Here is a 144179-nt window from a genome sequence, read left to right on the forward strand (position 1 = left end):
AAAAATCCTTAAATCTCCTCCAATGTATCGACACGGGTTGAAGTGGATTTAACAGGTGACGTCAGTAAGGGATCACAGCTTTCACCTGGATAGTCGGTCATGGAAAGACATTAGATGTGTTCCTAATGTTTGTACACTCAGTGTGTCTCAATAACATGTACAGTGTTAGTATATTAAAGTATATTTTAATGAGAATGAATGGAACTGTTAAAGAAAATAAACAAGCTCTCCTCAAAAACTATCATGTGGTGCGCATGGAATGTGTATGAAGCACCGTAGTAACTGAAAACTCCTTTGTGCACAGTACAAAGACAAGGCCTGTCAGCCACGTGATATGCACAACGACTACACCATCTCAAAACATCACAACCAACACTGAGATACATTCCTTTATTAGAATTAAAGTACTCAAACATTTGCGGCACGGGAATGTAAAGTCAAAAGAAAATGCTTTCAAATTAAACAATACAACAACAAAAAATCAATTAAAGAAATCGTCAACCATTGCACATTAGGTGGCAATTATTAAATGCACAAATCATTCTGGTAGTAAATAAGACAGAGTAGTAGTGTTTGATCAATCAGGGAGTGCGAAGTCCCTGGCTTATCACAGTCCTCGTGCGTTTAATCTCTCAATAGAAATGGGACAGGTGCTTCTTTCAGGTGAAATCATAGGGTAAACAGAGCAATTCTCCACCAAAATGAAGTGGTTTTATTATGCATGTCAAAAGGTGTATTTTGTTTCTCCATGCATTCTCTTGAAGGCGTGATCTGGACGTAAACATAAGAAAATGTGTGATCATCAGATAGGGGTGCTATGGTTGGCAAAAACGCAGGCAAGGCGGGCCATCCAGTTATTATGCGATAGCTTTGGCTTCGGGTAAGAACGCCTCCCAATACTTTATCAGCTGTGGAGCAGAAGGGAAAATACATTGAGAATCCAATTAGCTACATGACCATGCGTCAGACTTTTAAGGTTATCCTTAGGAAAATGAAGTTCATGAATGTCTATGGTCAGTAATAAAAAAATCTAACAGTAAAACATTAGGTAGTATTAGGCCCATATGTTTATTTCCCTTTCAAATAGTATATTTAGGAAGTATATTATTTCAAAGTATGTTTTCAGACATATGTATAGTATACTGCCACACAACGCACTTTTCTGATGCTAATACTTGGCGCATATTTTATTCGAAGTTGAGTATTATGCTAATTAGATCGTATGTAGAATTCTGGGAAAACATGCAAGATAATCACTGAATTGTCAACATATTTTAATACATTTCATTATGAAACATAAATTATGACATTTGTTACAAGTTGGTGCAAGTGGTGTGTGTGTGTGTGTGTGTGTGTTTAGTTATGTAATTTTACTCTCCCACTACACTACCAATAGGAATCCAAACCCAGATATGCTGTACCTGCTGTTGTGTTTGCACAAGCGACTCCAGGTATTGAATAATGACAACTTTGAAGTCCTTCACCCTTTCTTTCTGTAACAAGAGAGACATGGTCACAGGTCAGACTAAATAACATTATGATGAGAACACATACGGTCGGTGTAATAAATCACTATCAAAACTATCATAATACTGCAGTAAAAAATATAAATATATATTTTAGTTAGGGCTGTCCTGATATCACAAATCAACAAGTCAGTGTTTATGGAAACATCAAACTACCAATAAGGATAAACATTTGTACTTGTCTTATTTCTAAACTTTATTTTAACAGGCCCCTCCCATCCACATGATGCCCATATTCTGGGGCGAAACCAAATACATAAAAGATATTTTATCGTGTTCATCATACCTCGAATCGGCTCACTTCTTTTCGAATGGTTTTGGAAATCAGCTCAAAGTCTTTTTCACCTTGCTGGACCTTCCCCTCCAACTGCAAAGACAAAATGACAAGTTCTCTCCACTAAGAAAGTCCACGGTCCAAAACAAGTACACAAGTGTACAGATGTATTCTACACTGGTGTACTGGATTTATACACTAACCTGTTGCATAATTAACTGTTACTGGTCAGTTACTACTGTATACATCATCCATTAGTCAATTGCATTTGAAAAAGAAATGTAAAAGGTATTAAGTAATTACTAGTAATGAGGATAGACAAATTCTCAGGAGTTATGGGGTAAAGTAAACTCACTATTCACTGGAGATGATTGACAATACCAAGTTAATGGTGAAGCAATGAATATTAAGTTGGCGTAAAAAAAGTAATAATTTCAGACAAGCCCATTTTTACGCTTGCAAATACGAAACAGTCCTGTTCGTATAGATAGTGTAAGACAGTCACATGAAGCAGTTTGCACAATGCTGTGCCAATTTGCACAGTCCATTTATATATTCAGTTTATTAGGTTTTCAACCCTCACTTTGTCAAATCCTCATCCCCTAGTTTAGCATTTCCCAAACTCAGTCCTTGGGACCACAAGGGGTGCACGTTTTTTTTCTCTCCCCCTAATACTACAGACGATTCAAATAAAAAAACATGATGATTAGTTCATTATTTGAATCTGCTGTGTAGTGCTGGAGGGGGGAAACTAAAACGTGCACCCCTTGGGGTCCCGAGGACAGAGTTTAGGAAACCCTGCCCTAGTCCCAAAGTGATCACTTGTCTATTGATATCATTATAAGTTTCGAATGAACCAGCCAAACTTAGTCTTTTGACAAAGATGATCCATGTGACACTAGATAGGCACTCCAATGGGTGCAGTTTAGTGGTGAAATGGAGGGAACCGTAAGTGATGAAGAAAAGTAAATAAAAAAAGCCAAGCCCAGGGTCCTACCTCCTCAATCTCCTTGGTAGAGGCATGGCAGGGAAAATGCAGAAATTAAAGAGGCTGAAAATGTTTTGTTCTTAAAATAATTCAAACATGAACCCACTGTTGCCAAACACAGGTGAACTATAGAGGAATGGCATTCCACTGATCAAAGCAAACGGTTAGTAGGGTAGTAGCCGTTACAAGAGTCACCCTGGTTAGCATGCAATGCCCAAGACAGAAAGGGGAGATATTCAACTTAAAAAACAACCCCTATGTGAACATCTCCAGTAGCATGCGTTATGACAAAAACATCTGGATTAATCTACCACCCCCCCGAATCTTATTGTCCTTAGTGTAATACTTATTATTGACCAGAGGGGGCAGTATGGTTCAAGATTTGGTAAATTAAAAAGTACATGGATAATACAAAAATATATGTTTTATTGTCACATACACAGGATAGGTGCAGTGAAATGTGTTGTTTTACAGGATCAGCCATTGTAGCAGGGCCCCCCTGGAGCAAATTATGGTTAAGTGCCTTGCTCAAGGGCAAAGACAGATTTTTCACCTTGTCTGTTACAAACATCCTAAGCAAAGTATTTCTTAGGTTTCTCATATTTAATGCAAACATTTACCTACGTTTAAAATAAAGTGTAAAGTATGTGCCTACAATTCAGAAGCGTTTTAACAATTGAATCGATGGCAATACACATAGGGAGAAGTAGCAGGAGAGGAAAAGGAGAGAAAAAAATAGCGTTCTCATAAAGCTAATGACATTTAAGTTGAGTAGCGGAACGTGTAATGATGGCCTAATTGTAAGCAATGTCAAATATGATCATATTCAAATTAGCAATATTAGCTAACGCTAATCATTTGTGACCCTTTAAACCAGTTTTTCCAAGCTGATGCCCAAATAACAGATCTAGAGATGAATGCCAAAATAAACTCAAGTAATTGTTTTACCAAAACAACTGACACACTAAGGTTGGCTTGCTATTCCAAATCAAGGAGAGCAACTGGGGTTAACATGCTTCATTCAAGTTTAACACCCCTTCAGGAGTACCTGAATTTCCAGTCAGTAATGGAATGTGAAATAAAGCTTTAGAGGTGAATTTAATTAAGCTTATGTTTTGGGTTAGACTACGCTTGATTGAGTAGCATCCAGATACTATTCTCAACACCATTTTAATGTTGTCAAAGTGAAAACTAACTTCTTGAATACATTTTTACATTTTGTAACTAACTACACTGAACAAAAATATAAAAACGCAACATGCAACAACGTCAAAGATTTTACTGAGTTACAGTTCAAATAAATTCATTAGGCCCTAATCTATGGATTTCACATGACTGGAATACAGATATGCATCTGTTGGTCACAGATAAAGTAGGGGCATGGCTCAGAAAACCAGTCAGTATCTTATGTGCCCACCATTTGCCTCATGAGGGCGATACATCTCCTTTGCATAGACTTGATCAGGCTGTTAATTATGGCCTGTGGAATGTTGTCCCACTCCTCTTCAATGGCTGTGCGAAGTTGCTGGATAATGGCGGGAACTGGAACACGCTGTCGTACACGTCGATCCAGAGCATCCCAAACATGCTCAATGGGTGACATGTCTGGTGAGTATACAGACCATAGAAGAACTGGGACATTTTCAGCTTCCAGGAATGTGTACAGATCCTTGCGACATGGGGCCAAGCATTATCATGCTGAAACATGAAGTGATGACGGCGGATGAATGGCACGACAATGGGCCTCAGAATCTCATCACGGTATCTCTGTGCATTCAAACTGCCATCGATAAAATGCAATTGTGTTCGTTGTCCGTAGCTTATGCCTGCCCATACCGTAACCCCACCATGTAGCACTCTGTTCACAAAGTTGACATTAGCAAACCGCTCGCCCACACGACCCCGGTACAGTTGAAACTGGGATTCATCCGTGAAGAGCACACTTGTCAAAGGTGAGCAATTGCCCAATGAAGTCGGCAACGATGCCGGACTGTAGTCAGGTCAAGACCCTGGTGAGGACAACGAGCACGCAGATGAGTTTCCCTGAGATGGTTTCTGACCGTTTGTGCAGAAATTCTTCGGTTTTGCAATCCCACAGTGTCATCAGCTGTCTGGGTGACTGGTCTCTGGTCCTGGGCTGGCGTGGTTACACATGGTCTGCGGTTGTGAGGCCGGTTGGATGTACTGCCATATTCTCGAAAACGATGTTGGAGGCAGCTTATGGTAGAGAAATTAACATGGTAGAGAAATTAAATTATGGTAGAGAAATTCAATTATTTGGCAACAGCTCTAGTGGACATTCCTGTAGTCAGCATGCCAATTACACACTCCTTCAAAATAAATCTGTAGCATTGTGTTGTGTGACAAAACGGCACATTTTAGTGGCCTTTTATTGTCCCCTGCACAAGGTGCACCTGTGCAATGATCATGATGTTTAATCAGCTTCTTGATATGCCACACCTGTCAGGTGGATGATTATTGGCAAAAGAGGAATGCTCACTAACAGGGATGTAAACAAATTTGTGCAAACAATTTGAGAGAAATAAGCTTTTTGTGCGTATGGAACATTTCTGGGATCTTTTATTTCAGCTCATGAAACATGGGGGCAACACTTTACATGTTGCGTTTATTTTTTTGTTCTGGGTGTCCTGCCACTATATAGCTGCCCTCCCTTGCAATTCTATCCAGCCTATTTGAGCACACGTATCATTAAAACGTCCGTTTGCTTGTTAGTGAGGTGCCCTTTTCTCTTACCTCTTTGATTTCGTCCTGAGCCTGCTGTAGCTTGTCAGGCTTGTTTGCGAACTGGAGTTTGGACTCAGCCTCACGCTTCTTCTGCAGCAAGAGCTGAGTGTCCTGCCACTTGGACCAAGTCTTCATCCGGTGGTCAAATACACCCTACGGAAAGAGAAAAAGCATACGTTTAGGTTCACTGCTAACCTCACATTAAAAGGAATCGAAATGGGAATGTGCCTTTATTACAACAGCCAAGGCAAAATGTTGAAAAGCAGAATTAGGGCCAGCAACAAGGTTTATAGTAGTAGAAGGCTGGTGTGTAAGTTATTTTACTCTAGGTGAAATTCAACAACAGAAAACATTGGAAATGTATTGCAGATAATGAAGCCTTGGTAAGGGTATACATTCATAGGACTGTGCTAGGTGTCCAATGATCAAAAAAGGAAGGTGATACGCACATCCTAAACTTGAGAATATCGGTATGGGCTAAAAAATAATACAGATAAAGAAATGTGAGGCCCACACGGAATATATCTGTTCCTCAGAGCTTTATTCCAGCACAGTGGTACCGGTCTCCAGTGAATACCTTGACTGCAGTGATGAGACGTACATAGTCCCCCAGCAGCTCGGAGAACAGGTAGAAATCAGCGTAAGCCTGGTCCTGGTGCAGCTGGTCGATCTTCTCCTCCACCTCGGCCAACTGCGACAAGGCCCGCGACAGAGCTGTGTGGTCCTCGGAGTTCCCCAGCATGGCTGCCGACTTGGCGAAGGATGCCGTGTTTACCGACAGCTCTGAAGATGAGGAGAGAAAGGAAGAGAAAGTGATCATGACATTGTTCAGAAAGAGAGCAGGTTCAAAGGTGAAGAATTGAAAGTGGTCCAATTTAAATGGTTCACAAAAAAATGTGCAAGACAATTAAAAAGGTCCAATGCAGCCGTTTTTATCTCAATATCAAATAATTTCTGTCTAACAATTAAGTTTTAAATTAAAACAATCAAATATAAACAAAAACAGCTTCTTAGCAAAGAGCAATTTCTCAAGCAAGAATTTCGGTAGGACTGTCTTAGAGTGGTCTGAGTGGGGAGGGGAAAACGGAAAACTAGCTGTTATTGGCAGAAAGGTTTGGAACTCGCTTTCTTGTTGGTCTATTAACTGGTAACTCCACCAGGCAGGCCAAAACTCCATCCCGCCAAAACAAACTGAAATTTCAGGCAGTCTTTTCAAACAGTTCTTACACTAAAACGGGTATTATCAAACTTTAAAAAATGTACAGTATCATTCTAACCTCAGTGTGGAAATATACAGTATATAAAACACAGGAAATCACATTTTTGACTGCACTGGGCCTTTAACAAAATAACAACATTGTTCAATTGAGAATTGTATTATACATGGAAATTGTTTTGATAATTGTAACACAAGACTTTGTCCAGAATTAGACAGGACACGATATACAGTTGAAGTCGGAAGTTTACATACACTAAGGTTGAAGTCATTAAAACTCGTTTTTCAACCACTCCATAGACTTCTTGTTAACAAACTATAGTTTTGGCAAGTCGGTTAGGACATCTACTTTGTGCATGACACAAGTAATTTTTCAAAAAATTGTTTACAGACAGATTATTTCGCTTAAAATTCACTGTATCACAATTCCAGTGGGTCAGAAGTATACATACACTAAGATGACTGTGCCTTTAAACAACTTGGAAAAATCCAGAAAATGATGTCACGGCTTTAGAAGCTTCTGATAGGCTAATTGGCATAATTTGAGTCAATTGGAGGTGTACCTGTGGATGTATTTCAAGTCCTACCTTCAAACTCAGTGGCTCTTTGCTTGACATCATAGGAAAATCAACATACATTAACTAGCCAAGACTTCAGAAAAAAATTGTAGACCTCCACAAGTCTGGTTCATCCTTGGGAGCAATTTCCAAACGCCTGAAGGTACCACATTAATCTGTACAAACAATATTATCTATATCCACAGTAAAACGAGTCCTATATTGACATAACCTGAAAGGCCGCTCAGCAAGGAAGAACACACTGCTCCAAAACCGCCATAAAAAAGCCAAACTACGGTTTGCAACTGCACATGGGGACAAAGAGCGTACTTTTTGGGGAAATGTTCACTGGTCTGATGAAACAAAAATAGAACTGTTTGGCCATAATGACCATCTTTACGTTTGGAGGGAAAAGGGGGAGGCTTGCAAGCCGAAGAACACCATCCCAACCATGAAGCACGGGGGTGGCAGCATCATGTTGTGGGGGTGCTTTGCAGCAGGAGGGACTGGTGCACTTCACAAAATAGATGGCATCATGAGGGAGGAAAATTATGTGGATATACTGAAGCAACATCTCAAGACATCAGTCAGGAAGTTAAAGCTTGGTCACAAATGGGTCTTCCAAATGGACAATGACCCCAAGCATACTTCCAAAGTTGTGGCAAAATGGCTTAAGGACAACAAAAGTCAAGATATTGGAGTGGCCATCACAAAGCCCTTACATCAATCCTATAGAACATTTGTGGGTAAAACTGAAAAAGCGTGTTTGAGCAAGGAGGCCTACAAACCTGACTCCGTTACACCAGCTCTATCAGGAGGAATGGGCCAAAATTCACCCAACTTATTGTGGGAAGCTTGTGGAAGGCTACCCGAAACGTTTGACCCAAGTTAAACAATTTGAAGGCTGTGCTACCAAATACTAATTGAGTGTATGTAAACTTCTGACCCACTGGGAATGTGATGAAATAAATAAAAGCTGAAATAAATCACTCTCTCTACTATTATTCTGACATTTCACATTCTTAAAATAAAGTGGTGATCCTAACTGACCTAAGACAGGGAATTTTTACAAGGATTAAATGTCAGGAATTGTGAAAAACTGAGTTTAAATGTATTTGGCTAAGGTGTATGTAAACTTCCGACTTCAACTGTAGTATATTAAATATACATTATAGGAAGAATTTTACTGTCAGTTTGTGAAAAAGCACTACACGCGGTGCAATCAAGTTTTGGAGCAATTGCAGTTGCAGATATTTTACGCACTGCTTGTGCATTTAAAAGAGCAGAATGTAGCTTTATATGTCTAGAGTATGTCTCTAAACTGGGGCTCAGGGTCAGGACTCATGGGAGGATTACCTTTCCGGTGGCACACCAGACACTCCACACTAGCATGCAGTTTTCTGAGTTGCAAGTCGAGGTTCTCAAACTGCTGGTGCTTCTCCTCAAACCACTGTTGACACTCACAGAAATAAAGTCAAGCTGAAACATAATACAGTTTCTCCACAGAATTAAAATTGTAATAGTATGAATAAGTAATGATAGTAACTAGCAACTGTGTATGTTTTCAAAACATTTGCAATTATTGATTAATAAATAAATTAACACATTAAAATGGAAATAACTTTTACATACTGAGTCACCCTGTGCGAGATGCTAGGTTTACATTCAACACATTGACGGTGCCAGCTTTCCAATGCCAAAAACGCTTTGACAGTTTACATTTGAATGACAAGTGTATCAAAATAAAGGCAGTTAATAAATTGCAAAGGAGTGGAAAATAAAAATAATATAGCTTTTCCCAGTAAGGAAGGAAAGGACCACCCCCCGAGCAGCACCTGGCTTGTGCCTCTACTTCTTTTCACTCGCACAATCTTAGAATTCAAGTGGAAAGCCTCATTAATTCGTCTCATTATTCAAGTCCAAAAATCAGCCCTTACCGCATCCGATTCATTCATCTTGATTGTCATTTTGTTGACAGCGTCGGCAGCTTTGTTTACCATCCTCAATATTCCGGCCCCACTCAGCGCCTGGGTGCTAACCGCTCTCGGCAGCTGGGATAAAATGACAAATAAGTGCAAACAAACCGGTTAACAGGCTAGGGCTCCGACCCAATCCCAGAGGGAGCCCAGCGCCAGGAGCTGTGTGGGGTTTTCTCCACTCCCATACATTTCAATGTTGTTAGAATCTAATTTAATCCATTTACTGGGAAAACTCTCAGAGGAACAATGGGCAAAAATAGCTTTCAATTGCTTTCAGCCATTTATCCTTCTTTTCTACAGTGGCATTTCATTACAACTGGATTAATACAGTAATTTCATGGGAACATATTGCTGTGACACTGGCTATTTTCAAAACAAAAGTCACATATGTTCTTGAGCTTATCCCAAACTATTTTCAGAAGTTGGCTTTATTAAAGGATAGTGAAATAGGGGAAAAATATCACCACAAAATAACAACAAAAATGTGCTTTTTTAAATTCATTCTCAAATTGGGTGTTGTTCAAATTGGGTGTCGTACACAGATTGAGATTAAACGCTACCTCTGAACTCTCCAGGAACATCATGACATCCGGATCCTTCAGCAGGATGGGATGTTTCACTGTTCTCATCAGATACCTATTGAGCACAAAAGAAAAGGTTACATTGTGTATATAAGTCATTACCATGCTCAGTGCAAAGGTAACAATTCATGAAAAAATATTAAATAAATACAGTAGGGCTAGGAATTGCCAGGGACCTCACAATACCATATCACGATATGTGGTCGTGTGTGGCTCAGTTGGTAGAGCATGGTGCTTGCAACACCAGGGTTGTGGGTTCATTTCCCACGGGAGACCAGTATGAAAAAAATACAAAAATGTATGCACTCACTACAGTATGTCGCTCTGGATAAGAGCGACTGCTAAACTACATGAATGTAAATGTAATTAGGTGCCAATACGATATGTATTTTGATTCTAACAATTCTATATGTATTGCAATTTGATGTCCCAAACAGATTGCTCTCTATATGTCTGCTGCAGAGAGACGAAAGCACATGAGAAAATTAGTTTTGATCCTTCATGGCAATAAAAAAAGTGCTTAAAACATGGCTCACCATTTAAAAAGGAAGATGGAGAACAAGCTATCTATAGGATAAAAAACACCAGAGTTTTGGCGCAGGTACAGCAGACTAGTGTTAGCTAACGGTACCTAGCAAAAATAAAGTTTTTTTTTTTTTTTTACAAAATTGGTACGTGGAGACAAAATATCGATATAATAGCATCCAAAATAATATTGCGATATGAACCTATCACTCAGATAAAATATAAATTTTCAAAATTGTCATCCAATTCAAATCCAATTAAAAAAAACACACACACACATATATATATATATATATATATATATATATATATATATATATATATATATATATATTACAGTTGAAGTTGGAAGTTTACATACACCTTAGCCAAATACATTTAAACTCAGTTTTTAACAATTCCTGACATGTAATCCAAGTAAGAATTCCCTGTCTTAGGTCAGTTAGGATCACCACTTTACTTTAAGAATGTGAAATGTCAGAATAATAGTAGAGGGAATGATTTATTTCAGCTTTTATTTCTTTCATTACATTCCCAGTGGTTCAGAAATTGACAGACTCAATTAGTATTTGGTAGCATTGCCTTCAAATTGTTTAACTTGGGTCAAACGTTTTGGGGAGCCTTCCACAATAAGTTGGGTGACTTTTGGCCCATTCCTCCTGACAGAGCTGGTGTAACCGAGTCAGTTTTGTAGGCCTCCTTGCTCGAACACGCTTTTTCAGTTCTGCCCACACATTTTCTATGGGATTGACATCAGGGCTTTGTGATGGCCACTCCAATACCTTGACTTTGTTGTCCTTAAGCTATTTTGCCACAACTTTTGAAGTATGCTTGGGGTTATTGTCCATTTGGAAGACCCATTTTACGACCAAGCTTTAACTTCCTGAGTGATGTGTTGAGATGTTGCTTCAATATATCCACATAATTTTCCTCCCTCATGATGCCATCTATTTTATGAAGTGCAGCAGTCCCTCCTGCAGCAAAGCACCCCTACAACATTATGCTGCCACCCCCGTGCTTCACGGTTGGGATGGTGTTCTCCCCCACGTTCCTCCAAACATAACAATGGTCATTATGGCCAAACAGTTCTATTTTTGTTTCATCAGACCAGAGAACATTTCTTCAAAAAGTACGATCTTTGTCCCCATGTGCAGTTACAAACTGTAGTCTGGCTTTTTATGGCTGTTTTGGAGCAGTGGCTTCTTCCTTGCTGAGTGGCCTTTCAGGTTATGTCGATATAGGACTCGTTTTACTGTGGATATAGATACTTTTGTACCCGTTTCCTCCAGCATCTTCACAAGGTCCTTTGCTGTTGTTCTGGGATTGATTTGCACTTTTCGCACCAAAGTATGTTAATCTCTAGGAAACAGAACGCGTCTCCTTCCTGAGCGGTATAATGGCTGCGTGGTCCCGTGGTGTTTATAATAGCGTACTATTGTTTGTACAGATGAACGTGGTACCTTCAGGCATTTGGAAATTGCTCCCAAAGATGAACCAGACTTGTGGAGGTCTACAATGTTTTTTCTGAAGTCTTGGCTGATTTCTGTTGATTTTCCCATGATGTCAAGCAAAGAGGCACTGAGTTTGAAGGTAGGCCTTGAAATACATCCACAGGTACACCTCCAATTGACTCAAATTATGTCAATTAGCCTATCAGAAGCTTCTAAAGCCATGATGACATTTTCTGGAATTTTCCAAGATGTTTAAAGGCACAGTCAACTTAATGTATATAAACTTCTGACCCACTGGAATTGTGATACAGTGAATTATAAGTGAAATAATCTGTCTGTAAACAATTGTTGGAAAAATTACTTGTGTCATGCACAAAGTAGATGTCCTAACCGACTTGCCAAAACTATAGTTTGTTAACAAGAAATTTGTGGAGTGGTTGAAAAACGAGTTTTAATGACTCCAACCTAAGTGTATGTAAACTTCCGAGTTCAACTGTATATATCATCCGCCCATTGACTGACGTGAAGGTCAGCGTTTACAAGTGGGCAGGGTGTCAGGTTTATACACCTCATTGTTAAAGAACCTAAATCCTGATAGCCAAAACAATTAATTTGAAGTAAGTTATTTTAATGCATATATTAAAATAACTTATTTTACAATTAAAATTAATTGTTTTGGCCATCAGGATTCAGTTCTTTAACAGTGAGGTGTATAAATCTGACACCCTGTCCACTTGTAAACGCTGACCTTCATGTCAGTCAATGGGCAGATGATAAAAAGGGCAGAGAAATGTCAGGGCCTCACTTAACGTAAATTTTTATTCGATTCATCAGAATGGGCTAAAACCAGGGATGGGGCAGCAGTAGTCATCCTCGGGCTGAACACCGAAAATGTTGGACAGCTCTGTCCAGAGAATACGGTGTGAAGCTCGGGAGGAAAGCACCATCCCCACACCCACCCCCCACCCCCCCCATTCGTGTGTTGACAGCCTCGAATCCCTGGAGCGCTGTGATAATTATTTACCTAATATTTCTAGGTTAACCTTTCAAGCCACAAAAGACCAGAACAAGAATGCTCTTTAGACTGAAGGGGCTTTTCACGTAAACGTTTTGTGTAAGACATGAGAGCTGTCTCGTCTGACAAGTAGGGCATTAAATGAGCTGCGTGGCGAGGATCATTCTCTGTTGGAGGACGGGCGTGGATGTATGTTGTAACGATCGCCAAAACAAATGAAACAGCAGAATAATGATTTGATGTAATGGTTACATGTTTGCAGTAGTTCTGAAGTTCGGAAAAACTACTGATTTTGAGAAGGGTTTCTTGTATGTTCATAGATACCTTTCTAAGGCTGATCTTCTCTTCTCGACAAATTCTGCAGAAGACAAATCCTCTTTCCCAACTTTGACCTTAGTCATTCCTGCAGATGAAGACATAAACAAATGTTTACACACAGTCATTCCTGTAGATGAACAACGTTGCCCAGGCAAAATGACTGCCCTCTTTACACACTACTGTAGGAAATATCAGCTCCGCTGTTTTGCTACCACAAGACATGACTAAACTAGCTGATGCAACAACAATAATACCGTATTCAATTCAATTCACATCCATGCAGATTTCACTCACCCACAATGCTTTTCTCTGGAGCGGGAGGGACTATGTATCCTATATGCAGGTACTTGGAGGCTAGTTTGCTGTGCAAGCCTAGAAAGTCACTAAACCTCCTCCTTACAGTGGTTTCATTCTTGCTGAAAATGGTCATAGAGGTCTAGAAGAAGGAGGAAGAAGACGATGACAAGGCAAGAGTGGAAAACGTCATTTTTTTTGTTGTTGTTGAATTTTACCTCCTTTTCTCCCCAATTTCGTGGTATCCAATTGTTAGTAGTTACTATCTTGTCTCATCGCTACAACTCCCGTACAGGCTCGGGAGAGACGAAGGTCGAAAGCCATGCGTCCTCCGAAACACAACCCAACCAAGCCGCACTGCTTCTTAACACAGAGCGCATCCAACCCGGAAGCCAACCGCACCAATGTGTCGGAGGAAAAACCGTGCACCTGGCGACCTGGTTAGCGCGCACTGCGCCTGGCCCGCCACAGGAGTCGCTAGTGCGCGATGAGACAAGGATATCCCTACCGGCCAAACCCTCCCTAACCCGGACGACGCTAGGCCAATTGTGCGTCGCCCCACGGACCTCCCGGTCGCGGCCGGCTGCGAACCCAGAGTTAGCACTGCGATGCAGTGCCCTAGACCACTGAGCCACCCGGGAGGCCGTCATTTTTCTTTTTAAACTTATCACAAATAATACAACTTATTATGTACAGTGCATTCGGAAAGTATTCAGACCCATTCACTTTTGTCACGTTACAGCCTTATTCTAAAATGGATTCAATTGTTTTTCCCCCCTACACACACACAATACCCTATAATGACAAAGCAAAACAGGTTTAGACATTTTTGCATTTATACAAATAAAAAAAAAACTGAAATATTACATTTACATAAGAATTCAGACTCTTTACGCAGTACTTCGTTGAAGCACCTTTGGCAGCGATTACAGCATCAAGTCTTTTTGGGCATGACGCTACAAGCTTGGCACACCTGTATTTGGGGAGTTTGTCCCATTGTTCTCTGCAGATCCTCTCAAGCTGTCAGGTTGGATGGGGAGCATTGCTGCACAACTATTTTCAGGTCACTCCAGTGATGTTTGATCGGGTTCAAGTCCGGGCTCTTGCGGAGTCACTCAAGGACATTCAGAGACTTGTCCTGAAGCCACTACAGAGTTGTCTTGGCTGTGTGCTTAGGGTCGTTGTCCTGTTGGAAGGTGAACCTTTTGCCTAGTCTGAGGTCCTGAGCACTCTGGAGCAGGTTTTCATCAAAGATCTCTCTGTACTTTTCTCTGTTCATCTTTGCCTTGATCCTGACTAGTTTCCCAGTCCCTGCCGCTGAAAAACATCCCCACAGCATGATGCTGCCACCACCATGCTTCACCGTAGGGATGGTGCCAGGTTTCCTCCAGACGTGACACTTGGCATTCAGGCCAAAGAGTTCGATCTTGGTTTCATCAGACCAGAGAATCTTGTTTCTCATGGTCAGAGTCTTTAGGTGCCTTTTGGCAAACTCCTAGCGGGCTGTCATGTGTCTTTTACTGAGGAGTGGCTTCCGTCTGGCCACTACCATAAAGGCCTGATTGGTGGCGTGCTGCAGAGACGGTTGTCCTTTTGGAAGATTCTCTCATCTCCACAGAGGAACTCCAGAGCTCTGACAGAGTGACCATGGTCACCTCCCTGACCAAGGCCCTTCTTCCCAGATTGTTCAGTTTACCGGGCGGTCAGCTCAATCAAGAGTCTTAGTGGTTCCAAACTTCTTCCATTTAAAAATGATGGAGGCCACTGTGTTCTTGAAGACCTTCAATGCTGCAGAAATGTTTTGGTACCCTTCCCCAGATCTGTGCCAGATCTGTGCCGCGACACAATCCTGTCTCAGAACTCTACGACAATTCCATGGCTTGGTTTTTCCTCTGACATGCACTGTCAACTGTGGGACCTTATATAGACAGGTGTGTGCCTTTCCAAATCATGTGCAATCAATTGAATTTACCACAGGTGGACTCCAATCAAGTTGCAGAAACATCTCAAGGATGATCAATGGAAACAGGATGCATCTGAGCTCAATTTCGAGTCTCATAGCAAAGGGTCTGAATATTTATGTAAATAAGGTATTTCTGTAAAAAAAAAATGCAAAAAATTCTTAAAACCTGTTTTCACTTCGTCAATATGGGGTATTGTGTGTAGATTGCTGAGTATTTTAAAAAAAATCAGTTTTAGAGTAAGGCTGTAACTTAACAAAATATGGAAAAAGTCAAGGGGTCTGAATACTTTCCGAAGGCACTGTATATTATTATGTCGGAAAAAGTCAGTTATCAATTCTTCTGTGCTGGTTAAAAAAACATTTTCATTCAATAGGTTTTGGTTACACTTGTAATATCCGTGCCCATATGGAAATTCTGTAAGAGTAATATATATATGCCAATTATTTGATGGTCCGATCGCATTCCGTCTCCTATCAAAACTTTTTTAAACTTTTGGTGCCAGCGAGAATGACATGAGAAAGACGACTAGCTTGACTAATCCTCCTCCATGTATATCTCACAAGGTCAGGATATTTCAGCCTCCATATATCCACTAGTTCCAATATATCCATGATATTTGTGATTTCCTTAAGAGCATAAGGGTGATAGTTTGTAGTGTGATTTCCTTTACGGTCCATTGAGGTATTTAAAACCCTATTATAATCTCCCACCATAACAATAGAGTCTTGTATTGCTTGTAGGCTTGATAAATTATTATATGTATTTTCAAAGAAGCGTGGATCACCATTATTCGGACCATATAGATTAATGAGCCAAATCTGTCCAAAAACATATTTAAAAGAATCCACCCATTCATTAATAATAAAAACTTAACACAAATATACTTATTGTACAGGTACTAAAGAAAAATGGAATCACTTTGTTGTCTTGAGTCACCTCATGATTCAGTTTACAAATAATAACTACAGCGATATCAAATATGGGCACTAAAACCATGCCTATTAACACTGTCAATCTATTTGTTGCCTTCTGACCTAACATACAGTATACCCCACTCAAAGTGTGGATAAGAATGTGCAATACATGTGTATAATCTTAATATCAACTTCAACGGTAACTTTCCCTGGTAACGTTTTGGGGAAAGTTACCAGAATTTTGCAACCCTACTCTGAACTTGTTCCAAGTGCTTAAAAAAAAAGTAGAATATAAAGATATTTTCCTTACCTTTGTAGTTACTTTGTATCCCATGTAAGCATTCATTCCATCCCCTTAAAGAAGAAACATAAATATTAGCGTAAACCAAAGTCACGACATTGGTTTAACTATTCCCTCCTCGATACAACAGCATTGTCGCTAATTTTCTATTTGAGAGGATAATACAATGTATATCATAAGTATTCACCCCCTTGGATTTTTTCAAATTTTGTTGAGTTACAAAATGGGATTGATGTGGATTTAATTGTTATTTCCCCCCTCACTGATCTACACAAAATGCTGCATTAATGTCAACATGAAAAGAAAATTATATAAATTAATAATAATAATAATTATAATGTCTTCAACCCCTTTGTTATGGCAAGCCTAAATAAACACAGGAGTCAAAATTTGCTTAAGTCACAAAGTTGCATTGACTCACTCGGTGTGCAATAGGGGTTAACATGATTTATTTATGACTACCCCCTCTCTGTACCCCACACTTACAATTATCTGTAAGGTCCCTCAATTGAGTAGTGTATTTCAAGAACAGATTCAATCACAAAGAAGAGGGAGCTTTTCCAATGCCCCGCAAAGAAGGGCACCGATTGGCAGAAGGGTAAAAATAGAAAAAGCAGACAAGGAATATCCCTTTGAGCATGGTAAATGTATTAATTTGGCTTTACATGGTCATCAATGCACCCAGTCACTATAAAGACACAGGCGTCCCTCCTAACATAGTTGCCACAGAGGAAGGAAACCGCTCAGGGAGGCCAATAGTGATTTTAAAACAGTTACGGTGTTTAATGGCTGTGATGGGAGAAAACTGAGGATGGATCAACAACATCGTAGTTACTTCACAATACTAACCTAAATGACAGAGTGAAAAGGAAGCCTGTAGAGAAAAAAATACTCCAAAACATGCACTCTGTTTGCAACAAGGCACTAAATGTCCTAAATGTTGTATTCTGGGAAAATACAACAACACATCATTGAGTACCACTCTCTATATTTCCAAGCATAGTGGTTGCTGCATCATGTTGTGGAAATGCTTTTCATCGGCAAGGACCGGGGGAAACCTGGTTCAGTCTGCTTTCCACCAGACACTGGGAGACAAATTCATTCATTCCTTTCAGCAGGACAATAACCTAAAATCTATACTGCAGATGCTTACCAAGAAGAGAGTTCATGTTCCTGAGTAGCCTTGTTACAGTTTGACTTAAATGTACTTGGAAATATTTGGCAAGACTTGAAAATGAATGTTTATGAACAACCAACTTGACAGAGCTTGAAGAGTTAAGAAAATAATAAATGGGCAAATATTGCACAATACAGGTATGCAAACACTCTCAGAGACTTACCAAAAAAGAATAACAGCTGTAATCGCTGCAAAAAGTGTTAATAACATGTATTGACTCAGGGGAGTGAATACTTATCTAATGAAGTTAGTGTTTTATTTTTCATTAACAACAAAACATTTTTTGCATTTTTCTTCCAGTCATTGCGCTAACGCTAGTTAGGATTGGCTCACAAAACCACCTCTTACTTCCTTCATACGGAACACAGAGACATAACAATGGTATCCATGAGTTCATCTGACTCTGGGGAAATAGATAAAGGGCTTCATTGCCAAAATCCCAAAGTATCCCTTTAATATATGAATACATTAACACGGTATTAAACTTACCAACTTTTTCTGGATCGGACACTGCTATATGCATGTCAAAGGTGTCACCACTATCGTCCTCTTCAATCTACAAGGAAACAAAGTCATAAAAATAAAATGAAAGTCGCACTCTCAACCTCTCCTTGCAGTGAACCTTTTATACTACCAATGCTTTGGAGGCTAACATTGGTGGTATAAAAAGTCCCCCTTGACCTTTGTGTTATGAGAATGCTCCATGGTGAAGTTTCCCCAACGTACAGATCTAGGATCAGCATCTCCTCCCCCAATACTAACCTTAACCATTATTTGGGAAAATCCTAAACTGGCCCAAGATCAGCGTCTAGGGCCAACTTAACCCAACTACTTACCTCATCCAGGGCTCTCTCAAACATCTCGGCGGTGCCCAGGCCCATCCTGGGGGTGAGCATAGCTGTGGGGGTGACGGGGGTGATGGCCGGAGATGGACCGTCTGACAGGATGGGCTCCCTCTCTGGACTATCCAGAGAAACCTCCTCTGTTGCTTCTGAAATACAGACAAAGAATAAAACAAACAAAACATTACACTGAGAAACACAATACAAGTGATGACTCCAAACAGAAAGGGAAACACTTGGAGAATTATGGTATTCATGTACTGCTACGGTTTTACCTTCGAAGAGCGTAATACAAACGCTTCAGAGTTAAACGGTTTCTTTTTAAAAGGGATAGTTATAATTTGCATTTCTCTTGTTTCAAGGACAAAACATCTTACAATAACTTTGAGCTAAACAATGAATTTTACACTTTGGTATGATTTGGACATGAAATGTGAAAAATTGTTATATTCCATTTGACACCAATCACTTCTTGACCACACAACTTTTTATTTGAAAAAAACTTAATGGACAGTTGAAGTCAGAAGTTTACATACACCTTAGCCAAATACATTTAAACTCAGTTTTCACAATTCCTGACATTTAATCCTTGTAAAAATTCCCTGTCTTAGGTCAGTTAGGATCACCACTTTATTTTAAGAATGTGAAATGTCAGAATAATAGTAGAGAGAATTATTTATTTCAGCTTTTATTTCTTTCATCACATTCCTAGTGGGTCAGAAGTTTACATACACTCAATTAGTATTTGGTAGCATTGCCTTTAAATTGTTTAACTTGGGTCAAACGTTTTGGGTAGCCTTCCACAAGCTTCCCACAATAAGTTGGGTGAATTTTGGCCGATTCCTCCTGACAGAGCTGGTGTAACGGAGTCAGTTTTGTAGGCCTCCCTCGCACATGCTTTTTCAGCTCTGCCCACACATTTTCTATGGAATTGAGGTCAGGGCTTTGTGATGGCCACTCCAATATCTTGACTTTTGTTGTCCTTAAGCCATTTTGCCACAACTTTGGAAGCATGCTTGTGGTCATTGTCCAATTCGAAGACCCATTTGCGACCAAGCTTTAACATACTGACTGATGTCTTGAGATGTTGCATCAATATATACACATAATTGTATTTTCTCATGATGCCATCTATTTTGTGAAGTGCACCAGTCCCTCCTGTGCTTCATGGTTGGGATGGTCTTCTTCGGCTTGCAAGCCTCCCCCTTTTTCCTCCAAACATAACAATGGTCATTATGGCCAAACAGTTCTATTTTTGTTTCATCAGACCAGAGAACATTTCTCCAAAAAGTACAATCTTTGTCCCCATGTGCAGTTACAAACTGTAGTCTGGCTTTTTTATGGCGGTTTTGGAGCAGTGGCTTCTTCCTTGCTGAGTGGCCTTTCAGGTTATGTCGATATAGGACTTGTTTTACTGTGGATATAGATACTTTTGTACCCGTTTCCTCCAGCATCTTCACAAGGTCCTTTGCTGTTGTTCTGGGATTGATTTGCACTTTTCACACCAAAGTACATTCATCTCTAGGAAACAGAACGAATCTCCTTCCTGAGCAGTATAATGGCTGCGTGGTCCCATGGTGTTTATAATAGCGTACTATTGTTTGTAAAGATGGTACCTTCAGGTGTTTGGCAATTGCTCCCAAGGATGAACCAGACTTGTGGAGGTCTACAATTTTTTTTCTGAGGTCTTAGCTGATTTATTTAGATTTTCCCATGATGTCAAGCAAAGAGGCACTGAGTTTGAAGGTAGGCCTTGAAATACATCCACAGGTACACCTCCAATTGCTCAAATGACATCAATTAGCCTATCAGAAGCTTCTAAAGCCATGACATAATTTTCTGGAATTTTCCAAGCTGTTTAAAGGCACAGTCAACATAGTGTATGTAAACTTCTGACCCACTGGAAATGTAATGCAGTGAATTATAAGTGAAATAATCTGTCTGTAAACAATTGTTAGAAAAATGGTTTATTCAACAATATTACAATGTACGTGTGTGGAGAGTGCATGTGCTAGCACCAATGTGCGTGAGTGTCTGTACCTGTGTGTCTCTCTTCACAGTCCCCGCTGTTCCATAAGGTGTATTTTTATCTGTTTTTTAAATCTGATGCTACTGCTCGCATCAGTTACCGGATGTGGAATAGAGTTCCATGAGTCATGGCTCTATGTAGTAATATGCACCTCATTGTCCATTCTGGACTTGGGGATTGTGAAGAGACCTCTGGTGGCATGTCTTGTGGGATATGCATGGGTGACCGAGCAGTGTGCTAGTAGTTTAAACAGACAGCTCGGTGCATTCAGCTTGTCAACACTTCTTAAAAAAACAAGTAGTGATGAAGTCAATCTCTCCTCCACTTTGAGCCATGAGAGATTGACAAGCATATCATTAATGTTAACTCTCTGTGTACAGCGAGTGGCGCAGCGGTCTAAGGCACTGCATCTCATTGCTAGAGGCATCACTACAGACCCTGGTTCAATTCCAGGCTGCATCACAACCGGCCATGATTGGGAGTCCCATAGGGCGGCGCACAATTGACCAGTGTCGTCCGGGTTAGGCCGTCATTGTAAATATTAACCGACTTCCCTAGTTTAATAAAAGTTAAAATAAAAAACATTTAAAGGCCAGCCGTGCCGCCCTGTTCTGAGCCAATTGTAATTTTCCTAAGTCCCTCTTTGTGGCACCTGACCACACGACTGAACAGGTGCGACAAAACTAGGGCCTAATAGTGTTAAGAATGCAGAGTAGCACTTTATTATGGACAGACTTCTGTGTGATTTTATACACCTAACAGCAATGGGTGTGCTGAAATAGCCGAATCCACTCATTTGAAGGGGTGTCCACATTCGTTTGTATATATAGTGTATGTACAAAATTACATGACTGTAGCTCAAACATGGGCAGGAGAAATGTTTGTTCAAAGTTTGGTGGGAGACAAAGTCTAATTTGCTGAAATTCTAATGGGCGGAGCTTATAGGTCCTTGTAGGACACTGCTGCATATTCGTACCACTTTTCATGACTGTAGCTCTAACAGGACAGGAGATATGCTTGTTCAAAATTCAGTTGATTACTATAGCACCCCCCTTGGGCCAATCAGTGTAAATGCCGGTCCTGTATTGCAAGACGCATCATTCACCCAAGTTTAGTCAAAATCAGGCCAGCGGTGTCTGAGATATCTCGTGTGATTAATGTACGTACGAACGAACGGAGACAGATCTAGTCATCGTGGCGGACAATTACAGACATACTGTACGAGTCACCAGATCTGATCACAGGGATGGCTAACTCTTGAGGTCCCGTTGATTATTACAGAATTAGGTAAATCTGCATTCAGTTTTTTGCAATCCGTGTATGGAATGATCTGCAGAGCTCTCTGCACCTTGATGCTCTGGTGCCTCTAGTAAAGTTAAGGTTGTTAATGGAGGACCTCATTGTTGAGGAATGTGTTTGTTTCTTAGGGGGCTTTCACACATCCTTAGTTTGTTTCGTTTAGACTGGTGTGAACACCATCTGCACTTGGGAGCACACTAAACAACGCACTGTGGTTTGTTCAAAAAGGGTGGTCTCGGCCCGAACGCAGACCGGACCAAACACAGGAAAAGAACCAGAGTTGCACATTATTATTGGTTGTGCAGCATTATAACTTCTTTATTACCTTAGATCTCTGAAATATTCTGTAAGTACCAGCACATTTATAAACGCATCCGATGCAGATTAGAGGAGACAGGGGATATACCGGGGATACAGGCTACTGATATAGGCTATAGTCCTATTCACGTCGCAGTTAGAGCAGCTATTGAACCATTTACTCCTGCATGTTGTTGGAAGACAAGTGATGCTTCATGATAATCATAAATGGATTTAACTTGAGTATTTTTGTCCATTAAACAAATGACTTGCATGGACACATGGTTTTGTTTAGGAATTTTGTTCGTTTGACATTTGGCAATGTGAAACCAACCAGACCAAATGAAGAAAAATACAAATGTAACAACAAATAGTCAAATTCTGATTTGAACTATAGCTCAAACCTGTGTGAAAAAGACCTTAAATTGCTTGTAGTACTGTATGCTTTTATTACACTGTATGTTTGAATGATGTACATTTTATAAATTGTGTTCATTCAGGGATCCCTTGAAAAAAAGAGGCCTTGGTCTCAAATGGGACCAAAAATAAAGGTAAAAATAATAATAATAATAACAACATTTCAGGCACATAAAACAGATAAGCACTACTCCTTAGTGTATGGGTTGCTCAGGTGGGTGTCTAGGGTATAGGGTTGGAGACTGTTCCATCACGATAGGAGAATAAATAAATAAACTATATTTACAATTTATTTAAAAATGTATACCCCATATCTGCACAAAATGGAAAGCTCTCTCTCACAACGACCCCCATTGTTAGGGCGCAGACATGAGCATCTCGTCATTATATAGAGATCTCTGGTGTAAATGGGAAGGTGCACAGCACAGAAGGAGCGAACGAGACCAAAAAGACAACATGAGAACAAGCGGACATAAACTCTCTTAAAAACATTAAATCCAAAAATCTAGATTCTGCAATACAGACATTTGGAGTATTGCGCAAAAACTAATTTGAATTAATAAAATGAATTCGATATATCGCCCAGCCTTACTTCAGACTAGGGCTGTTACGGTGACCGTATTACTGCCACACCGGCAGTCACGAGTCATGGCAGTCAAATTCAACATTACCGTTTAGTCACGGTAATTATGCTTCTCCAAGCTCTGATGCTGCTGATTGTCATTGGTAACCTACCAAACTTGCTAAGGTTTGTAAATCACAACTAAAGTGGCCAAATTACTTCTTAAAATGAAGCACATTCATTCACTTTACAATGGGTATAGAGCCTAACTGGCATTCATACACAGCGCGTGAGTTTCAAGTTTGGGAAAGATAATTTTCAACATAAAAAATGCACCTTTATAATAAAAGCATTACATGCATAATCTCATTTGTGGTCACTTTTGAGAATGGTGTTTTCCTGTTAATGGAACGTAAGTGCTTACTGCTGTGTGCGCATTGCTGCGCTTATGTAAACAAATAGCCTAACAGTTTATCAACATTTTATGCTCAACGTTCTCATCTGTTGCATCAGCCTCATTGCTTAAAACATGTTTTTTGATGCTAGTGGTTGTATTAATTTGGGATCTATCGCATTCCACAACTGTTCCAGACTATGTTGGAAATATTTATTTATCGCACAGAATAGGTCAACTTTTGTACTATGGGGGACAGTAGATTGACATAGCCTAGTGCTTTTGCTAATAGAGAGCCTACTCATGTTATATTCAGCTATGTTTAAATTGTATTCTTCATACTATAAAAAACACCATGGAATTCTAAGCAAATCTTGTCTGCTAAATGAACTAGCATAGCCCACAGCCATATGATAGCCAGATCAGGGCATAACATAAGGACAACTCAGAGTATGCTATTCTGTTCTTCTGAAATAGAATACATTTTCTTCATATCATAATTCTTTGGACCTGTCTAAAATAAATAATGGCTTTATTGAGATGGTGTAGGCTATATTACAAGGATTAATTGGACTTTTTCAAATGTATATGTTCCAAAGGCCTGCATCAGAGGCTTGTAGGCTATGCGTGGAAGCCAGGAGACGCTAAATGTGTTTATGTTAATTAACATCCAATTACCGTGAGACTGGCAGTTATTTGCATGACAATCACCAGCTGAGAAAATGTCACGAACGCCACAGCCCTACCTCAGACCACTGCAATGTAGGTGGTACATCATTGAAATGTAACTTAAATAGGAATGTTTATTCTATTATCTATATTTCAATAGGTTCCTATGGAAGATTGACAGTATAATTTAAAATAACTGATATTCCCATTCAAGTCAACATTCTCTGATGTGTGGACCTCCAACCATCTTTGTTCTACCATTTGAAAGTTTGATTTTATTCTAATTTTAGTACATTTATCCAACAAAACATAACCTTGTCCACAGGCTATTGCGCATAGGGCAAACAAGCCTGGGAAATCAACGATTCAAAGTTGGCCTTAGTGGGAGTGACCTACTGAGTAAAGTATGTCACTTTTAGCGAATCACACGACTGAGGCACAGAGGAAGGTTAGGGGGAAGGTGTTGTGGGAGATGATTGGTTGGGAGATGATTGGTTGGTAGATTAACGGCAATTCCATGGAACCGTAATTTTGCTGAGACAATTTTTTTTAAACTTTAAAATGTATGCCAACCAAAATCCATTGATATAAAAATGCTAAAATCATACAACTATGCACAAAGACTACTTTTAACAACTTACACAGAAAATGTAACAAAAACACTTGAGGAACAGTGCAGATGCAAAGCTTGGTAACAGAATGACAGTTTGTGCTGTTGGTGCCATCATTCTGTTACCATGCTTTGCAGCATACAACTTTTTGTAAATGTTCTGTGTAAATTGTTAAAAGTAGTCCTTGTGCATAGCTATTTGCATTTATAATATGGACAAATATGTATAAAAAGTTTCATTCAAATCAAAAGGGCTGCGGTCAGAAAGTGATTTAAAATCAAATGGAATGACCCCTATGGGATATCCACTTGGATTGGTTTTGCGCCATAAATGCAAAAAAGTTAGCATTTTAAGACAGTGGCCAGGTAAACAAAACCAAAAAGAATAGATTGGTGTCTTATCTTCTATAGACTGCTTACAGCAGGGGTAGGAAACCCTGGTCCTGGAGTGCCGCAGGCACTTCATGTTTTTGAAGACCAGGTGTGTTGAATTTAGGCAATCACTGAACTGCTCAATTAGCTCAGTTGGTCAGGTGTGGTGCCTAGCTGGAACAAAATCATGCGGCACTCCAGGAACAGGGTTGCCTACCCCCGGCTTAAAGGGTAAGGAAACCAATAGGACATTTTGTAATTTAGGTTAACTATCCCTTAAATAATAGAGTTAAGTGAGGAGACGCATTTAATCAGAGGTGATGGGAATACCTGCAAACAGATCCTCTGGGTCATCATCCAATGAAATGTCTTCTTGCTTAGGTCCATTTGTGCTGATGCCTTCTGCAGGCATGCTGGGTGGATCTGGAGATGAGGGTTCTGGAGACTGCAGAAAAGCACAAACATAATAAAAACAACAGAAGCCCAAAGACCAAAAGAAATCTGATCAGTTAAGACTAATTGTATTAGGGGAACATAGGCCTAGATAAAAGGTTAAACCAATGTTAACTTAAAAACCAATGAATTTCAGTATAGACCTATTATGTGACATGTTGGAAACAAACTAGCATATGGGCCTACAGGAACTAAGTAGAAAAAAACTGAAACTGTTGCATCATCACATGTCCTCAGATGACAACATTATTTTATTGGAAAGTAAGACAAAAAACACATGTCAGCTTCCAATGAAATAGGATATGAGCAGCCATACTGTAAAAAGGAGGAATCATAATGGGCAGTAAAAAATGAACTTAAAGGTGCAATATGCAGAAAACACTCAATTTCCTTGTTGCTAAAATTCTAATAGTTTGCCTAATTTCAGTTTGTGATAAAAAAATAAATAAATAAAAGCCATGTATAATATAGAGAATCATTGTGCCATTTAAACCGCTGTGAAATATTCTCAATAACCAAAAATGTTATTTTCAGTTGGTGTACAAAACTGAAGGTAAAAGATGCACACACGAGACACCGTCACAATTCAAGAACACTTTAGAGTGTACGTAAATAAAAGCTGAGCTAAGGAGAGGAAGTGGGACTGATAATGGGAGGTTTCCTCCACCTACTACTCAGCACAGGATAAGAGAAACCAGGAAACTCTCCTTGGCATCAATGTTTGATTTTGAACTCAGCAGCAAACAAAGTCCACCACAGGCAAAAAAACAGCAGCAGCAAAGCCGTATGCCTCGATCACACTTACAGCGTCATTGCGCAAAATGGTATGCAGCATGATCTGGATGTGTGCAGCAAAAGTTCCGACATTCACGGAATGACGCTGTAGGTGTAACATGTTAATGAGGCCTCGATCACACCTACAGTGTCATTGCGTTTTGGTACACCAGAAGTACATTAATTTCCAAAGGAACGCTGCGTTTGCCTTGTAGCATTACGTTGCAGAGGCAGTTGCGGTGCATTCTGTGTAGTGCATAGGTTAGATTAATCAAACGTATGCATCAAATGTTATGCGTAGATGGCTTGACGGAAAGGGTAGCAAAAGGTGAATGTTGAACTTTTGCTGCACACATCCAGATCATGTTGCACAATGACGCTGTAAGTGTTTTATCTGTTGGGCCTTCAGACTTCACATTCAATCAACATTTTTAGCTTTTGAAAAGTAAAAGTTACCAAACTAAGTTGGGGCAAAAACCTACCACTTCCTTGATAGTAGAAAAGATATGATGACAGAATGTTATTAATAAAAATATATATAATAATAGTGGGGGGGATGAGGCAGCGGTCAATGGAGACTACTCTTAACCTTAGTCCACTCCACTTAAAAAGTGCAGAAAGAGGTCCACTTAGTTAACGTGTATGCTCATCATTTGTCATTTGTTTATTGGAAATTTCCAAGGACCATCTATGCAATAAACACACACCTGACTTACACCTGTAAATTCACAGCTCACAAGGGAAATGTATGACTGACACAACAGGAATGGAGAGATTATAGTCTACATTTCAGAGAGGGAGTCCATTTCTAGGATTGGGCTAGTGCACTCTCCCATAATTGGTGATATTCCAAAGAGATATTTCTAATCGTTTGTAGAATATTAGGCTTTTAGCATTTTACAACTAAGAGCATAAGACCGTCTGTTAAATAACTAAAATGTCAAATGTAAATTGCACAGCAACAAATTCAGCTAAAGACCAAACTAATGTTCGTAGAACTCCAATTACTGTCCCATTGTTGGTTTATCCCATTTTAAACAAATAATATGAAATTAAAATTGTGCCACACCTGTGATTATCCCCTGATCTATTGAAAACCCGGAAACCAGTAAACAGCGCAGACGTTCTGCGTTTTACTGACGCAGGGCTGAATCTCAAGAACAAACCCCCTCCCAGTATGCGTTATTGGCCATCATCAGGATAGTGAGCTGGCTACAAATTATCATTCATGATTATAATAAACTGTAGTGGCTACTTTGTTGCATGATTTTCATTTAAAGAAACTAACGCCCGAAGCACAACCGTGTCAATAAGCCTAACAGCATCTAGCTCACAACAACGGAAGGTCGCCTGACTTACTTGTCGTCTAGTACTGTATCAATGAGCATCAAGCCCCTAGTTGCTTTCAATCCTCGGCCTCGGATCACTCTTACCTCTATTGTAGTGACAGTACTGACAAAAAAGCCTTCTCCATCTTCGATTTCCCTGAAGTCAGTCTGTCCTGCATCTCCCAGTGGTGGCGGTTCCATCTCCGCAGCCATCTTCCTTTAGCAATAATATCCGAGTAAGAAAACAATCGACAGAAAGGAGTCAGGAGGTTCGCTAGCTGTCATGTGACTCACAGGAACAGTTTGGTCAGAGAGGAAGAGGCGAAGCGAGAGCATTTACTCTGCCCAAAATCTGTCCGGTAAGCTATGCCCCTTTTGTATGTAGGTGCACGAGTGAGTGTCGAATTACGTGAGGCTTATTTGATCGAATTGAAGTTTGTAACAGAAGACTGTTGTACTGATATAAGGATATGTACGTGGCATTACGGCAACTTTGAGAAAAACGACCACGACAGTTTTACCTGTTGTTCACACGCGTATATGCCCTCTCATTGGCTAGAATAGTCCCCCCTGATCTCGCCTGTCTTTAATTGAGGACATGTATGTTCATTGTTAGAGCGGTCACTTGGCTATCTTGTCAATATAATAGATCATCTTTGATTTAGTCTCGTGACAGCTGGCGCTTTCGTGGAGATCATATTTCGCTCTGGTCGCAGTAACTCATTTAGTTTATGCTGATGACGAAAAGGACGATGACCAAGGGCAGTGTTTGGGTGAAGTGAATTAACAGCACATGTAATTCAACTAGTAATTTAACTACATTTTGCAGTAGTTGAACTAAATTCAAATCTGGTTTCAGTAGTCAATAGAAATTGTTTTGCCATGTAGTAGTGTAGGTACTACACACTAGTTATTTTGTTAAAAGGCCAGAGAATATGGATTAAATAGGCAGTCATTTCCTTTCTTTTTCGGCATTAGACCTGTCAAATTCTCACTTGACACATTGTGTTAGTGTTTAATACATTGTTAACATATGACCCCAAAGTGATATGTTCTTGCATTTTGTAGTCTATAACATTTAAGATTTACATATGCGTTTTTCACGAAGTAGTTTGTTTTTTCAAAGTAACTTTGGTTAAGTAAACAATATTTTTCTTAAAATGATACGTTTGTATTTTGGCAATGAAGCCCTTTATGTATGTACTTCAGTCAGATGAATGCTTGGATACCATGTTTATGTCACTGCCTGCAATTTGAAGGAAGTTAACTAGCGTTAGCGCAATTACTGAAATTCTATAGCAATTGCTAGTAGATAACAGAATTCCAGTCATTGTGCTTACGCTAGTTAGCATTGGTTCACAAAACTACTTCTAACTTTCTTATTACTGGATGTAGAGACATAAACATGGTATCTGAGTTCATCTAACTCTGGGGAAGTAGATACATCCTGAACTGTCACTTTAAGGATAGCTTTAGTGTAACTAAACTTCTTCCAGTGTAAAGTAATTGGTAGCTTGTAATTCTCTCTTTCTCTTCTCTCAGAGGACCTGAACTCTAGGACCATGCCTCAGGACTACCTGGCCTGATGACTCCAGTCCACCTGGTCGTGCTGCTGCTCCAGTTTCAACTGTTCTGCCTGCGGCTATGGAACCCTGACCTGTTCACAAGACGTGCTACCTTGTCCCGAACATGCTGTTTTCGACTTTCTCTCTACCGCACCTGCTGTCTCTAACTCTGAATGATCGGCTATGAAAAGCCAACTGACATTTACTCACAACCACTGTGATTATTATTATTTGACCCTGTTGGTCATCTATGAATATTTGAACATCTTGGCCATGTACTGTTATTATCTCCACCCGGCACAGCCAGAAGAGAACTGGCCACCCCTCAGAGCCTGGTTCCTCTCTAGGTTTCTTCCTAGGTTCCTGCCTTTCTAGGGAGTTTTTCCTAGTCACTGTGCTTCTACATCTACACCTGCATTGTTTGGGGTTTTAGGCTGAGTTTCTATATAGCACTTTGTGACATCGGCTGATGTAAAAAATGGCTTTATAAATACATTTGATAGATAGCTTGGTAAACTATACTGAACAAAAATATAAACGCAACATGCAACAATTTCATTGATTTTACTGAGTTAAAGTTCATATGAAGAAATCAGTCAATTGAAATAAATAAATTAGTAAATTAATAAATAAACTACAGACCCTGGTTTGATCCCGGGCTGTTTCACAACCGGCCTTGAACGGGAGTACCATAGGGAGGCGCAGCGTCGTCCGGGTTAGGGGAGGGTTTGGCTGGTGTAGGCCGTCATTGTAAATAAGAATTTGTTCATAACTGACTTGCCTACGTAGTTGAAGAAAAATGAATGCATCTGTTGGTCACATATACTTAAAAAAAAAAAATGGGCCTCACAATGGGCCTCAGAAATACGCTTTTTGTGCGTATGGAACATTTCAAGGAGCTTTTGAAACATGGGACCAACACTTTACATGTTGCGTTTTTATATTTTTGTTCAGTGTATATTTTCAGAGTAGCTTACCCAACACTGCTCACGGGATATTTATGTATTTACAGTATCACTAGCTAGAGAGCAATTGAAAAAATTGACCTATTTAATTTCCGCAATAATTTTAACAAAAGTAACTTTGCACACTTTTCATCTAAGAGGACTCTTCGGAACCTTGCCTATGGAAAAAGGGCTTCTAATAGGCCTGCAGATCTACTATGTGTACAGTAACAATGTAAATAGGCCTACAGTATACCTGCACTGTAATTATTATGTGTACCTATACTGTAATATTATAATTGCAATGTAAATACATTTTACATTGACCACTTTTTACACAGAAATGGCTCATCGATGAATAAGGGAAGTTATACCCAGATACAAAGACTTGCTGTAGATGTTTGATCACAGTTTATACACATTACTGTACACCTACCTCTATGCTAGTTTGTGCTATATATTTTAAAGGTTTTGCCACTTATGATATAAATAGGCATAGGATTACTTGTAGAAGATACTAGCAAGGCTACTCTGTGTAAAAAGTTGGAATATCTCTTCAGACAATGTATTGGTGAAGACATCTTGACCTAACTTTACAGAGAATGCTTAGAAACATACATGGGTTTCCATTACCTTGTCTAATCCATTGTGTCACATATCACATCAGCAGCATGGGAGACATGTTCCAACAGGATACAAAGGGAGATGGAGAGATTTTTTTATTGATGTCACTAAATAGGGTCACTATGCTATTAGCTAAAGAAGTATAAAACTGTGTTGGATGAATTGCATCGCACAGGACTATGGGTGACTTAAGAAAACTGCGACCACATCTGTCTCCTCTAACTAAATGACAGCTGTAAAAGTCATTTGCCGGGATGCAACAGGATGGGGTGACATGTTTTAAATCCTCAAACTAAACTCTCGCATTGAACCCTGCCAGTTTGAGAGCCCAAGATAGGGCCCCACGGGACACCATCCCCCACTCCCTGCACCCTCAACCCCCTAGACCCCCCAGTCCAGAATCACAGGCGGGCTGAACGCAGGCATCGAGCTGTAACGACAGTGCACTTGTCTGCCCCGTTATAATGAGCTGCTATTTACAGCAAATAAGGTGGCTAAGAGAACACAGGCCTAAATGAAGCACTGGGGAAGCCGCCACTCCCCTGAGGGCAGGGCCAAGGGCCTGGCAGGGAGGCAGGCCAGCATTGAGGGACTTCTTATTCCTTTCTCTGTGGACACACTTCTGAGCTTTAATGGGAGACACTCACCAATCAATGGAATAGGTTAAAGGAGCCATTGCATTCCAATAAATGTATGCTGGGCCCACCCGACTATGGCATTGGAGTGAAGTGAAGCACAGTGTGACATAAGCAATGAAAAGTGCAGCCCTGGAAATATTAGAATCTAATAGGAAAATAATACATCCAGGGCATGATAAAGAAGTTGAATAATGACTGGATGTTAGAATAAAGAGGGTTCTCCTTGGATCATTGGGTGCACTTGCAGACATTTTTCCTTCTGTTTAATAAGAACTCATCACTATTTTTTAACACTAGATTACCTAGTCTGGTCCCAGATCTGTTCGTGCAATAATGTCAACTCCTTGTCATGGAGCCCAAACATATCTGGGACCAGGCTATAGATTACCCTATGTCCTAGAAATTGAATAATTTCTATTCATAAACCAAGGCACACTTTTCACAATCAACTTTGGTAACGGTATATAGGAGGTCAAAGTGGGACTAGGTCAGTGGTTCTCTAACCATATTTCTTGCCACATCCAAACCGGGAGGACCCAAGAGGAATTGGCTGGCTGGCTCCTGACTGATCCATTTGGGAAACACTGGTAGGCTTTAGGCAGCAAATAACTCTTTCATAATAGTTTTCAGAAATATAAGGTGGTGGAACCGTCACCTTTCCTCCGTCAATATAACTCCTGGTTATGGTCAAGGATGCCCAGTAATGGAGTAAGCTTTCTCTTTCTGTTCGTAAGCATGATAATGTTTTTTAAAACTCAGTATTGCAGGACCTCAAGGCTGCACTGTACTTGAAGTCCACTACAAAGGATAGCATTTGTAAAACTACTGGGGCCGATGTCCCAGACCCAGATTAAGCCTATAGTCCTGGAATAAAAATAATTTTCGATGGAGAATCTTCATTGAAAGTGCATTCCAGGACTAGTCTTAATCAGTGTCTGGGAAACCAGCCCAGAAAGTATACAATTAGTCATGCTTTGTTCTTTCATAACTTTTACATTATACATTTCAAGAAATGTGTGTCTTTCAGGAAGTGGTAATGTGAGGAATCTGTACACACTGCAGATTGAGTCAGCGGGAAGAGTTGTCATTCTAACTGGAACTGCTTTCATGAAATGACAACATAGAAAAGCATTTGGGTGAATAAAGTGGCTTGCAACACAAAGTCAGACAGACAGACTGTAACGTCTGCTTTCCTCCTCTTCGTCTGAAGAGGAGGGGTACGGATCGGACCAAAACGCAGCGGTTGATGAATACATGAAGATTTATTAAACGAAGACGAAACACGAAGAACACTTGAATAGATTACAAAATAACAAACGACGTAGACCGACCTGAACATAAGAACTTACATAAACACGAAGAACGAACGAACAGGTACAGACTAGCACAAACGAAACAGTCCCGTGTGGTGCGACATACACAGACACAGGAACAATCACCCACAAACAGTGAGAACAGCCTACCTTAATATGGTTCTCAATCAGAGGAAACGTAAAACACCTGTCCCTGATTGAGAACCATATCAGGCCAATAGACAATGAACCTAAACATAGAAACACATAACATAGAATGCCCACCCCAACTCACGCCCTGACCAACTAAACACATACAAAAACAAGGAAAACAGGTCAGGAACGTGACAGAACCCCCCCCTCAAGGTGCGAACTCCGGGCGCACCACCTAAAGTCTAGGGGAGGGTCTGGGTGGGCATCTGTCCACGGTGGCGGCTCCGGCTCCGGACGTGGTCCCCACCCCACCATAGTCAAACCCCGCTTCCGTAGCCTCCTCCAAATGGCCACCCTCCAAATTAACCCCACTGGACTAAGGGGCAGCACCGGACTAAGGGGCAGCACCGGACTGAGGGGCAGCTCCGGACTGAGGGGCAGCTCCGGACTGAGGGGCAGCTCCGGACTGAGGGGCTGCTCATGGCTGGTTGACGGCTCTGGCTGCTCATGGCTGGCTGACGGCTCTGGCTGCTCATGGCTGGCTGGCGGCTCTGGCTGCTCATGGCTGGCTGGCGGCTCTGGCTGCTCATGGCTGGCTGGCGGCTCTGGCTGCTCATGGCTGGCTGGCGGCTCTGGCTGCTCATGGCTGGCTGGCGGCTCTGGCTGCTCCTGTCTGGCGGAAGGCTCTGGCTGCTCCTGTCTGGCGGAAGGCTCTGGCTGCTCCTGTCTGGCGGAAGGCTCTGGCTGCTCCTGTCTGGCGGACGGCTCTAGCGGCTCCTGTCTGGCGGACGGCTCTAGCGGCTCCTGTCTGGCGGACGGCTCTAGCGGCTCCTGTCTGGCGGACGGCTCTAGCGGCTCCTGTCTGGCGGACGGCTCTAGCGGCTCCTGTCTGGCAGACGGCTCTGAAGGCTCAGGACAGACGGGCGGCTTTGAAGGCTCAGTACAGACGGGCGGCTTTGCAGGCTCAGTACAGACGGGCGGCTTTGAAGGCTCAGTACAGACGGGCGGCTTTGAAGGCTCAGGACAGACGGGCAGTTCAGGCGGCGCTTGGCAGACGGGCAGTTTTGGCGCTGCTGGGCAGACGGCAGACTCTGGCCGGCTGAGGCGCACTGTAGGCCTGGTGCGTGGTGCCGGAACTGGAGGTACCGGGCTAAGGACACGCACCTTCAAGCTAGTGCGGGGAGCAGCAACAGGACGCACAGGACTCTGGAGGCGCACAGGAGGCTTGGTGCGTGGTACCGGAACTGGAGGCACTGGGCTGGAGACACGCACCACAGGGCTAGTGCGTGGAGGAGGAACAGGGCTCTGGAGAAGCACAGGAGGCTTGGTGCGTGGTGCCGGAACTGGTGGTACCGGGCTGAAGACACGCACCATAGGGCTAGTGCGTGGAGGAGGAACAGGGCTCTGGAGACGCACAGGAAGCCTGGTGCGTGGTGTAAGCACTGGTGGTACTGGGCTGGGGCGGGAAGGTGGCGCCGGATATACCGGACCATGCAGGCGTACTGGCTCCCTTGAGCACTGAGCCTGCCCAACCTTACCTGGTTGTATGCTCCCCGTAGCCCGACCAGTGCGGGGAGGTGGAATAACCCGCACTGGGCTATGTAGGCGAACCGGGGACACCATGCGTAAGGCTGGTGCCATGTATGCCGGCCCGAGGAGACGCACTGGAGGCCAGATGCGTTGGGCCGGCTTCATGACATCCGGCTCAATACTCAATCTAGCCCTGCCAGTGCGGGGAGGTGGAATAACCCGCACCGGGCTATGCACACGTACAGGAGACACCGTGCGCTCTACCGCATAACACAGTGTCTGCCCGTACTCTCGCTCTCCACGGTAAGATCGGGAAGTTGGCGCAGGTATCCTACCTGACTTCGCCACACTACCCTTTATCCCCCCCCCAAGAAATTTTTGGGCTTGACTAACAGGCTTCCTACCGAGTCGTCGTGCTGCCTCCATTCGCCGGTATCCCTCCTCACACTGCGCCAGAGAATCCCAGGCGGGCTCCGGCACTCTCCTTGGGTCGATCGCCCACCTGTCGATCTCCTCCCACGTAGTGTAGCCCAGATCCTTCTCCTGCTTCCGTGCTGCCTCCTCATACCGCCGCCTCTCGGCTTTAGCTGCCTCCAGCTCTTCACGAGGGCGGCGATATTCTCCAGGTTGTGCCCATGGACCTTTACCGTCCAATATTTCCTCCCATGTCCATGAATCCTGCGATCGCTGCTGCTGCCTTGAATCACGCTGCTTGGTCCTGTTGTGGTGGGTGATTCTGTAACGTCTGCTTTCCTCCTCTTCGTCTGAAGAGGAGGAGTACGGATCGGACCAAAACGCAGCGGTTGATGAATACATGAAGATTTATTAAACGAAGACGAAGACGAAACACGAAGAACACTTGAATAGATTACAAAATAACAAACGACGTAGACCGACCTGAACATAAGAACTTACATAAACACGAAGAACGAACGAACAGGTACAGACTAGCACAAACGAAACAGTCCCGTGTGGTGCGACATACACAGACACAGGAACAATCACCCACAAACAAACAGTGAGAACAGCCTACCTTAATATGGTTCTCAATCAGAGGAAACGTAAAACACCTGTCCCTGATTGAGAACCATATCAGGCCAATAGACAATGAACCTAAACATAGAAACACATAACATAGAATGCCCACCCCAACTCACGCCCTGACCAACTAAACACATACAAAAACAAGGAAAACAGGTCAGGAACGTGACACAGACAGAACAGGATAGATGACAGAAGTACTCTTTAAAGGCCCAGTGCAATCAAGTTTGTTTTTCCTGTGATTTGTATCATATAACTAACACTAAATGTGTGAAAAATGTGATCAGTGATATTTCCTGACAGTTGCTGGTTGAAAATATAATTTACACAGGACCTTCTAATCCTGTAGGTTTGGCATGGGTGGAGTTTTGGCTTGCTGGGTGACATCCCCAGGCAGTATATGGTCATAGACCAATAACAAAGAAAATTCAAAACCTCTGCCAATAACAGCTCGTTTTCAGGTTACATATCCCTCCCATTTGGCCCCTCCAATTAGGCCCCTCACTCAGACCACTCCCAGACAGTCCTAGCAAAATTCTTGCTTGAGAAATAGACTTTTGCTGAAAAACGTTTTATTTTTTACAATGGGAATGGGAAAGTATTAGAGTAAGAAAGGACATTGAGATAAAAACAGCTACAGAACTTTTTGGGAAATATATTTTTAAAGATTGAGTTGTATTGTTTCCAGAATACCTGTCAGCTACTTGTTTGAGAAGGAGTTCTCAGGCAGGCAAGCAGCCTGACAGCAGGTCACGGGTAATTTCTAGCAGTACAAGAACACCACTCTGTATGGACACTCAGTGGACTGACAGACATAGGTACCATCTATAAGGAATAATTTGACAATCTCTCTGAATATGACAGCAGCTATTGTTTTCTCTATTCTTTCCAATGGCAGCTGTGCACAGTGGTATCAACCAGGTATGCGCACCATTGGTGGTGGATGAGGTAAATTCCCTATTACAAAGTAAAGTGCTAAACACGGAAATACACCAAATAAATCCAATCTATTGTTATCATTATGGTAATCTCGGTTAACCCTTAAGTCTCCGTAATTGGTCAGCTGCTCGATTAAGTTACGGGTCCATACATGTTAAGAGAAGAGATGCTAGAACAAGGAGTGGAACCAGAACAAAGAGCTCCACCCTATCTCTTTGTTACGGGCCAAATGTCCCATCCGCTTCCGAAATTCGAAAGATGCTAACACCTGCAAAACCGTAATTTGTCCAAATAACCAGTGCTGAAAAATCCAAACACCGGAACTACTGCTGCTCGTTATCCCACGCATCCCATTCCTTCCCGACATATTCTACCGGTACCAGTTATGTTTACGTAGATATGTCCATGAGAGATTATCATTACATAATTCAAGAGATGCCCACTACACACATATTTCAACACATACTTGACTTCATACCTTGCTGCAACACTGTACTGTACGTACATAAAATGTTTTCCTCTCTCTCTTCCAAAGGGAAAATGGGTAGCATATGTTGCAACTTCCAAAATATGTAAACTGCAATAAAAACCCATTTCTTTATCATGTCATCTTCTACTGATGCTATTTTCAAATTTCAATCTTTAATTTGTTGGGTGACCATTATTTGCCCTCTTCTCCTCTTATGCGTGACTGTTATTAAAGGAGCAATCTGGGATTGGTAGATACATTTTTGGACGCATAAATTAATGCTATATAGCCATTGAATCTTGAAGAATATAATTTATAAACGCCTCATGAGCTCAGTTCAACTGTTGTACGCCATCAGAGCCTAAAATATAAGATTATTTTACCTCATCATTTGTAGGCAATGAGATTGTAAACAAACTTAAAACATGGCTAAAACTATAATTTCGATCTCATGGATGGTTAGTCCTTGCTTCAATAGCTCTGTTTAAAAATTTGAGAGTGGTTACATTTCTTCAGCACAGCTGTTTACCAAATCAAGGGGTGAGGTCACCGCTTTGTTGTTTTTCAAATTCTGGATTGCCCCTTTGAGATGTTAAATGGAGTGTTTCACTATTATGGGATGTGTCCCACATGGCACCCTATTCCCTGTGTAGTGCACTAATTTTGACCAGGACCCATAGAGCTCTAGTCTAAAGTAGTGCACTATATAGGGAATAGCCTAGGGTGCCATTTGGGACAGTCCCATGTTTGGTCTGGAGCCATCTCCGGGGACTAGGGATTAACAATGAGCTGCCTGTCTCTAGTGGCTGTGTTGACAGACTTCATGTTGTTATGATTTACAAGGTGCTCTACAAACAAGCATCATTATTAATGCTGTAACACAGGGAAAGATATCATTCTCTATTATCTACTTCCTCCTCACTAATGCAAATCAAAAAGTTGACATTACAATTTCATGATGTGCTCATGAGGTATTTTCAGACAGTTAAATAGTAGTTGTAATATACATCTGCCAGATGACCTCTGTTTTTCAGTATATTTCTAAAACACATTTGATGCATACCAGTCTCATGCCCACATAAGTCAAATATACACTATGTAATGTGTGGTATGTTTATAAGGGGTCCATCAGGAATAACTTAAAAACTCAAGCATTCCAGTCCAAATACGGAGTGTGAATGGTGCTGCTTTCTAATTCCAAAATAGCACTCGCTTAAAAACCAAATAGCCATTATTCTTTCTCCCATGAATATGAAAAATATATATTTTTATTTACAAATTATGTTTTCTCCTCTCTGGTTATGTATATTAAAACAGTTATAATTATTACGTTATTACCAATCACTTAATGTTTTTAGCATACATAAATGATAAATTAGGAGTTTTTTTATGAGTTTGCATCATCATAAGAGTTTTTGCTCTGTTATGAACATGCTCTATATTGAAAACTTGACTGCTAGCATGCACATTTTTGGGAGTATTGCATTAACAGTGAACAAAATACAAAAAAAATGTTTTGAGTGTAGTATTACTTTAAACATACTATAGCAATATACCGGGTATATGTTTAATACGGCACAGAGACAAGACCTAACTCAGTTTCTTTGTGGATAACCCTTCCTTAATGACCTCAATATACCAACAGACAATTAGTCCATGTGACCTAAGACATTTGGAGCCTGATTGAAAATCACTGGACTTTCAGTTTCCCCCTAATTTTTCATTCTCAAAACTTAATTAAAAATAAAATTGCTTTTAAAGACTACCTGTTCATTGCTGGATAAAGATGACAGCTTTTGACAGCACAGGTAAATAATATCAGCAATTAAATGTTGAGATAAACAAAATGGCTTTGGTTTGTGAGTTACAAGATGTAAAACAGTACTAAGAGAATGAATGCTGCTGTAATTTTGTCTTTTTGCATGTGGTGCAACTTGAACAGCAATGCTTCCCTCTTCTGGTACACTGTGGAAGGAACAGTCTACCCTACTGGATACCAAGCATTTCTCTGAATGAATAAATGGCCATTTGCTATCTTAATATAATGCAACAATGACTAACCATATACGATATTAAGTTGCAAATGTCTTATTGTGAGCAAATCTATAAAGATAACAAACTCCATGCAATACAACAACGAGTGAATACTGGATACCTTCGTTATTTTTTACAACCTTTTTACATGCAAATGTGTGTTTGCTTGTGTATGTACAAAACTTACAAAAATGTGTTAAGTTCCTATGCCATGAACAAAAGAATGTGTGGGACTTTTGTGATGTATCATTGTTTACCGGCTCCCAGGTTCAACCAGCATGCATGTGAGCAATACAATTACCTTTTTTCAAAGGTTGCATTTATTAGTATCCATCATCTCTGCCATTACATCAATTAATACTGTTGACGGGTGAAAGATTGTCACAGGCCAGGCAGAAACCTTTTCCCATCCTTCACAGGGAGAAGTTTCCTCCTAGCGTTTTTTTCCACTGGCATTTACTGCTGTCATCCCAGAAACAACAGAGCCCAGTGGTGTCAATTATATTTGATTGACTGAGTAAAGCACACACAAATAAGCCAAAACAATGGACACAAAAATCTATATATGACTCCCCTTGTCAAATCAAGTGCTTGTCTCCTCCATTTTCATGTTGCACACTAGGCCTGGCGCCCCATGCTTAAACGTTTCCTCTCACACCATCACCCAATTAAACTCCCTGGGTCTTCAAAGGTGTGGAATGGCTCCCTGGGATATTGACTCAAACTGTTGTCCAATAAATGAGGTCTAATTTGTCAGTTTAACTTCACCCAAAAATTGCTTGTTTTTTGGAACATGAACTGCGATCTGCTCCTGTGGTATAAAATGAAAATGTCTCTCAACCGATTCCCAAACCGATGCATTTTATGAATGTATTCAATTGACACTACTCCCATCTGTGAATTATTGTTTGGCTAATTGTGTACCTATGGAAAATGTTTCATATTGTGGACTAAGATTAAAAACTACAATTAGTGAAGATCCATTAGATTCCTTTGGGATACTTACATGTAATAAATATAGGTTGATTTCCTGCAAAATACCAAACTATTGTTATGTATAATGTGTTACAGTAATGTTACAGTAATGTGTTTCTGATAGCATGAAGCCACAACATGTATAGTGGCTATAACAACAAGCTGACATTATTCTTGTTTTTAACATACATTTTGATGTCTGAACAAACCATATTGAAAGATTGTCTTAAGTGTCACCCCATGAAAAATATATGATCTTATTTAAACCCATCAGTCTCAATGATCTATCTCAATAGAATGAACCAATGACATACACTTTGATACACCCTATCTATTGGTTGAATTGGTTTTGAAAAACAGCATAGACCCAATGTGTTGCATCTATTTTTTTGCCAACCTCTGTCAGGCTCCTTAACGTGTAGAGTAGTCATCTTTAACTACACTTGCTAAGAAATGATTGAATGGGCTCAATTTAATGGACTCCTTTATTTCCTGTTATGATTATTTGTATGTAATGTATTTTTGTTTTATGAACCACTCCACACAAGACATTCCCTGCACAGGAAAATAAAGTTCCTTGAATTGAATACTTGGTCAATGGCCACATCACTTCGAGGGACACAACTTATAGTACATGTGTAATAACTGTATTACCTCATCATGATGCCATTTTATCTTGATTATGGATTGTGGTGAGCCAATACTGACTCATGACTGCATTTGGACTTACATCTGAGAATGACCCAGGTAATGTTTCAAACCGTAACAATTTCAGACTTGTTTTGAATCCACAGAATCATACAGACAAACAGGAGACAAGTAATGGTTTATTTCAGCTCTGAGTTTGTCGTAACTAATGGGAGGGCGGGCGCAAAGCATCATCAACATTTGGTTAATTCCGTCTTTGTGCATACAAAACCTAACAACTCTTTTACAAAATGTAAAATACACTTTATGTTTAACACCGCACATAGACTAGAGCAACTATTGCATTTGTACTGAGGGAAGTATCAAATTCATTGTTTGACATTTTGTCAAATGTGTGTTACACCAAAGATAAAAACAAAAAACATGATCAACCATTTATATTCCACCAGAGCCCTAACAATGCTATCATAATTAGAAAAGGACACGTGTTCTCATTCTCAAAGTGTGGTTATATTAAATCACTGCATTCAAACCTCTCATCAATACATGTCACTGATACAGACAGGAACTCAAATATTGGCAATAACCAACCACTGCATAGATAATGAAACTACGAATGACTAGAAGTGATGTGAAGGAAGATTTAAATATATACAGTGGTTTCAAATACACTGAACTAAAATATAAACGCAACATGAAGTGTTGGTCCCATGTTTCATGAGCTGAAATAAAAGATCCCAGAAATGTTCCATATGCACAAAAAGATTTTAAAAAAAATAATTTGCACAAATTTGTTTACATCCTTGTTAGTGAACATTTCTCCTTTGCCAAGATAATCCATCTACCTTACAGGTGAGGCATATCAAGAAGCTGATTAAACAGCATGATCATTACACAGGTGCACCTGGTGCTGGGGATAAAAGGCCACTCTAAAATGTGCAGTTGTCACACAACACAGATGTTTCAAGTTCTGAGGGAGCGTACAATTGGCATGCTGACTGCAGGAATGTCCACTAATTTACTGTTCATTTCTTTACCATAAGGCGCCTCCGACGTCCTTTTAGAGAATTTGTCAGTACGCCCAACCGGCCTCACAAACACAGACCATGTGTAACCATGCCAGCCAAGGACCTTCACATTCAGCTTCTTCACCTGTGGGATCATCTGAGACCAGCCACCCCAGCAGCAGATGAAACAGTGTTTTTTATTTAACTATTACTTAACTAGGCAAGTCAGTTAAGAACAAATTCATATTTACAATGACGACCTACCCTGGCCAAACCCTAACCAGAACGGCGCTGGGACAATTGTGCGCCGCCCTATGGGACTCCCAATCACGGCCAGTTTTGATACAGCCTGGAATTGAAACAGGGTCTGTAGTGACGCCTCTAGCACTGAGATGCAGTGCCTTAGACCACTGCCCCACTCAGGAGACCACAACTAAAGAGTTTCAGCACTAACTGTCAGAAACCATATCAGGGAAGCTCATCTGCATGCTCTTCCTCACCAGGGACTTGACTGGACTGCAGTTTGGTGTCGTAACCGACTTCAGTGGGCAAATGCTCAACTTCGATGGCCACTGGCACGCTGGAGATGTGTGCTTTTCACGGATGAATCCCGGTTTCAGCTGTACCGGGCAGATGGCAGACAGCGTGCATGGTGTTGTGTGTGCGAGCGGTTTGCTGATGTCAACGTTGTGAATAGTGCACCATGGTTGTGATGGGGTTATTATATGGGCAGGCATAAGATACGGACAATGAACACAACTGCATTTTATCGATGGCAATTTGAATGCAGATACCGTGACGAGATTCTGAGGCCCATTGTCGTGCCATTCATCCACTGTCATCACCTCATGTTTCAGCATGATAATGAACAGCCCCATGTCGCAAGGATCTGTACACAATTCCTGGAAGCTGTCCCAGTTCTTCCATGGCCTGCATACTCACCAGACATGTCACCCATTGAGCATGTTTCGGATGCTCTGGATCGACAGCATGTTCCATGTCCCGCCAATTTCCAGCAACTTCGCACAGCCAATGAAGAGGAGTGGGACAACATTCCACAGGCTACAATCAACTGTCTTATCAACTCTATGTGAAGGAAATGTCACACTGCATGAGGCAAATTGTGGTTAAACCAGATACGGACTGGTTTTGTGATCCACGCCCCCTATTTTTTTTTTTTTTTTTAAAGGTATCTGTGACCAACAGATGCATATCTCTATTCCCAGTTATGTGAAATTCACAGATTAGTGCCTAATGAATTCATTTCAATTGAGTGATTTCCTTATAAGAACAGTAACTCAGTAAAATCTTTGAAATTGTTGCATGTTGCGTTTATATTTTTATTCAGTGTATACGCTTTGTGCTAGTGCACATTAAGTGCATGAGAAAAACCACAGATTGTATTACCAAATGGTATAACTGTGTGTGCATAAGTATACATACTCAAATACAATTGTATTGGATACTTCAGAGGACACTTCAGTTACTAAAATATTGTCAAGATGATCAAATACTGTGAGAGAAAGTACAATGCTTTTTTTTGGTCCTTTAACCAAAAAAAAAAACAAGGCCCCTAAACAGCACTAGCTTTGCTCTTGCCCTTGGAGTGCCCACATGGACTGGTTTTAACCTCAGTTTTCCTGCCAGGCGAGCCCTGGGACACAACACAGCTTGACTGTTTGACAGAGGGAGACGTTTGGACATTATTATTGTTGCTGTTCTGATTTCCACTCAGCGATTCCATTAGGGAGCGGAATGTCCCGAACGGACGCTTCACCGTCTCGGACCCTGTGGGAGTCCTACCTCCGGCTCCTTCTTTACTGTGGGCACCCTTGGGCGGCTCACTCTCTGGTGGCCCCGTCTTGTGAACCACCTGCTCATCAAAGGTCACCCTCAGTTTCAGGTTCTGGGAGGTCTTCCTTCGAGAGGTAGGCGATTTGAGTGCACTTTTGGGGCTCGTCGTGGTCTTTTGTCCATTGTTGTAGTCGGGGAAATCTCCACCGGCCTCCGGTTTCCCGTCAGCGTCAAGCTCGCTTTTGTCCGATGTGGGCGAGGGATATCCATCCATGGACTTGGAGGTGCTGAGGGTGAAAGCTGACTTGTGCTCGGTGGTCGAGGTGTGCTTCTTCATGCCCAGATGCAGGCTGCCGACAGGCTCCTCGCTCTCTGCGATGGGCAGGTGGCTGGGTCTCTCTAGGCGCACCCCTGGGGGTGGCCCATGTTTGGCCTCTTCAGGGGGGTAGGTGTCCGAGTCGGACTCGCTGAGAGAGCGCTGCATGATCTGCTTGAGTCTGGCCAACTTCAGCTCCCGTCTTTCTACCACCCCCATCCTGCGCAGGGGCCCAGGGTTGGCCCCGTTCAGACTAGGAGGCCCCGCTCTGGAGCCCTCCTGGAACTCCAGGGACAGCTTCTCCTTGGTGCACACCTTGTCTGAGATGTCTTTACCCAGCAGTTGGCGCAGGACGGTGTCTGAGTCGACGCTCCTCTGCCTCAGGATCCAGTGGCCATCCCCGGGGGTCCCCTCTGCGGTCAGGGTCATCTCAGGCCACGCCTCCACAGACGGGACATGGGAGCTGATCATCAAAAAAGACAGAAATGACTGATTTGGGTATATTTAATTTACATGTACGTGCTTGTAATCAATGTGTAGACGGTGAATGGTGTACAGTACAGTATGTGGTGGAAGATCAGACCTGGGCGATCGTGGCAAAGTTCCCTCTGCTTTTGAGGGATCCAGGTGTAGCTGAACTTGATTCTGTAGAGCAGTCGTCTTTGTTGCTTGTCTGAAATTTTTGCAGGCAAGGTAAATTAACCAGCTATGGAAATCTTCATTTTTAAAACATCGATTCATTAAAATGAACCTCCAGAAAATCCTCAGTGCATCTCCATTTCCAAAACGCTGTATAGAAGAAGTTTGCATGCTAAAAATTTACATTTTCTGAATACTGCGGTTATTACACCCTTTTAAAGAAATTATTATTTATTTTTATCCACATTGGTGTAAAGACTAGGTTTATGTGCATCCCAAATGGCACCCTATTCCCCATGTAGTGCACTACTTCTGACCAGAGACGAAGTGCACTGATAGCCAGAGGTGAGACCAAGTCACTACTATTCGAGTCACAAGTGTTGTAACAATGGTACATACATAATATTTCATCAACATTCATACATGGAACAATAATTTTCTCTCGTGCACTGTACTGACTCCAAAGTGTGGCGCACAGTCCACGTAGCCTAGAATGCACACTGAGGTGGGCGCAAGCAGAATGACAGAGACATAGGACACAGACACACGGAACTCCGACATAAACAGGGAAATATGAGCAAAGGAAACGATACATTGAATTAAATAAACAGAACTTCCACCACATGAGTCTCACAAGCGCTCATGTGAACAATAAACCTCGCGCCGCCTCAGAGTGTAAGAAATGGTCAATTAAAATGTATCGTATCAAACAGAAAAGTCAAAGTGTTGCAATAAACAGTACGGGCATGGAATGATGCAACGCTAGCAATTATTGTCGGATTAGATGAAATGTAGATTTACCATGTATGCATTTAAAACATGTGAAAGCAACAGCAACCATTTTGACAAGGAAACAAAGCTCTCTACACTGGCGAGAATTGCGCCACAGTAATAATTAATTTTAACATCAAATTCCAAATGCAAGATTCATAAGTAAACTATCAATTTCAAGCAATTTTGACATACCAAAAGACCAGTAAGCCTATGCTATTAATTGTTCCTTGATGCCCCATTGCTGGTGAACTTTCATTTACATTTTAATTACTTAACAGATGCACTTATCCAGAGCGACTTACAGGAGCAATTTGGGTTAAGTGCCTTGCTCAAGGGCAGACAGATTTTTCACCTAGTCAGCTCGAGGACTCGAACCAACAACCTTTCTGTTATTGGCCCAACGTTCTTAACCAATAGGCTGCCTGCAGTTAATATTCTTGATCACCAATTTTTGGGGGAGCTGCATATTTAGTTATTATGGCAATCCTCTCTCACTACCATTTCATGTTTGCGCTGCATCTGTACAGCAAATCAGCAATCTGTTCGCTAGCTCACCCGACCTGTGTTGAGGGTCGAGTGTGCATTTCACTAGCCAATCTGTTGCCTTTTTTTGCTAAGGCGATGCTGTGGCTACTGTCTCTGGCTGCATGGAGAGTGATCCACGGAGACTCTGTGCCACAATGAGTGACAAAATGTTACAAAACCTGGCCGGATAATTTCAAGTCATCAGTCTCAAGTCTTGAGAGTCCAAATCAAGTATTAAGTAATTTTATTTTCTATTAAGTTGAGTCTCAAGTCATCAAATTTGAGACTTGAGTCCAAGTCATGTGACTCAAATGCAAAACTCTGCTAATAGTACTATATAGGGAACAGGGAGTAATTTCAGACAACACAAGTAATCTGAGGTGAGTTAAAGGCCGCATCCAGAATAACACCCTGCTCCCTACATAGGGAACTACTTTTGACCAGGACCAATAGGCCTCTGGTCAAAAGTAGTGCACTATATGTATGCAATAGGATGCTTTTTGGGATAGATCAAAAAAGAGTCAGACAGGAACCTCCCACTCACTCGTTGAGCTGCTTGGTGAGCTTGACCACCTGGGAGGCCAGCGACATGCACGTCTCCACCACCACCAGGTAGCGGGCGCAGGTGGTGTGGCCCTGCCGCTCAGCGCTCTGGGAAGGCCTCTCGCCGCCCTGGTTCTGCACGGTGACATTGGAGCCGTACTCCACCAGGGTCTGAGGAAAGACATGCTGCTTTGTCAGTTCAGTTCAGCTTTGAAGCCTTACCAAAATAATGAATAGATGTTCAAGAAATTGGTACAGAAAGCATTTTGTGCAAACGGATGGGCAAACATCCAAAAAGTAAATTTACAAATGTCCTTATCGTCCAGTATTCTTCCTCTAAAACAACTTAGTTTAACAACAAAACATGCAAATGAAATCTGTATTCTCTAACGTACATAGAAGTGCAGAAACAAAGTAAAGCAGTGTTTTCAATGTTTCCTAGGCCCAGCTTGTCTCTCTGAAACATAGTTAATGTGGTCACCGACAGTACTTTTGATACGTCTGGCTTGCTGAATCAACAGCAGGACACTAATCATGAGTAGTATATCCGGCCCGCATCCTCATTCTATTTTGTAAAAGCATAGTCTAAAGTCCAGATACTCTCTTTTATAGACAAGGGCACATTAGAATGAGGAGGCGGGCCGGATATATTACTCCTGTTTCCTGCTGTTGATTAAGAAAGCCAGGAGCAACCAGACGCTGCACTTGACACATTTACGAAATTGCTTATTCCAGTTACTAATAAGTATGCACCCAGTAATAAAATGACTGTAAAAACTGTTAGATCCTCTTGAATCAAAGAGGAATTTAAAAATTGTATGGTTGAGAGGGATGAGGCAAAACTATGGCAAATAAGTATGGTTGGCAAATGTACTGCAAATTAAGAAATCATGTGACTAAAGTAAATAAAAATAAACTTATGAAACAAAGAAAAATGATATAAAAACATTATAGTAAAAAGCTTTGGGGCACCTTAAATTTAAATAAAAGCCAACTCGGCTCCATCATTCATTGAATCAGATGGCTCATTCGTCACAAAGCCCACTGATATTGCCAACTACTTTAATTACTTTTTCCATTGGCAAGATAAGCAAACTTGGGGATGACATACCAGCAACAAACGCTGACCACTACACATCCAAGTATATCGGACCAAATTAGGAAAGACAAGAATTGTATTTTTTAATTCCGTAAAGTTAGTGTGGAAGAGGTGAAAAAAGTATTGTTGTCTATCAACAATGACAAACCACCGGTGTCTGACAATCTGGATGGAAAATTACTGAGGATCATAGCAGACGATATTGCCACTCCTAATTGCCACATCTTCAATTTAAGCCTACTAGAAAGTGTGTTCCCTCAGGCCTGGAGGGAAGCTAAAGTCATTCCGCTACCCAAGAATAAATAGTAAAGCCCCCTTTACTGGCTCAAATAGCTGACAAATCAGCCTGTTACCAACCCTTAGTAAACTTCTGGAAAAAAATGGTGTTTTACCAGATACAATGCTATTTCACAGTACACAAATTGACAACAGACTTTCAGCACACTTATAGGGAAGGACACTCAAGCACAGCACTTACACAAATGACTGATGATTGGCTGAGAGAAATTGATAAAAATTATTGTGGGTGCTGTCTTGTTAGAGGTGTTGACATGTTGTTGACATTATCGATCATTCTGCTGCTGGAAAAACATATGTGTTATTGCTTTACACCCCCTGCTATAATGTGGATAAAGAGTTACTTGACTAACAGAACACAGAGGATGTTCTTTAATGGAAGCCTCTCAAACATAATAGATAATAGACTATGGCCTAGTGGATTTATTTCTTACTCAGTAAAATCTTTGAAATTGTTGCACGTTGCATTTATATTTTTGTTCACTATGTATATATATCGATATCTTCAAAAAGAACATTCTTGAAGCACATGGCAAACAGTTGAGTGTGAAAAGCCCAGCAGCATTTCAGTTCTTGACATAAACCGGTGCGCCTAGCACCTACTACCATACCTTGTTCGAAGGCACCATGCTTTACCAACAGCCACAGAGGACCACATACCTGAATGCAAGTGAGATGGCCGTACTGAGCAGCTACATGCACTGCACTGTTTCCGTACTGGTCCACTTCGTCCAGAGAAATGGCTTGCTCTTGCATGAATTGGAGCAGCCACAGCAGAACCTTTTCCTAAAAGAGAGATCATGAACATCCAAAAGGACAAAATATATACAAAAAAAGATTAAAGAAAATGGGATTCAAAAGTCATACCATATATTAAGTATGGATAGATATTGCGGTGACAGAAATGCTGCAGTGATGAGCACACTGCAATATACTGTATATATTTCCACACTTAAAAGATGCACTACGCAGAAATCGCTCCGCCATTTCCTGGTTGCTAAAATCCCAATAGTTAACTTAATAGCCTAATTTCTGTGTACATTTTACAAAACAAGCAAGTATAGTGTAGAGAATCATTGTCTCATCTAAACAACTGTGAAATAACTTTTCCATAACCAAAAATATTGCATTTTCAACTGGTGTACAAAACCCGAAAGTAAGACTCAAAAACTAAACTTAAGCACATGAAGCACTGAACTAGTGCACATAGAACAGATCTACCGCTTCTTAGACTTGCTTTCAATAAGAATGACAGATCTATAACCCACATTTCTATGTGAATTGGTTGCCCAAAAAGTTAGATATTGCAGTATTAACGTTGTGTATATATATATATATATATATATATATATATATATATATATATATATATATCTCTTATGTGTAATTGTTTTGTTTTTACTGTATCTATGTTGTATATACTGTATGTAGATTATGTGTAGGTTCTTTTGTCTCGATTCGGTATGTATTTTCGGTTCATGGTACATGTAAATGTACTTGTCGAATAAAGGTGACCGTTTATGATTTCCCCAATGATACGGTTATAAAACGGTGTGCGTCTCCCTCACCTGTCCGTAGCGGGCTGCGTAGTGGATGAGACTGGGGTGCTCTCGGCTACAGCTCAGCTCGGCGATGGCCTCCGTCTCACTCACCATCCAGCGCACACACTCCAAATGGCCGTTCTGCACGCACACAAACACGCACAAGTTATTCTGTAGATCAGTTTGATATAGACACTGTCCTGATGCTCTTTCATTGAAGACAAGGAAAGAAAGAGGGTAAATGTGAAAAATACAGATAAGTATCCAAAACCCAGACTTGCACAGCCGGAGACATGGTGTCATCTTTCCCCACAGGAATATCAAGGTCTTAACTAACAACCAACTCTAGTAGGCATTCGTTCCAAATGGCACCCTTTTCACTATATAGCGCAGTACTTTAGACTGGGGCCCATAGGGTGCCATTTAGAATGAAACCTAGACGTCTGCCTTGGTTGACATGGTAGGTGGACATGATTGGACATGGTTGATTCGCCATGTCCACAAGTTATGTTTTCTAGAGGCCCTGACCCAATCTCTCACCCGTCCTCTAACCCCTCACTCACCTTCACCCCGAGCCCAGCAGGTGTAAGCTGGTGGTTGTTGCGCTCGTTGAGGCAGTCCTCTCCCATGAGGGAGGTGAGATGCTGCAGGCAGTCAGCGTGGCCCTGGGACGCAGAGATGTGGAGCAGGTTGTTCCCCTCCTCGTCCTGGATCAGCTCCAGGTTATCAGCCGCCAGGTGAGGCTGTGGACAGAGAACATCAGGAATAACACTCAGCGAGTTGCTGATACAAAATGGTATTGTTCATATAGCCTACAACTATATTGTTATGGCTTTTCCCATATTGTTGACTTACCAACAGAGAAATCTGCCCCTCTCGGATGATATTGATGATGTTCTGGGATTTCTTGGTCTCGTCATCACACTCTCCGTGCAGTCTTGTACCATTCCAGGTCTTACTGCTGTCCTGCCTAGACCCAGCACAGCCCTGGAGGGGGAACATCATAGCCTGGCTGCTCCCAGGGGTGTCAGCCCCTGTCTTGTGTGCCTGTGTCTCTGGGTAGCCCCTGTTGGCTAAAAGTTTATCCATGTCTGAGGCAGAGGAACTGCTAAGTGATCCTGGTGTGGAGTGGTCATAGCCCCCAGTGGGTGGCCGGTGATTGTCCGGGTCCAGAGATTTCAACTTCCTCATATCAGACCACTTGACGGGCGAAAGCATACAGTACTGGGTGACACTCGCAAGGCTCTCAGGCTGGGTAAGTGTTGAGGTCTTAACGCCGTGGCACCTGTCACTGGCGTTGCCACCGCCGCCCACCGTCCTTTTGTCATGGGGAACTCTGGGAAGAGTAGAGACATGTTGGCTGGATTTAATGTAAGGCACGTCCAGTATCTCATCCATGTCCAGGTCGTAGTGCTCCAGCTCCCCAAAAAGAGCTCCTCCGGTACCCAGGCTCTTGGCTTTAAAACCCTGGCCTTCGCAGGCTGCAGGTGTTTTGTCTGAGGCTTCTTCTTTGCTGCTGCCTTCCCCATTGTGAGCCTGAGCCTCGTTGTCACTCTCGTTGTCAGAGGTCTCCGGTTGATGTTTGAGTGGCGAGACCCTCTTCACAGGTCGGAATTTGCTGTGGACGTCGGCGATGCCGGTCGGCTTGATTCCACCGCCACTATGTGACGACACACCACGGCTCCAGTTGATGGCTGGGGCTAAAGATGGTAAAATAAAACAAAAACGTTTCTATCTGCCATTTAGGCTACCTGTAGTGCTACAAAATAATAAGGCATACCTTTTTTTTGAATGCATTTACAATAATAGCCTACAGGCCCCACCTTGTCTTTCTTCTCCCTGACCATCGTTTCTTCTGGACAGCTCTGGAATGTTCTTCAAGGATGTCACAGAATACTTTTACAGGGAAGAGACCATCAACATGTTTGTTTATAAGCGCTTATCACATTGAAATATTAACTGTAGCCTAGAAAGTACTTATAGAGGTAGAGTACATATAGAGGTGGTTTCCCCAGACGACACAGATTAAGACTAGTCCTGGACTAAAAAGCAAACAATGGAGATTAGGTTTAACCTATGTCCAGGAAACTGCCCCATAGACTATATTACACCCCCTGGCATAGCCAGATGGTGTGTAACTATTTCTTGTAGAACAACCTGAGTTTTGGACTTTTACTCACCACTGAATCATCAGTGAAGTCAATCTCATCCAAATCCAAGTATTCAGGAGCATCCATCTTCAGTCAGCATTATTCTTGACACCCTAGTGAGAAGCAACCTGTTTGATAAAGCCTGATATTAGCATTCCACATTCATTTACAGCCTAAGTAAAGACAACTTTGTGATTTATAGATCTGGACTGTGTCTTAAATAGCACCCTATTCCATATTGAGTGCACTACTTTGACCAGGGCCCAAATGGGATGCCATTTGGGACACACATTTGACTATAGGCCACTTCCTGCAAATCTGTGATGACCAAGTTTCTATGACCTGGAGTGGCTGTTTGAACTGTCTCGATCCAAAAGTCACCCAACAAAGCTGATCAACGTCTACAGGCTAAATCCTTTAGGTGACTGACTTAGAATGTTCAACGTAATGTGATTAGCTGTGCAGTGTTTAGGGTTGACCCCATTTAGTTGACTTGTCGATTGATTGGTCGATAGGCTGCTGGTCGACAGATTTCTTTAGTCAAGCAGTCGCAATTATGATTACTTTTTCATGGTGCACAAGACACCCGTCTGATTCGCACCTGTCTCAATGGACTAATCCATTGCAGAGGCCGCGGGGATGGCAGAGCCCATCACTGTAAGACATGTGATACTGAAATTGTATATAGTTGTATTATGTAAAAATAATGGTGCTACACTAATAAATCAAATATTATTTTGGATACGGTCGCTGTCCGCAGTTCTGAAACAATCTTCAGTGTCCTGTAGAATTGGTGCCTTTCCCTTTGTTGCTATATGCATAATAGCATAGTTAACCAGCATATTGGGATTGAGAACAATGCAGCGGAGGCAGCAGAGACAAGGAGCAGCCCTTCCTTAGCCTAATTGTCTAAGAAAATTGAGAGAATAAACCCTGACTTAATTAGGCCTATAATCAATACAATACTGTTATATGTGCCTGGCTTTATAAATCATCCATTTACAGTATCAGTCAAAATTTGGTCATACCCACTGTTTATTTAGACTATTTTCTACACTGTAGAATAATAGTGAAGACATCCAAACTTTGAGCTGTTCTCTTTATTATTTGAGCTGTTCTTGCCATAATATGGACTTGGTCTTCTGTATACCACCCCTACCTTGTCACAACACAACTGATTGGCTCAAACGCATTAAGGAAAGAAATTCCACAAATTACCTTTTAACAAGGCACACCTGTTAATTGAAATGCATTCCAGGTGACTACCACATGAAGCTGGTTGAGAGAATACCAAGAGTGTGCAAAGCTGTCAAAGGCAAAGGGTAGCTACTTTGAAGAATCTCAAACATATTTTGATTTGTTTAACACTTTTTCAGTTACTACATGATTCCATATGTGTTATTTCATAGTTTATATCTTCACTATTATTCTACATTGTAGAAAATAGTAAAAATAAATGAGTAGGTGTGTCCAAACTTTTGACTGGTACTGTATATCTACAGAAATAAGACAGATCTTGCTTCTGTTGCCTGTTTGAGTGTTTGTTTAATAGCCTACTGATTCCGTGAGCACCAAGCCTCATGCAAATGGAAAAATGTTGGATAAAGCAATTCCCCAGATGCAGCTGTTTTAAATCTGTGCTATGCTGTAATAAAGGCTTTACAATTTTTGTTAGAACAGACTGGTATTACTTACAAATTGATTTAGTGTTGTTTACACTGTTGCAAACAGGCAGGAAAAATATTGTAATGGTGTCACGACTTCCGCCGACGTCGGTCCCTCTCCTGGTTTGGGCGGCGTTCGGCAGCCAACGTTACCGGCCTTCTAGCCATCGCCGATCCACCTTTCATTTTCCATTGGTTTTGTCTCGTCTTCCCTCACACCTGGTTTCAATTCCATGTTGTGTATTTAACCCTCTGTTTCCCCCATGTCCTTGTCCGGAATTGTTTCTTGTAGTGCTTGTGTACGTTATGCTGGTGGATACCGGGTTTTGTTTGACCCATTCATTGATTGTTATGTTTACGGTGGTTTTTATGTTTATTAAACGACACCGTTGTAAATCTGTTTTCGCTCTCCTGCGCCTGACTTCTCTGCCGCCAGTACGCACACCGGTACAAATGGACACAGCTCTTGCTCCTATACCCTCCTTTTTCTTGATCTCCTTCTTACGGTTATTATGATCATTATAATAATAAGCAATGTCGTTGTCATTAGTAGGCATGTATAGTAGCCATGTGTAACCAACATCAAGCAGTAGCATTAAGAGCGCATCCTGTTTAGTCTTACTTTGGCCTATAGTTCAATATATAGGCTACTATATCAATCAATCATTTATTTGTTCATGCCATCAAACAGTATAGGATACATACATGCTTTGAAATGCAATGAAGCATTTTAGTTTTAAAATTAAATAAAAGGGTGCTTTGAATAATTAGCCAAAACAATAAATAAACCACAATCCACGAATGTATGCAACTGTTTTTAGTCTGCTGAAATAAAAGGCTTTATATATATTTATTTTTTCCTCATTAGAACAGACTCTGGTAAACTTATTTATTTAGTGTTGTTTACACCGTTTCTAAATGGTCAGAAAAAGTAATAATATTGTAATCTAACAGCAGCTGTTTGGCACACATAATACTCACGCAACACGTGCTCCTATACCCTCCTTTTTGTTGATCTCCAGTAGTTTCCACAACTAAGTTAAATGTCTTCCACAGATCTGACTTCCCCTTTCCCTCCTGAGCAACCAGTAAACATTCACCTGTTTCGAGTTTATTTTTCACTTCCTCATCATCCATGTTGCTGTCACGTGTTACTGTGTTGAGGTTGTTATAACCAATTTATTGATGTGATCATGAAAGGCTATAGGTCAGGTCCTATTGGTGACATACATGCGATGCTTACATGTTTCATGCAAAGAGAGCAAGGTTTGAGGGAATAATCTACATTGTAGAATAATCCCAAAACAAATTAGGGATTACGGTAACAGAATTTCTCAGTCACAAACAAGTAAGAAACTAAATGGCTGAAATGATGTTGCAGCTTCAGCACGGACAGCGTAAATAAACACTTGCTGTGCTGTGGTGCCTTTTCGCTGAAGTAGGGAGGAGAGCAAGACAACGTGAGCCAGTCACACAGGCACTCGCTGTCTTTTTTTTTTTAAACAGCGTAACCATCGAGCTCTTTGAGCTGTTTTTGTACAGCACTTTGAGATATCAGCTGATGTAAGAAGGGCTATATAAATACATTTGATTTGAGTCATTTGTGTGTTTTAATTAATCAAATTAATGCGTAAAGCATTAGACAACCTCAGTGCATATGTGGTTGATTTTATAGAAACACATAAGGTGCATCTGTCTAGATATGGAAAAATACGCTTAAACATTTAGACCAATCGATTGGTCGAAAGAAGAGGCCGACTCTCGGTCAACCAAGATGTTTTTTAGTTGAGGCCAGCCCTAGCAGTGTTACAGAAAATGATTGCCTTGAATCTTGAAAACAATGGTGCCTGAATCCACACACTGGATTCAGGCAGCCTCACTGACTTAGGCTACACGAGTCACAAAATGGCACCCTATTCCCTATTTAGTGCGATACCATATGGGCCCTGCGCAAAAGAAGTGCACTACATAGGGTCAGGAATAGGGTGCAACTTGGGATGCAGATATTGAGAGAAGAACAAAAAACAGCATTTCCGGTGGAAACTGTATGGCTGCCAATATTGTGTCAGGAACTGCATAATCTGAGAATGTAGGTCTAGGATTACAGTTCATTGGCTGTCGGGAAATCTATAAATAATAGGCTGCCTTTTCATTCGCTACAAGATTAGCCTATTAGCTAAATTAATTTAAATGAAAATATAGGCTAGATCATGTGCAAACTGAAAAGCTTTCTAAAGTCAGTAGCTAGTTAAAGCTACAATTCAATTAATTAGACATGATTTGGAAAGGTACACACCTGTCTATATAAGGTCCCGCAGTTGACAGTGCATGTCAGAGCAAAAACCAAGCCATGAGGTCGAAGGAATTGTCCGTAGAGCTCCAGGACAGGATTGTGTCGAGGCACAGATCTGGGGAAGGGTACCAAAAAATGTCTGCAACATTGAAGGTCCCCAAGAACACCGTAACCTCCATCATTCTTAAATGGAAGAAGTTTGGAACCCCCAAGACTCTTCCTAGAGCTGGCCGCCCGGCCAAACTGAACAATCGAGGGAGAAGGGCCTTGGTCAGGGAGGTAACCAAGAACCCCATGGTGACTCTGACAGAGCTCCAGCATTCCTCTGTGGAGATGGGAGAAACTTCCAGAAGGTCAACCATCTGTGCAGCACTCCACCAATCATGCCTTTATCGTAGAGTGGCCAGACAGAAGCCACTCCTCAGTAAAAGGCATGACAGCCCGCATGACAGGAGTTTGGCACCTAAAGGAATCTCAGACCATGAGAAACAAGATTCTCTGGTCTGATAAATGAAACCCAGATTGAACTCTTTGGCCTGAATGCCAAGAGACGTCTGGAGGAAACCTGGCACCATCCCTACGGTGAAGCATGGTGGTGGCAGCATCATGCTGTGGGGATGTTTTTCAGCGGCAGGGACTGGGAGACTAGTCAGGATCGAGGGAAAGATGAACATAGCAATGTACAGAGAGATCCTTGATGAAAACCTGCTTCAGAGCGCTCAGGACAGAACAAAGACCTTAAGCACAAAGCCAAGACAACGCAGGAGTGGCTTTGGGACAAGTCGCTGAATGTCCTTGAGTGGCCCAGCCAGAACCCGGACTTGAACCCGATCAAACATCTCTGGAGAGACCTGAGAATAGCTGTGCAGCGACGCATCCCATCCAACCTGACAGAGCTGGAGAGGATCTGCAGAGAAGAATGAGAGAAACTCCCCAAATACAGGTGTGCCAAGCTTGTAGAGTCATACCCAAGAAGACTCAAGGCTGTAATCGCAGCCAAAGGTGTTTCAACAAAGTACTGAGTAAAGGGCCTGAATACTTATGTGATATTTCCGTTTTTTTTTATATATAAATGTGTAAATATTTCTAAAAACATGTTTCTGCTTTGTCTTATGGCTTGGGGGTAGAAGCTGTTGAGGAGCCTCTTGGTCCTAGACTTGGCGCTCCTGTACCGCTTGCTGTGCGGTAGCAAAGAAAACAGTCTATGACTTGAGTGACTGGAGTCCCTGACAATTTTAAGGGCTTTCCTCTGACACCGGCTATTATATAGGCCCTGGATGGCAGGAAGCTTGGCCCTTGTTGATGTGGACACCAAGGAACTTGAAAACGCTCGACCCACTCCACTACAGCCCCGTTGATGTTAATGGGGGCCTGTTCGGCCCGCCTTTTCCTGTAGTCCACGACCAGCTCCTTAGTCTTGCTCACATTGAGGGAGAGGTTGTTGTTCTGACGAACGTGCATGCTCTGAGTACACCTCCTGGTAATCTGTCTGGCCCAGCGGCTTAGTGAATGTTGACCTGTTTAAAAGGTTTTGTTCACATCGGCTACGGAAAGCATTATCACACAGTAATCCAGAACAGCTGGTGCGCTCGTGCATGCTTCAATGTTGCTTGCCTTGAAGCGAGTATAAAAGGCATTTAGCTCATCTGGTAGGCTCACGTCACTGGGCAGCTCGCGTCTGGGTTTCCCTTTGTAGCCCGTAATAGTTTTCAAGCCCTGCCACATCCGACGAGCGTCAGAGCCGGTGTAGTAGGATTCAATCTTAATCCTGTATTGACGCTTTGCTTGTTTGATGGTTCGTCTGAGGGCATAGCGGGATTTCTTAGCACCCGGATTATCTCCCACTCCTTGAAAGCGGCAGCTCTAGCCTTTAGTTTGATGCGGATGTTGCCTGTAATCCATGGCTTCTGGTTGGGATATGTACGTACAGCCACTGTGGGGATGACGTTGTCGATGCACATATTGATGAAGCCGATGACTGAGATGGTGTACTCCTCAATTCCATTGGATGAATCCCGGAACATATTCCAGTCTGTGTTCTAGCAAAACAGTCCTGTAGTGTAGCATCCGCGTCATCTGACCACTTCCGTATTGAGCGAGTCACTGGTACTTCCTGCTTTAGTTTTTGCTTGTAAGCAGGAATTGGGAGGATAGAATTATGGTAAGATTTGCCAAATTGAGGGCAGGGGAGAGCTTTGTGTGCATCTCTGTGTGTGTTGAGTAAAGGTGGTCTAGGAATTGTTTTCTCTGGTTGCACATTTGACATGCAGGTAAAAATGTGGTAAAACCAATTTAAGTTTGCCTGCATTAAAGTCCCCGGCCACTAAGAGCGCCGCTTCTGGGTGAGCATTTTCTTCTTTGCTTATGGCCTTATAGAGTTGGTTGAGCGCGATCTTAGTGCCAGCTTCATTCTGTGGTGGTAAATAGACAGCTACGAATAATATAGATGAGAACTCTCTTGGTAGATAGTGTGGCCTAAAGCTTATCATAAGGTACTCTACCTCAGGCGAGCAATACCTCGAGACTTCTTTAATATTAGACATCGCGCACCAGCTGTTATTGACAAATAGACCCCCCCCCCCCCCACCCCTTGTCTTACCAGATGTAGCATCTTCTCTGTTCTGCCGGTGCATGGGAAATCCTGCTAGCTCTATATTGTCCGTATCTTCTTTCAGCCTCGTCTCAGTGAAACATAAGATGTTACAGTTTTTAATGTCCTGTTGATAGGATAATCTTAATCGTCTGTTATCAATTTTATTATCTAATGACTGCACGTTAGCAAGAAGAACGGAAGGCAGTGGGAGTTTACTTGCTCGCCTACGGATTTTCAGAAGGATGCCCGATCTGCGACCCCTTTTCCTGCATCTTTTCTTCACTCAAAAGGCGGGGATCTGGGCCTGTTCCAGTGAAAGCCGGATATCCTTCTCATCAGACTCGTTAAAGGAAAAAGTTTCTTCCAGTCCGCGGTGAGTAATTGCTGTTCTGATGTCGAGAAGTAATTTTTTTCGTCATAAGAGATGGTAGCAGGAACATTATGTACACAATAAGTTAAAAAAGAAGTTACACAAAACGCAAAAAAACAAACAAAATAGCACAACTGGGAAGCCACTAATGGGCACTATGGATCTCCACTATCTATAGCGCACACTAGCGGCTTCCCAGGCTAGTACGCTAGCTAGGCTAAGTCTGGTCGTCACTAGTTACCACAGCCATAAAGTCATAAACCCTGTCTATTTCAAAAATGTTGCTTCATAAAATCTGATCTTAAACCTGACCTTAACCACACTGTTAACTGTATGCCTAACCTTAACTTTAAATTAAGACCAAAAATCATATGTTTGTTTTCATGAATTTTTACAATATAGACAATTTTGATTTTGTGGCTGTGGTAATTAGTAATAACCGCCAAGTCCCATTCCCTAGCTGGAATAGCCTAAAACATGCTACTTCAATACAGCTATGACCGAAAGTGACTTTTTCGTAATAGAATTTGCGTAGCATGTTAGGAGAATTAGGCTGAGGTCAAGTAAAGGGTCACACTTACTACAGGCTCTACGCAGACGGAAGACAGAGTGTTGCAATGTCGTTTTTTGTTACAAAATATATGCTCCAGCATTCAACATACTCTTACTACCTGAAAATTGAGACACGCCATATCATTCCTTCCGCAGCTGAGGGGGGCAGTGTTGTCGCTTGGTTCCTTGATCTGATCTATAGGCTAGTCATCAAAGTAGCCTATTTTGCATTACTAACCAAATATAATCTCAGCGACTGTTCAAACAGTAAACCAAACAACAAGAATCCACCCAAAAAGGTGATTATAGGCTATTGTGAAATGGTAGAACCTACTGTAGACAACTAGCTAGCCATGTGCTTTTTTTACTCTGTGAGCAAAACATGATAACGTTCTATTTTTAGCTGATATATATGAATGAATACACAAGCAGCAAATCAAACTGGGATAATATTTTAGGTTGACCTGGGAAGCCTAGGCTCAATGTGCATTCCCAGTAATACACTCGTGTCCCCAGTGGGGCATCATATTCCTCCTTAACTAGCTTTAAAATAGGGAGAAGGCAGAGAGAAACTGGGAAAATATGCATACTTTCTTTATGAAACACCATTTTCACCACCATGCTAGAGTGACTAATGTGTAGGAATGCTACCTTCTGATGTTGCACCTTACATTCAGCCTTGGGTAAACAACAGACTGCGACCTGATTGGCTCAAAGCGATACACAACATCTGGGATTATCATTTCTAAGCATTAGTCACTAGCATGGGGGTGGAAAATGGTCTTTCATAAAGTAGGGATGCACAATATAATTGGTGAGCATATCGGAATCGGACGATATTAGCTAAAAATGCCAACATCGGCCCGGCTTCCAGCTTAAAGCTGATGTGCAAAACCGATGTCATAGCTGACGTGCATACGTAAGTAGATGACGTAACGGCGCCACGAAAAATACAGCGCTACACAAAACAAACGCAGAAAAACATACGCACACTTCCAACAACTAAACAAGTTCAAGTTGAGCAGTCATTTGAAAGAGTAAGAAAAATTCTGAGACAACTCGAAAGGCGAAATCCATTAATGCCAAGATAATGGAATTCGTTATGCTACTTGCTAAGGTGTCACGACTGACATTTGGACCAGCGATGTCAGCCCCATGAGCATGCTGACTCTGACAGCGCAGTGGGTCGACGAGGATTTCGTACTGAGGAAAGCTGTATTGCATGCTCAAGAATATGCTGGTTCTCATATCACTGCTGCCAGTTCAATGGCATTTGAGAACATGTTTGAAACATGAACCCCCTCCTAGCGCCATTCGAACAACTGACTCGAGAAATAAGCTAATCAACTGCATCTGCAGCAGACGTGATACCCTCTCATAGCATTGAAACGCCTGCTCAACAATACTGCCGACACAGACGTGGGGTTAAAACTTACAAAAGTACTCGAGGCTGTGAACAAGCGATTCGGTGGTATTCTCTCTGAGCCTCTTTACTGTGTCGCCACCATGCTCGATGCTAGGTGCAAGGACCGCTACTTCGATGCAGACAAGAAACGGGATTTACGTGAAATGTTACATACACAGCTGGACAAGATGGAAACGGACACAGTGACAGTGCGCACCGAGGAAGAGAGGCCACGTACAGACAGAGCTGAAACTTTACTGCTTGACATGTATGATAAAATCCTGGTTGAGAATGAAACATCTGAACAAATGAACAACGAAACAGCACAGCAAGTAAGTAAAATAAATACGTTTTGATTATGTTTTACTGGTGATGGGGACATACGTAAATGCCAACAAAATAACTTTTTGGTCAGTGTGTGTGTTTCAACTATTTAACTGTACTAGAATGCTTAAAAGTCCGCAAAAAATGTTAATATCGGTATCGGTTATTTTTTGGCAAGGAAAATATTGGATATCGGTATCGGCCAAAAATGTCATACCGGTGCATCCCTAAATAAAAGCATTACATGCATAATTGCATTTGCAGTCACTTTTGAGAATGGTGTTTTCCCGCCAATGGAACATTTGCGCTTATAGCCTACTGCCATGTGCGCATTGCTGAGCTTATGTGAAGAGATAGCCTAATAGTTTATCAACATTTTAAGCTAAACATTCTGATCTGTTGTGTCAGCCACATTGCGCAATTAATGTTTTTTGATGCTAGTGGTTGTATTAATTTAGGATCTATCGTATCCCGCAACTATCCCAGACTATGTTTGGAATAATCCTCTCACACAGAATAGGTTGACTTTTGTACTATGGGGGATATAGATTGACATGGGCTAGGGCTTTTGCTGTTCGTTAGGCCTACTCATCTTGTTGGCTGACGAAAAGTAAATGTGGACCGTTCTTCCAATATCTTCAATATGCACCTCGGAATTGTATAAGGGCGCCCGCAGTTGCGTCCCGATGTGTCTGTCTTCACTTGTAGCCTGTGAGAAAGATCCGATCACATGATGGAGAGCCATGTTAGTGAGGTGCTACCGAGCACGCAGCACTCAGGGAGAAAGGCACAACGGCCACTGGCTGCAAAAGGCATGGATTCTTTTAGGGTGCATTACGGCAACATAAAGGAGATGCCGCCGTGACATTCTAGGCATTATCAAGTGTTTGTCAAATTGTGAATGAGTGACTGATGAAGTGTGTACACCCTGCGCAAAAAAACAAAACAGAGCTCATGCCTTTCAAGCAGCTTTTTTCAAATCATCATTAGAGTCGCATCATGCAGCCTTACAATGTATTAAACATCAAAACATATAGCCCAACATTTGTAGAACAACTAAAGTTACATTAATAACTCTAAATTAAGCACACAGCAACACCCATTTCTTTGTTTACTTCTTTGGGGTAGGGGGCAGTATTTTCACGTCCGGATGAAAAGCATGCCCAGAGTAAACGGCCTGCTAGAAAGCCATAAAAGCTAGAATATGCATATTATTAGTAGATTTGGATAGAAAACACTCTGAAGTTTCTAAAACTGTTTGAATGACGTCTGTGAGTATAACAGAACTCATATGGCAGGCAAAAACCTGAGAAAAAATCCAACCAGGAAGGGGGAAATCTGAGGTTGGTGGATTTTCAACTCAGCTCCTATTGAAGATACAGTGGGATATTGATAATGTTGCACTTCCTAAGGCTTCCACTAGATGTCAACAGTCTTTAGAACCTTGTCTGATGCTTCTACTGTGAAGTGGGGGCGAATGAGAGGGGAATGAGTCAGAGGTCTGCCAGCAGCCACGAGCTGACCATGCACTTTCACATGAGAGTTAGCTCCCGTTCCATTTGCTTTTCTGAAGACAAAGGAATTCTCCGGTTGGAACATTATTGAAGAATTATGTTAAAAACATCCTAAAGATTGATTCAATACTTCGTTTGTCATGTTTTTACGGACTGTAATATAACTTTTTTAACTTTACGTCCGTACTTTCCGCTGGACTTGCCCGCGCGTCGTGAGTTTGGAAAGTGTACTGAACGCTAGAACAACAAGGAGGAATTTGGACATAAATGATGGACATTATCTAACAAAACAAACATTTATTGTGGAACTGGGATTCCTGGGAGTGCATTCTGATGAAGATCATCAAAGGTAAGTGAATGTTTATAATGTTATTTCTGACTTATGTTGACTGCACAATATGACGGATATATTTGTGTCTTGATTGGGCTCTGAGCGCCGACTCAGATTATTGCATGGTTTGCTTTCTCCGTAAAGCTTTTTTGAAATCTGACACAGCGGTTGCATTAAGGAGAAGTGCATCTAAAATCCCATGTATAACAGTTGTATCTTTTAGCAATGTTTATTATGAGTATTCATGTAAATTGACGTGGCTCTCTGCAAAATCAAAGGATGCTTTGGAACTTCTGAACGTAAGGCGCCAATGTAAACTCAGATTTTTGGATATAAATATGCACTTTATCGAACAAAACATACATGTATTGTGTAACATGAAGTCCTATAAGTGTCATCTGATGAAGATAATCAAAGGTTAGTGATTAATTTCATCTCTATTTCTGCTTTTTGTGACTCCTCTCTTTGGCCGGAAAAATGGCTGTGTTATTCTGTGAATAGGCACTCACCTAACATAATCGTTTGGTTTGCTTTCGTCGTAAAGCCTTTTTGAAATCGGACACTGTGGCTGGATTTACAACAAGTGTATCTTTAAAATGGTGTAAAATACATGTATGTTTGAGGAATTTTAAATTGTGGGATTTCTGTTGTTTTGAATTTTGCGCCCTGCAGTTTCACTGGCTGTTGAAGAGGTGGGACGCTACCGTCTCATGTACCCTAGAGAGGTTAACCGCTCAACACAGAATAGCCGCATGTGCGCACTCCCTCAAATCATTTGGAGAAAATATCCTTTCTATTTTATTCAGCTTTGTTCAATTGTATTCTAGAAAGCTCTGACGATAAGTAAAGCTTATTAAAGAGCAGTGATACTATCAAGAGCAGTGTTTGGGTTTCTTCTTTTTTCTCATTCTTCATACTATAAAATAATGCCACAGAATTCTAAGCAAATCTTGTCTGCTAAATGAACTAGAGTAGCCCACAGATTTTTGGCAAAGCCAGATCAGAACCTAACATAAGGACAACTCAGAGTAAGCTATTCTGTTCTTCTGAAATAGACTACATTTCCTTCATATCATGCTTCTTTAGACCGGTCTAAAATAAATTTATATTTTTGGTATTTGGAGGGTAGCTAGCTAGGACATGGTGTCGCCCTAGCCTCCTGGCAGTCATTGAGGAACAAATGGGGGTGCTCGATGGGCGGTGTTCATGCAGGAACCAATGGGATGCTCGACGGGGGGCATTCCTGAACATGCAGCAACGCCCCGAATTGCAGGCTGCAGTTGCACACTACCAAAAGGTGTCTCCTAATACAAAAACCCCCACTCCACCCACGTAGATCAACGGAGTGAAGCTTGTAGTAAGCGAAAATATTTCCCGAACCTGCTAAGAAAATATCTTCGTGCGAAGTGGTGTGTTTTTATGGAGTCCCTAGTTAGCTAGCTAGCTTGATGGCTGGCTGGCATTTGGAAAACAAAAGCTAGCTAACGTTAGTTACATCACACGTTAAATGTCTAACTAGCAAGCTAATTAACATGCAGTATAGGCAGTGAAAATTGGACACTCGGAAAAAAGGTCTGACTGCTAGCTAATTGAGCAAGTATCACCATTCTGTGGAATGACAATCGACCCCAGCATCTCAAGGCAAGCAGGTTAGCCTTTTAGCTAACGTTAGCTAGCGAGCAGTTGGAAACGAATCAGGTCATCAAAAAGAGGGATGCAGATAGCTACACAAGTATTCAACAAACACAATCTCATATAGCTTAATATATAATATTATAAAAAATAATTGTTTTCGTTTACAATACCTTTTAGCTCAGTTAGCTAATGCCCAGGTTTTGTCTTCGACTATTTTCTAGGCTCAGTTCCAGATTCCAGCTGTTTTTGAGGTCCCAGACTGGACCAGCGTTTCATCAGCAACATTATAAAAGTACTTCCGTTCACGTTATTTTGGAAAACGTTAAAAATAAAAGTCCCCGACGTAGTAGTAGAAAGGTTTCATTAACCTGTATTTATTCATGATATTGTTTATGAAAAAGGATTGTCTAAACATCAACAATGGTTTATACTTGTTCATATTTAAGTGACATTTGCATTAAATGGGGGTTTCAAACATATTTCCAAAGTTCAATAAATGCCCACAATGCACTACACTGTGTGAAATACATATTGGTATTATGTGTGCCGATGTAAAAATTGTGTTGGGAATACTCAGTGGGGTCTGTAGAATCTATACATGGTGTTATATTATGAGGGACTCTGGTCTAAATACCCAGCAACACTTTCTACTCCACCCACTCCATAATGATGGGGGAAAAAATCTATACAGTTACAGTATATATCGGGATATTATTTTTGACGATATATCATAACATTTTGACAATAACGCAATCTTATTTTTGCGCCAAATCTCTAGTATTTTTCCTTTGTATCTTGTTCTCCACCTTTTTAAGTAGGGAGTCTGATCGAAACAAATTTTCTCATGGCCTTCACTTGTCCCTCTGCAGCAGACATATGGTGAGCAGTAAGTTTGGAATTAAAAACATGAGCTTGCACACACCCAGAAAAATGTGTTTGTGTGGAGGTGCTGACTAATGGCAAATAAACTATAAACTATCCAAATAAAGAGAGTCGCACACTCCATATATAAACTCCCAGTAATTTATTGGGTATTTACCAACGTTTCGGCATCACTGTGCCTTCTTCAGGGTAATGTCATGAAAACTTGAACCAGGTTATGTAGACAAACAGTGCAATTAGTGCAACCAATAACAATAGTGAGGGGTGTGTCATAACGATTAAGTTAATTAGAATGAATTAGTGAAACTGTTAAAAAACAATAGTTTATGGCATATTAAATATATTAGGCTGTTGTTATCATATAGAAACATAATTGAATATTGTACATGATATTAGCATCAACATACATTATTGCTTCATTCAATTTCACATATTTAATTGTTTCGTATTTAATTTCATATTTGTTACATGTAATCTTTTGGTTCAACCTTAATGCATAATAAGCATCATCAACAGGGGGAACATATTAGGGGTATGCTAATAAGCTGTAGAAAGAATATATCAATTTCTAAGACTTGTTCATAAAATAAAGAATTATTCATAAGAAGGGCCTGAGATCAAAGTCAATATTCAGACCACTAGGGGTCAATATTTTTAGATATGATACCCAGTACGCCTCCTTTTGTAGTAGTAGGATCTCGATGTTACCTCCTCTCCTTGGTAGAGCAACATGCTCAATGCCTGTGTATTTGAGGGGGGAGATTGGATGGTTAGCTTCAACAAAGTGAGCTGCTACTGGATAGGCAATGTTCTTACACCTGATTGAGCTGCGGTGTTCAGCTATGCGTTGTTTTAATTGTCTTAATAGTTTGTCCTACGTAGGCTTTTCCACATGAACAGGTGATGAGATAGATTACTCCTTTGGTCTTGCATGAGAAGATACCCCTAACAGGGATTTTTCAACCTGTATGTGGGTGTCTGAAGAAGGATGTTTCTATAGTGCTATTGCACTCCGCATGAGCCACATTTGTAGTTCCCATTTGGAATGGGTGTCAAAAGTGTCTGAGTGGGCTCAGGGGGCATGTCAGATCTCACCAAGCTATCTCCAGTATTGCGACAACGCAAGAGGTGTGCAATTTCTTTTTATCTGATTACAGAATATGCCAGTGCTTTTTCAGGACTGCCTTCATTTTCGCCGAACCCTTGGTATACTTAGTGCAAAAGTCGTTTTTCTTCTTTGGTTGAGTTTTAGTAATTCCTCTCTTGGTTTTTGAGATATTTTCATCATTGCAGCATCAAGAGTTTTATCCTTGTAGCCTCTCTTTTTGAATTTATCTGTCATTTTTTTTAGCATTGCTGATACAATCTGTCTGGTGGCCACAGATTCATTTAACCCTGCATAACTGGCTATATGGTAGAACATTCTTAAGGGGAAGAGGATGCATACTATCCGCACATAGCAAGGTATTGCGGTCTGTGGGCTTTGTGTATAAGTCTGAGTGTAATGCATCATTCTCTTTGATGATCCATAAGTCCAGGTAGTTTATTTTTCTCTCATCAGTCTGCATGATGAATTTGAGGTATTCAGAGCTCTCGTTTAGTAGAGTTTGGAATTAATTTAGTTCCTGCTGACTTCCTTCCCAGAGCACAGACGTCATCTATGTATCTCTTACATAGAAGGATTTTAGAACATCAAATCACAATAAAACAACAGTATTGAATCACAATACATATGGAACCGTGAGAATCGCAATACATATCGTATCGGCACCTACGTATTGTTATAATATCGTATCGTGAGTTTCCTGGCAATTCCCAGCCCTGTTCCATAGCACCCAATGCAAAATACTGTAGGTCTATATTTTTGGAACTGTGCCCCAGAAAAAAACAGGAGAGCCATGCTTTTTCAATTTCAGTATTGCTCAGTGTTTTAGAATTAGTTGCTAGTGATGGGGGTCACCTTGGGGTCATGATAGGGGCTGCACCAAATGATTAATGTATTATAATATTTGATTATGCTTATGTTGTATTAATAGAAGGGGAAGGGCTATAAGACCCTCCCCCACTACATGTATAGGGTCCTGGACCACAGATTAGCAATATATGCATTATAAACTTTAATACTGTTCCACAGTTATTTTTTAGTCTCTGTCTCTTATAAGAAACGGTCTGAGAGATGTGTCAGCAATTGCAGTCAAAACAGGGTGTCTGTGAGAAAGCGCCTCAAGGCTAAAAGAGATACATAGATACAGAACCCTGCAGGGGAGTAAAGAGATAAGAGACAAGTCAGACATACCACTGTAAGCCACACGGGAATGGAAAATTACTGCTGAGCCCTTAGAACACACTGGACTACTGGTTTCTCCTGCAAGTTTGTATAACTGTATATGCATGGGCTTGATCTCATGAGTAGAAGATGTTGACGTCGGCAGTTACATCACTAGGGGTTGACTGCAAGCATATTAAAGCAATTTTTACCTTTTTAATTTTGCAGACCGTACTCTGAAACATGCGTGCTATGTTTCCATTGTCAACTTCTGTCTGTAATTGCATTGAAGGTTTGATTTATTTAAAGAAGATATTGTCTGATTGCTGATTTCACCAATAAGCCAATGATTGACAAGGAACATACCCCAACACTAGTTATAGCTCAATATGTGCCCGATGCTGCCACTCATCCCTGATTCTCTGCTGGGCGCACAATATCAAGTCCGCCTATATTTAGTGTGGTCTCAATCAAATGATCCATAGTCTATACTAGGCTATAGGCCTGTGCAAGCAGTAATCTGATGTCCTGTTCAGTTTGAGACGGCGCGCGTGAAGATGAGAAGGTAAACTTTGATAGTTTGCTACTGCTATAATTTATTTTAATTAAAACAAAATGTTTCTTTTCCCATGGTGAAGCTATTTATCAGAGTTATTGATCTCACAATAAGCCAGATTCGAGTAGGCCTGACTTAAATAATTTACATTTGGCTACATTGAAGCAGCAGCCCCGGCACAATCCATCGGAGATGGACAGTGCATGATTGCTGAAAGTAGACTATTTGAGAACACCTGATTCATTTAAACTTCTCTTTGTTTTAATTAGACTTTATAAGAAGAGGGCTTTGTGTTGGAGCCTAATTCTTCCTATTTAAAGGTGAACTACACCTGCTGATTTTGCCACATTTTTGGGCTTGCTCCTCAAGAAATTCTGGGGGCCATGACAGAAGCCAAAGGTGAGTTGGCTTGGGGGTGTGGTTTGATGTGGGTGTTTCTTGGGTGTGTCCTTGCCACTACCAAGACACCCATCTGTCAGAACCTTTCCCGCAGCTGTTTCCCACCACTCAATCACAACACATAAATCTCCTTTGTTGTCCTTTTTCTCACCTATCTACACACAATACCCCATAATGACAGTGAAAACATGTTTTTAGAAATGTTAGCAAATTTATTGAAAATGAAATACAGAAATATTTAATTGACCTAATTATTCATACCCCAGACAATACATGTTAGAATCACATTTGGTGGGCCTCCCAAGTGGCACAGTATTCTAAGGCACTGCATCGCAGTGCTAGCTGTGCCACTAGAGATCCTGGTTTGAGTCCAGGCTCTGTTGCATCCGGCCGCGACCTGGAGACCCATGGGGCAGCACACAATTGTCCCAGCGTCATCCAGGTTAGGGGAGGGTTTGGCTGGCCCAGATGTCCTTGTCCCATCGCACTCTAGCGACTCCTGTGGCGGGCCGGGCGCATGCACGTTGACACGGCCGCCAGGTGTACGGTGTTTCCTCTGACACTTTGGTGCGGCTGTCTTCCGGGTTAAGCGGGCATTGTGTCCAGAAGCAGTGCGGTTTGACTGGGTCGTGTTTCAGAGGACGCAATGGCTCTCGACCTTCACCTCGTCCAAGTCCGTACTGGAGTTGCAGCGATGGGACAAGACTGGTAACTACCAATTGGATACCACAAATAAGGGGTACAAAAAATAAAATAACATTTGGCACAGTTGCCAAAAGTCATATCTCTGTCCAGTATCTGTGTTCTTCTGCCCATCTTAATCTTTTGTTTTCATTAGCCAGTCTGAGATTTTTCTTTGCAACTCTGCCTAGAAGGCCAGCATCCCGGAGTCGCCTCTTCACTGTTAATGTTAAGACTGGTGTTTTGCGGGTACTATTTAATGAAGCTACCAGTTGAGGACTTGTGAGGCATCTGTTTCTCAAACTAGACACTCTAATATACTTGTCCTCTTGCTCAGTTGTGCACCGGGGCCTCCCACTCCTCTTTCTATTCTGGTTTGAGCCAGTTTGCGTTGTTCTGCGTAGGGAGTAGTACACAGCGTTGTACGAGATCTTCAGTTTCTTGGCAATTTCTCGCATGGAATAGCCTTCATTTATCAGAACAAGAATAGACTGACGAGTTTCAGAAGAAAGGGCTTTGTTTCTGGCCATTTTAAGCCTGTAATCGAACCCACACATGTTGATGCTCCAGATACTCAACTGCTTCTTAAATCAGGACAACCGTTTTCAGCTGTGCTAACATAATTGCAAAAGGGTTTTCTAATGATCAATTAGCCTTTTAAAATGATAAACTTGGATTAGCTAACACAATACATTGGAACACTGGAGTGATGGTTGATGATAATGGGCCTCTGTACGCCTATGTAGATATTCCATAAAAAATCTGCCGTTTCCAGCTACAATAGTCATTTACAACATTAACGATGTCTACGCTATATTTCTGATCAATTTTATGTTATTTTAATGGACAAAAAATTAGCTTTTCTTTCAAAAACAAGGACATTTCTAAGTGACCCAAACTTTTGAACGGTAGTGTAAGTCTCTAAGAGCTTTGCACACCTGGATTGTACAATATTTGCAAATTATTATTTTTTAAATTCTTCAAGCTCTGTCAAGTTGGTTGTTGATCATTGCTAGACAGACAGATTTTCAAGTCTTGCAATAGATTGTCAAAACTGTAACTAGGCCCCTCAGGAACATACACTGATGTCTTGGTAAGCAACCCCTGTGTATATTTGATCTTGTGTTTTAGGTTATTGTCCTGCTGAAAAGGCGCATTTGTCTCCCAGTGTCGGTAGGAAAGCAGACTGAACAAGGTTTTTCTCTAGGATTTGCCTGTAGCTGTATTCCGTTTCTTTTTATCCTAAAAAACTCCCCTAGTCCTTGCCGATGACAAGCATACCAATAACATGATGCAGCCACCACCATACTTGAAAATATGAAGGGTGGTACTCTGTGATGTGTTGGATTTGCCCCAAACATAATGCTTTATATTCAGGACATAAATATTCTTTACCACATTTGTTGCAGTTTTACTTTAGTGCCTTATTGCAAACAGGATGAATGTTTTGGAGTATTTGTTTTTTGTACAGGCTTCCTTCTTTTCACTCTGTCATTTAGGTTAGTATTGTGGAGTAACTGCAATATTGTTGATCCATCCTCAGTTTTCTCCTATCACAGCCATTAAACTCTTTAACTGTTTTAAAGTCACCATTGGCATCATGGTGAAATCCCTGAGCGGTGTAATTAATAACTTCACCATGATCAAAGCGATATTCAATGTCTGCTTGTTTCATTTTTACCCATCTACCAATAGGTGCCCTTCTTTGCGAGGCATAGGAAAAGCTCCATGGTCTTTGTGGTTAAATCTGTGTTTGAAATTAACTGCTCGACTGAGGGACCTTATAGATAATTGTATATGTGGGGTCTAGAGATGAGGTAGTCATTAAAAAAGAATGTTAAAACACTATTATTACACAAAGAATGAGTCCATGCAACTTACTATGTTACTTTTAAGCACAGTTTTACTCCTGGACTTATTTAGGCTTGCCATAACAAAGGGGTTGAATACTTATTGACTCAAGACATTTCAGCTTTTCATTTTGAATTAATTTGTAAACATTTCTACAAACATAATTCCACTTTAACATTATGGGGTATTGTGTTTAAAAATATTTATTTAACCTTTATTTAATTGTTATTTACAATGACAGCCTTGGAAGTGGGTTAACTGCCTTGTTCAGGGGCAGAAAAAGAGATTTCTTTAACCTGTCAGTTCGGGGATTCGATCTAGCAACCTTTCAGTTACTGGCCCAACGCATTAACCACTAGGCTACCTGCCGCCCCAAGGCCAGTGTGTTGGCCAGTAACTCAGGTAAAGCTCATAAAGGCTGCCGATTTCTACAATTTCTGTGATTTTAAACATAACCCTAACCACACTGCTAACCTTATGCCTAAACCTAATGTTAAATTAAGACCAAAAAGCATATTTTAGTTTTCATACATTTTTACAATATAGCCAATTTAAAATTTGTGGCTGTGGTAACTAGTGGAAACCCTAATTCTATGCTTTACAGACTGACCAGATTGGATTAGATTCGGGCTAGTGACATTACGGTTTGTTGCTCCTAGTTCACTGTGTTAGTCAGACTCAGTTAGCTACCACCAGAGGTGGAACCAAGTCATTGTTTTACAAGTCACAAGTAAGTCTCAAGTCTTAGCACTCAAGTCCCAAGTCAAGACAGGCAAGTCCGAGTCAAGTCTCAAGTCAAGACCGTCAAGTATCAAGTCAAGTCTCAAGTCCTAAACTTTAAATTTTGAGTCCTAAACAAGTCATAATGTGCTCTTCACCAAGTGTAATACCATTCCATATTTAACAAGAGTAATAGTATATTAAATTTACGCAAATCATGAATGCTTTAAAATATATATATATTTATTACTTTCCAAATAAACTTTATATTTCCATGGATATACATGGGTAGCCATGAGAAAGAAACATCAATATGACAACAAAAACAAAATATTGTAGTGCTCTCTCTCTCTCCGGATATACTCTAGACACCTAAAACAATCCTGCCATAAAGTTAATCATTTATTTAAAGGTACATCAAAACAACTGATACTGAACTTCAAGTAGGCCTACAATTTGAACACTGGCCTGAATGTCTGAAAAAAAATACAGATCCCAAAGATGGGAGATAAAACTTGAACATGGAGACTACATGTGTGTGTGTAATGCATAAACAGTAAAAATGTTTCTCTTATCTCAGATAAAGACCAAATTCGATAAAAGTCTGTCAGTCATTTGTGCACGATGAGGCCGCAGTATGATGCCACCATGGCTGAAGACACGCTCCACCGGAGCACTGGAGGCAGGCACTGCCAAGACCCTGATGGCCACTCAGGTCAGTGAAGGAAGAGCCTTCCTGTTCATTGCCCAGAACAAGAGGGCATTCTATCCTTCGCATATGTCAAGGTAGTGACTTAGCTGTAGTGCTGGAGTGGTCCCAACAGCTTTCTTCTGCCTCTTACAGTATGCTGCAAACAGCCCTTCTTCTTGTCCAAGACTACGTTCCTCTCACTCTTCCTCATCAACAAGAGGCACAGCTTGCTCAGTCCCTGTAGCATCTTGCAGAATCAGTTCTGGCAAAACATGTAAAAGCATAGCAGAAACAAAAAGGCCAGTATTAGAGTATTGGTGATGCAGTGGGTTAAACTGAAAAAATATTATTGGATTAAATTATGAGAAAAAGTTACATTAAACTCAATAATATTTACCTTTCACTCTTTGTGCCAACTCCTCCTTGACCTCCTCCTTGACCAGCACATGGTGCTCCACCCACATCAGAGAAAATTCCGGATCCAAGGCAGCTGCATTGAGGTGACTGGATCTGAAAAGGGGGCAGTGATTCCATCTTGTGTCCTGGCCATTTTCACATTGATGAAGATTCCAAGAAATCTTTTGTTCAGGGATGCCTGGAGACTTCTGACCAGGCCGCTCAGGAAATGGACTTGAGGCTTCCGCTGCTCCAGGTGGTGATTCAGGGACAGAACCGAGGGAACAACAGAACTGATTGTGACTATCTTCTCCCCTTGTGTCATACTGTATCTGTTGCTTCTCCAAATGGCTTCAGGATGTCCACCAACTCCTTCAACTTATTCCACTCCCGTACTGTGAACAACAACTCCTTGTGCCCAGCCTTTTGTAGAACATGACTGAGCTTAAGATGATCACATTGGGTAACTGCCTTCACTTGTCTCAGTGTTGAGTTCCATCTTGTGTTGACAGCAGAAGGGATGCCTCTTTCCCCAAATTCAGCCTCAAACACCTCTTTGAATGTTGTGCTTGTATGTAGCAGTGAGCTGATTTTTGATAGCTTTGAAAGAGAAGGAGTCATCACTTTTGTTTCTTTCCATCTCCCACCACCAGCTGGAGAGTGTGGGCAAAACACTGCAAGCTCTGTTTTTTGCAATAGCAGCATCCACTGTTTGCTGGTCTTCCAGGGTTAGGTCATTCCAGAGCTCTGGGTCATCAAGGTGATCTTCATCATGTACTTCATCTTCTTGTTCAATGGGGAATCACACCGTGAATGCTTTTCTCATGTTGGCAGCATTGTCACTAATGATATAGTCCAATTTATCTTTAATGTTGTACTCACCACATATGGCCTCAAATTGCTCACAGATTCTTTCGGCTGTGTGTGGGCCTTTGAAGTGGTCACAGGCCAAGAGATTGGACTTGAGCCTTATCCTCTCTCCATCTTTCTCCATACAGTGCACAGTGACACCAAGGAAGCCCCTCATCTTTCGGTCGGACCAAATGTCCACTGTGACTGAAACATGGTCTGTCTTGCTCAACTGAGTTTTCAGTTTTGAACGTCTCTCTGTAGCGAGGTTCTCTATTTTTGATGCCAATGTTCTACGACACACTGGGCTGTACTTACTGTCAACCACTGGCAGAAAGTGTCTATTGTGGAAAACAAGAGTTTTCGTCAGAGGCAAGTTGCAATCGATAACCAGGTCGGACAGTATTGCATTGTTGATAGCTTTCTGCTGTGGATGATTCATGGGTCTCCATGAACTGTGAGATTGGAGACTGTTGTGGTTCACTTGTGACACTTTTGTTCATCTGGTATTGTTCAAATCTGTAAGCATATAAAAAAAATAATTGAGCGGGGCAGTAGCACAATCTTGCCTGGTCTCAATCTTGGGTGCAAAGATCAGGTTCCCGCACTGGCTGACTGTGTGGAGGCTCATTGATTTAACGTTATGTTAGCCTACATGCTATACTAGCAAAGTTATATATAGCTGTCGGCTATATTAGCCACGACTTACCGTTCTTTGTGTAGCTTCAAATGTCGAACAAAGTTGAAAGTTGTTATGCCTCCATCTGTAATTGTCTTCCCACACGTTTTGCAAGTTGCAATCCATTTTTTGTTGACTACAGCGTAGTCTGTATATCCGAAAATAATAATTTGGGGTATCATCTTTCCAATGGTTCAATCTGAATTCACCCGCCGACCTCAAGTCAGGTCGAGGACCAACGAACTCCAAGCACCAATTCCTTTAAAGAAAAATGACACTAGATGTAAACATACACACACGAACAACAATTTACAGATGCACACAAACAACGACTACATCTCCTCTGCCCAGACCGAAATGCTCACACCCCCATCCCTAGCGCCTGCATTCATGTTTTCCACATGGCCTTAAATTGTACCAATTTATGTTTTACTAAATCACTATGTTATTTAATAAATCATTAGATTTTTCCATTGTGTTAATGATGGCAGATTGATGGATTTCCAAGTTTTTAGTATATGTTTTTTGAAGATGAGTGATGAGAAGAGAATCGTCCAGCCTATTGGGTATCTCACTACCAGTGGCGACTTTAGCATGTAAATCTTGGTGGGATGCATGCCAGCAAAGCCACTACACAACACAACACTAACAAATACATTCATTTCAGTATAACGGTGACAAACGGTGCCCACAAACGGCCCACATAAAGCTGTCCCAACAGCAGTCCCAACATCTTACCACTGCTACACCTGGCTATCAGCGAAGCCTCGTCTGGCAGCGAAACAGTTAATTCAACCTAATTTACTGCCTTTTAAAAAAACATAGCTGATATGGCTGACTTGCTTAAACAAATGTGGTTTCAAATGACAATTGAGATGTACAAACTATGACATAAGGGGACGACGAGCGGATAAAAGGCAATCGTAACTTCGATTAAGACATTATTAATGAGCGAGCTAGGACGGACATAGTCAATATAACTATTTGTTTAGCACTTTTGAAATGTACAGCGACAGAATTTAGAATATGGGCCGTTCTTACAGTATTCTCCCTGTACACCAAGTCAGAACCGTAGGATAAATAAAAAAGGCATATGAGCAGACAATTAAATCTCTTACAATATTTGATTATGAAATTTCTCTAAAACAGGCTATAGGCTACACGTGCACAAACAAGTCAGAACAGTAGGCTAAATTATGAGGGGAAAATGGTGAGGCACATGGGCTACTAACAGCTAACTACCCAACATACACTTAGCATTACTTTCTTAGCTACAGTATACATATCTCCCTGGCATATTACATAATTTATGCAGCAGCATACAATACATTTACGGACTCACCTTGTTGTGCTGTCCTCACTTGAACAGGAAGGTGGTGCGGCGGATCCTTTGTGGGCAGATTTTGTCATCAACCTTTGTCATCAATATCTGGCATTCTCTGGATTTATGGAGCTTTCAAGACAACTGGAAATTTGGAAAAAAACAAGGTCGAATCATGAAGTTAGTGATCTTCAGGTCGGAGCTCTAGAAAGAGGACGAGGTCCTGACTTGAAATTCCGTGTTGGATGACCGTTCAAATTGTATTTTCCCAGTTGGAGCTTGTATTTTCTGATTTCCCAGTTGTCTTGAACTCACTGAAGTCTGAGATTTCCTAGTTCTGAGTTTCCAGTTGTTTTGAGAGAGGCAGAAGTCATGCTGGATTGACAGCATGGCCAATGTTGAACGTTTATCCTTTTAAGCTTGGAAAAAAGACCCTCTACCCTACATGAAGGGTCGCCACTGGGAGTTGTCATGGAAATTCTAATTAATGTGGAGAGACTTTGTCATTTCTTCAAACAATCAACCTTTATTTAATAAGAATTGCAATAATGCAGCTGGTCAGCCCTCCACTCTGAGGTGGAAGGCCGAGAGCTCAAATGACACTAGAAATGCAGGAACCTTATATAGTCAGGCTGTCTTATGCAAACATATACAAAACACATGATATTGGAATGTGTATGTGTGTGGAGAAACAGGACTAAACTGGGATAAAAGGTACAGAATTTTGTTGTCTCGTCCTGTAGCAACTGCTGGTTATTCTAATCTTCTACTGAGGACAAAGGACAATAGGTGTCAGAGCAACATCTTTATCACTGGCAGTATGCGCCTTTTGCTGTCTGCCCAGATGATAGATTGTTTCACGTCCACACACACAATCATGAATCTTTCACCCAGCAACAAGCTAATACCAGGACAACATCTTTATCACTCGTGCCCAGGATACAACACTTTGCTCTGTTTTCAGTAGATTAAGAGTAATCAGTTCATTCTCTTCTGACTAACAGGAAACCATTGGTCGCTCTGGTCAGCTCTTGGCTGTGGGCCCAGATCAGACAATGGGAACCTACTTCTCTAGGTAGGTTCCTATACTACACACACAAGACAAGTTAAAACAGGCCTATACTAATGCACACACATTTATCTTATATGATCTAGCTTCTTTAACAATATCAAAATTACTGCCTAAGCAACTAAGCTTAAGAAAAGATATTCTAGTATACAAGCATCAGTAAGGTTTAACAGAAATTTCCCTTATAGAGTACCTATTTCTTTGTTAACCGCTCAACAAAGAATAGACGCATGTGCGCACTCCCTCAAATCGTTTGGATAAAATATGTTTCTTTAGACCTGTCTAAGATAAATAATGGATTCATTGTGAAGGTGTGGGCTATATTACATGGATTTATTAGACTTTTTAAAATGTAGATGTTCCTGCGTCAGTGTCTTGTAGGCTATGTGTAAATCATGTCACATTAAACATTACTTTTCTGTCCTTGCATTTATGGCAGTGTAAGTTGTCATTATATCAATCAATCAATCAATCAAATGTATTTATAAAGCCCTTCTTACATCAGCTGATGTCTCAAAGTGCTGTACAGAAACCCAGCCTAAAACCCCAAATAGCAAGCAATGCAGGTGTAGCAGCACGATGGCTAGGAAAAACTCCCTAGAAAGGACAGAACCTAGGAAGAAATCTAGGGAGGAACCAAGCTATGAGGGGTGGCCAGTTCTCTTCTGGCTGAGCCAGGTGGAGATTATAACATAACATGGCCAAGATGTTCAAACATTCATAGATGACCAGCAGGGTCAAATAATAATAATCACAGTGGTTGTAGAGGGTGCAACAGGTCAGCACCTCAGGGATAAATGTCAGTTGGCTTTTCATCGCCGATCATTCAGAGTATTTCTACCGCTCCTGCTGTCTCTAGCATGTGATAACTGCACCAATTAGTATCACTTTGATTGGGGTATTTCTTTAACAATATCTATCCATTGTGTCACAGTCTTTTTGTAGCCATTTCCTAGTGATAGCCTTTTTACTGGCTGCCAGTAGGACCTTCAACAGGTACTTTTCTATTGTGTAAATGATCAGTTATTTCACCCAAATACAAATAAATGTATGTTTGTTCTATGTCAAATCCCATTATTTTTCCAACGATAGATCTTATTTCTCCCCAGAAAAATGTTGATTGCGGGGCAGGACCAAAAGATATGAGAGTGATCCACCCTTGATAGCCTGCATTCTCTCCAACAAGGGTGTTGGGAGCCATTTTGGTTTGATTTCAGTTTAGGTGTTATGAAGAAACGTATAACATTCTTCCAACAGAATTCTCTCCAAGACCTTGAGTTGGTGGAGCTTAGTTGAGTCTCAAATATGTTCAACCATGTTTCATCAGTTATTTCAATGTTAAGTTCCTCAATGTTAAGTTCCTGTTTAATATAGTTTATAGTTTGTGGGGCTGTCATGGGCTAGCTACCCATGTTGGCAGTCTCCGACGCTGTTTCAGTATGTTGGAGACACCCGCTAAGTGCTACTGAAAGTCAACAAAGGAACTTACCCCTAGAGCCTGCGAGAGCTGGGGCACAAGATGGCTCAACGACTGATCACACGGCTACGGACCCAGGAACGGAAACGACTACGAGTAGGAACACAGCTCATGAGACAACCATAACAGCAGCAGGACACACACTTCAGGTGTGCAGCTGTGGTTGGGAGAGAGTAACATCGGCAAGGGGGTTAAGGATCCATCAAGAGAGGAAAAGGTGCTTGGGAGAGCAGAGACAGGGACCTTGCATTGACCAGTACTTCTTACGAAGCAGCCAGTCAAATCAGTCGAATGAAGCACAGCGACGGGACGCAAACCAAAGTTCGCAGAGCATCAGCACCCCTGTAACGGAGGAGGATAACACAAGCACAGAAATGCCGGTGGATGAACTCACCCAACCACTGAGACCTCTAAAAGAGGAAAAGATCAAAGGGCACAGACTGAGTGTGAAGTGGCCCAAAGCTGTTGAAAAGAGAGAGTGGGAAACAATCAACAACGACCTGACAAAAATCTTGGAGCAACAGGTAGGAACAGCAGAGAAAAAGCTTGAAAGGATGGGAGACATTATCTACCACTACGGAGAAGAGCGCTTTGGAGTAAACAAAAGGAGAAGTGGCAAGACACCACCCGCGCCAGCCAAATCTAGGAGGCAGCAAGAGATCGAGATACTTGTCAGAGAGAGAAGGCAGCTGAGAAAGCAGTGGAAGAAGGCCTCTGATGCAGAGAGAGAAGGTCTCATGCTACTCCAAGCAGACATCAAATGTCGGCTGGCAACCTTGTGAAGAGCGGCAAACTTAAGGAAACTTCGTAGGAAGAAGGAACACTCAAGAACACGGTTCTATAAAAAACCCTTTAAGTTTGTCAAAGACCTCTTCGCAAAGGAAAAGTGCGGAATCCTAAACTCCAAAGCCAGAACTGGAAGAACATCTGGAAAAGGTCCACCAGGACACGAAAAGGCATGAGCAGATAATCATCCCACATGACATCCCACCTATTCAATCACCAGAATTCAATCTGGACACTGACCCTCCAAAATGGAAGGAAGTAGAGAACGTTGTCCGACGAGCAAGAGCGGCCTCGGCTCCTGGGCCTAATGGAATACCATACAAGCTCTACAAGAACGCCCCGGATGTTCTACGCTTTCTTTGGAGGCTCATGGGGATAGTGTGGCAGAAGGAAATAATACCAAAGGCATGGCGAAGGGCTGGTGGTGTGCTAATCCCGAAAGAGAAGGATGCGACAGACATCAGTCAATTCCGACCAATCTCCCTTCTCAACGTCGAAGGGATCTTTTTCAGTATAATAGCACAGAGGCTGTCCACTTACCTGGAAAGGAACAAGTACATTGATACATCTGTACAGAAAGCAGGCATTCCTGGAACATACTAGTATGATTTGGCACCAGATCCAAACAGCTAAGAAGGACAAGAGAGACCTCTATGTCATCTTCCTCGACCTGGCCAATGCCTTTGGCTCAGTTCCCCATGAACTCCTCTGGGAATTTGAAATAGTTGTTTTGTTACTCCCCAAGATTGAGGTGCTCGAGGGTCAATCTCTTATATCTCCCTTAAAAAATAGTTTCAAACTTGTAGGTATCTGTAAAAATATTGTTTATCCAAGCCGTGCTTTTTACTTAGGTCCTGGAAGTTCTTCAGGTCCCCATTCCTTATAATTGTACAAAATGATCTGATGCCTTTCTGCGTCCACTTTTTAAATCTGCTATCTTGAACTGCAGGGATGAAGCTGGGGTCTTATGCGGGCCAACTCAGCAGTTTGACCTCTCTGTCTAAAGGAATTTGCTTAACTACCCTAAACCATGTCTTAAGAGAGAAATTAATCCACTGATTTTGTCTATTGTATATTTCTATTACCATGTCCTACCCAAAACTGACTCTGTCAAAGTCTTTCCATTTGGATTCATATTCTGAATTGCACTAACACACCTGTCACGTTCCTGACCTGTTTTCCTTTGTCTTGTATTTATTTTAGTTGGTCAGGGCGTGAGTTGGGTGGGTTTGTCTATGGTTGATTTTCTATGTTGGGATTTTTGTGTTCGGCCTGGTATGATTCTCAATCAGAGGCAGCTGTCAATCGTTGTCCCTGATTGAGAATCATCAGACTGTTCAGTTTTTCCGTTATAATAAATCATTCATCATGAACACTAACCACTCCGCGTATTGGTCCGATCCTTCTCGCCTCTCCTCGTCCGAGGAGGAGGAATATGACGATAGCCGTTACAACACCAGAGGTCTCAATTGGGTTGACACAAAATAATATTTTAGGTTTGGTAAGGCCATACCCCCACTGTTTCAGATAAACCTTGAAATCCATTTATCCCATTCCCTAAACTGTTTAGGTGGGATTTCTAAGGGCAGTGATTGGAACAAATACAGTAACCTTGACAGGATATTCATTTAGATTGTTTCAATTCTACTACTAAGAAGGAAGTGAATTCCACCTGTCCAGGTCATCATACACTGCTCAAAAAAATAAAGGGAACACTTAAACAACACAATGTAACTCCAAGTGAATCACACTTCTGTGAAATCAAACTGTCCACTTAGGAAGCAACACTGATTGACAATAAATTTCACATGCTGTTGTGCAAATGGAATAGACAAAAGGTGGAAATTATAGGCAATTAGCAAGACACCCCCAAAAATGGAGTGATTCTGCAGGTGGTGACCACAGACCACTTCTCAGTTCCTATGCTTCCTGGCTGATGTTTTGGTCACTTTTGAATGCTGGCGGTGCTCTCACTCTAGTGGTAGCATGAGACGGAGTCTACAACCCACACAAGTGGCTCAGGTAGTGCAGTTCATCCAGGATGGCACATCAATGCGAGCTGTGGCAAAAAGGTTTGCTGTGTCTGTCAGCTTAGTGTCCAGAGCATGGAGGCGCTACCAGGAGACAGGCCAGTACATCAGGAGACGTGGAGGAGGCCGTAGGAGGGCAACAACCCAGCAGCAGGACCGCTACCTCCGCCTTTGTGCAAGGAGGTGCACTGCCAGCACCCTGCAAAATGACCTCCAGCAGGCCACAAATGTGCATGTGTCTGCTCAAACGGTCAGAAACAGACTCCATGAGGGTGGTATGAGGGCCCGACGTCCACAGGTGGGGGTTGTGCTTACAGCCCAACACCGTGCAGGACGTTTGGCATTTGCCAGAGAACACCAAGATTGGCAAATTCGCCACTGGCGCCCTGTGCTCTTCACAGATGAAAGCAGGTTCACACTGAGCACATGAGCACATGTGACAGACATGACCTGAGTCTGGAGACGCCGTGGAGAACGTTCTGCTGCCTGCAACATCCTCCAGCATGACCGGTTTGGCGATGGGTCAGTCATGGTGTGGGGTGTCATTTCTTTGTGGGGCCGCACAGCCCTCCATGTGCTCGCCAGAGGTAGCCTGACTGCCATTAGGTACCGAGATGAGATCCTCAGACCCCTTGTGAGACCATATGCTGACACATGCACATTTGTGGCCTGCTGGAGGTCATTTTGCAGGGCTCTGGCAGTGCACCTCCTTGCACAAAGGCGGAGGTAACGGTCCTGCTGCTGGGTTGTTGCCCTCCTACGGCCTCCTCCACGTCTCCTGATGTACTGGCCTGTCTCCTGGTAGTGCCTCCATGCTCTGGACACTACGCTGACAGACACAGCAAACCTTCTTGCCACAGCTCGCATTGATGTGCCATCCTGGATGAGCTGCACTACCTGAGCCACTTGTGTGGGTTGTAGACTCCGTCTCATGCTACCACTAGAGTGAGAGCACCGCCAGCATTCAAAAGTGACCAAAACATCAGCCAGGAAGCATAGGAACTGAGAAGTGGTCTGTGGTCACCACCTGCAGAATCACTCCATTTTTGGGGGTGTCTTGCTAATTGCCTATAATTTCCACCTTTTGTCTATTCCATTTGCACAACAGCATGTGGAATTTATTGTCAATCAGTGTTGCTTCCTAAGTGGACAGTTTGATTTCACAGAAGTGTGATTCACTTGGAGTTACATTGTGTTGTTTAATTAAGTGTTCCCTTTATTTTTTTGAGCAGTGTATATTTTCTTGTTGATGTGATCGTAATTCATGTCATAAAGTTTGGGTGTATCTTTTGGTAGATTTACTCCAAGATATTTAATGGATAAAGAGGTTCACTGGAACTTATACTTACTCTTCAGCTCTTCCCGTGGGGTATAATTATATACTAGGGCTTGGGTCTTGTGTACGTTAAGCACATACCCTGAATGTGTTCTAAATGTTTGTAAAACATCCATCAATCTAGGTACACTTGAGCCTGAGTCTTTAAGGAATAACAGAACATCATCAGCATACATGCATATCTCATGTTCACTGCTACCACTGCTAGAAATCTTATGTTTCTTATGTTCTCCCGCAGAGTCCAGTTAAAACAGGCCTGAAGTAGAGGTCTTAGTTGCTCTCTGAAGAATTGAACCCTTTTGAAGGGAAGCCAACAGTGCCTGGATATTTATTTGCTTATAGACTAGATATTGCATTATTCATTCATTCAGTAGTTATCTCTGAAGTAAGTCTATCATTTTGCTCTGTCCCAATTGAGGGGAGATCAAGAGTTAAAAAAATGCTTTATTGTCTGGACATCTTCCTTCTCTGGTTGCTTGTACACATTTGTGTTGTATGATTCAAATGCATTCTGTATTTCATCCAATTTGCACGTCATCTTCTTTGTTTTGGGGTCTTTTATTTTCCAAATTGTATTCTGTGCTGTGACGCCCTGATCTGTTTCATCTGTCTTTGTGATTGTCTCAAACCCACTTCCAGGTGTCACCTGTTTTCCTCATTAGTTCCTGGGTACTTATTCCTGTTGTCCCTGTTTGTCTGTTGCCAGTTTGTCTTGTTTTGTCAAGTCAACCAGCTTTTTATTTCCGTGCTCCTGTTGTTTCCTCTTCTATGTTTTTGCTAGTCCTCCCGGTTTTGACCCTTGCCTGCCTTGACTTTGAACCTACCTGCCTGACCATACTGCCTGCCTCCCACCCTGTACCTCCTGGACTCTGACCTTGTTATGATCTTTTGCCTGTCCACGACCATTCTCTTGCCTGCCCCTTGGATTATAATAAATATCAGATACCAAACCATCTGCCTCTCGTGTCTGCATCTGGGTCTCGCCCTGTGCCTTTATATGTGCTTGTTGTTTTCTGAGTCTTCATGCTAGTCATTTTGTTGCCTTTGAGCCTGCTTCATAGTATCGTTGTTTCAGGAACCTGAGCTTTTTCTCTACTTCTTCAGTATAAATCTAGTCAATTTCTTGTTTTACCTTTTGAATCTCTCATAATTTGAGGGTCTTTGTAATGACTATGAGATCGTTCTAAGTTTCCCAATCCTACAATCCTTAAGCCTGTGTCTATCTGCACTGCACATGAAAAAGTAGTCTAACCTGGAGTATTCAGTGTGGCGGGCTGAGTAAAAGGTATATTCCCTATCTGACATGTGGATGTTGCGCCGTACATCAAGCAGTCCTAAATCCTGAAATATCCTATTGATCTTTTTAGAAACCACGCTAATTTTCCTATTTAGATTTTTGCTGTCCAATTTTGAGTTTAAGATCATATTAAAATCCCCTCCACAGATAAGAGTGCCAGACGTTTCTGTGGCAATTAAATCAAACACCTTCCTGTAGAAGACCATGTCACTCCCCGGAGGCGCATATACATTAAATAATGTAACTTCCTTGTTATCCAGTCTACATTTAACTAATATATATCTGCCCTCGTCTTTTATTTCTGATATAAACTCAAAATTAAGTGAATTTGGGATCAAAATTGCAATGCCCCTTCTACCCATTTTATAAGAAGAAAAAAAGGTATTCCTATATCCCATTTTCTTGGGTTTCTTGTGTTCAGGAGGGGAGAAGTGACGAGTTTCCTGCTAGAATAATATGTCAACTCTCTCCCGTTTCATCTTTGCTATTACCTTCTCTTGATGGCACTCACCAGTCCGTTTACATTACCTTAAATTCCCGATGATGCATCGATATAAAACAGCAACAACCTCTGCAACATGTGCTTAACATGTGCCTAAAAAGGAAGAAAAAAAACATTAACAATAAAAAAGTAAACCAAACTAGGAAAATACTTAGCTATTTGGACTCCCATGTTAGAGGACTGTGTCTTGCCTCTGAAATGTGACCCTGTCCGCTGGAGGGGCCCCTTGCTCAGATATGAAAATGCGTGACGCCAATCAAGTTGTTTCACCTACATAAGTGCCTAGGGAGGAGGGGTTAGGTTTTTTTTGTGGCGCATGCCCTAGAGATATCCCTTATTTGGACAGTGGTTAGGGCATTTGACATTGATGCTGGTGGCCTGGGTTTCAGACCCTCTAGGGGAGTCACCCTACTCTCACATTCTTAGCAATATACAGTACGTTGGTAGCCCTGTCCTGCAGTCTAATGACAGGAAGCGCCCTCTAGTGGCCTCATAGAATGTTAATAACCGTTTGACGCGTACAATCACATATTTGTGATCATTGTTGTGGTCCCTGCAGCGTACCATCGCAAATATGTGATTGGAACAGTAGCAACATATGCGTCTAAACAGCATTGTTGTCCGAAAAGCATCTAAACAATGTTTTGTACGGATGGAAAATAAAGGTCTTGAAAAGTATTTATCAATTTCACCTTTTATTGTAAAAGATAAATGCGAACTTCATCATCAAAGCATCACACGGAACACATCCACAGCCAAACTCATTGCATAAAGCAGTCTAAATAACAGGTTGCGCTGACAGAAAACGAAACATAAGTTAGTGACCTAACAGCTAGACTTCTTTACAATGTACCACATCTCTGGTGAGCACAAGGGAGAAATGTAATACTGTTTAGAAAAGAGATACCTGTTAGCTAAGCTAACACCAGCTAAATTCTTTATAATGGCAGCCATGTTTGTTTATGTTTGAAAAGCGAAAACTCCCTAATCCCAGAATGCCATTCACTATAAAACAGAAATAAACAAAGTCAAAGATGGCTGCGCCCTTTGCCCCGAAAAGATCAACTTAGTTTGGCCACTTTTCAGCATATTACAAATCTTCGATGTGCTTGTTACAGTGTATACAAGAATCGGAGCACATGACTTGACAAGTCGTTTACAGTTTTTGACAAATCGCAAAGAAAATAAAATGTTATCATCTCACAGATCATCACCCCAAATACAAAATTGGTGAACACTACCGTCAGTGAAATGTATACGTATCTGGTATGGTGCTGCTGATGGGGCTAGTGAAGAAGGAATCTGTGAGGGACTACTGGACCATTGAGCCCATGCCACAGACCCCTTTTTTCCAAACCCTTTTCTCCCAGGACCGCTTGCTTGTCTTGCTGAGAGCGCTCCACTTTGTGAACAACGCCACTGCCAACCTCACCGACCCTCTTCACAAAATTAGGAATGTCCTGTGCAGCTTGACCAGGGCATTTGGAAGAGTATTTGTGGCTCACAATGACGTTTGCATTGATGAGTCTCTCATGGCTTGGAAAGGGAGGCTTGCATTCTGCCAATATATCCACTCAAAGCGCCACAGATCAAGGTCTTTGTTTTATGTGACTGTCTGACAGGATATGTACACGACCTGATCTACACTGGCACCACCACAGATGTAAGGCATGTTGGCATATCTGGATCAGTGGTGATCACCATGCTGCAGCCTTACCTCAGAAAGGGGCACACTGTATTTGTGGACAACTGGTACAGTAGCCCTACCCTTTTCCAGTACTTTTTGAGGGAGAACACAGGGGCCTGTGGCACAGTGAGATCCAACAGGAAGGATATGGCAATATTCAAAAAGAAATTGAGCAAGGAGGTGGAGTTCCAAACGAATGGGGAGATAAGTCAAATCAAATCAAATTTTATTTGTCACATACACATGGTTAGCAGATGTTAATGCGAGTGTAGCGAAATGATTGACATAAAGTGGCATAGTTTAAAGTAGCTAGTGATACATGTATTACATAAAGATGGCAAGATGCAGTAGATGATATAGAGTACAGTATATACATATACATATGAGATGAGTAATGTAGGGTATGTAAACATTATATTAAGTGGCATTGTTTAAAGTGTCTAGTGATACATTTTTACATAATTTCCATCAATTCCCATTATTAAAGTGGCTGGAGTTGAGTCAGTATGTTGGCAGCGGCCACTAAATGTTAGTGGTGGCTGTTTAACAGTCTGATGGCCTTGAGATAGAAGCTGTTTTTCAGTCTCTCGGTCCCTGCTTTGATGCACCTGTACTGACCTCGCCTTCTGGATGATAGCGGGGTGAACAGGCAGTGGCTCGGGTGGTTGTTGTCCTTGATGATCTTTATGGCCTTCCTGTGACATCGGGTGGTGTAGGTGTCCTGGAGGGCAGGTAGTTTGCCCCCGGTGATGCGTTGTGCAGACCTCACTACCCTCTGGAGAGCCTTACGGTTGTGGGCGGAGCAGTTGCCGTACCAGGCGGTGATACAGCCCGACAGGATGCTCTCGATTGTGCATCTGTAGAAGTTTGTGAGTGCTTTTGGTGACAAGCCAAATTTCTTCAGCCTCCTGAGGTTGAAGAGGCGCTACTGCGCCTTCTTCACAACGCTGTCTGTGTGGGTGGACCACACAGACAGTCGCCGGCTGGGATCAGATCCATTGTACTGGGTGGAAGGCAAAACACAGGATCCGCTTCGGGAGAGTCATATTCCTGGTTGTAACGATGGTGAGTTGACGTTGCTCTTATATTCAGTAGTTCCTCCCAACTGTATGTAATGAAACCTAAGATTACCTGGGGTACCAATGTAAGGAATAACACATAAAAAAACAAAATACTGCATAGTTTCCTAGGAACGCGAAGCGAGGCGGCCATCTCTGTCGGCGCCGGAAGTTCATGCCTATTCAAGATACAGTGTACAATTTGGTCCGATTCCACTTCCTAAGACTTGCACTAGATGTCAACAGTCTTTAGAACCTTGTTTCAGGCTTCTACTGTGAAGGGGGAGCGAATAAGAGCTGTTTGAATCAGGGGTCTGGCAGAATGCCATGAGCTAAGTCACGCGCGCGGCCGTGAGAGCTAGCTGTGTTCCCTTTCATTTCTAAAGACAAAGGAATTGGCCGGTTGGAATATTATTGAAGATTTATGATAAAAACATCCTAAAGATTGAATCTATACATCGTTTGACATGTTTCTACAAACTGTAATGGAACTGTTTTGACTTTTCATCTGGACAAGTGCCTGCACCTTGTGAATTAGGATTTGTGAACTAAATGCGCAAACAAAAAGAAGATATTTGGGCATAATTGATGGACTTTGTCGAACAAAACAAACATTTATTGTGGAACTGGGATTCCTGGGAGTGCATGCCGATGAAGATCATCAAAGGTAAGTGAATATCTATAATGCTATTTCTGACTTCTGTTGACTCCACAACATGGTGGGTATCTGTATGGCTTGTTTTGGTGGCTGAGCGCTGTACTCAGATTATACCATGGTGTGCTTTCGCTGTAAAGCTTTTTTGAAATCTGACACAGCGGTTGCATTAAGGAGAAGTATATCTTTAATTCCATGCATAATACTTGTATTTTCATCAACATTTATGATGAGTATTTCTGTAAATTGATGTGGCTCTCTGCAAAATCACCAGATGTTTTGGAAGCAAAACATTATTGAACATAATGCGCCAATGTATACTGAGATTTTTGGATATAAATATGAACTTTATCGAACAAAACGTACATGTATTGTGTAACATGAAGTCCTAAGAGTGCCATCTGATGAAGATCATCAAAGGTTAGTGATTCATTCTATCTCTATTTCTGCTTTTTGTGACTCCTCTCTTTGGCTGGAAAAATGGCTGTGTTTTTTTGTGACTAGGCACTGACCTAACATAATCGCATGGTATGCTTTTGTCGTAAAGCCTTTTTGAATTCGGACACTGTGGTGGGATTAACTTCCCGTTAATGGGATCGATATGACAACAGCCAGTGAAAGTGCAGGGCGCCAAATTCAAACAACAGAAATCTCATAATTAAAATTCCTCAAACATACAAGCATGTTACACCATTTTAAAGATAAACTTGTTGTTAATCCCACCACAGTGTCCAATTTCAAAAAGGCTTTACGACGAAAGCATACCATGCGATTATGTTAGGTCAGCACCTAGTCACAGGAAAACACAGCCATTTTTCCAGCCAAAGAGAGAAGTCACAAAAAGCTCTTGCCTTAACAGGAAGCCAGTGTAGGGAGGCTACCACTGGAGTAATATGATCACATTTTTTTGGTTCTAGTCAGGATTCTAGCAGCCGTATTTAGCACTAACTGAAGTTTATTTAGTGCTTTATCCGGGTAGCCGGAAAGTAGAGCATTGCAGTAGTCTAACCTAGAAGTAACAAAAGCATGGATACATTTTTCTGCATCATTTTTGGACAGAACATTTCTGATTTTTGCAATGTTACGTAGATGGAAAAAAGCTGTCCTTGAAACAGTCTTGATATGTTCATCAAAAGAGAGATCAGTGTCCAGAGTAACGCCGAGGTCCTTCACAGTTTTATTTGAGACGACTGTACAACCATCAAGATTAATCGTCAGATTCAACAGAAGATCTCTTTGTTTCTTGGGACCTAGAACAAGCATCTCTGTTTTGTCCGAGTTTAAAAGTAGAAAGCTTTCAGCCATCCACTTCCTTATGTCTGAAACACAGGCTTCTAGCGAGGGCAATTTTGGGGCTTCACCATGTTTCATTGAAATGTACAGCTGTGTGTCATCCGCATAGCAGTGAAAGTTAACATTATGTTTTCGAATGACATCCCCAAGAGGTAAAATATATAGTGAAAACAATAGTGGTCCTAAAACGGAACCTTGAGGAACACCGAAATGTACAGTTGATTTGTCAGAGGACAAACCATTCACAGAGACAAACTGATATCTTTCCGACAGATAAGATCTAAACCAGGCCAGAACTTGTCCGTGTAGACCAATTTGGGTTTCCAATCTCCCAAAAGAATGTGGTGATCGATGGTATCAAAGGCAGCACTAAGGTCTAGTAGCACGAGGACAGATGCAGAGCCTCGGTCTGACGCCATTAAAAGGTCATTTACCACCTTCACAAGTGCAGTGAAGTATGTAAACTTCTGACCCACTGGAATTGTGATACAGTGAATTATAAGTGAAATAATCTGCATAAACAATTGTTGGAAAAATTACTTGTGCCATGCACAAAGTAGATGTCCTAACCGACTTGCGAAAACTATAGTTTGTCAACAAGAAATATGTGGAGTGGTTGAAAAACAAGTTTTAATGACTTCAACCTAGTGTATGTAAACTTCTGATTTCAACTGTATAATGATCAATACAAATGCAGTCGATGACCTATATTCTATGGGATGCCATCAAAGGTTTTATAAAAATGATGCAACTGCATGTCAGGCGTGTGCGTACTTGTGGTGAAGTCAGGTGCAGGAGAGCAGAAAATTGAGAACAGGCGCACACTTTATTTCGGCAGGAGAGAGATACAGATGGACACGTCAAAAATCTCCAGCCAACAAGGCAAAGTGTAAAGCGCGCAAAACAGTCACAAAACATCAAATGTATAACAATACAAACAAACTTTGTGAAATAATACGGAAAATAATGAACGCTAGCCTAGTGCGTACAAACACGTAACACACAAACAATTTCACACAAAGACATGAGGGGGAACAGAGGAATAAATACATGTAGTTTGATTGGGGAATGAAAACCAGGTGTGAAGGGAACAAGACAAAACAAATGGATAAATAAAAAATGGAGCGGCGATGGCTCGAAAACTGGTGACGTCAACCGCCGAACGTTGCCCGAACAAGGAGAGGAGCCGACTTCGGCGGAAGTAGTGAAACTGCATTTGCATCTGGGTTGAATAATTCACAATTAAAGAAGATGTCAAAATTGGAAACGTTGTTAACCTTTTGATGCGTAAGTATTAATAATGGCCCTTACAGCGTGAGTTCTTTTTGCAGGTGGTACCAGACTTCTATGCTGCTGTTCTAGAATTTGATTGTTGCATTTTGCCGTTATTCTCTGCACCCCTCATTGCATCAAGACCATTTTCTTCTTCATATTAGGCTTTTTAAAACAGTATTTTTTAACCACACAGTCTCTTATCCTTTATGTCTGTAGTAGATGCAGCGAGTATCTATAGTATTATTGATAATTATATAATTATTATTATCATCTATATTGCATTTAATATTATCTGAAAGACGCTTTGGTACTAGCCTGTCTGCAGGGCTGCACGTTTGAGACAGGGCGGGAAACCTTAGGTGGTAAGTCCAGCATATTTTATACAATAGTGGCGAACAAACAAGTGAGAGCTAGCTTCCCTTCTCCTCTGGGTACATTGACTTCAATACAAAACCTAGGAGGCTCATGGTTCTCACACCCTTTCATAGACTTACACAGTAATTATGATAACTTCCGGAGGACGTCCTCCAGCCTATCAGAGCTATTGCAACTGAAATGTTGTACACCCGTCAAAGGATCAGAGAATGTATCTAGTACTGAAAGCATAAGCTACAGCTAGTGTCACGCCCTGACTATAGAGAGCCCTTGGTTCTCAGGGCGTGACTAGGGGGTGTTCTAGCTCAACATTTCTATGTTGGTGTTTTGTATGGTTCCCAATTAGAGGCAGCTGGTAATATTTGCCTCTAATTGGGGATCATTTTTAGGTAGCCATTTTTTCCACCTGTGTTTGTGGGATATTGTTTTGTGTTTGTGCATGTGCACCACTACTTTCACGGTTCGTTATTGGTTTATTGTTTTTTGTTTAAAGTTTCACCGTAATAATGATGTGGAACTTCAATCACGCTGCGCCTTGGTCCGCTCATCACGACGATCGTGACAGCTAGCTAGCACTGCAGTGTATAAAATGTGGTGAGTAGTTGACTCAAAGAGAGAGAAAGACAATAGCTGAACAGTTTTGAACAAATTAATTTATTCCAAAATTAAGGAGAAGCTAGAGAGAGAGTGTCATTTTTTTCAGTTTCACTTACTTAGCTAGCAAATGCAGCTAGCTAGTTTAGCCTACTGAAACACCCTGCTCAAACAGAGGGATACTATGTTAGCTAGCTGGCTATGACTTTCCAACACAACACTGGAACTCTTCCAAGTCAAGGTAAGCTTTTGGTATTACTAATGTATTGGTACCGGGGCCCACCGGTGTCACTGCTTACTGACTGTTCACTAACGTTACTGCATGATTATATCGGGTTTCCTAACACGTAACTTCTATTACCTATGCGCTATGACGTTACATTAGCTAATATGGTGACAACGATGCAGCTGTTTTTTTGTCACACACAGCTGATGTGTTGGTCATTGAAGTCCACAAGCGAAGGGAAGAGGTCAGAAGAGGCTGCTATGAAAGTGAACTGTGTTTACGCGTGATCAGGGTTGTATTCATTCCACCAAATATGTTGAAAAACGTTTCTTAAACAGAAGCAAACGGGACAAAAAGGGGTCAACACCTGAATTTGTCCAACACCTGAATTTGTCCAACAGAAACTCTCGTTTGCCACTGTTGGACTAATGATTACACTCTATATCAGCTAGATGCAGGCAAGAGTGTACAAGGCGGTATTGAATATCACCGTCTGTCCATGTGTCACTGTCTGTCACCTCAAATTTGTCTCTCGACCTGTGTGCACCTACGTTGTAAATTTACGTTCATAGGCTAGGTTGTAGCAACCTCATGATGGGTATAGGTAACTCGAGTATTATATAGTAGCGTAAACCTATCGCTGTTACATTGAACTGGGTGACTGGAATATGAATGAGAGTCATCCAATATGCTGTACTAGAAATAAGGCCATGCTCATAAAAAAAAAAAAAATTGTCCCCCCTCATCTTAAACGGCACTGACCGCCACTGATGAGCATATATTACTGATACCGACCATGGCTAAGGGAAATGCTGGCATCCCACACATATAGAGTGCATTTGGAAAGTATTCAGACCCCTTGACTTTTTCCATTTTGTTACCTTACAGCCTATTCTAAAATTGATTAAATTGTTTTTCCCCCCTCATCAATCTACACACAATACCCCATAAATCAAATCAAATCAAATTTTATTTGTCACATACACATGGTTAGCAGATGTTAATGCGAGTGTAGCGAAATGCTTGTGCTTCTAGTTCCGACAATGCAGTAATAACCAACAAGTAATCTAACCTAACAATTCCACAACTACTACCTTATACACACAAGTGTAAAGGGATAAAGAATATGTACATAAAGATATATGAATGAGTGATGGTACAGAACGGCATAGGCAAGATGCAGTAGATGGTATAGAGTACAGTATATACATATGAGATGAGTAATGTAGGGTATGTAAACATAAAGTGGCATAGTTTAAAGTGGCTAGTGATACATAAAGATGGCAAGATGCAGTAGATGATATAGAGTACAGTATATACATATACATTTAAGTCATTTAGCAGATGCTCTTATCCAGAGCGACTTACAAATTGGTGCATTCACCTTATGATATCCACACATGGTATTGCATTTTTATTTTATTTTTATATATATATATTTTTTTTTAACTAGGCAAGTCAGTTAAGAACAAATTCTTATTTTCAATGACGGCCTAGGAACAGTGGGTTAACTGCCTGTTCAGGGGCAGAACGACAGATTTGTACCTTGTCAGCTCGGGGATTTGAACTTGCAACCTTTCGGTTACTAGTCCAACGCTCTAACCACTAGGCTACCCTGCCGCCCCAATATACATATGAGATGAGTAATGTAGGGTATGTAAACATTATATTAAGTGGCTAGTGGTACATTTTTACATAATTTCCATCAATTCCCATTATTAAAGTGGCTGGAGTTGAGTCAGTATGTTGGCAGCGGCCGCTAAATGTTAGTGGTGGCTGTTTAACAGTCTGATGGCCTTGACAAAGCAAAACAGGTTTAGACATTTTTGCAAATGGAAATATCACATTTACATAAGTATTCAGCCCTTTACTCAGTACTTTGTTGAAGCACCTTTGGCAGAGATTACAGCCTTGAGTCTTCTTGGGTATGACGCTACAAGCTTGGCACACCTGTATTTGGGGATTTTCTCCCATTCTTCTCTACAGATCCTCTCAAGCTCGGGGCGTCACTGCACAGATATTTTCAGGTCTCTCCAGAGATGTTCAATTGGGTTCAAGTCCGGGCTCTGGCTGGGCCACTCAAGGACATTCAGAGACTTCTTCCGAAGCCACTCCTGCATTGTCTTGGCTGTTGGAAGGTGAACCGTCGCCCCAGTCTGAGGTCCTGAGCGCTCTGGAGCCGGTTTTCATCAAGAATCTCTCTGTACTTTGCTCCGTTCATCTTTTCCTTGATCCTGGCTAGTCTCCCAGTCCCTGCCGCTGAAAAACATCCCACAGCATGATGCTGACACCACCATGCTTCACTGTAGGGATGGTATTGGACAGGTGATGAGTGGTGCCTGGTTTCCTCCAGACGTGACTCTTAGTATCTTGGTTTCATCAGACCAGAGAATCTGTTTCTCATGGTCTGAGAGTCTTTTAGGTGCCTTTTGGCAAACTCCAAGCAGGCTTTTATGTGCCTTTCAATGAGGAGTGGCTTCCGTCTGGCCATTCTACCATAAAGGCCTGATTGGTGGAGTGCTGCAGAGATGGTTAATCTTCTGGAAGATTCTCCCATCTTCACAGAGGAACTCTCGAGCTCTGTCAGTGACCATCGGGTTCTTGATCACCTCCATGACCAAGGCCCTTCTGCTCCGATTGCTCAGCTTGGCCATGCGGCCAGCTGTAGGAAGAGTCTGGTGGTGTCGTGTCTCTGACTGATTAAATGAGATGTGACACATCGCCCCAGACCATGAAACACCCTCTACCCGCTCCAGAGTACAGGCCTCAGTGTAACGCTCATTCCTTCGACGATAAACGCGAATCCGACCATCACCCCTGGTGAGACAAAACCGCGACTCGTCAGTGAAGAGCACTTATTGCCAATCCTGTCTGGTCCAGAGACGGTGGGTTTGTGCCCATAGGTGACGTTGTTGCCGGTGATGTCTGGTGAGGACGTTACAACAGGCCTACAGGCCCTCAGTCCAGCCTCTCTGCCTATTGCGGACAGTCTGAGCACTGATGGAGGGATTGTGCATTCCTGGTGTAACTCTGGCAGTTGTTGTTGCCATCTTGCACCTGTCCCACAGGTGTGATGTTCGCATGTACCAATCCTGTGTACACGTGGTCTGCCACTGCGAGGACGATCAGCTGTCTGTCCTGTCTCCCTGTAGCTCTGTCTTAGGCGTCTCACAATACGGACATTGCAATTTATTGTCCTGGCCACATATACATTCCTCATGCCTCCTTGCAGCATGCCTAAGGCACGTTCACGCAGATGAGCAGAGACCCTGGGCATCTTCATTTTGGTGTTTTTCAGAGTCATTAGAAAGGCCTCTCTAATGTTCTAAGTTTTCATAACTGTGACCTTATTGCCTACTGTCTGTAAGCTGTTAGTGTCTTAACAACCGTTCCAAAGGTGCATATTCATTAATTGTTTATGGGTCATTGAACAAGCATGGGAAACAGTGTTTAAACCCTTTATAATGAAGCTCTGTGAAGTTATTTGGATTTATATACGAATTATCTTTGACAGACAAGGTCCTGAAAAAGGACATTTTTATTTTTTTGTTGAGTTTATATACACAGGATAGTTCATACATTGATTACTAATTATGTCATGGAAAGCCCCTAGTGGACTAACCCAATATGACGGCTGGTTACACGAAGGAAGGGGGTTGGGTTTGAATGAAAAAGCAGGAAGACTGAGGGACAAAAGGAATTGGGTCTCTATCGGACCTTGAGAAGCTATGCTACCGTAAATACAGAATCTTATGGATTCTAATAACTGCCCATTTGGAAAAGGAAAATGAAAGATATATTTACTCTGAGCTCCGCTTCGATAGATGGGTCGGAGATGGAAGACTGGTTTGCCCAGCAGAGATCGCCATTGTCCTTTGTAGAATAATTCTGGTCATAGTGTTGTAGAGCGGATACGTTGAAGTACTCCGTCATTCTTAGGAGATTGTTTGTCCTTTCCTAGGCCACGTACGTTCACAGCTGCAGCTGGTAACTCGACGTCTAGGATGTATCACTTCTTCTTTAGTGAATAATAGTTCAAAGTTCATACCAAGTTGCCATAATCAGCTCGTACTGTATTCTGTTTGGTCTAGTCGAAATTCCCCATTCCAACGTGGTGATCGTCATCTCCACGTTGAAATTCGCCATTCTAAATGTTAGGATAGCAGTCCTTACATTTCTGGGACTAAATGTTAATGATCGTTACAGGGGCTTTTGTACTGGGAAGGAGAAGAGGCGTGTTTCATCCTTCTAATCAATATCTGTGCTCCCGTTGTTGAGGTTACTGATTGAGCAAGTTTACTTATGAAACAATTCTCTCATTTCGAAGCTAAAATCACATTTTATCTTCTCACAAACAGTTTCATGTTGAATCACATAAGTTTTGCAACATTGTGATGTAAATCTGATAACTAGAGTCTATATGAATGCGATATCGTCTATATGAATGCAGCTGCCACTGTATTGAAGCTGGCACTGTATTGAAGCGCAATGCGTTTATTTTGGGTGATAGGTTCAGTACACATTGCATTTTGTGTCAAAAAGTAGGCTGGAGGTGGGGGGCCCCCAGATAGCACATGATAGCAAAATGTGTATAATTACAGAACATTTGCTTTAACTGTACCATTCTCTTAGCCTCATGACAAAGCTAGCTAGCATTTTCCCATCATTCACTAATGTAGCTAGCTAGCTAGATGGCTAGCTAGGCCCTGTTACCGCCAATAACTATTTTGCCATATCCACTATAAGCTTAGACCTGGCATTTCTGCTTTCCACAACCCAAGTCGTGTTCATAACCTTACCAATGAAAGCCATGAAGTTAACTTTATTCACTATCAAAGTGTCTTTTGACACAGCACATTCATGATCGCATGATTTCTGAACAGGTCTCGAAATCATGCCAGGACCAGCAGAAACATCAGCCTCGACAGTATATCCACTTATTACAGGAGCAGCCATGGAAGCTCCATCAGTCCGCACTGTAGTTCCACCAATCTGTTTTACAGCCTCTACATATGATACATTATGACTGATTCTATATCTCTGAGACGCTCTAGACTCTATCTGCACCTGAAATCCACCAAATGCTGCACTATGTTCTCCCCCACAATTATAACACTTTTAACCTTCACATTGCTCCCACATTCACCAAAATCATGTTACCCTCCACACTTGGCACATATTTTATTTCCTTTACACTGAGTAATTACACGTCCCATTCTTTGGTATTTAAAACACTAACACCGCAATGGGGATGGGACAAATTCTCTGACATTGAAACTAAGGAATCCTATCTGTACTTTTCCAGGTAAAAACCTTCACAAACCTCAGCAGTACTGATAAGCTTTCACTTCTTTGACCCTCTTTCCTACTGATCAACCATTTGACCTGAATCACTCTGCCTCCCTTCACATGTTATTTAGTATTATCTATGGACATAGATATTGGGACCCCAGTGATGTCTGGCCTCAACCTAGTGTAAGCACCAGGGACATGGCTTCTAATCTTTTTAATCCCATTAAGCTTTTCCATTTGCAGAATCTTCCCTTGCTGAGCCTGACTACCACAAAAAATGTGTAATCTACCTTTTCCTATGAACCGGGCTAGTTTGACATCACCTATCTCTTTCTCTATGGCATTGGTTAGTCAGATAAGGTGTAAATGATGCCCTGTGGTCTAATCAAACACCATCACGACTTTTCACTCTCACACATTATTACTCTTGCGTCCTACCTTGGCCCTCTTTATGCTTCCTTTACTAGATGCTCCACTGCTTTCAGTATCACGATCTCTCTTTTTCCTATATTTTTTCCACTACAGACCATTCAGGTCTTTGACCCTCATCCTCCCGCTCCATATCATCAGAATTGACACCCATATTGTTCACATTACAGCACAGCTATTGCTTCTCCAAACTTTTCTCAATTTCCTCTTTTTCGTCCACACTACTTGCTGCCATTTCCAACACGAACGCATTGTCTAGCCCTCTCTCACACTCAAACATGGGATGTTTTTGATGAGACAACGAACATTTAACAAACAGTTTGCAGCGTCACAAGTCTACTCCTCTTCGACAAGTCTACGCCTCTTCGGTGGTCATATGCCTCTGGTGTTATTTCCCAGAAGCAAGGATGAGAACAAACAATGAAATGTCTGTTCTATTCCTTCAGGCTATCTTGAGTCACACACACAATGCCGGCCCAATCAGAACGGAGACATATGTCTCACATTTTTATTTTATATATATTATTTTTTATTTAACCAGGTAGGCAAGTTGAGAACACGTTCTCATTTACAATTGCGACCTGGCCAAGATAAAGCAAAGCAGTTCGACACATACAACAACACAGAGTTACACATGTAGTAAAACAAACATACAGTCAATAATACAGTAGAAAAATAAGTCTATATACAATGTGAGCAAGTGAGGTGAGATAAGGGAGGTGAAGGCAAAAAAAGGCCATGGTGGCGAAGTAAATACAATATAGCAAGTAAAATACTGGAATGGTTGATTTGCAGTGGAAGAATGTGCAAGTAGAGATAGAAATAACGGGGTGCAAAGGAGCAAAATAAATAAATAAATACAGTAGGGAAAGAGGTAGTTGTTTGGGCTAAATTATAGATGGGCTATGTACAGGTGCAGTAATCTATGAGCTGCTCTGACAGCTGGTGCTTAAAGCTAGTGAGGGAGATAAGTGTTTCCAGTTTCAGAGATTTTTGTAGTTAATTCCAGTCATTGGCAGCAGAGAACTGGAAGGAGAGGCGGCCAAAGGAAGAATTTGTTTTGGGGGTGACCAGAGAGATATACCTGCTGGAGCGCGTGCTACAGGTGGGTGCTGCTATGGTGACCAGCGAGCTGAGATAAGGGGGGACTTTACCTAGCAGGGTCTTGTAGATGACCTGGAGCCTGTGGGTTTGGCGACGAGTATGAAGCGAGGGCCAGCCAACGACAGTGTACAGGTCGCAGTGGTGGGTAGTATATGGGGCTTTGGTGACAAAATGGTTGGCACTGTGATAGACTACATCCAGTTTATTGAGTAGGGTATTGGAGGCTATTTTGTAAATGACATCACCGAAGTCGAGGATTGGTAGGATGGTCAGTTTTACAAGGGTATGTTTGGCAGCATGAGTGAAGGATGCTTTGTTGCAGAATAGGAAGCCAATTCTAGATTTAACTTTGTATTGGAGATGTTTGATGTGAGTCTGGAAGGAGAGTTTACAGTCTAACCAGACACCTAGGTATTTGTAGTTGTCCACATATTCTAAGTCAGAGCCGTCCAGAGTAGTGATGTTGGACAGGCGGGCAGGTGCAGGCAGCGATCGGTTGAAGAGCATGCATTTAGTTTTAATTGTATTTAAGAGCAATTGGAGGCCACGGAAGGAGAGTTGTATGGCATTGAAGCTCGCCTGGAGGGTTGTTAACACAGTGGCCAAAGAAGGGCCAGAAGTATACAGAATGGTGTCGTCTGCGTAGAGGTGGATCAGAGACTCACCAGCAGCAAGAGCGACATCATTGATGTATACAGAGAAGAGAGTCGGTCCAAGAATTGAACCCTGTGGCACCCCCATAGAGACTGCCAGAGGCCCGGACAACAGACCCTCCGATTTGACACACTGAACTCTATCAGAGAAGTAGTTGGTGAACCAGGCGAGGCAATCATTTGAGAAACCAAGGCTGTCGAGTCTGCCGATGAGGATGTGGTGATTGACAGAGTCGAAAGCCTTGGCCAGGTCAATGAATACGGCTGCACAGTATTGTTTCTTATCAATGGCGGTTAAGATATCGTTTAGGACCTTGAGCGTGGCTGAGGTGCACCCATGACCAGCTCTGAAACCAGATTGCATAGCGGAGAAGGTATGTTGGGATTCGAAATAGTCGGTAATCTGTTTGTTGACTTGGCTTTCGAAGACCTTAGAAAGGCAGGGTAGGATAGATATAGGTCTGTAGCAGTTTGGGTCAAGAGTGTCCCCCCCTTTGAAGAGGGGGATGACCGCAGCTGCTTTCCAATCTTTGGGAATCTCAGACGACACGAAAGAGGTTGAACAGGCTAGTAATAGGGGTGGCAACAATTTCAGCAGATAATTTTAGAAAGAAAGGGTCCAGATTGTCTAGCCCGGCTGATTTGTAGGGGTCCAGATTTTTCAGCTCTTTCAGAACATCAGCTGACTGGATTTGGGGGAAGGAGAAATGGGGAAGGCTTGGGCGAGTAGCTGTGGGGGGTGCAGTGCTGTTGACCGGGGTATGGGGTAGCCGGGTGGAAAGCATGGCCAGCCGTAGAAAAATGCTATTGAAATTCTCAATTATAGTGGATTTGTCGGTGGTGACAGTGTTTCCTATCTTCAGTGCAGTGGGCAGCTGGGAGGAGATGTTCTTATTCTCCATGGACTTTACAGTGTCCCAGAACTTTTTTGAGTTTGTGTTGCAGGAAGCAAATTTCTGCTTGAAAAAGCTAGCCTTGGCTTTTCTAACTGCCTGTGTATATTGGTTTCTAGCTTCCCTGAAAAGTTCCATATCACGGGGGCTGTTCGATGCTAATGCAGAACGCCATAGGATGTTTTTGTCTTGGTTAAGGGCAGTCAGGTCTGGAGAGAACCAAGGGCTATATCTTTTCCTGGTTCTAAATTTCTTGAATGGGGCATGCTTATTTAAGATGGTGAGGAAGGCATTTAAAAAAAATAACCAGGCATCCTCTACTGACGGGATGAGATCAATATCCTTCCAGGATACCCCGGCCAGGTCGATTAGAAAGGCCTGCTCGCTGAAGTGTTTCAGGGAGCGTTTGACAGTGATGAGTGGAGGTCGTTTGACGGCTGACCCATTATGGATGCAGGCAATGAGGCAGTGATCGCTGAGATCTTGGTTGAAAACAGCAGAGGTGTATTTAGAGGGCAAGTTGGTTAGGATGATATCTATGAGGCTGCCCGTGTTTACGGCTTTGGGGTGGTACCTGGTAGGTTCATTGATAATTTGTGTGAGATTGAGGGCATCAAGCTTAGATTGTAGGATGGCTGGGGTGTTAAGCATGTTCCAGTTTAGGTCGCCTAGCAGCACGAGCTCTGAAGATAGATGGGGGGCAATCAGTTCACATATGGTGTCCAGAGCACAGCTGGGGGCAGAGGGTGGTCTATAGCAGGTGGCAACGGGGAGAGACTTGTTTTTAGAGGTGGATTTTTAAAAGTAGAAGTTCAAATTGTTTGTGAACAGACCTGGATAGTAGGACAGAACTCTGCCGGCTATCTTTGCAGTAGATTGCAACACCGCCCCCTTTGGCCGTTCTATCTTGTCTGAAAATGTTGTAGTTAGGGATGAAAATGTCAGAATTTTTGGTGGTCTTCCTAAGCCAGGATTCAGACACGGCTAAAACATCCGGGTTGGCAGAGTGTGCTAAAGCAGTGAATAAAACAAACTTAGGTAGGAGGCTTCTAATGTTAACATGCATGAAACCAAGGCTATTACGGTTACAGAAGTCATCAAAAGAGAGCGCCTGGGGAATAGGAGTGGAGCTAGGCACTGCAGGGCCTGGATTCACCTCTACATCACCAGAGGAGGAGTAGGATGCACCACTAATCATAGAATGGAATGTAGCTGTTTGGTTTTCCCCACCAAGCCATCTCTCAAACAATTGCCAGACCAAGCTTCAAAGACTCCTCTCAGTTAACTTGGAAAGGAAGAGAGAGAGTTCTAAGAACCTTACTCTATTTCATAAAACAACAATATAGATCCCCAATCAGAGACAACGATAAACAGCTGCCTCTGATTGGGAACCAATTCAGGCCACCATAGACCTACATATACCTAGACATACAAAAACCCCATAGATATTAAAAAAAACCTAGACAGGACAAAAACACTTAGACAATACAAAAACTGAACCAACCACCCTTGTCACACCCTGACTTAACCAAAATAATAAAGAAAACAAAGATAAGGTGACAATATGTGGTAGTGGTGGAGTACGGGCCTGAGGGCACATAGTGTGTTTTGAAATCTGTGAATGTATTGTAATGTTTTTAAAATTGTTTAAACTGCCTTTATTTTGCTGGACCCCAGGAAGAGTAGCAATGGGGATCCATAATAAATACAAAAAATACAAATGTCACGTGTCCTACTATCAGTACACTCGTAAAAACCTAAGCATTACCAAACATATATTTGATAAGTAAGCCACACGTAGCAAATAAGCTATTCAATGTTTTGTTAATGTAACGGCAGTCTAGCTCTTCCTCCTCCTCGGACGAGGAGAGGTGAGAAGGATCGGAGGACCAATGTGCAGCGTGGTAACTTTCCATGATTTAATCTACACAAAGAACAAGACACTATACAAATGAACTAACCGTCACAGTCCCGTGTGGCACAAACACTGACACAGGAAACAACCACCCACAAAACCCCAACACAAAACAAGCCACCTATATATGATTCTCAATCAGGGACAACGATTGACAGCTGCCTCTGATTGAGAACCATATTAGGCTGAACATAGAAACAGACAAACTAGACACACAACATAGAATGCCCACCCAGCTCACGTCCTGACCAACACTAAAACAAGCAAAACACATAAGAACTATGGTCAGGACGTGACAGTACCCCCCTCCTGAGGTGCGGACTCCGAACGCACCCCTAAAACTCCAGGGGAGGGTCTGGGTGGGAATCTCAGGAAGAAAACCATTACAGTTAACCAAAGTTTTGTTAATTCAACACTCACTTATTGACCTCCATACAAGCACTTTTCGCTTGGTGGACTAAAAAAGTTCAAATATAAATATATACATTTTTTAGACTCCACCTGCTGGAGGAGAGATTTTGGGCCCAATTATCCCTCTCGCTTTGCCTCTTCTCTGTCCTCGCTTTGCCTCTTACTATTTCTGTCTGTTGTTCATGTTTATAAAGGTTGTAATATGCAAAAGTGCAAAGTAAGTCTCAAAAATGTGAAATAACATTGTTAACTAAAGGTTTAATTTGTTTAATGATGATTTTGTAACGTTTATTGACCGAGTTGGAAACATGTTGGCATTGTGCCTGTGCTTAGCTGGCTAGCTAGCTAGCTAACGACATTGGTGAATGATGGGGAAATGCTAGTTAGCTATGTTTACCACCACCTTGTGTTAGTATGTTTTACTAATTCAAATAGTTATTGCTTTGAGTCTGAAATTGAGAATTTAATTTGAAAGGTGTGAATATGAATCTTTGTCAAATCCATTAAAGAAAACTTACACTGAAAAGTAAGTACAATGTAACTAAAATGGTTAAACCTAATGTTCTCCTGTCTCCCTATGTCTTTGGGAAAGCCTGTTGTCTGCAAAGGTGGTTACATTGTAACTACGTAGTAATTCTAAAGGTTATACCATACTGGGTTTAACTTTACATTAAGTTGCTTGCTCCTGGGTAGGTTAATGATAATTACAAGTATATCATAAAAACTACATTGTTCTTAAATTACACTTGATCAGTGGTGACCCGTTATTCAGGGTAGGTGGGGTTTTGCATGTTATTTTGGCATTAATACGTGTCACATATCAGTTTGCAAACAATGTAAAAAAAGATATCATTGAGTTAATAAAGCTGCATACAAACATGGTCTCTTTTTTGTTTTCTTGAGTAAGGCAGCTCCAAAATGCATGTGTTTCAGCCTAGTTCAGTGCTTTCTGTGGTGGTGGGGCAAGCCAGCAGAAAATACAGAGCATTGCGCTGTGATTGGCTCAGTGTTCTGTCACTCATGGTGGCACTACGTCATCGCCAAGTCTAAGAATAGAGCTAGAAAATTGATGCTCCTTGGGTGCTGCCATAGAGTTACATTAGAAGTGCCCATCCAAGAAAGCTCAAGGTCATTGGCCACAGATAAAATAACGTCAAATCACATATGTACAGTAGCTTTGATTGAACATACTTTCAAAATCTTAGCTAGCAGTCATCATCATGAATCAAGTCGACAATCTACTGACAAATCCTTTCTAATCCTTGTCATATGAATAGAAAGAATGAAGAGAAATTATTGATAAAACATATCGGTGCTCATTGGCCATTGGACATAAACATTACACAACAAGTTGGAAATCGCAAATTCAACAATGAGCGGTTTGGAAGGAATCAGTGACAGTGGCTAATCACTAGCCTGCTATTCAGTGGAGTGGCTGTGTGGTCCCAAATCTGGGATTAAGTGGCTCTTTTCCAAATTTAAAATGATAAACATTCAACATTGGCCAAGCTGTCAATGAAGCATGATATGTGCCGCGCGCAAAACAACTGTTAATTCGGAACTGCGAAAACTTGACTTCAGTGAGTTCAAGACAACTGGGAAGTTGGAATAAATGAGCTCCGACTGGGAAAATATGTTTAGAGCTACCACCTGCATATGTTCTATAAGTTATGATAGGAGACGGTGCCAGACACATGCCGGAACCAACCATATGAACTATGCCTATGTAACGTGTCTGTAAGCAGTATATAAGGGATCTAATGAGACGGTCATTACAGACGTGTACTATGGTGCATCAAGTTGGTTGGAACCTCTCCAGAACTGTTAATAAACAATTATTAATTTAAGATTGACTTCGAGTGGCTTCCCGAGTGGCGCAGCAGCACTACATCACAGTTGCTTGAGGCGTCACTAAAGACCCGGGTTCGATCCCAGGCTGTGTCATAAACCGGCATGACCGGGAGTCTCATAGGGCGGCGCACAATTGGTCCACTGTCGTCCGGGTTAGGGGAGGTTTTGGCAGGGTAGGATTTGCTTGGCTCATCGCGCTCTAGCGATTCCTTGTGGTGGGCCGGGTGCCTGTAGGCTGACTTCGGTCATCAGTTGAACGGTGCTTCCTCCGACACATTCATGCTTCCGGCTTAAGCGAGCGGGTGTTAAGGAGCGAGGTTAGGCGGGTCATGTTTTGGAAGACGCATGACTCGACCTTGGACTCTCCCAAGCCCGTTGGGGAGTTGCAACGATGAGACAAGATTGCAAATGTATATCACGAAATTGGGGTGGAAAAGGGGATAAAATATATATTTTTAATCTAAAATAAATACATTGACTTTGAGTATCCAATGTGTAGAATTTCCATGACAGTGTAAGTACAAAACATTAGTTACATAGTGGAACAAGAGAATGTGTAATAACATCAGTAGTTACATGTGTGGAATAACCTTCCGAAAGTGAATGTGTAATTACACATTCCTTGTTCCAATTGTGTAATAACTGATTCCGCAACAACTCTTACTGTGTAATTACATCAGTGGAGGCTGGTGACTTAAACAATTCAGGAGGATGGGAGACCCACGGTATAGGCGCGGAACGCACAAAGACGTCAAAGTGTTTCAAAAATCGTCAGAGTAATTATTTTAACCTAAAGCATTTAATAGACATTTATAGCACAATATTATGGAAAATGGGAACGAGAGGGCTACTTACTCCGATTTGGGAAGGGATCACAGCAGTGATTAAATGAGGGCGTGAGTTGAGGTGTTCAGGCTTGACTTCAGTGCAGGACAGGATTTGACTGGGAAGACAAACAATAACACAACACACTACACAGTTAGACAAAAGAGCTAAGAATTAGTGAGTCCAAGCAAGGAGTAAAATCATTGATATGTAATAATGTGATTGTGTTTGTTTATGTGATTGACTCTACATACAGTAATGAGCGATAATTGTTAGGGGAACTCACAGTGCTTGGAGAGGATATTTTCAATGTGCCAGTGGATGAGCGGGCACATGAGACAAGGCTTCAGTTCATGTCAGGAGAGAGTTGACAATGGTAGTGGAGTGGTCATTTCTTAAATCAGGCAACAGGAGGGAACTTAGCTGGAAATACAAATAGCAGATACATTCCATTACAGCTGCGCCATCATAGGTTTGAACAACAAGTTTGTCCATGAAGTTAAACACAGACTACGCATCTCACCGACTTGACACATCAAAGTAGCCCAAGAAACGTTCCTGAATAAAGCCCTGATCATCCACATACCTGACGATAACTGACAACTGCAAGCAGACTGGTGCCATCATAGATCCCAGAGCGGTGGGGCAATTTTTCCTTATCTGTTAACCTAACCCGGAAAACTCTGGACCCTATAAGGTATGACAGTGATTAATCAGTTGTAAAAAGGTTTTATAAGTGTCACGCCCTGACCTTAGTTCCTTTTTTATGTCTCTATTTTGGTTTGGTCAGGGCGTGAGTTGGGGTGGGCATTCTATGTTTTTGTTCTATGTTTTCTATTTCTATGTGTTTGGCCGGGTGTGGTTCTCAGAGGCAGCTGTCTATCATTGTCTCTGAGAACCATACTTAGGTAGCCTTTTCCCACCTGTGTTTTGTGGGTAGTTGTTTTCTGTTTTTGTGTCTGCACCAGACAGAACTGTTTCGCGTTCGTTCTCCTGTTTGTTGTTTTTGTTCGATTAGTTTTTTAAAAATTAAATCATGAACACTTTAAATGCTGCACCTTGGTCCACTCTTCCTTCAGCCCACGAGAAGCGTTACAATAAGGGGTATAAGGGACCAGTTTTTCCTAATCGGGTCACAAGGTTTTAAAAAACTGAAAAAACTGGAATGCTTTTCCAACAGTCTTGAAGGTGTTCCCACATATGCTGAGCACTTGTTCGCTGCTTTTCCTTCACTCTGCGGTCCAACTCATCCCAAACCATCTCAATTGGGTTGAGGTTGGTTGATTGTGGAGTCCAGGTCATTTGATGCAGCACTCCATCACTCGCCTTATTGATAAAATAGCCCTTACACAGCCTGGAGGTGTGTTTGGTCATAGTCCTGTTGAAAAACAAATGATAGTCCCACTAAGCGCAAACCAGATGGGATGGGTATCACTGCAGAATGCTCTAGTAGCCATGCTTGTTGAGTGTGCCTTGAATTCTAAATAAATCACTGACAAGTGTCACCAGCAAAGTGCCCCCACACCATCACACCTCCATGCTTCACAGTGGGATCCACACATGCAGAGATCATCCTTTCATCTACTCTGCGTCTCAAAGACACGGCAGTTGAAAATGACAAATTTCCACTGGTCTAATGTCCATTGCTCGTGTTTCTTGGCCCAAGAAAGTCTCTTCTTATTATTGGTGTCCTTTAGTAGTGGTTTCTTTGCAGAAATTTGACAATGAAGGCTTGATTCACGTAGTCTCCTCTGAACAGTTGTTGATGTGTCTTGTGGCGGATGAATCAGAATTAGTTGGGTAACATAGATAATTAAGATGTTTTATTTGCATAATATGCTTATGTGAGATACTTGTCATTAGAATGTATCCTTTTGGACTATAGTGTTGGCAGTTGCACTTTTCCCTCAGCTAGGGCTCAGTCACTTGGGGCCCAGAGAGGGGAGAGGTCAGGTTTGTCTTTCACATGTCCCTGGTGCTATGTAGAATATCAGAAAGGGAAGAGGACAGAATGGAACATTGTCTTCATATGTGAATGTGTCTTTACCTATTCTTAAACCATGTGAAGGGATGGCGTGATTAATGGGGAACCAATTACTTGTCTCCACAATGTCTGTGCGCCAGTCACTCCCTCCTTTTCCCATTGGGGGGAGGTGTATGGCAGTGTCTGGAAACATTGTATGTCCTCTCTGATCTTACACTTATCCTGGGATAGTGTATGACCTAGAGGCTCACTCCCCTCAGTGAGCTTGTCCAGGAGTGGGGTCAAGAGGGGGTTTACTTGAGATGGGAGTATCTAGAGTTGATAATTGATATATGCCATTGGATGAGTTGGTGTTTTTGTACTATGAAGTACCAGGAACGAGATTAGAACCTCGTCTGAGGGACCAAACTCAACGATAATTAATAGCGAATGTTATCTGGCAAAGGGATACTCCTTTCTCATGCAAAAGTATTTCTTTGTGAACAGTTCCTAAGATCTGTGGTTCGTCATGTAAGTTGACAGGGGTGTATCTTGGCTTTAAAAGATCTTTGTATTTTTCTGTAATGACTTCTCAACGGTTCATTAGAAATAGTGAATTGTTGAAAGTCAAATGCTAAAGCTTATTATTATTATTATTATTAAAGATGTAGTTTAGGTATAACTCTGACTGGTGTGTAGTTTGTAACTCTCACAGTCTCTTACTTGAATTCTGTGAAGCATTTATTTCATCATAGCGCTTGATGTTTTTTGCGACTGAAACTTTCAAAAGTTCTTGATATTTTCCGGATTGACTGACCTTCATGTCTTAAAGTAATGATGGACTGTCGTTTCTCTTTGCTTATTTGAGCTGTTCTTGCCGTAATATGGACTTGTTCTTTTACCAAATAGGGCTAACTTCTGTATACCATCCTTACCTTGTCAACACTGCTGATGGACTCAAATGCATTAAGAAGGAAAGAAATTCCACAAATTAACTTTTAACAAGGCACACCTGTTAATTGAAATACATTCCAGGTGACTTCCTCATGAAACTGGTTGGCTACTTTGAAGAATCTAAAATCTAAAATATATTTTGATTTGTTTAACACTTTTTTGGTTACTACATGATCCCATATGTGTTATTTTATAGTTTTGATGTCTTCACTATTATTCTACAATGTAGAAAATAGTAAAAAAAAAAAAAAAAAAACTTTGAATGAGTAGGTGTGTCCAAACTTTTGAATGGTACTGTTTGTAATGAGTTTATGCTTTTGTCTATCCGGACTGATTACTCGTTATCATCTTTGCTAAATAAATACCGGAGGAAAGTGGAAATCCTACTTGAGCGCGTGTGAAAAAATGCGCTGCATCTACCTCTCACTTTAATATAACTTTTAATGGGTGATGCGATGGAAGCTATCAAATCATTCTGAATTGATTTCGACATCCCAGAAAAGAGAGAAAAAAGTTCCATATGTTCAGCAAGTGAAGTATCATAATGTGCAATTACCTCTGCAAACTCCTTGTAGTTCCACTTGTTAGAGGAACTTTCCCTCTTGTCTTCTAAAAGCCAATTATTGCATGCCCAAAAACGCAGTGGTGTTGTTTAGTCGCTTGAGAACATCTCTGTTTCTTCTTACTTTCTCATTGTGTTGCGCAGTTTGAATTCGCAGACCTTCGTCATGATTGATGTGGCTTTTTCTCAGAAGCTTGAATCTGATGTGGGCATTTATATGCTCCCTGCTTTTGTTTTGCCGTTTAGCTGAACGATCAATGTTCTTCAGGTCACTTCCAAAAAGCAGGCAAGGACAGCAATACAGGCGGCTTGATTAAAGGCTCCCTCTTAACCAGCTAAACTTTTGAAACAAAGTTCATGAAACTGATCTCAGGTAGAGGTCGACTCTCACTTTTAATTCACACCTTTTCCGTTTACCCCAGAGAATTAAAGGCGTTCTTCAACAAAAAGTCATCAACATTTGCGATAGCATTGGTGGTGAAAGGTGCACACTCGAGCTGGTAGCTCGAAGTTAGCAAGGCAAATTGAAATAAATTGCCTAACTGGACACAAAAATAAAGTTATAAAACCAAGAAAATGATATATAATCTACCTCCTCCGTCTCCTGTAATTTGAAGAAACTAATTTGAATTGAATATTATCCTAAAAATGCTCAACTATCACTTTTCAATCTCTATCCAACAATGTTACCAACTCACCAAGCTTCTCAACACATAGCACCCCCCCCCCCCCCCCCCCCCCCCCCACACAATGCTCTGCAGACAACCCCAATACAACACACTAGGTATATTCTCTGATTCTAATGCTATGATTGGATGGACAACCTGTCAGTTCATACTGAAAAAGCTTTGATTGGTTGGAGGTTGTTCTCCGGAAGTGGTCATAATTACCGTGTAGGTCTATGGAATGGGGTGAGGCCTACGAGCCTCCTAGGTTTTGTATTGAAGTCAATGTACCCAGAGGAGGACAGAAGATAGCTGTCCTCCAGCTACACAATGGTGCTACCCCAGAGAGTGAAGTTACTATAGACCTTCATTGCAAAACAGTGTGTTTTAATCAATTATTTGGTGACATATGAATATATTTAGTATAGTTTTATCTACAAAGGATAACTTTTTAAGTGTTTCACAATTTTGTTTTTCATAACATTTCACTGAGGGGGATGGTCCACTGAATAACATAGTAAAACCTACGTAACTATTATGTTAACACAGTTAATAACTGTGTTAGTTACATAGTAATAGGAATAACTTAATGTAAAGTGTTACCAGTAAATCAGCTTTCAGTTTTTTTGTGCTTTTCATGTGGAATGATCTTAGTCTTTAAAGCTGGTGGATTTGGTGCCTCTAGGGCTTGCGCAAAAAACTGATAGCAGATTTACTTAAAACACTTTACTTTAAGCACATGTTAGAGGGCCTTTTTACTGAAGTATGTATTTGTTTCTTATGATTGTGTTTTGCTCTTTGTGTTTTGTGTTTGCATTTCAAGTATTGTGTAATTGATGTATATATAGATATGTATTGTGTAATTGTTGTTTATGGTGCTTATTGATGTATTGGATAGGTCGTCATTGTAAATAATAATTTGTTCCAAGTGCCAAATAAAGTAACAGGGTTGACGATTTGTTCTTAAATCACCCATAAATCCCATTGAGACAGGGGGGATGGAAGCTTGTTGTGTGCAGCAGGGAGTGGCATTGAAAGCAAGCTTCACTAAAACATCTTTCTTGTTGGAAAAATGTCTATCCTGTCTATCTACAGGTAACAGAGTTGACATGTTATGCTCGACCCGCTCAGTTTTCCACCACAAAACACCAGAAAATGGGCAAAAAGAGTATAACCAGATCACCTGATTTTACTCTATGATTTGACTATTAGATGTTCAATGTTTGTATTGAAATAAATATTTAAAAAAAGAATAGTTTCACCATATTAATACGAGAGTTCAGTTCACAACAGGCTTGACCATAAAATGAGGGTCAGACGTAAATTAATCACATGAAATAAATAATTATCTTCAGGAATTACTTTGTCAAGCAACAAAATAACTAGGGCTTTACAATGATGGTGAAACTTAGAGACATTTTGGGGATTAAGTGGGTTAAAATCTTCCTAGAAGTGACACAGGGTTGGCAGAAGGACATGTCAAAATGCTGAATATTGAATTCTCCATCTGGACTATATTAAAGGGCACTTCATTTAATTTAACAGGAGTTTAAAATTCAATATTGGTGCACAATTTCTACTTAAAATATCAAAAGGAACTCATTTCGTGGAATGACCCTACAACCACTTAGAGAAAGAAAGTTGTGGTAGAGATTTATCAGATGAAAACTGAATCAGATGAGCAGCATGTAACTGGAGAGCTTGACATCGAAATACACTGAAGTGAGTTTTGTCAGATGAGGCAGATATTGGAGGGTTCAGGCTTACCACTAAACCAGGCTTACTTACCACTTACTTCTACAGATCCTACTGAGTAATTCCAACCCCACTTTTACTTTTCACTTTTATATATTTTTCTCTCAAAGCCAATATGTATGCCAATATGTAATTTATAGGCCTATAGTGTGTTGCATTGCAGTGAATGGAATGGGTGGAGTAGAATGTGTCACTGGGTATTTAGACCTAAGTCCTCCATGAAATAACACCGTATATAGATTCTACAGACACTACTGAGTATTCCCAACGCCACATTTACATCAGCACATTGAATAGTTATCTCTATAAGCCAATATATAGTATATAGGCTTCCAGTGTTTTATTGGGACCAATGGAATGGGTGCAGTGGAAAGTGTTGCTGGGTATTTAGACCTCGAGTCCCCTATGAAATAGAACCATATATAGACTCTAGTGCTAGATCAGTAGGGTCTGTCAAATATTATGCTCTTAACTTTCATTTACTTCAGATTCAACCATTTCTCAATATACTATTATTATTTATCTTACAAAAGTAGTAATTATCTTTAGTTTAGATTTCCCCCCGATGTAGTTATAATTTTGTAACAGCATTTTCGTATATCGTTTTGTCGCAGACTTTTATTTTGAAGGCAAAATCGGAAAACCAGAAGTCTTAATGCTGCAGCAGAGGCGCCAATGTTGCCGTCGTGACGCTAATCCAGACTGATTTGCAAAAGCACAAAGGCTTCTTCTGACATGGGGAGCTGACGAATCGTTGCCTGCTATTTTCCGTTAGTGCTAAATGGAATGTTTGGGACGTCCCAAGGATCTCTTTTAGACTTTACCATTTTCCTCCGGGGTACCGGAGGGTATAGTTTAGAAGTTCCGTTTTCCTCTTCAAGATAGTTTTCTTTTAGTTTGAGTTTATTTACGATTATCAGTGACAATTGCATGCGTTCAAATAGTGAAATCTATGTAAACAAGTCATTGTTATGACAAACTTCACTTTCAACAAAAATGACGGACCATATTCAATCAAACCGGTAGGTGGCATTCAGGTGTATAACATTTAAATTATAATCGATATAGTTACACACAATACACTGTTGCATCCAGCACCAATTCTACTTTTTCTGTTATGTTAGTTTCCCTCTGTGCAGCCTAGGTTTTGGTTGGGATAGCCTGAGAGGATTTAAATAGATCAGCTTGTAAATGGGTCTAAATATGTGCAAAAAATGTAGTCTTTTGATGATGTCATTGGTTTTATTTAAAAAAGTTTTTATTTATGATAATTGATATATATTGATATCATCATATATCATGATCATAAAGTACATTCAGTCTGGTTTTAGACAATCCTATTCTACCGAAACTTGTTAACTATACTTGACAGATTTATCAAGCAAGAAATTGACATGGGCAACTTCTGTGGTATGGTCATGCTTGACCTACAAAATAATTTGATACTGTGAACCATATATATTTTATTGTAGGCCTACCAACTGAACGCAATTGGTTTTTGCACCAACTCCTTATTATGGGTGACGTCATACCTAACTGATAGGGTCCAAAGGGTGGATGTGGGCGGGTCCAAAGGGTGGAAACTGTCTGATGCAAAGGAGATAAACTGTGGTGTCCCCCAGGGGAGCATTTTGGTGTCTTTGCTTTTTTTTCTCTACATAAATTACATGGATTCTGCCTGTTCATGCCCTCTGTTCTAGTATGTAAATGGTTCTGCCGTCTTGGTATCATATAAGGAGACCATTGAAAAGGCATCCTGAGTGACGCAGTGCTAGAGGCGTCATTACAGACCCGGGTTCGATCCAGGGCTGTATCACAACCAGCCGTGATCGGGAGTCCCATAGGGCGGCCCACAATTGGCTCAGCGTCATCCGGCTTAGGGGAGTGTTTGGCCGGTGTATGCTGTCATTGCAAATAAGAATTTGTTCGTAACTGACTTTCCTAGTTAAATATAAATGAAAAAGACCCTAAGCAGTGAACTGACTAAAGTCAGTAAGTGGTTAACCGATAACAAACTGTCTCTGCATTTAGGCAAGACAGAATCTATCCTGTTTGGTTATAAACACAAGGTGAGAAACTCTTACAACTTCAGTCAAGTGTAGTAGTGTGGCAGTGAAGGAAAAACACTGTTACATACTTGGGATGTGGACTGGACCAACACATGACAGGTCAGCTCATGGCTCTGAATGTCATTGGGAAGGTTCACTCCAGGACAAAGTTCCTGGCAAGGGTAACCAAGTTCATGGATACAGAGACTATGAGGACCCTGGAAACATTTTGATGCAGTGCTGCAATGACTATGCTTGCATCTCATGGTTCAGGGGTAAAACCAAAAATCTGAAATACAAACTTCAAACGGGCCCAAAACAAACTAATGAGAATTATACTCAAGCTCAGCCCTAGGATGCACATTTGATCAAATCACTGAACTGGCTTCCAGTTGATCACGGGTAGTGCAGATCAAACTGTTGATGGTTTTTAAAGTTATACATGACCTTGCCTCCAGTTACCTGTCTGGTTATTTTAATTTCGTTAGAGACTCTCATAGCCATCACACCAGAGTGTTGCCAATATCAGACCGCTGTTCTATAGGAGCCTGGCTGGAAAAAGCTCTCACTGGTGCAGAGGAATGGAATGGTGCACCTAGGGCTGTGGCGGTCATGACATTTTGTCAGCCAGTGATTGTCAAGCAAATAACTGCCGGTCTCACAGTCATTGACAGTTAATTAACACAAACATATTTAGCATCTCCTGGTTTCCACACATAGCCTGCAAGCCAATGATGCAGACCTTTGGAACATCTACATTTTAAAAAGTCTAATAAATCCATGTAATATAGCCTATAGTACACCATCACAATAAATCCATTATTTATTTTAGACAGGTCTAAAAAAAAAAACATGATATGAAGAAAATGTAGTCTATTTCAGAAGAACAGAATAGCATACACTGAGTCCTTATGTTAGGCCCTGATCTGGCTATATGCTTAATTTAGAGATACTCATGCAACTTTAGTTGTGATACAAACGGCTATATGTCTAGATTTTTAATACATTCTAAGGCTGCATGATGCGACTCTAATGATGATTTAAAAAAAATTGCATTAAAAGCATGAGCTTTGCTTTGTTATTTGCGCAGGCTGCACACATTTCATTCACGTCTCCCATTCACACTTGATAATTACTTGATAATGCCTCGAATTTCCTGGCAGCATGTCTTTTGTGTGGCTGTAATGCCCCCTGAAAAATTCCACACCTTTTGCAGCCAGTGGCCTTTGTGCCCTTGGACTGAATATAATAATTATAATTCCCTTCTCCCGGCTGCGTGGTCTGAAGCACCTCTCACAGACAGCTCAATTGAAGACAGACACATCGGGGAAGCAACTGCACCAATGTCCTTTTTTTTCTTCTTTCTTTAAAATGTATTTAACTAGGCAAGTAAGTTAAGAACAAATTCTTGTTTACAATGACGGCCTTCCCCGGCCAAACGCAGACAACGCTGGGCCAATTGTGCGCCGCCCTATGGGACTCCCAATCACAGCCGGATGTGATGCAGCCTGGATTAGAACCAGGGACTAGAGTAACACCTCTTAGACCGCTGCGCCGCTCGGGAGCCCCATTCAGTCCTTGTCCAATTCTGAGGCACACATTGACGATATATTGGAAGAACTGTCCACATTTACTTTTCATCAGCCAACAAGATATTTATTTATTGCACAGAATAGAACAGGTCAACTTTTGTACTATGGGGGATCCCCCATATTAATACAACCACTAGTCTCAAAGAAAAGGCTGACGCAACAGATCAGAACGTTTAGCTTAAAATGTTGATGAAATATTAGGCTATTTCTTAAAATTATAAGCGCAGCAATGCGCACATTGCAGTAGACTATGAGCGTGAATGTTCCGAAGTGCAATCAATTAGCGGGAAAACACCATTCTCAAAAGTGACCGCCAATGCGATTTATGCATGCAAAGCTTTTATTATAAAGGTGCATTTTTATGGTGAAAATGATCTTCCCCAGACTTGTGCTGCGTGTGTATGCCAGTTAGGCTCTACACCTGTTGTGAAGCGGATTAATGTGCTTAATTTTAAGAAGTTATTTGGCTACTTTAGTTGTGATACAAACCTTATCAAAACATACATCATTCACAAGTGATAATATATAATTCACAAGTGATAGGCTAATATTGTCAGCCAACAGACTGTTCTTGATTTTATCTTGTCTTTACATATACTAAATAATATATGTGTGAAATTTGTTTTGATTTAGAATGGACCATTATCATGCACCTGTCACAAAATACATGTCATCCATGGACTTAAATAGCGAATGTAGGACGCTTTTCCTGTGGCCATCACTCTGTTTTCTCACACAATTGCACAGCCTATAGAAATGTTGCGCAATATGAGCACATGGGCTCTCATATGTTTGATTGGATTTTCAATGACAGGGACAATAGAGTACTGAGTACCAGGCAGTTAGCAATTTTGGTTGGCTACTATTGACCATCAGCAGCATCAGAGCTTGGAGAAGCCTAATTACCTGGACTAAACAGTCACCTGGAATTTGACTGCCATTACTCGTGACCACCGGTGTGGCGGTAATACGGTAACAGCCCTAGCTGTACCAAGCCATGTAACATCCATCCCTCCGCTAGGGAGTTTTAAAATAATCTTAAGAAATGGTTGATGGGAAAAATGCTTTTAAACTGCACAGGCTTAAATAAAGTATAATTGTTGAACATTACATAGTAATATATATATTTTATTCCTTTTACAGTTTCCTCCCTATTGATGTGAGATGAAAACAAAATACATGTTATAATCTGTATATTTTGAAGTCATGGATATATTTTCACGAGGACCACAATGTAAATATGTTAACTTGTTTGGGTCATTATTGATGATTTTAATGCCATTTTACTGCATCCACGTGTGGTTGTATTATGTTTTGAAATGGTCAAATAAAAAATTTAAAAATCTATTTAGCATATTAATCCTTCAAGGATGAAGGTTAGGGAGTGAACATTATTTATAATAAGGGTTACATGGAGAAAATCGGACCTCTGAAATGAAAATGGATGACCTTCCCTTCAGCAAAATATACACTGAACAAAAATATAAACACAACATGCAAAGTATTGGTCCCATGTTTCATGAGCTGAAATAAAAGATCCCAGAAATGTTCCATATGCACAAAAAGTTTATTTGTGCACAATTTTGTTTACATCCTTGTCAGTGAGCATTTTTCCTTCGCCAAGATAATGTATCCACCTCACAGGTGTGGGATATCAAGAAGCTGATTAAACGTCATGATCATTACACAGGTGCACCTTGTGCTGATGACAATAAAAGGCCACTCTGTGCAGTTTTGTCACACAGCACAATGCCAAAGATGTCTCAAGTTTTGAGGGAGTGTGCAATTGGCATGCTGACAGCAGGAATGTCCACCGGCCTGTAATTGTCATCATAGGTACACTTCAACTATGACAGACAAAATGATTTTTAAAAATCCAGAAAATCACATTGTAGGATTTTTTATGAATTTATTTGCAAATTATGGTGGAAAATAAGTATTTGGTCACCTACAAACAAGCAAGATTTCTGGCTCTCACAGACCTGTAACTTCTTCTTTAAGAGGCTCCTCTGTCCTCCACTCGTTACCTGTATTAATGGCACCTGTTTGAACTTGTTATCAGTATAAAAGACACCTGTCCAAAACCTCAAACAGTCACACTCCAAACTCCACTATGGCCAAGACCAAAGAGCTGTCAAAGGACACCAGAAACAAAATTGTAGACCTGCACCAGGCTGGGAAGACTGAATCTGCAATAGGTAAGCAGCTTGGTTTGAAGAAATCAACTGTGGGAGCAATTATTAGGAAATGGAAGACATACAAGACCACTGATAATCTCTAATCTCTGGGGTCAAAATGATCACAAGAACGGTGAGCAAAAATCCCAGAACCACACGGGGGGACCTAGTGAATGACCTGCAGAGAGCTGGGACCAAAGTAACAAAGCCTACCATCAGCAAGGGCATTGAAGATGAAACGTGGCTGGGTCTTTCAGCATGACAATGATCCCAAACACACCGCCCGGGCAATGAAGGAGTGGCTTCGTAAGAAGCATTTCAAGGTCCTAGAGTGGCCTAGCCAGTCTCCAGATCTCAACCCCATAGAAAATCTTTGGAGGGAGTTGAAAGTCCATGTTGCCCAGCAACAGCCCCAAAACATCACTGCTCTAGAGGAGATCTGCATGGAGGAATGGGCCAAAATACCAGCAACACTGTGTGAAAACCTTGTGAAGACTTACAGAAAACGTTTGACCTCTGTCATTGCCAACAAAGGGTATATAACAAAGTATTGAGAAACTTTTGTTATTGACCAAATACTTATTTTCCACCATAATTTGCAAATAAATAAATTAAAAATCCTACAATGTGATTTTCTGGATTTTTTTTTCTCTCAATTTGTCTGTCATAGTTGAAGTGTAGCTATGAAGAAAATTACAGGCCTCTCTCATCTTTTTAAGTGGGAGAACTTGCACAATTGGTGGCTGACTAAATACTTTTTTGCCCCACTGTATATATTGTTATTTTGTGGTGTTTTCATATAAGCCCTTTGGGGTTTCCAACCTCATCTGCACAACATTTTTACCAGTTTTTTTTATGTGTGCTGTTTTGTCTTTCACTTGTTTTCTTTGAATAAATACAACCGAAAAAATGATAGTGAGGAGTCCATGACAACACCTATGTTTTTGCCGTGGGGGGAGGCGGTGACTGTGGCCTCCTCAATGGTCAAACATATTTTTACATTCACATTTGACATTTTAGTCATTTAGCGGACACTCTAATCCAGAGCGACTTCCAGTTAGTGCATTCATCTTAAGATAGCTAGTTGGGACAACTACATATCACAGGCAAAGAAAATGGGGGGGGGGGGGTTAAGGAGGAAGATTATTTAAGATACTTTTTGAAGAGGTAGGGTTTTAGATGTTTTCAGAAGATGGGCAGAAACTGTCCTAGCTTCCGGGGGAAGCTGGTTCCACCATTGGGGTGCCAGGACAGAGAAGAGCTTGGACTGTGCTGAGTGGGAGCTGCCCTCCCGTAGGGGTGGGAGGGCCAAGAGACCTGAGGTAGCAGAATGGAGTTCTCGGGTGGGGTGTAGGATTTGAGAATAGACTGAAGGTATGGAGGGGCAGTTCCTCTTGCTGTTTCGTAGGTAAGCACCATGGTCTTGTAGGGATGCGAGTACAGCAACTGCACCGCCCCAAACCGCAGGGCTCTGCAGAGGGTGGTACGGCCTGGCCAACGCATCACCGGGAGCACACTGCCTGCCCTCTAGGACACCTACAGCATCCGCTGTCACAGGAAGGCCAAATGATCATCAAGGTCATCAACCATCCGAGCCACACCCTGTTCACCCCATAATCATCCAGAAGGCGAGGTCAGTACCGGAACATCAAAGCTGGGACATGGAAGCTGTTTTTCAGTCTCTCTATCTCAAGGCCATCAGACTGTTAAACAACAATCACTAGCCGGCTACCACCCGGCTACTCAACTTTGCACCTTAGAGGTGCAGTACCAGTCAAAAGTTTGGACACACCTACTCATTCCAGAGTTTTTTTTATTTTACTATTTTCTACATTGTAGAATAATGGTGAAGACATCAACACTATGAAATGACACATGTGGAATCATGTAGTAACCAAAAGAAGTGCTAAACAAATCACAATGTATTTTACCCTAGGCATTCTCTCAATCAGATTCACCTGGAATGCTTTTCCAACAGTCTTGAAGGAGTTCCCACATATGCTGAGCATTTGTTGGCTGCTTGTTCTTCACCCTGCAGTCCAACTCATCCCATACTTATTGGAAATCACAAACTGTTTTTCAAATGGACATGGCATCCAATGAATAAATGAATGAGGCGATGGGCGACCGCTCTGGAGAGACGCTGGCCTCCTGATTGCTCATTGCTAACAGGGAAGTTATTCAAAAGCCTCCAAATAACCTATAATTCCGCTAAAACCTCCCAGGAAAACTTTCAGGGAACAATAGTAAAATGTTCTCAGAACCTCCATGCAACCTAAATTTACATTTCCAGAACAGGTAAAAATGTCACTTCCGTTCTCAGATGGTTTAAAAAATATATGTTTTTTCCTGTCAGAAAACGTATGGCTTTTTTCCCAGAACCAATGGGAAACCAAAAATGCTACATTCCAACAACTTCCAAGGAACCAAATGTGCTAGCTGGGTATCCATTTTTGTAAAAATGTTTTTAAATTGGGATCCTTTGCTCCGGATAACGGAATTTTCTAAACATGGAAATAAATATAATGAAAATTCCAAAAATATATATTTCACCTTAAATGTAATTTTCTAGCTCAAATGTACTGAACAAAAATATAAATGCAACATGCAACAATTTATGAATTCATATAAGCAAATCAGTTTAAATAAATTCATTACGCCCTAATCTATGGATTTCACATGATTGGGCAGGGGTGCAGCCATGGGTGGGCCTCGGATGGCATAAGCCCACCCACTTGGGAGCCAGGCCCAGGCCCAGCCAATCAGACTTAGTTTACCCCCACAACAGGGCTTTATTGAAGTTAGAAATACTCCTCAGTTTCATCAGCTGTCCGGGTAGCTGGTCTCAGACGATCCCACAAGTGAAGAAGCCGGATGTGGAAGTCCTGGGCTGGCGTGGTTACACGTGGTCTGCGGTTGTGAGGCCGGTTAGACGTACTACCAAATTATCTCAAATGAATTGCTGTCTGCCACACACCAACACACGCACAAACACCCTCCTAAGACATCAGTGGAAAAAAGTCCCATATCATGTCTTGCAGTTTCATGTGGTAAAAGCTGCATTTGATCTTTCATCTAGCAACTTTCCTAGTCTGTGATGTTTGTGTGTGTGTAGATGGGACAGAGATTTTGCTTAAAACAAACAGGAAGTCTGAGGAATGAGTGGAGAGAAGAAGAGCTTTTACCTACTATCAGTCTGTCGTACATCATTGGTTTGGCTGAAAGGGAAACTATATGGAACTCCCATCCTACACAAACCGGTTCTACAGTACCACTTCTAATGGGGATCTTCCACAAACATATTCTATAACAAAACCTATTTTAACAGATCATTATTGAAGCTCTGGAGGTGTAGTGTGTCCAGTTCCTATACACATTTCTCAAATCCAGCAGATTTAAAAACCCTTACCACGTTCTTCCTCTGGTACTACGGTATTCATGCGTTCCTTATCCTGAAAGATAGAAAACATATTTTAACTTTGAACGAGTCATTGCTAAAAAGCACTATGATGGGCATTAGGCTATGTTACGGTAGCTTTGTGTTTGTTAATATGATCGGTGTGTGTGTGTGGATTTGAAATATGTGTGTGTGTGAGCACATGTGAGAGATGTGTGCATGTGACAGGCGTGTGTGTAGTGTGTGTGACATGCTTGTGTGTGTGTCTCTCTCTTTGTCTCAATACCAGTTGGCTGGAGGGCCGAGGAGGCAGGTTCCTCATCAGTTCGTCAATCTTGTCGAACCTCTTGGCCATGGCCTGGACCTCAGCATGCAGCTCCTTGTACTCGGAATACTGGTCTTTGAACACAGCCTTGTACTGGTCCCTCTCCTCCTCCATACGGATGGTCGGGTACTCTGTTGACACAGGAAATAGGAAGTGACGGTCGTCAACAACAACGGGTGCATCTCAATAGTCTCAAATGGCTTTTTTGTCCCTTATACACTCATCTGCACATTTACGTAGTAGGGATGCAGTGTAGGCTTTTATGTAGAAACTCATTTCTACCTCCTGGGCAGAGAGAGAGAGAGAAAGAAAAACAGTAGGACTGTGGCTGTGGCCCTGGTGGGCTGGAGTTCTGCACCATATAACCATAGATAGATAATAGTTTAGTGAGAAGCAGAGGGTCACAGTCAGCTACCCTTTAGTACTAAAGATCCATACATGTATTTATGCAAGGAAGTTCCATTGAGACCGAAGTATATTTTTTCCAAAGGAGCCCTTCACAAAAATGCATGAAATACAAAGTACATAAGGAACCAGAGATACAAATGACAACAAACAAATGCAGGAGCATGATATATAAAAAACATGTACATCAGTCTGAGAACAGGTGGTTAGTACTCACGCCCCATAGTCTGCGATGACCACAGGTTTGGGGATGTGTCCTGAGCATCTCTGGCTCCATCATCAGAGGGATGGCTGGGGAGGCAACGTGGCTGTCCAACACCTCTGGGATCATCTGGAGGGTGGGGAGAGTGGTCTGCTCTGAGGCCCTGGATCTGCCTAGCTGTGGAAGGATGGGGAAGGGAGGTATGGTTACTGTGTTGTCAGCAGGGTTGGGGTCCATTCCATTTAATTCAGAAAGTAAACCAAATCATTCCAATTCTTATTGAAAAGCTTCAAAGAGTTGGAATTTCAGAGTACTTCCTGAGTTGACTGGAAATGGAATTGACTCTAACCTTCGTTTTCATTATGCATTATCAGTTTAATGGAATGAAGAGTGACATTTCCCCTTGGGGATTATAATATTTTCTACTACTGTACTAAGTGACTTCACCTTGTCAGGGAAAATCCACTGGTTTTCATCTTAGAACAAAATGACAAATGGGAAAGGGTGAGGCAACGGATGTCATATAACACAAGAATTTTGTGTGTCCCGCCCTCACCTCCTGTGCCAGCCCATCCCACCTCAGCCCTGCCTTGTGACGCCACAGCTTCAGACACACGCCGGTGGCCACAAAATAGATCAACATGTTAACAAACAGGAAGATAATGGCGGCGGTCTGGCCGGCCTCTGAGCAGCAAAACGCCCCGTTAACACCATTATTGAAGGCGGGGTAGTTACACAGCCCACCTCTGGTCGGGTCCCTGACGTAGACTCCCCCTGCTGCCATGTAGAGCTCCCCCAAGGTCAGGTTAATCACACACTCAGTCAGGGGCCACCAGGACGAGTCTAGGAGGATGGTACGGTACATGGTCATCCCCAGGACTAGCATAATGACGGTCACTATCCAGGCCAGCCCGGCCACCACTAGAACGAAGGGGGACTTAGGTCCAGTGTAGCTAACCGATCCACTGCCCCCGAAGGCTGCCATGCCACCCGCTAAACCCCCGAACATCAGTGGCTGGGAGTAGCCAAACATGTTGAACCACTCGTTGTCCTTGTGCACGTAGGCGCACGCCCAGGCAAAGACGGCAGCACCCAGTAAGAGCTCCACACAGGCCAGGATGCGCAGTAACCCCGCCCAGGACTTCATATAGGCATAGCGCTGGTGGTATTCGTCCACCCGCTCGCTGTAGGTCATGACCGAGCGGAAGATGTGATCCGAGACGGTCTCGAAGGCTTCGGCTCCTAGCAACATGGCGTCGCGTTCTTTTTTTTTGAGTTTTAGCTGCCCCTTGAGCCTCTGTACGGGTCCAGGTAAGAGCCGGGGAGGGAGGGAAAGGGGGGAGGGGAGCAGGGGACACCTCTAGTGGTTCCTGATTTGAGGTAATCTTTTTCCGTCACAGGCGGGGAGGGAGGCGGGGGTAAGGAGAAGGGCTGCTGCTACCGCGGATACTGTTGCCGCGGAATAAGTTATTGACGAAGTCAGGAATGAATCGGTGGACGGGTTTGATGTCCATGGCCATGCTGACATTGTCCAGGAATTTTGAGGCGCCATCGCTAGGGGGGTAGAAGTCAAGGCCCATGGGAGGCTGGTCCGGGAGGGGAGGAGGGGGCAGGGGTTCAGAGCTCACAGCCAGGTCTGCCCCCCTGAGGCCCCCAAGAGGTTGTGAAGGAGGAGGTGGGCCCTGGTCCCTCCATAAGAAGCACACAGGGACCTGGTCATAGTGAGGTTCTGCATCTCAGACCAGGTCGAAGCGGCCGGAAGAGTTACCTCCAGCAGACACGGGGACTCACTGATCTCTGCCCTAGTACAGACAAACACACAAAGAGAGGCTGCAATTAGAACATGCTGGTATAAATATATTACCAAAAGATGAGCCATTAGGTTCACCCCATCAGCACTAGCAGCATGGAATGTGATACCCCATTTGAACTTGTAAGCCAGGCATGTAGGACTACAGCAATGACAATTGGTCCCTTTTCTTTGAGAAGACCTTTTTCCTTGATGACAATATTAGTAGTTGTGTGTGTGTACAGTAGTTGCATGCAAACTACCTTGAATTATGTATGTTTGAATGCTTGAGATTCCTGGGTGTTGAACGTAGAGACCATGGCAAGAGAACAATAGGCCTACCAGATAAGCTGTTAACACACAGATCACACAAATAACCTACACGCCTCTAATTCACCCAAACCTCATGTGGAATTGAGATTCACTGATTTATTGTTGTTTCTGATCCATATACTCCCAGTCGATGTGCACGTAAATAAGGAATTCCCTTGACCACTCCCACAAATTGGGGGAAGCTAACATTTTTTCCCATTCATCCCCATTGTAAAAGAGCCAACTTCTTTGTCGATTTTTTTTGTTATACAGAAATAACAAAACATGCCGAAAAGTTGTTGTTCAATGTACATGTAACCAGGTCAAAAATCCTGACCTACGGATCGCAATGCTTCCACGTGGGGAAATAGAGCCTGCGAGAAGAGACATGTGGCTTCAAGCTATTCAACGTGGGAAATGTAGGGACCCTGTGTCCAAATAGGCTTTGTGTGTAAGTACAGTAAGGTACTTAATTGTTACCTATAAATGATTTGATATTGAGATGAAAATGGCTGCATTGGACCTTTAACTCAAAGTCAATCAAAGTCAATTTAACGCAAAGTCAATCTGGATCATGGACCATACACAGCCAGTGGAGGTCAGTATGGTATCATCGACTAAAGCTGAAGGCTGCAAAACACAGCTTAGCCTTTTGTTAATCCACCTGTCGTCTCGAAAGCAATACAAGCGTTTGTGTAAGTTTATCGATCACTCGACAAAACATTAAGTACACTTAGCATCAGGTAACTTGGTCACGAAAATCAGAAAAGCAATCAAATTAATCGTTTACCTTTGATGATCTTCAGATGTTTTCACTCACGAGACTCCCAGTTAGACAACAAATGTTCCTTTTGTTCCATAAAGATATTTTTATATCCAAATACCTCCGTTCGTTTCGTTTTTTATGCTGAGAAATCCACAGGAAAAAGCGTTCACGACAACGCAGACAAAAATTCCAGATAATATCCATAATGTCCACAGAAACATGTCAAACGTTTTTTATAATCAATCCTCAGGTTGTTTTTCAAATATCTATTCGATAATATATCAACCGGGACTGTTGGTTTTTCACTAGGACCGGGAGTAACAATGGCCGCCTTTCTCTGTTGCGCACAACTCACTCTGAGAGCCCCCACCTATCCACTTACGCAATGTGGTCGTTCACGCTCATTTTTCAAAATAAAAGCCTGAAACTATGTCTAAAGGCTGTTGACACCTTAGGGAAGCCATAGAAAAAGGAATCTGGTTGATATCCCTTTAAATGGGTAATAGGGATGCATAAGAACAGAGAGGTTTCAAAAACAGAGGCACTTCCTGATTGGATTTTCCTCAGGTTTTAGCCTGCAATATCAGTTCTGTTTAACTCACAGACAAAATTTTGACAGTTTTGGAAACTTTAGAGTGTTTTCTATCCTAATTATATGCATATTCTAGTTTCGGGGGCTGAGAAATAGGCAGTTTCAAATGGGTACGTTTTTTAGCCAAAAACGAAAAACTGCCCCCTAGCCTTAAGAAGTTGTTTTAGGACTATGAAAATGGACAAAAGGATTAGCCTATGGATTATGAAAACAACAAAAATAAATGGGAAAATGGAAGAGGAGAAATGACTAGAGACAGTGTTGTTTAACTCACTGACCATGACCCATGAGTTCTTCTTACATTTGTTTAGTAGAAAAGTCTCCCTCTCTAAACTTTATAGGTTGTTCCATAGACCGGTCACTCTTCATGGACACACAGCTGGGTCTCTCCTGCTTGATTGGGCTTCAACACAACAGAGACAAACATTACATCTCTCATCTACTCTGAGCTCAGATGGGGAAACATAAGAGTTTCATTCCAAAATGCGATATATTCATTTTCAGAAATGTTGGTGAATTATCTCATATTGTTTAAAGAAATGATTAAACCACTACAAGACTTTATAAAGACTTCTAGAGTGGGTAATTTCCACATTAAATGCACATTTGCTGGTATTTTCCTGCCGTGACGAACAGGGTCAAATTAACATGGCATCTGTAAGTGCATTCATCTTTAGATATCTAGGTGAGACAACAACATATCACAGTCAAATATACAGGATACAAACATTCCATTCCAGCTAAACAATGGATATATAGCGTTTTGCAAAAAAATACATTTTCATACACATCTAAAATCTAGAACAGTTATATAGAATGTACCCATAAGCAATCATTTCTGAATAAAAAACTATTTAGACTATACATTCTTAAACACTATTGTCAGCTCACCTCTTAGTTTTGGTGTCATGTCCCCCAGAGAGACTCATTATAGAGGCAGGGACCCCCTCCCCTCTCTCCCCAGAGACTCATTTTAGAGGCAGGGCCCCCCTCCTCTCTCTCCCCAGAGAAACTCATTTTTAGAGGCAGGGCCCCCCTCCTCTCTCTCCCCAGAGAGACTCCTTTTAGAGGCAGGGCCCCCTCCTCTCTCTCCCCAGAGAGACTCATTTTAGAGGCAGGGGCCACCTCCTCTCTCTCCCCAGAGAGACTCATTTTAGAGGCAGGGCCCCCCTCCTCTCTCTCCCCAGAGAGACTCATTTTAGAGTCAGGGCCCCCCTCCTCTCTCTCTCCAGAGAGACTCATTTTAGAGAACTGACCCCTAAACAAAGATCAAGCACGTTGTGTTGGTTTAATATTGTTTAATGATTATGAAAATGGACAAAAGGATTAGCCTATGGATTATGAAAACAACAAAAATAAATAGGAAAATGGAAGAGGAGAAATGACTAGAGACAGTGTTGTTTAACTCACTGACCATGACCCATGAGTTCTCCTTACCTTTGTTCAGTAGAAAAGTCTCCCTTTCTAAACTGTATAGGTAGATCCATAGACTTGTCACTCTTCATGGACACACAGATGGGTACAGGGGAGGCTGGTCTCTCCTGCTTGATTGGGCTTCAACACAATAGAGACAAACATTACATCTCATCTACTCTGAGCTCAGATGGGGAAACATTAGTTTCATTCCAAAATGCTATATATACATTTTCAGAAATGTTGGTGAATTATCTCATATTGTTAAAAGAAATTATTAAACCACTACAAGGCTTTATAAAGACTTCTAAAGTGGGTAATTTACACATTAAATGCACATTTGCTGGTATTTTCCTGCCGTAAGAAACTGAGTCAAATTAAGATGGCATCTGTAAGTGCATTCATCTTTAGAGACAACCACATATCACAGTCATACCAACATTCCATTCCAGCTAAACAATGGATATATAGATATCTAGGTGAGACAACCACATATCACAGTCAAATATACAGGATATGAACATTCCATTCCTGATTAACAATGGATATATAGATATCTAGGTGAGACAACCACATATCACAGTCAAATATACAGGATACCAACATCCCATTCCTGTTAAGCAATGGATATATAGCGTTTTGCAAAAAAACACATTTTCATACACATCGAAAATCTAGAACAGTTATATAGAATGTACCCTTAACTTATTCACTATCATCAGCCGATTTAGAATATTACATTTATATACATTTTTTAATTGAACCTTTATTTAACTAGGCAAGTCAGTTTTGAGCCCCACGTTTTTATCAAAAAAACATTTAGCAATTATGTTGCTTGTTTTGCCTCATATTCTGGCATTAATATGTGTCACATATCAGTTTGCAACCAATGAAGAAAAAAAAGTCATTGAGTTAATAAAGCGTCATACAGACATGGTCTCTTTTTTGCTTTCTTAAGTAAGGCAGCTCATAAATGCAGGTGTTTCAGCCTTTCTCAGTGCTTTCTGTGGTGGTGGGGCAGCCAGCGATAAATACGGAGAGTAGGGGTTGGTAATGTTCTCTAGTTGCGCCGTGATTGGTTCAGTGTTCTGTCACTCAAGGGGACACTACGTCACCTCAAAATCTATGAGGAGAGCTTGAAAATTCAAGCCCCTTGGGTGCTGCCATAGAGTTACATTAGAAGTGCCCATCCAATAATGCTCAAGGTCATTGGCCACAGATAAAATGACATCAAATCAGGTTATATTTACCATAGCTTTGATTGGACTGATCATGTCAACATCATATTTTCTAAATCTTAGCTACCAAGCTAGCAGTCATCATCATGAATCCAGTCAACAATCTACTGGCAAATCCTTTCCAATCCTTGTCATACGAAGAGAAATTATGAAAAGAAATTATAGATAAAATGTATCGGTGCTCATCAACCATTGGACATCAACATTACACAACAAGTTGGAAATCGCAAATTCAACGAGTGGTTTGGAAGGAATCAGTGGCTAACTACAAGCTTAGCAAAGCAATCACTAGCCTGCAATTCATCATAACTCCTGCCGTCTTCAAAACAACTGGAAACTCGGAACTGGGAAATCTTAGACTTCAGTGAGTTCAAGACAACTGGGAACTCCGACTGGGAAAACAAGTTTTGAACGGTCATCCAACTCGGAATTCCAAGTCGGGAACTCGGGCCTCTTTCTTGTGCTCTGACCTGAAGATCACTGACGTCATGATTCAACCTTATTTTTTCAGAGTTCCCAGTTGTCTTGAAAGCACCATAAATCCAGAGAATGCCAGACTTTGATGACAAATTTTGATGACAAACCGCCGCGACACCTTCCTGTTCAAGAGAGCACAGCACAACAAGGTGAGTCCAAAAATTTATTGAATGCTGCTCTACAAATGATGTACTATGCCAGGGATATATGTATACTGTAGCTAAGAAAGTAATACTAAGTGTATGTTGTGTAGTAAGCTGTTAGTAGCCCATGTGTCTCACCCTAATAATTTTGTGCCTTTCCCCTCTCATAACTTAGCCTACTGCTCTGACTTGGTGGTGCACATTTAGACTATATATATTGACTACGTCCATCCTAGCTCTCTCATTAATGTATTAATCAAAATGACGGATTGCCTGTTATCCACTCGTTGTCCCCTCAAGTGTCAGTAGAAACCACATTTGTTTAAGCAAGTCAGCCATATCAGCTATGTTTTTTTTAAAGGATTCACTCCATGGTGCTGAAAAGAAAGCTCTCCTGTTGGGACAGCTTTATGTCGACCCTAACAGTTTGTGGGCACCGTTTGTCAAAGTTATAGTGCAATTAATGTATTGTTTAGTGTTGTGTTGTGTAGTGGCTTTGCTGGCATTCATCTAAAACATTTTGGGGGAGTTTTCCCCACCAAGATGTACATGCTACAATCACCACTGGGTGGGTGAATTATAACACATCAACCCTGTTACCTATAGATAGACAGTCTAGAAATGTTGAAACAATTTACATTTGTTTGGTAAGCTTGCATTCCATTCCCCCTGTCACATGGGGATCTATGGTTGATTCTAAATTAAATAGTCAATTCTGTTACAGTCAACCCTGTCACTTTATTTGGCACTTAATAGGCAATTGCTATAGTATGTATTTTTTACTTTTGAGATGGGAAAACATGTGTTTTATTAAGTTGAACATGTGCTCTTTATGACAGAATGTTAGAATTAGATTAAATAAAAGTTACACTCCCCAAAAGGTACTCAACTGGTGGAATGACCCAAGTACTGAACTGGAGGTGGGAGAGCTAACGATGCGTTGCTGTTGCTCTCTCCTCAGATTCTTAAAGAAGCTATTTCAATCTGATATTTCTCCTATGGTCTAAAATAGATGTGTATATAGGACTCCTCTCTAATATAACATGTCACACATTGTAGCAAACTGATGGAATGTTAGGTGTCTCATTGAAAGTCTAACATCTACCATGACTACTGGATGTTTCAATTCTAATAAATAACAAAACAATCCACACCGTAACAACAATATTGCTTTTTTAATGAATGCTTTTATTAAAACGTAAAACTTTAATAACAAAAAGGACATCGTCAAACATCACTGGCCTGACTTGAGCAGCTCTGCCTGGGGATGGAGCCAGCAACTTAGCTGCTACCGGTCCGGTCCAGGCTACATGCAGACCTCCTCCCAGACCTCCTTTTCAGCACCTCCCCTTAACAGGTGAGTTGGTGGAAATTATCAGAGTTGCGTTCAACTTGAATAAAGATGAGAAACTCTGGTTTGTGGAGCCACTGGTCTGAGGGGAGGACTTCTGTTTAAACCATGTCCATTTGGCGATATTTTCTAGGACAGTAGAGGTGGTGAGCAGAGATGAAATTAATTAGGATAAAGATGAGAACCTCTGCTCTGGGGAGGAGGGTCACTGACCTTCGATGGTTTGTTGCCTGATAAAGAGGATACTTGCTGGCTTGAGGAGACTATCATGTTTTGTGGAGGAAATGTGGCTTGATGACTTAAAGAGGAGGAGGAATTATTGGGCGACACTTTTAATGACCAACGTAACCTCAGTGGAACTGTGGCTTCTTCGAGTCCCAGCTCTAGGCAGACAGCACGTCAGGAATGCTGTAAGACATCAGAGACAGGTAAGTATCTATATATTTACATGTGTGTTGCATGTACACTAAACCCTCACATTTGGATAATGTCACTTTTTAAAGTGACGACATATATATTAACAGTGTAAAACATGAATAGATGTTTAAACATTCTTTACCCCATCTTAATTCTCTTCCAGATGCCTGGCCTTTTCTTGTTCTTGGAGGTTGGCTCTGATGTTTCAGCCTCTTCTGGAGCTTCTAGCTGCTGGCTGTCTGGCACCCCCTGTTGGTTCTCTGGCCACTCCTGCTGGTTCTCTGAACTCCCCTCCTGGTTCTCTGCCCATGCCTGTTGCCTCCATGGCCTTTCCTGGTGGCCATCTCCAGATCCAGTGGGCTGTGTTGTCTCCAGATAATCGTGGCTGTGTTGGGTGGTGAGACACCGGGTGTTGATTTGAGCATCAGCCTCCAGATTCATCTGCTCCAGGTAATGTCCCTTCATCTTCCCTCTCTCCTCCTTCAGTTTCTGATGAATTTGTTTTTTAAGCAAGGACTGCTCTCTCCACTGCTTATTGAAATCCTCCATCTTCTTCCTTCTCTCCTCAGCCTTCAACAGCTCCTTCCTCTTCTCCCTCTCTCTCTCTGCCCGGGTCATGGTGGTTGTTAGCCTTGTGTGTCCAGGGATGGCTGGTAGGGGAGAAGAAGTAGAGTTCATATTCAACTTAGGGATCTGGTATCAACTTAAATGTAATGGACACAGGGAATGAAGAATAGAAAACACAATTGGATCTCAATGATTCTTTACTCTTTTCAGTTGAGCAAGGCATGGAATTTGTCAATAAAGTGCAATAATTCCCATCCCGAATTGACCTGACCCTAAGTTTAACATGAGTCCCGACTATTCTTTGTATAGTGCCAGAGCATATGTGATTGCTTAGGGCCGCATGGCCACTAGTAGCCCCCGGATCCCCCCAAAACACGTATTTGTGTGTGTTTTTTAGGAACTCTTTCTGGGTCTCTACTTAGTCTTGAGAGTTAGACTAGTAGATGACACAAGGTACCATTTAAAAACGTGGTTGTTACATCAGCAGTATTTTTCTTGTTATGTCAGTCAGTCACTCAATTAGCCATGTCAGCTAACAATTTCTTTAGACAGTAGTTTTATATTGAAACAATGATGCAACATGGTGACTGGTGTGGAACTTATGTGTGTAGAGGAGACTAAAGAGGATGATGTCATAAGCAGAGGGAAAACAGGTCTTACCTATGTGGACGATCTTATAGCCCTCCTCAGCTTCTCTCTGATACGTTCTCTCGATCTTTTTGATGTTCCTCTTCTCCCACTTCTTATTTAGCCAGCCCACAGCTCTCCTTCGGATACTTTTATCAGGTGGGAGAATGTCCTCCTTGTCTTCTTCCTTTTCATCCTCCTCCTCTAAGTCACCCCTCTTGTTTTTTTCAAGGATCTCCCTTCGTTCCTCTTCCGCCATCTCCTCTCTTCTGTTTGCCTCTATTATCTCTCTCTCTCTGATTAAAGCTAAATGGCCTTTAACGGCTCTCTTTCTCTCCTCCTCTCTCTGCCTCTCCTCCTCTCTTAGTCTGAACATTTCTTTCTGTCTAGCAATTTCAATCTCTTGTTTTTTATCCTGCTCCTCTTGTTGTCTTGCCCTCTCCTGTTTTCTTTCCATCTCCAGCCGTCTTTCCTCCTTCTCCCTCCTGATTTGTTGTCCTCTTTCTATGTGTTCTCGTTCCCCCTTCAACACTTCTAACCTTCTCTCTTTACGTCTATTGAAGACTTCCCGTGCTTTTGCTTTAACATTAACTACTACATGTTTCTTCATGCTTACTTCCTTTCCTCTCTCTTCTCTTTCCCTGTACTCTTCCTCTGCTTCCTTAATCACTTCATGCTTTTCTTCCATCTCTCTCTCCTGTTCTATCTCCAGTTCATTCTGTCCTTCAATTTCCCCCAAAATATTTTTCTGCCCCTCCGTTCTTCTTCCTGCTTCCTCCCTCTCTCTCATGATCATCTTTTCTTTCTCCATCTCTTTCTGTTGCTGATCTTTTAATTCCATCTCTCTCTGATTCTCATTGTCTTTCTCCCTTTCTTTCTCTTTCTCCATTTGTTTCTGTCTCTCCTCTTGTTGTTGTCCTCTGTGTATCTCTTCTATCTCTCTCTGTCTCTTGTTCTCCTTCTCTCTTCCGTCCTTCTCCATGTCAATTTGCTTCTGTTTCAATATATCTTCTTCTTCTTGATCTCTTTCAAACGTTCTCTTTCTCTCCTCTTGTTGTTGTCGTCTCTCTTTCTTTCCCATCTCTCTCTGTCTCTCTTTCTCCTCGATCGCTCTCTGTCTCTCTTCTTCTCTTTCTTCCTCCTCCATCTCTATTTGCTTCTGTTTACATCTTTCTTCTTCATACTCTCTTTCAATCTCTCTCTGTCTCTCTTCTTCTCTTTCCATATTTTTCTGTCTCTTCTCCATTCTCTTCCTTTTGATCTCTCTCTGTTTCTCTTTTTCTCTCCCTCTTTCTTCCTCTTCCATCTCTATGTGCTTCTGTTTGCGTCTCTCCTCTTCTTCTTCTTCTCTCTCCATCTCCTTCTTCTCATCTTCTTGTTGTCTCTGTTTTGGTATTTTCTCCTTTCTCTTTCTTTCTACCTCGTTCTGTTTGTTGAGCTCACCCTCCATCTTCTCCTCCATGTCCATTTGGTTCTGTTTCCATTTATATTTGTCTGTTTCCATGTTTTCTAATTCTTTCAGCTGTTCCTTGATTTTCTTGAAGACTTCCTCCAATTCAGACTTCTTTTTGTCATTGATGAGGGCTGTCTCCATCTCAATCTCTCTCTCCACTCTATTTTTCATCTCCTCTTCACTTCGTCTCCAATCATTTTCTCTCTCTCTATCAAATGTTCTCTCTGGTTCAGTCTCGTCTTTCAATCTAATCTCTTCTTTCATTCTCGCAACCTCTCTGTCTAACACTAGTACATTTTGGTTAACCAGTTTCACTCTCTCATTCTGTCTTCTATATGCTTCTTTCGCTCTTTCAAATTTGATTTTGTATTGAATCTCTTTTGTTGTCATATCTTCTTTCAGTCTCTCAACCTCTCTCTCTAACTCTTTCACCTTTTCGTTAACCAGTTTGACTTTCTCATTCTCTGCAATATGCATGTCTCTTTCTCTTTCAAATATGATTTCCTTTTCAGTCTCTTTCAATCTCTCAATCTCTCGTTCTAACACTTTTATCGTTTCTTCTGCCTGTTTCACTTTCTTCTTCATTTCTTGTCTTTCCAATTCTGCTTTTCTCTCCCTTTCCATCTCCCTTTCTTTCTCCTTTTCCCTCTCTCTTTCTGTCTCAATAGGTTTGTTGTTCCAGGCCAGTCTTGGTCGCTGATCCTCCATGACTTTCTGCCATAGCCTCAATCTCTCTATCTCTTGCTTAAATTTAAAAGGTTAAATTAGTGATAATCTATGACCAAGACATACTTTCAAAGCATTTGCAGAGTGATATATACAAATACAACTTAGACCTAGGTAATTGAATCAAACACTGAACAACATCAATAGCAGGGTCATTTTGATCAATTCATCTGGACAATTCATTGTCAATTAATGTATTGACATGGTTTGAAAAATTATGAGACATTTTATGGAATCAATTATGTCCAAAATGTGTACAAATACAAACACACAACTAGCTTGCCCATTCAGTTAGGGGTTTGAGAAATTCCCATTGCAATTTAATGTTGCCTCTGATGTTTATGCTTGTAGAAATTACTCCTACAAATGATGTTTCACTAATGCAATTATTTACAACCTGCACAGATACAGTTATCAACAACAACAACAACAGTAATGATGTTAATAAGGAAGTGGATATTCAACCGGCAGAAGAAAGGCGTAGGGGTTGAGATAAATTAAGGTTAGGTTTAGGACCTAGGGTTGGGTTATGGTAAAGGTTAGGTATAGTTTCAGTGAGGTTAAGGTAAGGGTTAACGTTTAGGAAAGGCATAAAAGTTAGCAGTTAGGTTAGCATACAGCTGTCTGCCGCCATTCATTTTCAGCCGGGTGAATATACACTGCCTTTTAATAATAACAATGACATGTCTTACGTGGGCCAGTTGTAGGTCCACCATCAGCAGCTCCAGCAGTTGTTTGAGTCTGTTGACTTCCTGCATTTGTCTCTGGTTCTCCCATTCTGTGGCTCTCTCTGCCTCCCTCTATCTCTCTGCCTCCCTCTGTCTCTCTGCCTCCCTCTGTATCTCTGCCTCCCTCTGTATCTCTGCCTCCCTCTGGCTCTCTGCCTCCCTCTGGCTCCCTGCCTCCCTGTGGCTCTCTGCCTCCCTCAGTCTCAGGATCTCAGCCTTCCACTCTTTCATAATACCCCTTTCTACTCTTCTTCTCCTCCTTTCATCTTTCAAAAGGGCTCTGAGATGGTCTGTCTCAGACTGTAGTTGTTCAATCATCGCGTCCTCCTCCGTTTCACCATTCCTCTTCTTCTTTTCCTCTTCCCAGAGGCACACTTGAAGTCTGTCCATCTCCTTCTTCTGATTTCGGATCGTTCGATCCTTCCCCCTCAACTCAAGCATGTGGGCTTCCTTCTCTGTACAGGTCTTCTTCTCTTCCCTCAGGAACTGAACCTCCATCTCTGCCTGCTTGTATCTGGGTGCAAAGGAATGTCAACACATTATTTATGAAGTAAACTCAGACAATTTACTATAATATTACAATAATAATTAAACTTCTGATCAATTAAACTGCCTTTAATCACACAACTCACTCAACTGTGACTTACAGTACGTGAATGTGATGAGTTGACTGTCCACGATGGCCGGAGGTGGGTAATGTCTAGCTCTGGTCCAGGGCGTTAAGTACAGCTTGCAGACACTGAGCCTTCCTTCAGCAAGCCGCACATGATGCCCTGGATCAGAGCTAGGTTATGTGATGAATGACTTACAGACTGTTCCACATGATAGGAGGGGGTAAGAAGACAGTCCCAGTAGGAGACGGAGATCGTCCAGAAGAAGAAGAGGTGTCCATCTCCTCAGAGACTGCAGGAAAGGTCTACAAGTTTTATTTCTGGAAAATAAAGAGATGCCTTCCTTCAGCAACAATGTGTGTTTCTATGTTTTTGTCACTAGATGGTGCCATTGTACACAACATTTACTCACCAGGTCAGTGAATTCAGAAACAGCCTTCAGACTACAGTACTCAAGCTCTAGCCTACAACCCATCATGCATCAGCACGACTAATATAATAATACCTCATCACAACTTCATAATCACAGTACACCTGGATTGTGTTTACAAAGTGTTTCAGGGTAGGAGTGCTGATCTTGGATCAGGTCCCCTCCTGTCAATCAAAACGTATTCAGTTTGATTTAAAAGACAAAACTGAATATTGATCAGCACTCCTTCTATGAGACTTTGTGATAATGAGCCTATGTGAAAGAACCTTTCTGGCATATGCTGGCTAGACAGTACACAGACAGACAGACAGACAGATAAGTCAGCAAGACAAACTGACAGAAGAGTAAATACAGATGGAGTGATTGATCGCAACAGAAAACAACGAATCCATAATTAATCATTTGTATTTTATAAGGCTAAAAAATATTTCAAATACATGAACGTTCACCTTCACATGTGTTATATTACCATGACAGAATAATAGGTTAAGTAGGCTAGCGGGGGCCTCCCGGGTGGCGCAGTGGTCTAGGGCACTGCATCGCAGTGCTAACTGCGCCACCAGAGTCTCTGGGTTCGCGCCCAGGCTCTGTCGCAGCCGGCCGCGACCGGGAGGTCCGTGGGGCGACGCACAATTGGCATAGCGTCGTCCGGGGTAGGGAGGGTTTGGGCGGTAGGGATATCCTTGTCTCATCGCGCTCCAGCGACTCCTGTGGCGAGCCGGGCGCAGTCCACGCCAGCCAAGGGGGCCAGGTACACGGTGTTTCCTCCGACACATTGGTGCGGCTGGCTTCCGGGTTGGAGGCGCGCTGTGTTAAGAAGCAGTACGGCTGGTTGGGTTGTGCTTCGGAGGACGCATGGCTTTCGACCTTCGTCTCTCCCGAGCCCGTACGGGAGTTGTAGCGATGAGACAAGGTAGTAATTACTAGCGATTGGATACCACGAAAAATTGGGGAGAAAATGGGGTAAAAATTAAAAAAAAAAAAAAAAAAAAAAAGTAGGCTAGCGGATGGTTAATGTATTGTAAACTTTTGTAAATATTTGACTCACCTCAAATCACACTTGTCAAAGCGCAGTTTTAGTGTGGAACCGAATAACATCTTCGGCATTAACTTTCTCTGTTCTGGAACTGTATTGTTGCGTCATTTGGAACGCTTGAGCGTCATAATCCGTTCACCGCGCCTGCTTGATTGACAGCTAGGGGTTCTCCTGCGCATCAGTGTCCAAACGTCGATATGGTTTAGCTACTCATAATTGATCAAGACACAAAATAATAACAGGACAGCCATAACTGTACAAACAAACATACAATCACAACTCTCGTGCACCTATCCAGGTCGAACTGTTCAGTATGTCACCATCACCAACTGCTGGACTACACCTGTTCCCCTGGGTACAAGAATCCAGTTGATCCGTTTTCAATTGACAACCTTTACCTCAAGAACCGCCTATTCCAATGAATTATAACCTCTTATTAGTTTGTCCCTGTGACAGTCAAATCCCAACGCCCTAACCGCCTGCCTGTTGAGTGTGTCTGTTGATTGTGGTGCTCTGTTTGGATCTAATCTCTCCGCTGTAGTAGTGATGGGATTTCTGAGTCTTTTCGGTGAGACGGCACATTTGGCTCCGTTCAAGTAAAAGAGCGGGTTCATTTGGCTCACAAACGGATCTTCCTTCAAAATGCTTAGAATCACTCTAGAACAATGAAAAAAATGCAAATATTCAATGTAAAAGCCAAAAGGTAGGCTTCCATTAAGTCAGATCGTGAAATGCGCTTTAAAAAAAGAAGAACTCGTTTTTAAGCATGAAATAAATCCTCGTGAACTAGATTGACCCCCTCTCCCCACTATTTATTGTTTCTGCAGTGAAGATTTACCCCCTTTAGATAATGATGTTGTAATTTATCTGCAGAAAAAAGTTGTTCTGAGCTCAACAAGCAGTAGTAGCAGTATGCAAATCAGAGAGACAGATGAATGGCTCTTTCACCGATGCAATTCGGTTCCCGAGGTTCAACAAAAAGACCCGTTCAATAAGAGCCGTTCGTTCGTGAACGACACATCACCACACTGTAGTTCTCCACCATTGCGTATCGTGAGCTGGAGGAGCGTTCGTCCAACTTCTCATCCAAGTAAATGGCAGCGGCGCATCATCCATCCGCTGAACTCCCAAGGGACTGGGAGGATAGTTCACGATGCAACAAGCGTTTGGGGAGTACATTCGTTGTTGAAAGAAAGTTCAGACGCCATTGAAACTCAATGACTGTTTTTAAATTCTTGAGGGACTCTTGCTCCAGGGGAAATCTCAGCAGCGACGTCTCTGCTGTGCGTCAGAGGTGAGATCTTTTCCTTCTTCACTATGCTTATTATACTGTACATATCTGTCACATTAATGACATTGCACTCAGGAAAGTTGTCTGTAGGCTATTGGGGAGATGTGCATAGACGTTGAGTTGTCACGTTCCAGTCCAAACATGACCTGGGATGTGAGAAGGGAGCTATTCTTTAACACATGTAGATGACATGTTGTCTTTATATGTAGATTATATTTTGGTTTTATATTTCATATTTGATGGATAATTAGGTCTATGACTTTTGATTTCACTTTGGCTACCTTGCACCATATTGTCCTCTCTTGCTATATCTTACACTTTATGCTCTTGTGCAGATCTTCTCTCTAAACAACAGTCATGATAGTTTGAATGAGTTGAGTAAACTACACTGTTGTTATCTTCTCAGTCTGTACTGTACTGTCCCTGGAAGACACTCCAGAGTTCACCTAGATCCAGTCCACTTTGTGCCACTGGTCAACTAATCATCAAAACCTCTGATTAGTGAATCAGGTGTGCTGGTGGTGGAATACATGATATGAACTGGTTAGGGGGAGGACAGGTTTGAGAAGGGAAAGACTAAATGGACTTTTCTGACCAACATCCCATTGACAGCCCATCTGGCCAAAACTTGAAACTGACTCTAACCTAAACACTACCAAAAACCAAGCCCTTAAAGGTAGTCTCATCATTGGTGTGATTCAGACTGTAGTTTCTCAGTGTCCAGTAAACCTTCTCTCATCATGGGTGTGATTCAGACTGTAGTTTCTCAGTGTCCAGTAAACCTTTTCTCATCATGGCTGTGATTCAAGACTGTAGTTTCTCACAGTGTCCAGTAAACCTCCTCTCATCATGGGTGTGATTCAGCCTGAAGCTGGAAAGGCCAGAAGCAACCAACCCGACCACTTTATTACTAGTTGGGGATGGATAGCATCTCTAGAGTCACAGTAGGGCATTTCCATGTAAAAGGACCCAGGACCACCAATGTGATGTTCATAGGAGCATGTGTAATTGGGTGCCAAATGAAATCTAAGAGTGTATATTTTTGCGAAATGTAATTCTAGATACATTTTTCAACCAGTGAAGGCTTTGATTTCTGAGTAAACAAATAATAATGTCGACGTAAAGACCACTGCCTACTAATATCAACACTTATATTTGGGTTTGGGGAAATTGTTTAAGGAATATTGACTTGTGCCTTGTAATTCCGTTACCAAAAACCCACATAACTTTCAGATATTTTCACATTTGGATTTGTGAGGAGGGAGGATAATGAAAGTTCACAGAAGTAACAAGTAATGTTGGAGCTAACAATTAGTTCTAGTGATTTTTCTGATATATATTTTGTTTGTGAATTATTAAGTGATTAAAACTCGTAATTCCGTTACCAAAATGGTAGCAGAATAACCAAAAAATCTGTTTCTCTGACCAGACTGACTGATTTGGTTTCTTTTCACAGACACTATAAATGATTAACTGTATATCTCAGGAGTCATATTGAGTTGGTTTAAGTCTCAGTGGTCACACTGCACATGATTCAGAGTCAAGCTTACTGATTCAGAATCAAACTGACTGATTCAGGATCTCTGTTAACACTAGAACCGTTGGGCCTCAAGACACCCCCCATCAAGCTGATGAGCAGTCATTTTGACTGCAGCATTCTAACAGTGTAATAAATTTCATATATGCTATCGCAAAAATAATCATTTGGTTTTTATGAACGCCATAAAAACATTGGAATACCATTTTTATTTGATATACAATAACACTGTAGCGAGTTTCTTATGTACCACAGGAGAACCAAGAAATGAAGAGCGACACCACGACTGTCTTTCAGGCTTTTATTTTGATCTGCAATAGTATTGTGAAAAGACAGGACAGGAACACATCAGTCTCCAAAGCACCATCTGACAAGTTGTTCTACACAGGAGCATGAAGAAAGGTAAAACACATGTCTCACATCCCCAATACATTGCTAGGTGCTTTCAGTGTTGACAGTACCAAAATACAACAACTCATGTACAAAAACACTGCAACACAAACAAATTACAACGTGAAATCGCCTCTATCCCATTCTGACCGTAGAGGACCAAACGACATCTCCCACAATGCAACGCCAGCACCAGTCGGCAGCTCAGCTAACCGTCTGCATCACAGAAAGGCATGCTAGTTAGCAACAGCAGCACTTTTAGCACTCTGTAAACTATATTAATAACAACAATAAAACTCTGAAAGTTACATGTTTCAAGAGTCTTGTTAGGATTTATGTTTATGCACTATAGCCCGCTACCACATTGTTTGAAGATGAATATTGTTTTGTTACACACACACACAAACAATACAGATGTGTAGGTGTGTAAAGACTGATCAACATAGAGGGACAGGCTATACAAGCTGTGGTCAATCTGGAGAGGGGAGGGGTGCATATCTCTAAGCCAACTAGGGAGGGTAGGGCACTGGACAATACCATATTAGGAACTGTTTGAGTGTAGAATTGACAGAGACACAGAAATCATTGTGTTTACTTGATAGCTACCTACACAAATAGCTAGCTAGAACAAAGTGTTAATAAGATTTAAAAAATAATTTAAAAGATTTAAAAGCAATACAAATAAAAGTTCTCCAGTAGGCATCTAAAGAGGGAGTTAAGAGCTGTGTTGTCAGTCATTTCCCAGCAACTTCAGCAACAACCAGATGCGGACAGAGGAGAGCACTAAGAGACTTGGACAAGTCCGAGTGCCAGCATAGGCTGAGCAAAGTTTAAACCGCGCTCAGCCTCTACTATGATAGGCCAACGGACAGGTTGGAACTAAAGCTGTCATAGTATAAAAACTGTTATTTGAGCACATTCCACAGTTCTCTGTTCTACCCTGCGCGGAGATACAGTGAACCCGTATATACGACAATTGCATTTACCATTTATCGCTTGAGTTTAATTAAAATACTTAAAGTATATTCGGTGACTCTGAATCACATTTTGTCCTGATACCAGATTTGAACTGACGCAAATCTCTTTCAGTCTCACACTCCCTTATAACAATATCTACAGCATTAACCTTGGGATGCTTTATTTATTTCACGTTATGGACTTCTACAAAGGAGTAATCTGCAACACATACCTTTCTCTCAGTGTTTTCTCGGACTGAGGAGAGCGGGAGCTACGGGTAGTACCAGGGTGTTAGTAGGTGACGCAAGCACCCGGATGAAATAAAATACATTTAATGAAACAAAACCCGAAGATGTTAACATCATTCAGCTACTGTAGCTGCCTACCTAACATCATCAGGCAGCACCAGTAGCGCAACAATTAAAAATAGACACCAAAAGTAAAGTTCCTGGTGATCATAGCGATCTGACTCCCCCCTTCTGTCTGAACTTGGAATATTCCTGTTCGCGGGCTTGGGCCACTGACCCCCAACCTGGTTGTTATGTTCTGCGTTGTGTACTATTCTAATAATTTGAAGTTTGATGGAATAACCATTTGAACTCTACTACATTTAGATGTAGATTATATTTTGGTTTTATATTTCATATTTGATTGATGATTAGGCCTATGACTTTTGATTCCACTTTGGCTACCTTGTGTAGCTTGGTTCATTCTGCGTTGTGTACTTTTAATTAGGACGCTGCCACAACTGAAGGTCTGCTAGTTGAATTATTTTTATTTGCCCTGCACACGAAGAGACAACACACATTATGTTAACCCTTGGCGCAGTCCTAGCCCTCAGGCACCTTGCTAGCCGAAAGTCAGGCAAAAGAGCGCCAAAAGGAAATAACAGGTGCTGTGTGCACACATTCAGTGCACAACAGCACACCATACAATACAAGTAAAATGATACAGAACATAATTCGGACAACATAAAATACATACCTAAACACGAAGAGACAACACACATTATGTTAACCCTTGGCGCAGTCCTAGCTCTCAGGCACCTGCGCAAGCACATGGACACTCACTCAAACACTGTCCCAAGTACTCACAAGTTACAATAGATACCCTAGTTAGCGAGCTTTGTGAAACTTGTTAACATAAATCTTTATATTATCCACATTGTAACAAACTTATGGTAGCATAACAGTACATTGTGTAACATTATGACGGTTTTATATTAAACAATTTCGGAGCCAAGAACAACATACCTTGCTAGCCGAAGGTCAGGCAAAAGAGAACAATAAGGGGGTACGGAAAGACAGATAACCCGCGATGGGCCAAACCAAAATATACAAAACTTTTACAATCACATGTATGTACAATATTGATATGAAAAAGTGTTTGTACACCAAAGAAAAACATTAGCTATGCAGCTGTAATTAAATTTAAAAAATACACTGAATTATTATTATTATTATTATCAAATTATTAACATCCCCTCTTGACCTGGCCTATTTGAATTGGTCCTTGTGTGCAACTTGGTGCATAATCTAGGGGAACAACATCACACTGCTACATTAAGTATAGTGATTGTAGGTGTGGTGATGGTAGGTGTGGTGAAGGTAGGTATGGTAGGTGTGGTGATGGTAGTTGTGGTGAAGGTAGGTATGGTAGGTGTGGTTATGGTAGATGTGATGATGGTAGGTATGGTAGGTGTGGTGATGGCAGGTGTAATGATGGTAGGTGTGGTGAAGTAATTATGGTATGGTATTTGTGGTGATGGTAGGTGTTTTGATGGTAGGTGAGATGGTTGGTGTAATGGTAGGTATAGTGATGGTAGGTGTGGTTATGTTAGGTGTGATGTAGGTGTGACAGTTGTGGTAGGTAGGTGTGATAGTTGTGGTAGATGGGTGTGATAGTTGTGGTAGGTAGGTGTGGTAGATGTGGTAGGTAGGTAGGTTTGGTGGGTGTGGTGTGGTGATGGTAGCTGAGGTAGCTGTGGTGATGGTAGGTGTGGTGATGGTAGGTGTAATAGGTGTGGTGATGGTTTGTTTGGTGAAGGTAGGTATGGTAGGTGTGGTGAAGGTAGGTGTGGTAGGTTTGGTGATGATAGGTGTGATAGATGTGGTGATGGTAGGTATGTTACTTGTGGTGATGGTAGGTGTGGTTGGTGTGGTGGTAGTTGTGGTAGGTAAGTTTGGTAGGTGTGGTGATGATAGATATGGTAGGTATGGTGATGATAGGTGTGGTAGTTGTGGTAGGTTGTTGTGGTAGATGTGGTAGGTAGGTATGGTGATAGTAGGTGTGGTGATGGTAGCTGTGTAGGTTTGGTGATAGTTGTGGTAGGTGTGGTATTTGTGGATTGTAGGTGTGTTGATGGTAGGTGTAATAGTTGTGGTAGGTTGATGTGGTAGTTGTGGTAGGTATGTGTGGTAGTTTGGTAGGTAGGTGTGGTAGTTGTGGTACGTAGGTGTGGAAGTTGTGTTAGGTAAGTTTGGTGAATGTGGGTTTTGTAGTTGTGGTGATGATAGATATGGTGGGTATGGTGATGATATGTGTGGTAGTTGTGGTAGGTAGGTGTGGTAGTTGTGCTAGGTAGGTTTGGTAGATGTGGTACGTAGGTGTGGTAGTTGTGGTAGTTGTGGTGATTAGGCTTGGGCGATATCCAGATTTTCATATTGTCATACCATCCTTCTCTCATACCGGGATTTACAGTATTACCGGCATAGCACATGAGCGGGTGCTAAAAACACAAGAAAAACCTATGGGCATCTATTACCAGAATGCTAACAAATTAGCACAAACTGATACCAAATTCATATAGACGCTGTTAGCTAAATGCTAACAACTGAAAACGAACAAACTAATTGCAAAGCAGTGGAGGCTGATGAGGGGAGGACAGCGCATAATAATGTCTGGAATGAAGTCAATTGAGTGGTATCAAACACATGGAAACCCCATCTTTGATGTGGTTGATACCACTCCATTGACTCCATTCCAACCATTATTATGAGTCACCGCCTCCTCAGTAGGTTCCACTGTTGCAAAGAAAGGCAAATCCAGCTCATAAAGTTATGTAAGGGATAATCAAGAGGGACTATGCGTTCTCTGGCAGATAATGAACACTGTGGAACTGACCTTCCATGGACTTGTATTATTTTCCAGAGAACCCATAAAGCCTTGAGTTGATTATCCCTTTAATACCATGGCTATAATTTGACAGATTTGCCGGTAGAAATGTGTTAATTTGCCGGTAGAAATGTGTTCATTTGCCGGTAGAAATGTGTTCATTTGCCGGTAGAAATGTGTTCAACATCCACTGAAGTAGCTAGCAAGTTTTCTAGATAGCTACAGTAGTTGCCTTGGTAACCAAACAAACATACTTGCTAGTTTAGATAACTAAACCATCAGTCCTAGCTTGCTATTATGAAAACCTAGTTCAACAATAGCAATACTGTTTTCAATTTGACTTCATTTGTAATGTCCAAAAGTCCAAACGTAATTGCCGTGGATTGGAGGGAAGAGGTCTGTGAACCAATATCAGTTTGTTGTATTCATAAAAGTAATATGGGGTGGAAGCTACTGAAGTTTTAGGGAAGCATTTTTCAGGTAAAGTCAAGTCAAATTCATTAAAAAAAATTAAAGTAAATAAAATACAAAAGTAATTGACATTTATTAGTGGGATGTGGTTCCTGAACCAATGACAGTTGTTTGTATTTATTAAAGTAATATGGGGTGGAAGCTATTGACGTTTTAAGAAAGTATCTTTAATTTAAAGTCAATTTAAGTTGGTAGAATATCACCAAAGTCAAACAATACAAAAGTAATTGCTATTGATTGGAGGGATTGGAGGGATGAGGTCCCTGAACCAATCAAAGTTAGTTTTACTGATGAATGTCACATGGGGTGGAATCTATTGACATTTTACAGTATTATTCATGCAAATATATTTAACGTTTGTAAAAAAGTATCCAAAGTCAACAAATACAACACAAATTGCTGTTGATTGGAGGCATGACGTCCCTGAACCAATAACAGTTGGTTGTATGCATGAAAGTTATATAGAGGGGAAGATATTGATGTTTTTTTGAAGTACTTTTATGTAAAGTGATTTATTTGACATTTTGTAGATATTATAGAAGTTTTAAAAAATGTAACTAATTGCATTCGAGAGGTCTCTTTACAGTGTCAAATTTGTTTGAGATCTCTATGTCATGTAGTTGAGAAGGAATTGATATTTTTCATTTACATTTGCATTTTACATTTGCAGTTTTAAGACGGTTCCTTAACCCTCTGAGCAGAGGATAGCACATTTTTAGCTACATTTCACCTCCAAAAAGAGAATATGACACCGAATTGGGAAAAACAAGGGGTTTAACTTATTCACTATCATCAGCCGATTTAGAATATTACATTTATATATTTTTTATTTATTTATTTAACCTTTATTTAACAAGGCAAGTCAGTTAACTTCTACTTGCACACAATCCCGGATCCGGGAGCACCCCCATCAGTAAAAAAGCTGACTAGCATAGCCTAGCATAGCGTCACAAGTAAATACTAGCATCTAAATATCATTAAATCACAAGTCCAAGACACCAGATGAAAGATACACATCTTGTGAATCCAGCCATCATTTCTGATTTTTTAAAATGTTTTACAGGGAAGACACACTATGTAAATCTATTAGCTAACCACGATAGCAAAAGACACAACTTTTTTTTCCCACCATTTTTTTCCTGCATAGGTAGCTATCACAATTTCGACCAAATAAAGATATAAATAGCCACTAACCAAGAAACAACTTCATCAGATGACAGTCTGATAACATATTTATTGTATAGCACATGTATAAATCATAGTTTACCATTGCAGCCACCATCAC

General features: G+C 41.5%; 2 protein-coding genes, 1 long non-coding RNA gene and 1 pseudogene across 4 annotated transcripts; all 4 read right to left on the bottom strand.

Annotated features, from left to right (window-relative positions):
* Window positions 1-374: 374 nt before the first annotated feature.
* Window positions 375-28161, bottom strand: snx2 (sorting nexin 2). Its single transcript, XM_038990005.1, has 15 exons — window positions 27977-28161; window positions 25647-25761; window positions 18662-18816; window positions 18315-18381; window positions 16658-16701; window positions 13470-13611; window positions 13182-13260; window positions 9846-9921; window positions 9244-9357; window positions 8663-8756; window positions 6111-6316; window positions 5543-5686; window positions 1813-1893; window positions 1422-1493; window positions 375-908 (listed from the first exon to the last, which is right to left on the bottom strand). Exons 1-15 carry the CDS (start codon window positions 28082-28084, stop codon window positions 858-860), a joined length of 1548 nt encoding a protein of 515 aa, XP_038845933.1. The 5' UTR covers window positions 28085-28161; the 3' UTR covers window positions 375-857.
* Window positions 28162-42987: 14826 nt separating this feature from the next.
* Window positions 42988-64346, bottom strand: LOC120045121 (synuclein, alpha interacting protein). Its single transcript, XM_038990017.1, has 10 exons — window positions 64260-64346; window positions 51439-51536; window positions 51082-51154; window positions 50114-50958; window positions 49822-50001; window positions 49286-49399; window positions 48378-48503; window positions 46323-46492; window positions 44424-44513; window positions 42988-44303 (listed from the first exon to the last, which is right to left on the bottom strand). Exons 2-10 carry the CDS (start codon window positions 51493-51495, stop codon window positions 43304-43306), a joined length of 2655 nt encoding a protein of 884 aa, XP_038845945.1. The 5' UTR covers window positions 51496-51536; window positions 64260-64346; the 3' UTR covers window positions 42988-43303.
* Window positions 64347-71720: 7374 nt separating this feature from the next.
* Window positions 71721-84076, bottom strand: LOC120045129. Of its 2 annotated transcripts, XR_005476630.1 has the most exons (6): window positions 83904-84076; window positions 75402-75524; window positions 74090-74318; window positions 73414-73899; window positions 72533-73314; window positions 71721-72397 (listed from the first exon to the last, which is right to left on the bottom strand). It is a non-coding gene; the product is annotated as an uncharacterized LOC120045129 (long non-coding RNA). The 2 variants fall into 2 exon arrangements; XR_005476629.1 differs by having other exon boundaries at window positions 72533-73899.
* Window positions 84077-119524: 35448 nt separating this feature from the next.
* Window positions 119525-122245, bottom strand: LOC120051946 (annotated as a pseudogene).
* Between the last annotated feature and the right edge of the window lie 21934 nt (window positions 122246-144179).

The sequence above is a fragment of the Salvelinus namaycush genome, chromosome 1 (assembly GCF_016432855.1).
Source record: "Salvelinus namaycush isolate Seneca chromosome 1, SaNama_1.0, whole genome shotgun sequence".
In the NCBI taxonomy this organism is placed as follows: Eukaryota; Metazoa; Chordata; class Actinopteri; order Salmoniformes; family Salmonidae; genus Salvelinus; species Salvelinus namaycush.

What these genes read in the sequence shown, in the direction of transcription:
- snx2 (XM_038990005.1), bottom strand. Translation starts at nt 28,084, where the DNA reads ATGGCTGCGGAGATGGAACCGCCACCACTGGGAGATGCAGGACAGACT. An exon ending in AGAAGATCAGCCTTAGAAAG is followed by an intron (nt 9,922 to 13,181) that starts GTATCTATGAAC and finishes TGTGCTCAATAG; the next exon opens with GTATCTGATGAGAACAGTGA. An exon ending in TGTTCCTGGAGAGTTCAGAG is followed by an intron (nt 9,358 to 9,845) that starts GTAGCGTTTAAT and finishes ATTTTATCCCAG; the next exon opens with CTGCCGAGAGCGGTTAGCAC.
- LOC120045121 (XM_038990017.1), bottom strand. Translation starts at nt 51,495, where the DNA reads ATGGATGCTCCTGAATACTTGGATTTGGATGAGATTGACTTCACTGAT. An exon ending in GCCATCTCACTTGCATTCAG is followed by an intron (nt 46,493 to 48,377) that starts GTATGTGGTCCT and finishes GTCTTTCCTCAG; the next exon opens with ACCCTGGTGGAGTACGGCTC. An exon ending in CTCACCAAGCAGCTCAACGA is followed by an intron (nt 44,514 to 46,322) that starts GTGAGTGGGAGG and finishes CAAAAATTTCAG; the next exon opens with ACAAGCAACAAAGACGACTG.